This window comes from Anastrepha ludens, chromosome 3 (genome assembly GCF_028408465.1).
Source record: "Anastrepha ludens isolate Willacy chromosome 3, idAnaLude1.1, whole genome shotgun sequence".
Classification (NCBI taxonomy): Eukaryota; Metazoa; Arthropoda; class Insecta; order Diptera; family Tephritidae; genus Anastrepha; species Anastrepha ludens.
In genome coordinates, this window is record NC_071499.1 from 96,553,662 (window position 1) to 96,697,840 (window position 144,179).

At 36.4% G+C, this 144,179-nt stretch overlaps 1 protein-coding gene across 2 annotated transcripts; it reads left to right on the plus strand.

Annotated features, from left to right (window-relative positions):
- Positions 1-15,579: 15,579 nt before the first annotated feature.
- Positions 15,580-104,536, plus strand: LOC128858520 (cAMP-specific 3',5'-cyclic phosphodiesterase-like). Of its 2 annotated transcripts, none has more exons than XM_054094881.1 (3): positions 15,580-15,924; positions 21,990-23,539; positions 102,969-104,536. In XM_054094881.1, exons 1-3 carry the CDS (start codon positions 15,811-15,813, stop codon positions 102,970-102,972), a joined length of 1,668 nt encoding a protein of 555 aa, XP_053950856.1. In that variant the 5' UTR covers positions 15,580-15,810; the 3' UTR covers positions 102,973-104,536. The 2 variants fall into 2 exon arrangements, with proteins under 2 accessions (XP_053950856.1, XP_053950857.1); XM_054094882.1 differs by having other exon boundaries at positions 15,580-15,762.
- Positions 104,537-144,179: the final 39,643 nt, after the last annotated feature.

A 144,179-nucleotide genomic window follows, 5' to 3' on the forward strand; every position in this document is an offset into this window, starting at 1 on the left:
ATGCGCTTATTACCTACTAAACATTGAAACAACTAGAATCGGTCAACAGCAGGTAAGCAAATCCAAAATTTCCCACACACAAATACATACGAGTACGAGTATACTGGGCCAGCATCTGCTATGCTAACAGTTATGACTTGTTTTCATTTGCACGCATGCTTTTATGTACGTATTTTTGCTGGTTTTGTGCCTAATTTGGCTGGCTTCACGTTGTTGTTGTTTAGTTGTCTGGCAAATTTCATGCTACATTGAAATAATATAAATACATAATTCAAAAGGTGCTCATTAGTGTAATGGCTATATGTTGCAGGTAAGGGCTTCATTTACATATAATATATTTTTTTGTGTTTTTTTACTTCGTGTCTGTTGCACCAGAAAGTTAGGTATGCTGTCATTTAAATTTGACAAACGTTAAAAACAAGTAAACCAACGAAAAGTCTGCTAGTTTGCCATTTTTCATTTTTCATTTTTCATTTTAATTTGCGAATTCAAAGGGTGTAAACGTGTATGTATAAGTGCAGAGATATGCATGCATGTTTATTGGGTTGCCCAAAAGGTCCGATCGCGCAAGTTACACACACGAATTATTTTATGTTCATTAACGAACTTTTTATGAGTAATTTCGATAAGTGGAAATCCTTGAGCTCGGGTTAAAATACCACCACACAAACAGCATTACCTTTCTTGGTGCTAATCTGGATCACACTACAATTTAAAGCTTTTCTTTTGAATAGTGCCTGGGTAGACTGAATTTGGGTTATCGGTCATAGAACTGAACGAGAGGGCTCATTGATCGTCAAGCGGGATTTGAGTGTCAGCTGCAATTGGATAAGTATGCTGGAGCATATATCTTTTGCAGACATGTAATTTTTGATGGTTGATCGGATTTTATATCCGATGTGCGCAGTGTCTAAAAATAAAAGCCACTTAGCTCAGTTGCAATTTAACCGGAAGTATTAAATTAAAAAAGGGATCATTCCACATATTTAGGGGGCGTCCATAAATTACGTGAGGTGTTTTTTTTTGAATTTTCTGTACCTCCCTCCCCCCCTGATGAGATGTCGTGAGATTTTATTCAACCCCCCTCCCCATCCCCCAATCTCACGTGAGTTTTTTCAAAATGTGGGTTTCTTATATAAACGCGTTAGATGGTTATTGTAAAAAGAAAAAAAATTGCTTCGTGCTTTTATTTACAACTAGTTAAGACTAGTAATCAATATTGCTGAGAGTTATAAGTGTAATAAAAATTTAACAATACTCGTAGAAGACTTAAATCGTAACTACTGCGATTAAAAAAAGAATATCTACCCTAATTCAGTCCATGGAGAATCATGCGCGGTTTCAAGAGAGACTATTGGGACCAACATGTCCATATGATTTTCAGTAAAATCATCTGCTCCTTCAACTTCGTTCTGATCTATCCACTCTAAGCCGTTGACGCTTGCGCACAGTAACTCATTAGCTCGTCTTTCGACAATCCGTGAGGGTCGCACTTTGCGGTACATACGCGCTTGCTTACCTGGTGCAATGTGAGCTGCTCGCCTGTGCTCTGCAGCTCTTGTGATAGATGCGAAGTAAATACCGCATGTACTGCAGCATATTTTCTCTAAATCATCACGTATACTTGGGCAATAGAGATCATAAGGCGTGCTGATAAAGGCATTCAGCGGTTGAATCGGTAGGCGTATTAGAAATGGAGCAAATGACTTTCCGTCATGTTCTTTAAAGTCCGGAATTATCAAACGTCAATCAACCTAAGTGATGGGGTACGGAGGTGGCAGAAAACGGTCGTGAAGAATCATATGCAGATCACTCCGGCGTGGGCTGCAGCAGTTCTGATCATCGCATTTCACAACCTAAAAAAAAATTAAAAACAATTTCCCTTTGTAACTCTTAATAAAAATTTGTTGACATTCGCGCTCGTTAAAAAACTAGAAAAAAAAATAGGCATGCATAAAAATTTGACATGAATCAACTGCAATGTACCTGGAGTAAATATTGGTTCTCTCTAAACAAAGAAGGTTAGAACCTGTCCGTGTGTCGCTGCCACTCAGCTCGTACGCTCTTGTTCATCGAGTCGCGCGTTCGGCTGATAGTGGCGCGAAAACAAACGACGGGCTACACTGTACCGTAAATTCAGATTAAATTGAGCTATTTGGTATAAAACAAATATGGTGGTTTGACAGTAGTAATGTATAATGCCGAAGTATGAATGAAATTATTTTCTTTCGAACGAATTAGTGAATGATCTTAATCATACTACGATTACGCTTAAGATGAAATCTTAAACATGTACAATCTGGATAATGGACCAAAATAGTATATTATAATTCTTTTTTGTTTCAATCAGAAAAAAATTGCGTGATATTTGCCGAGACCGCCCCTCTCTCCAACGTAAGATTAGATGAGATTTGACTCGACCCCCTCCCCCCTTAAATATCTCACGTGATTTATGGACGCCCCTTATCTACAAATTCATAATAGGTATTTAGCAACACCTTCACTCTTGACCATGAACTTTTTTTCAGTGTATCAAGTTTTGGCATTAAAATTTCAAACTTTACACTGTTTCTCTAAAAACACTAGTTTTCTCTTTAACCTCAGACATTAAATTTTTAAAATGTTTATTCATTTTCAAATACAACTAACTCTTGATTTACTAATTAAACTTTCCATTTGGATCACAACACGCTGCCTTTACCAGTATATCTACAATTCGTTAGTAAACATTATTTAATGCCCAATATCTGCATTAGAATTTGAAACACATTTTCGTTTCGTCAGTCATACTTAAATGTGCTTTCATATGTACAAATATATTGTAGAAATGTCGCATGTATGTACATGCGTTTGTGTTAAATCGAAATAAAGCTAACTGATAAATCATGCATGAAGTATATTAAATATTCAAAGAGTTAAGCACCCTGCAGCCTACGGATATGTGAAATCAAAGCGAATGTCGAAAATGTTGCATAACTTTTGAAACTCACATATTCTATCCTGTAGGGAAAAATCTATTTTAGAATTATACTGAATTTTTTTACTGTATATCGATTCGACAACATAAAATGTTATATGAACTCTCTACCCTACCGACTACTGACTAAGTTAAGTTTTAGTATTATCCCTTTTCCAAAGCAAAATTCGTATAGTCCGAGGAATCACTGGTACACTTGTTCTAGAATATTCCGAATTTATCCAAAAAAGGCATGCAGATCAAAAAAATTGATTAAATATAAAACATCACTGTACAATAGAGCGGGTCGATTTAAAAATCGCTCATTGCTCTGTGAAAATCGTATTCTTGGGATCAAAATAAGAAACTTTGCCGAAGGAACCATACCTCTAAAACAGATTCTGATGTCCCACAATTTGGGTCGAACTTTTTAGTTTCTTTTCCACAAAAGACACTAAAAGTTCGACCCAAATTGGGGGACATCAGAATTCGTTTTAGAGGTATGGTTCCTTCGGCAAAGTTTCTTATTTTGACCCCTAGAATATGATTTTCACAGAGCAATGGGCGATTTTTTTGCCTCCCCACAAATCGACCCGGCCTTCTGTACAACATTCACCAGCTGTTTGTATAGAAAAAAGAACTAACGTGATCTAGTCATGAACCTACTAGTGGATTTCCCTGCAGGGTAGTTGCGTGTGTGTGTAAGATAGCACTTGTTATACAACATGTAAGAGCGAACGTGCCAATACAAAAAAAAATATTAGCCAGACGACACAAATTGACTTAACAACAACAGTTTCATTCATATTCTGTTGAACTAAGCGATAGCGAGCTCCGCGGAATATCAAAGCAATGGCCCTTTGCATGAGTTGCTGTAGTAGGTGAATTAGGCGAAGCAGAAAAAATATCAACATATAAATAAATACATTAAGTGCAATACATAATTTAATTCCCGGCGTCCTTACGACTACTTTAGCTGCGCATATAAACAGATGATTGTTATATATTTACCATTTTTGCTAAAATCATTCGGTTTTATTAGTACAGCAAGCAGTAAAGAAATACTAAATACTACCTAAATGACTCTTACCTGCTGTTAAAGTTATAAAGGCTTTAAGGGGGGAAGCTGGTCTAGAATTTTGAAAAAATCGAAAAATTTTTTTTTGTCTTAAAAGGTGCTTTAGGGTCTTAGAAATAATATACCAAATAAGGGATGCCAGCAAAAATGTCTAAATGCCCAAATTTTTCATTCGACGGCAGTGCCTCGCAGGTATGCCCCGAACGCTACTTACAACTTTAAACGCGTTTTTCTCGAAATCACTTTTTTTAAACTGGCCGAAGACATAACTCGAACAAATCTTTACCGATTCTTACGAAATTTTGACAATACATTCGAAATACCTTTCTCCGGAGACGTACGTAGGATTTTTTATTTATATTACATAGTTTTTTTTTAATCAACAATTTTATGTCGTTCTTTATAGTGAAAATTGTAACTTTTTGTTCAAACGTGCACCATTTCGCGAAAAAACAAAATATCGAAAAAATCCTACGTACGTCTCTTTCTGTTGTTATATAGAAACTAAAAAAAATTTATTTTTTGATCCAGGACAAAAATTAAGGAGTTTACGTCTTCGGCAATGGACCCACTAGAAAAAAAGGCGCCTTAGGAGAACTGCTGGACAGCGGCCATTTTGAAATTAATTCAGACGAAAAATTTTGTATTTGTACCATGAAAGCTATATTATTAAACCTATTTTACAGATTTTCGATTGATTCCTTTGTTGAGTCAAAATAAATTCATAAAGTATGCCCATTTTTTGCGCTCTAGACCAGCTTCCCTCCTTAAGCCGTATGAGGAGAATATTTCACAGAATACGTTTGAACACAATTATATTGGTTACGGGAATAATCGATGCTGATACTATTTTTGTGTTCGCTCTAGTAATATGCTGGTTTTTTGGAGGTGCATAGGCCGGGCCGATTTGTGGGGAGGCAAAAAAATCGCCCATCGCTCTGTGAAAATCATATTCTAGGGATCAAAATAAGAAACTTTGCCGAAGGAACCATACCTCTAAAACGAATTCTGATGTCCCCCAATTTGGGTCGAACTTTTAGTGTCTTTTGTGGGTAGGCAAAAAATCTCCCATTGCTCAGTGAATATCATATTCTAGGGATCAAAATAAGAAACTTTACTGAAGGAACCATACCTCTAAAACGAATTCTGATGTCCCCCATTTTGGGTCGAACTTTTTAGTTTCTTTTCTCATGTAAAGGCCAAAAATGGTGATATTTTGAAATGGTTGTATGGGGAACCCCCAGGGGAGTTTCAGGGGGTGTGCCCCTGGCATGGGTGGATCAGCCGTCCAAAGTTAGTGGGGGTCGGTCATACATTTGGACTCGATTGGAGCACTCTAAATGGGTCGAAGTGGGATTTTTCGTTCGACTCAAATTGAGGGACATCAGAATTCGTTTTAGAGGTATGGTTCCTTCGGCAAAGTTTCTTATTTTGATCCCTAAAATACGATTTTCACAGAGCAATGAGCGATTTTTAAATCGACCCGCCCTAATATGTAAGGTCTCGATCGCAGAAGTTGGCCTTTGTTTGAAGCGTAAAGATCATTTTTTATCTGACGTCAAAAATGTTCACGTTCATCCCGAAAAAAGCATTTGCGGGAGTCATGCTTCATTATTACCTTTTAAAGAAAAGTGCGGCTGAAACGTGTCGAATATTGATACAGATTCTAAAGAGTGGTTACGACGCTTCCAAAGTGGCAATTTCGACGTGAGTGATAAAGATCGCGAAGGAGCACCGAAAAAATTCGAAGATACTCAGCTATAAAAATTATTGGATGAAGACGTATGTCGAATCTTGACGATATGTCTAAAGAGTTGGATGTTGACAGACCAACCGTCAGTAAACATTTGCACGCGATGGGAATGGTCCAGAAAGCAGGCAACTGTCAATTGAAGGAGAGGGATATCGAGAGATGTTTGTTGACGTGTGAGATGCTTATTGAACGGTAGAAAAGAAAAGGTTTTCTGCATCGCATCGTCACTGGCGATGGAAAATGGATCTATTATGATAACCCCAAGCATCGAAAATGTTGGAGCCTGCCATACGAGGGGTGCCTTGTATATGTCGGGATTTGGCAACCCTGGTGTTGCAATCTGGCAACTGACAGCTATATCGCAAAGTTTGACTTTTTTTGGCTTTTACGTACTCAGAACGTTTTGAAATACCAGCGCTATTTGTGTTGTTTACAGTAACTTAAAAGATTCATCTCGTTCCAAAAATGGAATTAAATCGTGAACATTTTCGTGCGATTATTTTTTACAACTTTCGACGTGGATTAACTCAGCAACATTTCATGGATGAACTTAATTCATTTTTTGGCGATGAAGCTCCATCAAGGACCAGTGTTTATCGATGGTATGGTGAATTCAATCGTGGTCGTAGTTCACTCCAAGACGAATTTCGTGAAGGTCGTCCAAAATCAGTTGTTGTTCCGAAAACCATTGATGCTGTGCGCGAACTGATATTGCAAGATCGTCATGTGACCTATCGTGAGATTGAGACAATCTTAGGCATTAGTGGGACCAGCATACATTCAATATTGCATAAACATTTGGCTGTCAAAAAAATTTGTTCGCGTTGGATCCCACACAATTCGTCAATCGCTCAAAAAAAGGCTCGTGTCGATTGGTCGAAGGAAATGCTCAAAAAATATGATCGCGAGGCTTCGAAACACGTCTATGACATCGTGATAGGTGATGAATCATGGATTTACGCGTTTGAGCCCGAAAGTAAACAGCAGTGCAGTCGACTGTATGGGTGTTTCAAGATGAGCCAAATCCAACAAAAGTTGTTCGCGCACGAAGCACTTCCAAGCAAATGGTCGCCTGTTTTTCGGAAAAATTGGACATGTCGCAACCGTACCACTAGAACAGCACAGAACAGTAAATTCTGAGTGGTACACAACCATTTGTTTGCCAGTTGTCTTCCGATCGCCAAAGACGGATCACTCTTCACCAGGACAATGCGAGCTCTCACACATCGGCTCAAACAACTGCATTTTTGAGCACCCAAAACATCGAATTAAAGTCCTGACTTGGCACCGAATGACTTCTTCCCGTACGTAAAAACAAACTGAGAGGTCAACGTTTTTCGACACCTGAAGAAGCGGTTGCGGCATTCAGAATGCATGTTTTGGAGGTACTTCATTCAGAGTGGCAAAAGTGCTTCGACAATTGGTTCAAACGCATGCAAAAGTGTATAGATCTTCATGGAGAATATTTTGAAAAACAAAGTGATTTCCGATGATTAAAATTTGTTTTTGTTCTCTAATCCCGACATATAAAAGGCACCCCTCGTATGAACGATTTCCATCGACAGCGAAAAAATTAGTCATGCTTCAAAGAATTGAAGGGACGGGACGGTAGACACGACAAACTGGTTTTGTTGCATGGCAACGTCAGGCCACACGTTGCTAAATCGATCCAGAAATATTTAGAGGGACTAAATTGGGAATTGCCCTACCCGTCGTATTTCCCAGACACTGCACCATCGGATTACTGTTTCGATCAATGCAGGTAGCCCTTATTGGAGAGCGGTTCACTTCGTACCAGAGCATCGCAAACTGGCGCAGTGAAAGGATCAAGTCAAAAGTTAAAGATGGAGTAAAGTTGTAGCTTCCAAAGGCACATACTTCATATAATATCATGTATTACTTAATTGTTTAATATAATCTTATTTCTCCTCTTGTTTAGTCTAAGTATTTTTACTTCGGGGGGCTTTGGAGCAATGCACTTGGTGTCTTTGGATGTTGTGTACCTAACACATTTCCAAGCTGCAATTGTTTCAGAAACTGTGTTAGAATTGCAAACGTATGTTATAAGCGAATAAAATATATATTTGTAGCAAATAGCGTAACTTGCTTATATGTATGTATTTCTTCTTATTAATTGTTGGTGTAACAACCTAAGTAATTTTGGGCAAACCACGCCAGTCCATATGTCAAAGACATAAAATTAAAAACATTGCGGTTTCCGGGCACCCGTGTCTGACAAGACTTTTTGGACTCGGGACGTGACTTTAACATATTCCTATTATAGCTAACGACTTAAGCTTCCAGGTAGCTTCTAAAATTTATATTCTATCGATGGATACAGCCTTTTAAAAGGGATCCTTGAACAGAAGAAATGCCAAACACGGGTGCCCAACCGAAGGTTTTCAAAAAATGTCCAACCGAGAACCCGAAGCAATTAAAAAAAAATTAGGACCACCTTATCATTCAACTAAAATTATAGTGATCTACTGATGGGACAACAAAGGTGACCGCGACCCTAAAGTTTCGGAGTCACTATTTCTCAAAAGAATGATGCCCGTAATTCAAGACTGGAAATTAATCCCAAATTACCAATTCGTCTTCACAAAAACACATGGTACCATCGCACAAGTACACATACTCGTAAATAATATTCACAAAGCCTTTGAACAGAAGAAAATTGCACAGCTGCATTTCTCGACATATCTCAAGCCAAATAAAGGCTACTCTACCCACAAATTATTATATATTTTTTAAATCTACCTAAAAAATCGGCCCTTTTTTGTAAAACAAACAGTCTCACCTCTGCGAAAGTTTAGTAGGTGTAACTCAAGCCAGTATTATGGGCCCCACCTTATACTTGCTTTACACTCATGATCAACCAGTTACTGAGGAAACTATAGTCGGAACTCCTTTAATCTTTTTAAATGACTGCCAGTTGATTAAATAAATCGATTTTTCTTAATGTAAATATTTTGCGGCAACGTTCACAGTAATTATTTCTAATCTCGCACCTACGTCTACTTCTAGTGCAAATTTGAATAGCGGAAAGTGCTTGTCTGTCAAAAAAAAAAAAACGAAGCTTTGACAATAACTCATCTGTCTGGTCGCCCTCATACCGTCTGCTGTCTATCAACTGAGTCGTTGTTTCCTAAACTGAAAGTTCAAATAGGCAGGAAAAAGGCGCAAAATAAACCAGAAACAAGCCGTAACTAACATTCACCCTGTTTCGAGCAGAACTAATAATTGGCACAAATCATTTACAGAAAGTGCTTTGCGCGATTGCAAATGCGATTGTGAATAAAATAAAACATAATGCACAAATGGTACGGCGTCAGCTTTGCCGCTGCCATCATTTATAGGTGATACACAAGCCAACTTTCTTCCTCACGACCCACCCTAACGATGTATGTTCACGCCAACGAGGCACAAATTATGTGCTGATAATTAGCGCTACATACTTCGTTCTCTTCATTTTGAGCCGAACTTAATGAAGCGGTATTTTGTATAAAATAATTGTTAGTTGCAATGTAAAATATTTTCCTAAATTTTTGAGAGAATGAGGAAGGAGTCAAGCAGATTATATTTACCTGGTTGTCGTCGCCGCCTAGCCTTAACCGACATTTGTGAATAGCTCATAATTCGTAACAAACAAATTTGGCAAAAAGTCAAAATCACTTCTAAATGGCTCTGCTTGTCGACCCACGTACTTCCACAGCAGCAGCAGCTAATTTTGTCAATCTCGTCTGTTGCCAGTGTTGTTGGTACCTCTAAAATGGCTGACTTTGCCACAGTTACTGGCTGAGTTGTTACTGGGTGCTGATAAGTGTTGGCAGAGAGTTCTTCCTTTGCCTTCCTCATAAAGTTGTTTCGTTGGATACCTCAATTGCTGGGCTTGTTTGTTTGGCTGTTGGAGGCTTGTTGTTATACTCGTTAATATCCTTATGATTTGGTGAACTTGATGTTAATTACCATCGAAAGGAATTTGAAGTGAACGAAGAGAATAAAGACTAAGAGAGAAAATAAATATAGTAGATGATAATATACTGTTAAACATTTAAAAACCAACATAATTAAAAAAACTATATACAAGGTGGCGCAACAGTAACCTTGCGATGTTTTTTTAACTATAATTTAAAAAAAAAATGAAAAACTTTGATTTTTCTTGTGGATTATTTTTATTCGGTCTTTAAATTTTTTTTACATCAAGTCGAGAATATGATGTCATGTAAATGGCCGCCACCACAGTTGATTGCCATTTGAGCCCTTTTTATGGCATTTTCCACACTTTGGCCAAAACTTCCGGCGATAGGTCCTCACATTCTTGACGGATATTGTCTTTAAGAGCTGCAAGAGTCTGAGGCTTCTTGACATAAACCCGCAACTTCAAAAAGCCCCACAAAAAGAAGTCTGGAGCGGTCAAATCGGGCGATCTTGCTGGCCAGTGCAAATCGCCAAAATGGGAGATTAGGCGCCCGGAAAATGCATCCTTCAGCATATCGGTTGTGGCACGTGCAGTGTGTGCCGTTGCACCGTCCTGTTGGAACCACATGTCTTCCAATCCCAATTCATCAAGTTGCGGTAAAAAGAACTCGTTGATCATTGCTCTGTGGCGCTCACCATTCACAGTAGCCGTTTGGCCCGCGACGTCTTCGAAAAAAAGGTCCGATAACTCCTCCAGCGAAAACAGCACACCATACAGTGACTTTGAGCGGGTGTAATGGCTCTTCGTGGGTTACACGCGGATTTTCAGTGCCCCAGAAGCGTAAATTTTGCTTATTTACGTACCCGCTAAGATGGAAATGGGCCTCATCACTCATGATTATTTTTGATGAAAAATTATCTTCCTCTTGGTGGTGAATAAGGATGGCTTGAGCGTATGTTAGATGCGATTGGCGGTCAGCAGCTAACAGCTGGTGCACCGTCTGGACTTTGTACGGAAACATCTTCAAATCTTGTACCAAAATTCGCTGTAAAGACTGTCGACTGATACCCATTTGCGTGGCACGTCGTCTGGCCGATGCAGAACGGCTACTTCGGGGTCTGCCACGCCTGGCAGCATCTCGTGTTGTGCCAGTCTCTTCGAGGCGAGCGGCTAAGCGCTGCAGTGTTTCACCAGTAGGCGTTGGACGGCGAAGAAATCTGCGACGAAATTCACGTTGTGCCAAAGTCACCGACCGATTATTGGGCAAATAAATAGTCAGCAATATTCCGCGTTCTGGAGCAGTGTAGCTTAACATTGTTTATTAACGGATATTTCGCATGTGTTTACTACACAAATGTCAAAACAGAACTGACATTAGGGGCCAATCGCAAAATTTATAGCATTTTCTGATAGGAGGATTACTTTAGCGCCACCTGTTACAAGCATTCGTATCGACTTAATTGATATGTTTGTATAATATGTGCAAATAATGTCTCTTATTTAAATTAAAAATAGTTTTATTAAAAATGCTAATAAAATTATGAAAGGGCTTACAAAACTTAGAATTTTGTGTATGCATCTTAATACGGCTAGTGGCTTAGATCGAGTTGGATTTTATCCCAGATTTCACTAAAGAAAAAGTTTATCTGGAAATGCGTTGTCCAATCGGGTACTTTAAACAAGATAAGTAATACTGCGGTGTCAGAGTTTAATTACAAAGGATAATCATTTAAATCGAGTAATTCATTTCGGGTGTATCAGCAACAACTGATGCTTTTTGCCATATTTTTCATATTGCCACGCTTCTCTAAAATTTTTTAACCTTCCTTGTTATTTAATCCCTTTTGTGCCATTGTTTTAGAAATTTTATAAAAGCTGCTAAAAATCGCTTCACACTTAATGCTCCCTTAACATTCCAATTTAGGTTGAAAAGTATGCTAAAAAATGTAAATTGTTTCTACTAACTACATTAGCGTTGCTTGCCAGTGATGTACCATTTTTGAATATTTTTCACATCCTTAGTCTATCAGTATACATCATGAGTTTGCATTAAGTAAATCTTATGTACTTAAGTATCTTATTTACATAAGGTGGAAGCATTTTCTCTTATTTGCTGAGACTCTTTTCTTTTATCAAATCAAATGTGGTTGGAAGAAAAATCAATAACTTAAAGTTTAGTTGTCAATACTTACTATCCACGTCATAGCGCACATATCCTCGAAAACCACTTAATTTGGTTATTTGCTCATCAAAATAGGAGCATATTGCAATTTAATCAATGAAAAATTTCTTTTATTAGCATTTTATTCCTAATCTCTTGTTTTAATTTATTTGATAAGTGTTGGTAAATAACCTCAAGATTTATATCAACTAATCATAGGATTTCCTTATCCGACAGGAATTGACATCACTAATTACTGAAGTTACAGAATTAAGTATTAATAGAGATCTGATGCGAATCGTATTCGCTATTAAAATCTGCAACCTCCAACGGCTCCTTCGTAATGTAAATCTTTTTTATCTGCAGCACAACACTTCAAGTAGCAATTTTTGTGGATTTGCCATATGGTTTGTTGCAATCCTTTCTTTAAATACGAGTTTGTGTGCTAAGTAGTCATTCAAGAAAGAAGACATATTTCAGCTTGGAAATGTAATGATGTTAAGTTAATAATATTCTCTATGCCTATGTAAATATTAAGTTCTTGCTTATAATCTGGACTACACTCAGAACCCTACTCTATGGTTTACAATTTTTTTGAATCGATTGTCGAAGATGCGTTCAAAAATCACTTTTCCATCGGACTCCCCGCTTTGTACTTTAATGGTATTCATTGGTGAGGTATTTGATTTGTATACACTAACCAGGATTTTGCGGTTGTTCTACTGGCTATTTAGTGATTTTATAAGAACAATTAGCAAAAATCTTTACGATATAATATATAAATCCTTCTTTTGCTCCGGATGTTTTATTTGGACGAAGTTGCAGACATTAAGCAGCTAATTGGAGCTTTAAGACAGCAAGGTGGTTCCTTTCGAATTAGATATAGTAAAAAGTTAGAGCTATTAATCAAAACATGGTACGATTCATTAAGCCCCAAAAGATAAGATGGTTCCGGCACGTTATGAAAATGCTCAGAGTGCGGGCAACACGAAAAGCGCTTGTACGAGTATTGTGCCTGGCTAGAGATCGAAGAAGAGAACGCGCGCAAAAAAAAAAATGGATCAAAGATCCCAAAATATAATTTTTCAATTTTCTTTAAGTTCTCGGAAGATGTCTGTTAATTAAGATTAATGACTCATTGGCAGTCAACGACAAAATTCTCAGCAGAGCTCTTTTATATTTTATAGATTATTTGTGTGCTCCCAGCTCAGAGGTTATTCGTTGAGCTCAGCTCAATTGTATCTAAGTTTTTTAGACTATTATTCGATGTTACCAGACGCACACATGCATAGGTTCATATAGGCGAGTATATGTGCTGATGTGTGTTCAATATTTTGTGTGGTTTTACTTAAACAGCTGTTTGGTAAACTTGTTCCTACCATTTAAACAATTGGTTTAAATGTAAATATTTTTAGATTATTGTTAGGAATAGACTTGGTGAGAATTCAGAATAAAGTTCTGACACTTGATTTGTTCATGTTGTTTGATGAAAATTCAAATGTTGAATCCTTGGTACTGACTTCGTAACAACGCATCCTAGTTTTCCAAAACCTTAGTAATAGTAGCTTGCTCCGCTCTAAGGATCTGAATCGTTAGTGGATTGGAATGGATAACTACGGCCCTTCACATCACCTCACAAACAAAATCTAGCGGCTTCAAATCATACCTCATAATTGCCCAACTGACATCAGCGAGATTACTGATAAAATCATTACCGAACTTGGCACGCAAAAGATCGATTGTGGCATGGGCTGTGGGGAATGACCCGCCCTCCTGCAGAAACCAAATATTATCCAAGCCAATGTCTTTAGTTTTCGGTCACAAGAAATCGTTTATCATACCTTAGTAGTACATTCTAACCGTTGGCCGAAATAGCGTTTTTAACAGCTTCAAAATTCGCAAAAAGCTCTGTTTGAATTACACAACGATATTGACATCATCGGCCTTAACAACTGCGCTGTTAGTTCTGCCTTCTCCAAACTGGATAAAGAGGCAAAGCGAATGGGTCTGGTGATGAACGAGGACAAAACGAAGTATCTCCTGTCATCAAACAAACAGTCGGCGCACTCGCGTATCGGCACCGACGTCACTGTTGACAGTTATAATTTTGAGGTTGTAAAGGACTTCGTATACTTAGGAACCAGCATTAACACCGGTAACAATGTCAGCCATGAAATCCAAAGTAGAATCTCTCTTGCTACTTTGGACTAAGTAGGCAATTGAGTAGTAAAGTCCTCTCTCGACGAACAAAACTAACATTCTATAAGACGCTCATCATGCCCGTCCTAACGTATGGCGCAGAAGCATGGACGATGACAACATCCGATGAAGCGACGCTTGGAGTGTTTGAGAGAAAGATTCTGCGTAAGATTTTTGGACCTTTGCACGTTGGCGACGGCGAATATCGCAGACGATGGAACGATGAGCTGTATGAGCTTTACGACGACATAGACAAAGCTCAGCGAATAAAGACGCAGCGGCTACGCTGTGGTCATGTCGTCCGAATGGATACAAACGCTCCGGCTCTGAAAGTATTCGATGCGGTACCAGCTGGTGGTAGTAGAGGACGAGGAAGGCCTCCTCTGCGTTAGAAAGATCAGGTGGAGAAGGACTTGGCTTCACTTGGTGTGTCCAATTGGCTCCGGTTAGCACGAGAGAGAAACGACACTTTGTGAACTCGGCCAAAATCGCGTAAGCGGTTATCGCGCCAATTAAGAAGAAGAAGAATAGAATTCCATGTTGTTTGCAAGAATCTTACTGAGTGATGTATAGACCCGAAAGTATTTACATACATTAGAGCCTTTTGATTGGACAGACATTTCAGAAGCTAGGTAAACCGTGTATACTCAAAAGTATTCCCTATATGAAATGGGATATCGTATTAGGGAAAATTGGCTACGGACTGTCGATATATGGGAATTGTGCAAAATCAAACTTGAGAACCGAAAAAACTCCACAAAATTCCGGAGTACTCTACAGTCTAAGTGCTTTCGTCATTACGCTCATTACTAACCCTCATGTGGAAAGTGGTCTTGAATCACTTCAGAATAGAATACAGAATATTATCTGCCACAAGTCTTCTATATAACTCGGTCACCACTACTAAAAAGAGAACCAGCAGCATGAAAAAACTTTCTGGAATATGCGCCTTATATCAACTGCTAGAAAGTTGGAAATTCATCTTACTAAGAGTCAATTAAAAAGCCAAATTCACCCACCCTGGGAACTAACTGGTAAATCATTCATCAACGTTTTGATTAAACTAAAAAAACAAGAAACTACTGCATCGTCTGCATCATACGCCTAACACTTTTTGGAAACAATACATCCTTTTAAAAATGAAAAATGACCACCTTCAACAACCACAGTGTAGCCCGTCTGTCATTTTTGCAATATCTCCCCACTAACCATCACCCATCCCTATGTCCCAGTCTCACACAAACATTCAGTGCCATTTTCAGAATATGTCCCTCTCTCTACCCTAAGAAAACCAAGCGACTTTCATACTAATATCATTTACAATTTGTTTAGCAGCCTTAATCTTAAATATTGCATTTACTCTTTCTTTTGTATATTAAATATCAATTAATATTGTATTATAATCAGCTTTACAATAGTTTGCACTGTAAACTCGAAAGCCGATAGCTTTAGTTGCTTATGCAAAAATATAAAAAACTTGTTAAATAATGGTTTTTCTTTCTTCTTGCAGATAAAGCAATCTATAAGAGAATCATTGCGCCACACAATTTATAGAAACCGTATTGAAGGCCGGAAATTAAAAAAGTATTTGATAAAAAAATGACGAAACAATATGCCCTAACCAAGCCACAAGTAATGTAAGAATACAAGACAATACATTTGGATGAGAGATGGAAAAGTAATTGAAGTGAAGGTTAGTTAGGTGAATGTTGTGACGAAACTTAAAAAAACAACGCTTATAATGCGTTTGTCCAAAATTACCCATCACATAGGATTTAAAAATGGCGCACAAAAGTTCGAACAACAACAGCAAATTGAACACACAGCGAAAACTCAAGCGACGGCTGGCGGCAAGGTTTGGCTATAACATAGTTAAAAGAAATAAGTGATATTCATGCATAAGAAAACGAAATAAAATATATAAAGACAATGAGAGAATTGTAGGAATATTATAAAAAAATAATCTAATAGCATGGAACAAATGATATATAAACTAACCATAATTATATAAAGTTCCACTTAAAGCGTCTATGTACTTGTATATGTACGTACGTATTTATATTTAAATATGATGTGAAAACAAAGTACCCCCAAAGTAAAGAAGGGAAAAATTTAGACAGAAACCCTAACAAAAGAATTCTTAGAAAAGTATTTATAAACAGCTTTCGATTCACCATCCGCCTAGCGAGTAGTGAATGTAATAAAAAATTTCGTCTAATCCAACGTTCCGTATGATTTGGCAGCACTGTATTATTTTGATTTTGACAAACTCTTATGAAATTCCATTGCTTTTTGAAGCAACCTACTTGAAAATACGCAAAATGGTTTCCTGCTATCATAGCGTGGGTATTTTAACTAGTAAAAAATAATTAAAACAATATCCCTACTTATATTTTGAAGCACTAGCCCAGGCATGTCGACTGTGAGTTAAGCGCCTAAAACCTAAAAGTTGCTTAAACATCGTTAAATTGTAGTTGCTTTTACCTACAAATGTTGACAGCGGAGCTCTTTAGCGACCAGACAATTGGTGACTCGAAAGCTGTTATTATTATATTTCGAATTATATACGAAATACTGTGGGCAAAAAGTAAGGTGAATTTGGTTGTAAAATGAAAAATCTTTATTTATTCTTGTAAATCAATTTCATCGCCTTCCAAATAATCCCCTCTCGATGAAATACACTTATGCCAACGATTTTTCAAATCCCCGAAACATGCCAAATATTCCATTTCCGGTATAGCCATCAGCAGCTTCTTCGATTCAGCTTTTATATCCTCAATCGACTCGAAAGTTTGAGTTTTGGGAATAGCCAGAAGTCACACGGAGCCAAATCAGGCGAATACGGTGGTTGTGGAACGATATGCGTGGAATTTTTCGCGAAATGGTCACGAAGAACGAGTGCAGTGTGAGACGGTGCATTATGGGGATGCAAAAACCAAGAGTTCTTGGCCCATAATTCTGGTCTTTTTAGACGAATTGCTTCACGTAAACGACGCATAACGCTCAAATAATATTCCTTATTAACAGTTTTGCCAGGTGGAAGATATTCATAGTGGCCACACCTCGAAAATCGAAAAAAAACTGTCATCATGACCTTTATTTTTGAACGACTTTGACGTGCTCTTTTCGGTCTGGCCTCGCCTTTAGCACGATATTCGCTTAATTGGTCGGTTGTTTCAGGGTCGTAAGCATAAATCCAAGTCTCATCTCCCGTAATGATGCATTTGAGCTCGTTCTGATAGTCTGAAAGCATTGTTTCACACACATCAACGCGACGACTTTTTTTCAAGAAATTGAGAGTTTTCGGTACCAAACGAGATTTGATTTTCGTAGGCCCAAATGGTCTTTCAAAATGGTTTTCACAGATCCTTCTGATATTCCGATCATATCAGTAAGGTCTTTAACAGTCAACCGACGATTTTTGAGCTCTAACTCCTTCACTTTATTGACGTGTTGGTCATCTGTTGACGTCGATGGTCGTCCGGAGCGCTCCAAGTCATCAACACGTTCTCGACTCTCTTTGAAGTCTTTGTACCACTTATAAACATTTTTCTGCGACATGGTCGAATCACCAAATGCCTTCTGCAACATGCTAAACGTTTCCGCAGCCGAAATTTCATTCCGCAAACAAAATTTGATGGCACTTCTCTGCTCAATCAAATCAGACATTGTAAAAATCGAAAAATGCACTCTTGGTCGTTTGGTAAACACAAGCGTAAATATATTACTGATAATGACATTCATTTGAAAGCTGGCCCAGATGTTATTAACAGTGCTGCCAACTCATGAAACAAATAACTAGAGCGAAATTTTAATCCCGCGAAGTTTGACAAATAAATTCACCTTCTTTTTTGCCCACAGTATAGTAATTTCCACAAATAGCAATTTCTTACATCAAATACAAGTAATGCAACTAGTTAAAGCGCAAAAAGTAATCAGTAGTCGGATACACCTTATTGTTGAGTTTTTAAAGTGGTGAAGTATTGTGGTGAAGTCCAACTTGCTAAAATGCTAGTGAGCGATGAAAATGCAAATGGACACAATCTCATCCAGATGGGATCACAAAACGTGAATTTTTAATCTCCTTTGGGGGATATATAATTGTGGAACAGCAGCAAAGCATCAAGCCCATATATTATTAGCGGATACGATTTAAATTGGCTTTGCAGGTATAGAATTGAATTTATTTTAGGTTACAACACATTTAATGGTATATGAGATAAACTCATATTTTATTTCAATATTCAATCTAAACTAATAAATCGTTTTATGCATTTTGTTGCATTCCCTAAAATGAAAATACTTTGGATACGGTATATATTGCATGCGTCATTTCAATTAGTATATCGATTGAAGTATGTGAAATAAAGTAAATTTCAATAAGGACAAAATTCCCGTCATGGATAACGGTGCTTATGTAGAAACACTGCTCCTGATAAAGCTTTCCCTCGAGATAAAATTTATCTCGGTATTCACACAGCAACCCCACTCACACCAATTAGCTGGGGAAATTAAGCTTTCAATTTCTTCATTCAGTTTGGTATTCACACACAAGAGATTTTGCTTATAACATATGTATATAAAAGTAGTATTTGACAGCCAAAAGTGTGTTGAATGGGTTTATGAACAATTCGATGTGAGGAAGCTGATAAAATTTGTTCTAAAAACCAAAAACTTAAGGGGGTAGTATGGTTAATTCGGTGTAAAACAAGCATATTTTTCGAAATTTTTTTTGTCGACACAGTTGATTTATTCAAAATTTTAAAATTACTTCATTATAAAGTCATATTTAAAGAATATTGTGTGAAATTTTCATTGATTTTTATGAAGAAATGAGTTGGTGGCAGCGAATCTTCGCGGACGTCTCATAAAAAAGTTTTATTGCGGTGTCCCTCAGAACTCATTACTGGATCAACTAAAATCAAAAAACCAAATTGATTTCATCAGCTAATAAAGTTTCGCAGGTAACAACGTCGAATTTTTTTTTTTTTTTTTTTTTTAATTTTTTAAAGCGCTTTGAAGTCAAAACACCGATTTTTCCTAAAAAAAACCTGAAAACTTTGTTGTTTTAAAATATGACAAAACTTAAAAAAAAAAAAAAACTCGACGTCATTACCTCGTGAATAAAGTAAAGAAACAAAAAAACCAAATTTGAAAAGAATCGGTGCAGTAGATATGAATCTACAGTGGACACCGACCGTAAAAAAGGCAAGTGTGAGAAAAACGCGTTTAAAGATTTGTGAAGATTTTTACAGCGTGAAATCCGGTTGGAGAGGTAGATACTTAATCCTTTGTGTCTTTGTCAATTTTACTCTAATGCACTTCAAACTTTCACACAATAATCTTAAGATGTTATAGAATAATTTAAAAAAAAAAAAAAAAAAAAATTAAAAAAAAAAAAATACCATACTACCCCCTTAAGGACTAATAGCAGCAGTTATTGTATAGAATTAAATACGTAGTAAAAAATGGCAAATGAAATTCAAATTATTCTTGTTTATTATAAAATTATATTTATATAGAATTATACGTATATATATATATATATATATAATATATATATATATATATAATTGGCGCGTACACCCTTTTTGGGTGTTTAACCGAGCTCCTCCTCCTATTGTGGTGGGCGTCTTGATGTTGTTCCACAAATGGCGACTCCGAACGGCAGATATTTTTATGAAGAGCTTTTTCATGGCAGATATACACTCGGAGGTTTGCATTACACATTGTCTGCCGAGGGGCGACCGCTATTAGAAAAATGTTTTTCTTAATTTTGATCTTTCACCGAGATTCGAACCGACGTTCGCTCTCTAAATTTCGAATGGTAGTCACGCACCAACTCATTCGGCCACGGCGGCCGCCATTATAGAATTTGGGGGGGCTAGGGTTAATTCCACTAAAAATATGCACTTATTTATGAATTTTTTTTTGGAAAGAGGATTCATGTAAATTTAGTTATCTAATTAGTATACTGTAAACTCATATTTCAAAAATATTTTCAAAAATTTTCAAAAAAAAAAATTACTAATATAAATTGAGCCGTTGACAGCAGATCTACGCAGACGTCTCGAAAAAAAGGCAATTTGCCGTGGACAGTTTTTCTCAGCATTGGATCATCTGAAATCAAAAAATCAAAGAGTTTTCATTAGGTAATCAATTGTCCGAGGTAACCCTGTTAAAAAAAAAATTTTTTTCAATTTTTTTTAACATTTGAAGTAGAAGTGCGATTTTTAGACGATAAATCGCATAATATTGTTTATTGTAAAATAAATAAAAATTGAAAAAAAACCTCCCAGGGTTACCTCGGTAATTATGTAGAGGAAGTGTGTAAAAAATTTCAGGAAGATCGGTGGAGTAGATTCAGAGAAAAAGTGTCCACCGACTTGAAAAACGTCGTTTTCCAGAAAATCGATTTAAAGTTTTCTATAGCAGGTAGCCGAGTCGGAGCGGCCAACGGTTATAATGCTCTAACTTTGTGAGTTTTGCACCGATTGACTTAAAATTTGGACACAACATTCTTGAGATTATGTACATTCATTTTCTCAAATAAACCAAAATCGATTTTTTTTTAATATACCCTAAAAACCCTAGCCCCCCCTTAAATTTATTCACGATCAATTTTCATTGTTATATCGTTTTTCATCTATTTAATTTCTATATATATATGTACCTGTATATATACATATACAATATGTATTTATATTTTGTCATTTCGTTTCTTAATTGAACAGACGCAATTTTGTTTCATCATATATCAGAGTTATACAAATACTTATAGTTGTCAAATCCAATGTGAACAGTACTTTTTAAAAATAGAAATAAAAAAAAATTTGTTTCCGAATTAACATAAATTTATTCTATTTATAATATATTATTTTTCAATTGCACAGTGTAAAAGCATCTTGAGGGAAGTTTTTAGATGATACAAAGTTACTGTTACGTTTACGCGCGTTTACTTCTCGTCTATTCATGAACTTTTGACTGTATACATAGCATCAGTTACTCTATAAGAGAATCTGTAGGTAACCTCGTTAGTAACCTTCTTTTTACTTAGGAACGCAGGGAGTACAAAACATCTTCCTTTTTTCCTCGACATTAGAAGAGTTTTCCATGGTAATGTTTCATATCCATAAATATCCGAGATAGCTTTTAAAATAAAATCCCAACATCAACAATAAGCGTCAAGATCAGTACAAAAATCTCAGTATATTTATTGGCGTATACACAAAGCCCATATTTTATAAAATATAAATAACATTTTTCCAATATCCGCCGTGTGGCCGTTTATGGATGCCGATTCTTTTGGTGAATTTTTGGATGATATTTGGGCATAATTGGGGATATATCTCGGCAGTTTTATGGCGACTTATATCCCTCAAATCTTCGCTTATTGCTGGCTTATTCATATAAACTATCCTAGAGAATAGGCTCTTTTAAAAGAGAGGCCATCGAACTGTGTCGGCTGCAAAAAAAAAATTCTTCTAAAACATAAATTCGAACATAAAAGACCCCTTAATTATTTGGATGTGCTTAGTTTCAACAAATAATTTCGTCAAACGAATGGGTAATTTACCATTAGAATTGATTGTACAATGTTGCTCAATCAAACTATAAGCATATGACCTGGTTTTTTCGCGCCATAGTCCATGCACTCATTTCCCGTTTCTTTCAGTCCCATTTGCATAATTCAGGTTGAATTTTAGTGCAATACTTCGCTTTAATTGATTGCAACTCTATAATTTGTTTAGTGTTATATATGGCATAACTCACTCTAAATTTTTAAAATACCTATGTACATATATACGTATATAGCTAGCAGAAACAAGCTTCTAGCACCTACTTGTAAATTCTTTTCATTAATTCTATTGAACTATTATCCTTTCGTAAAATTTCCCAACATACTGCTTCGTCTCGCAGCGATTCAGTGGCAGTCATAGTATCTACAGCAACAGTAATTGTGGAAGCGCTCGCGGCAGTGGCAGTGGCAGCGGGAGTGGTGCCAGCGGTGGTGCTGCCACCAACAATCGCGGCAGCATCGGAAACGGTAGTTGTGTGTCGTCGTCGACGACCTCAGCTTCAGCAGCAACATCAACCAAGAAGCGCAAATCAAAGCCGACAAAGTGTTTTAGTAGCACAGTGTTTCGCTGTTGCATACCTTGTCGCGGGGGCGGCTCAGCAGCCCCCGCCACAAGTCCGCCCCATTCGTCCACATCGCCTGTGGATGATGTGAACAACGGCACGACCATTACCTCAATTGCAGCTCAGAAGAAGTGCACAAAAGCAGCATACGATAAAAAAAGAGACGGTACTGCCATTAGCGCGCCCCGTGCCGAACTTGAACCTGACGTAGACGCTGATATCGACGCCGAAGTAGCCGCCGTAGCAGCAAACGGTAAAAGACATTCACTTGCCGACACGATTGCCACATCGGCAACTACACCCATATCATTGAAGACGCTCATAAACGATAGTGAGGAAGAACTTGAGCATCCACAGTTAAGCGTTGCTGATATCGCAGCTGCCACACTTGCCACCGGTATTGTGGCACGTAAAGCCGAACCGGAAACTTTGAGTGACGCAAGTGTCTCACCGACCGCAGCTATACAGCAGCTGCCATTTGTTGGAGCCCGTTTGAACGCCGCACTCGGCACACCAGCAGGCGGCAGCAGCGCGCTTGGTGTAGGCGTGCCGGCAGTGACTACCTTTGCCACTGCCATTGGCCAAACGACCACCGCAACAACGTTGCAGCAACAACAACAAGTAACGCCGCCACCACCACCCGCCGCACAATCAGCGCCGCGTGTGTCGCAATCGCAAACCTCGCCACTACCGCATATTAAAGAAGAAGAAGAGTCCGAGCATAGCAGCAACCGCCAGCAATACTCACCGCCCGCCGACGCAGAGCAGAGTGCTGTCGGCACATTAAACACAGTCAGTGATAGCAGTGAAAGTACACACGCGCCAGCATCGACAAATACTTCGGTTTCGGCGCCAACTAGCGGCGGAGCTGGTGGCAGCAGCGCTTTTCATTGTCATCAAGAATTAGTCACACCAAGCGCTTCAACTCCTTCGCCGCGTATAAAACTCAAATTTCGTAAGCAACACAAATCGGGTTGGTCTCGTTCAGTTTTTGCGTCCAGTAGCGCTACCGGTACCAGTGGCGCTGGTGGTGGTGGAAGCAGCGGCGGCGGAGGCGGTGGTAGCAGTAGTGGTGGGGGTGGCGGCAGCGGTAGCGGAGGTGCTACCTCAAACGAGACTCTCGCGTCTAACGGCAGCAACACCAATACAGCAACCAGCGCTAGCAGCAGCGGACTACATCGGATTTCATTGTCATCGGTACCCCACGTGTCCAGTTCACAGCTCCTACCAGCCACCAAGATGCAGGCCGAACAGGGCTCCATTGGTGATCTGCAGAAATACCACAGTAGATATTTGAAGAATCGACGGCACACTCTAGCAAATGTTCGGTAAGTACAACAGTTACTCGTATAAGAATAAAAAATAAAAAAATAAACTTTTAAAAAATATGTGGTAATGATAACATCTACAAATTCCCTATTTTACATTTATTTTTTTATTTATTTGCTATTAGAAAAATAAGAATAAAGTCATTATATTTTACTTAAAATTGGCAGATCTAGCGGCTAAGACCTTCCGCCTTGAGCGAGTTCACACAATTTTTCGAGAATTTGCTCTCCGCTCATAAAATTTTTCTCTCTCACTACACACCTTCTTACTATTTCCGTTCCCAACTAATTGATTCCTACACTTAAGGACAGATGATCCATTTTAGCGTGCGCATTGGTGATTTACCCTTTAGAAGTCATTATTATTATTACATCGTTCAAAGGTGTAAATAAATACTTCGTGGATGTTGTGTTTTTTTTAAGATCAAACAATTTTTGAAATTAATAATGATTAGTGAATAATCAGTTGTTTTTGCATTCAATCACTATGCAAAACGTGTCAAAGTAAGTTATAACCTGTAATATAATCAAATAAAGGGTGATTGTTTAAGAGCTATAGGAAAGTTTTTCAAAAAAAACACACGTAAAATTCAGAAAACTGCATGAAATTTTTATTTAAATCGATAGTACAGTCCATATAATTTAATGTTTGAAGATTATTTCATGCAAATGTTGACCGCGACTGCGCTTCAAATGGTCCATCCGCTTAGTCCAATTTTGGCATACTCTTTCCAATGTTTCGGCCGGTATCCCACATATAAATACTTTAATGTTGTCTTCCAATGCGTTAATTGAAGCAGGCTTGTCTGAATAGAATTGAGCTTTCACATAGCCCCACAAAAAATAATCTAAAGGCAATTGACAGCTCCCGAACGTGAAATAAAATGTTCACCGAACTCAACAAGTCCATTGTTACGCGTGCTGTGTGGCCTGTGGCACCGTCTTGCTAAAACCACATGCCATGTAAGTCAAGCTCTTGCATTTTAGGCAAAAAAAAGTTGGATATCATTTCACGGTAGCGCTCACCATTCACAGTTACGTTACGATTCGCAGCATCTTTGAAGAAGTACGGTCCAATAATACCTCCAGCCCATAAACCGCACCAAACTGTGACCTTTTCTGGATACATTGGTAGCTCTTGCAATTCTTCTGGCTGATCTTCATTCCAAAATCGACAAATCTGCTTATTTACGTACCCATTGATCCAAAAATGAGCTTCGTCGCTGAACACAATTTTTCGATAAAAAAGTGGATGTTCAACCAACTTTCCAAGAGCCCTTTCACCAAAAATTCTGCGTTGCGGTAGGTCGTTCGGCTTCAATTCTTGCACCACCTGTATTTTGAAAGGCTTCACACTTAAATCCTTTCGCAAAATTTTTCACGTTGTTGAGTAACAGAGGCCCAATTGCTGCGAACGGCGACGAATCGATAATTGATGGTCATCATTAACACTGGCCGATACAGCTGCGATATTTTCTTCAGTTCGCGCTCTACGTAACCATGTTGGTGGTTTGATGTCCAATAATGTATATTTGGTTCTAAATGTATTCACAATAGCTCGAATAGCCGCTTCAGTGGGTCGATTAAACTGCCCATAAAAGAACCTGACCATAGAAGAAACGCGCGATAAACTTTCCTAACAGAACACGCATTTTTATAATAAAATTCAATGATTTGCAAGCGTTGCTCGTTTGTAAGACGATTCATGGTTAAATTATAGACCAAACTGAAGATGCTTGACAGTGAAACAAAACACGAAACGTGCGTCAGCTGTTTAAACCAACTGTTTAAAAATATGATAGCTAAAAAACCACCCGTTAGTTATAATAGTTGTAGTTTGTGTAATTATCTGCGATAGCAATGTTCGTAGTAAAAAGTGGTGGTGAGTGTTATTTTCATACATTTTGGAGATGGTTATGCTAATAACTGGTATTTACCTGTGATACGTATTGATGCACCCAAGGATCAACTCATGTACGTCACTGTGTACAAAAAAAATCGTGCCAGTCTATGTCGGTGGTTCCGAGCATACTTCAAAGTGGAATTGGTCCACCAAAAATTGAAAAACAGTTAAGGTGTGTCTTTTGTTATTCAAGAGTGCGGTGCCTAAGAACACTTTGTGTCGAGAAAGTATGTTCATACTTAAGCGGTATTCATTTGAGTACACTCCTGTAATCTCCTGGAAATTATGTTTATATTATTTTTTCTTTGATTTTGTGTTTGAAAAATGGGTCCAAAATTATAATATTGTATATGTGTTCTTTTCATTTGATTTCTAATGGGTCAACAACATAACTGTCTTTATCGACTGTCTTTCTCTTTCAGAAAATATTGCTTATAATCAAGAATAATATATTAGAAAGAAGATTACGCCCATTAGAGCGAACGTGACGTCACGTTTGCTGAGTTGTGCAGTATTGCCAACCATTTGCCCTTCGCAATAAATTTAGTGCTTTTTTATACCCAAAATGCAAAAATGTTTAAGTTTCGTGTTTGTTTCTTTTTTTAATTTAAAGCTACCGAACCTTTAAAATAAAAAACAAACTATATTAATAAAACAAAAAAAAGGTTAAAAAAGGTCACTCTGAGAAGATTTTAGTGCGAATGAAAATTTTTTTACTCTTATAAAATTTGATAATTTGAAATTGATATTAAATGCCCCTCTCTCAACTTTTCTTAAGATTGAACACCTTTTTACACATTTTAAAAAGCCTTTGAATTTATTGAATGCGAATTAAAACCATAGAGGTGTAATCGTTTCTTCCGGTCATCAATCCTTAGTGAGAAATAGGACGTTAAGAGTTATATTCATTGTAAAAATAAACAAGAAAATACCAGAAAATACTAAAGAAACCATATTGACATTTTTACAAAAAGAGTACCTTATCTAGTTAATATACATAACTTCAAATATAGCAAAAAAGTCGCTCCCTTAACAAGAGAGTCTCGCTTAACAAAAAAAAACTCATAAATTAAATTGTACATAAGCATAACACATTTATTAAAAAAAACGCACATTTTAAAGACAATTTGTCACGCATACAAAGTTCTTTAAGTGATTCAATAAAAATTTGTTGGGTTATTTTCTTTGAATGGGCATTTTAGTGCGTTTTTATATCCAAAGCTAGGCAACACTGCAGTAGCGAGAGAGAGATTTGGCTGCCGAAAGCAGCATCTGGCAATGCCACCAGATGTTAAAAAAAAGTAAAGCTAAATAAAACTGAGTGAATTATTTAAATATATTAATTATTAAAAAAAGTATATTTTACAAAATTATAAACATGACATTTTAATTAGAACAGCTAGAAAAATGTCATGAAGAAAGAAGTGCTAAATCAAGTTACGAAAATGGTAGTCTGGCCATACTGGAGCTAAAACCACGTAGCTAGTTGTCAAATTCGCTGAGCGCAAAGTAACGGGACCACGATAGGCGCCATCTCATCATTCTTTCCATCATGGCTTTTAATATTCCCCATAGAGTTCTTCGCCGTTTGGATTTCTTGCTTTTCCTAGAAGTATGATAGCTATTGTGCCAATCCTCTCATATCTAGAACCTGTTTTGAGCTAAATTTATTCTTCCATGCTTTTGAATTTTATTTAACGCAATCAAGTCCTACTTCAGTTAAATGCTTTATTATTTAATCTTACCGTATGAATTTAATATTTGTCCTCATTTTAAGCTTGAACCACACTTACATTAATGTTAGCTGTGTGGTCTGCATGAATACTTTGTATTCCAGGACTTGAAATAAATTTAATTAAATATCTGTGTATATCTAGTCTGTAAGGTTTTTGTAATCGTAAATTTCTAAATAAATAAGTAAAAAAAAAATGCAAATTTTTTACAGAACGTGCATCGCCAATTTTAACTCGCCCCTTTAAATATGCTACATGAATAAACTTAATTTGCTCTACTGACGTTCGTTGCTGCTGTGTGACATTTGTGGCGGCACGTGGCCACCATGCCAGTTACTCAATTGACTATGAATGTCAAACGCTTGCAAGTATGAATTGACTACAAATTGAGTACTGGACGTCCTGCTGGTTTAAAGAAGTATAGTGAGACTGTCGGCAATGTTGCGGCAACATACAGAATTATGTTATTAAATGTATTCAAATATACATACATACAGATATGGGTTATGCGCACGGACTGTTTTGCATCTGCTTCTTGGTAATTTAATTGATTTAAGTGGAATCCGGAGATTTAGATTTTTTGTTAAACAGGTCGTCATTAAGGGGGTCCTCTAGTTTCTTGGGTCGAAAATATCGAATTTTTTTTTTTTTCATAAATCACATTTACAACATGTGTTAAAAGTATGTGCTGAAGGATTTTTCGATATTCGAAGTGGCTCACAAGTTACGGCCTTGAACGGAGCAGGTATACTTAGCGCGCTCAACGCTGCGCGAACTTTGAAACGCGTTTTTCTCGAAACACTATTTTTCAAAATAGTGACCACGATATTTCAAAAACTACTGAACCGATCTTGTTCAAATATATACCTCATCTTTAATATATTATAAGCCAGCGATTGAACTAGGATTATCATGATTGCTTCGATAGTTTTTTTCCTATGAGCGAAAAAATTAAGAAAAAATAAGTAAAAAATAGAATTTAATTTTCAAAAGTGTATACAAAAATTAATTTTTGTAATTAAGAATTCATTCTAGTTCAATCGCTAGTCTTAAATATGAAGATTAAAATGTCGTTTGGTTTTTCGATTTCAGATAAGCCAAACAGCCGCAATCTTGGTCACCGTCAAGCACCTCTTTTACTTTATGTCTTCTTGTCGGCCACTATACCTTTTATTCTATTATATATTTTGTCTTCAAAAAATTTGTAAAGCTCATTTAAATGTTACTAAAGATTATGTGAACACAATGAGATTTATTATTATTTTGATCGTTTGCCCGTTAAAAATTATTGAAAACCCCGAAAAAAAACAGACGAGAAACTAGAGGACCCCCTTAAATATTACGCCTAGGATGCGTGTATTTTGGAGCTCCTTTTTGGAGCAGACCTGTGAACAAAAGGCTAACTAAAATCCTTAATCGAGCTATCTTCGCTCTGCCTCTACGATCAACAAAGGCATTAAAATTGTTTTAAGTAAAACTTTTTTCAAAATATTAAAATTTGTACAGAGTGTTTAAAAACCAACAAATTTTAAATTTTGATTAATTTAATTTTTGTTTAATTTAAAAATTGTTAATCAGAACTTTCACCAAATTTTAAGGTATACAGTTCGAAAAATTATTGAATTTTAGCAAGTTTAAAGTGACCAAGAATTGCTATAGATATTTTTTGTAAACTTTGTCCTGCGTTATATGTAAAAACCATCTGTATATGATATAACATAAAGAACAGTGTGAATATTGTTAAAAAACAATGCACGGACCTATGGTATGAATGGATTTGTAGCTCACGGTATTAAGCAGGGATTAAAAAACATAAAAAAATAGTAGAATTCCACCCTTTCTTCAAAATTGTCGTATTTTTGAATTTTGCTGATTTGGAGTCCGCAAATTTATATTAATTATTTTCTAATATTCAGATAACTTGCAACTACCTTATGGTTATCATTAATCGCTTTTTATGATAAACGGGTCTACTGAAGTTCACTTTCAATTTTAACAAAAACGTAATCAAATGTCTTGATGTTCATTCGAATATATTAAGAAAAATGTATGGGATGTATTCTTAACACTCATCAGTCCCTGGCGAAAAATGTCAATTTGACTCAACATCAAAACATAAAATTTAAACATTAGAAAAGGGAAAAGTAAACGAAGTGTGTTTTTCTGTATATTTATAGAAAACAAAAAGAATACATAATATAGGAAAATATATACAAAATAAAAAAGATATTAATTGTGCATCCCACTGAATTTTATCATCGACTATTCGACTGTTTGAAAGGTTTGGTAAGAACAAAATAGCTTTCAACTAAAGCTAAGTCCTGCAATTAATCTATATATTTATACCGATTTTTCATGCCGTTTTTCATTAGTAAGATGACAATAAATTTTATAACTTTATTTTATATAAAAAGTTAAAGTTTATTTTATATAAAGTAAAAAAACTAAAAAATAAAATTTCTTTTTTAACACATTGACTGCCAAGGCACTTTCAGCAAATAAGATGCTCTGAGGCCACTGCACTTTTTTTTTAAATCTCATCAGAGACGTCAAAATTGGAATTTAGGGTAGTGCTGGTAATATTTTCTGCTTAGAAACAGGCAGTTTTTAACTAATTAGTATGTCACACACATATGTTCGACGTGGCGCCTACCGACTTTTTTTAACTCAGGGCTATGGCGGACATATATGCACGACAAAAACATTGGCTAAACATCAAAATACATCGATGCAAAAACAAAACAATTGGGAGTATGTTGTTTCTGCAAACAAACACCAAACAACGTTATATGACGACAATGTATTTTGATGTTTGAATCCGTTATTTTTGCAAACAGAAACAAGTCAAAGCTTATTAAATGCTCAGTAAACAAGAAGACTTGATCGCGTTATATTGGCTGATAATATTATATTTGTGTTACGGAATGTCGAAAAGAAAATTTCTTATCAGATACTGAGTTAGAAAAAATACTCGCAATTCCAGAAAGTGAAGAAGGTGAAGATTATAGCTCTGATGACTCTGTAAAGGATCCTATGTATAATCCTACTGCATACTCTTCGGAAAGTGAAGAAGATGAGGAAGTCATAAATAATATAGAAGAAGTTCTTGAAAGCCTAGCACTAGAAGAGAATAGGGAAGAAAGCGATGAAGAACAAGAAAATCGGGTCGCAGGTGAACCCCAAATTATAAATGCTGTCTGCTCTGAATACGAAGGTCGTCATAAAACATTTACTTTTTCAGGAAAATCAGGCCTACAAGTAGATGTCCCACAAAGTGTCACCCCATTTGATGTTTTTCGTTTGTTTACTGACGATGAAATAATCAACCTCATCGTATTAGAAACAAATAGATACGCTGAGCAACAACTGATTGCAAAAGAATTGAAACGCGAAAGTCGAATGAAAAAATGGACTCCAACTAATAGCGATGAAATGAAAAAGTTCTTGGGACTTGTATTATGGATGGGCCTTGTTCGATGTGGTAGTATTCCATCACACTGGTCTACAAGTGAAATTTTTAAGAACAATGTAGCGCCCAAGGTAATGCCGCGGAACCGTTTTGAGTTAATACTAGCAAATATACACTTCGCCAACAATGAAACCATTCCAAAAGGGGATAGGACTGGAAAAGTGCAACCACTTATAGATATGTTGCAAAAAAAATACCAAGAAACTTTATACCCAGCTGAGGATTTTGTAATTAATGAGACTCTTGTGCCTTGGTGGGGTCGCTTAGTATTTCGACAGTATATTCCAAACAAAGCCCATAAAATAAAATTATTGAAGCTATGTTCTACAGAAGGATATACATGGGCAGAAGAACTTTCGCAGGACTTACTAAATCAAGGTAGAACACTGTTCGTTGACAATTTCTATACAAGCTATGAGTTGGCACTTTCCTTTTTAAGACAAAATGCACACGTTGTGGGTACACTAAGAGCAAAAAAAAAAAATATATGCCCAAAGAAGTATTTGACAACAAGAACACAGTCCAAGAATGGTAGAAGAAGCTCAAGATAATGGCGAACAAGCATTAGCTTCTGACCTTGACCAACCATCAACCAGTAACACCTCTGGCTCAAAACGTCGCTTGGCGAAGAAGAATAAGAAAAAGCCGATAGCCCTACTTGCTAACAACAAAGGAAAAGCAGGGATTGATTTATCAGACCAGAACTGTTCTTATGCTACTACTTTGAGGAAGGGCGTGAAGTGGTACCGCAAACTGGGTATAGAATATCTGCTTGGACTATCAGTAGTAAATGCTTTTGTGTGTACAAGAAAGCTACGAAAAAAAATTATGCACAAATACGATGGCTTAGAGAACAAATTACTTCATCACTTCTAAATTTGCAGAAGCCAGAAAAATATATGAAGCCAAAATCAGGCAATATTCATATTTTAAAAATAAAACTAAGATCAAGTAATACAAAATTACGTCGAACATGTACTTTATGTTATTCCAGAATAAAACAAATGGAAGGAAGGGAGATCGCCAGAAAGAAGGCTAAATGAGTATACACGTATTGCCCGGATCGTCCCCAAGAGCCATTCATGTGTTTAGAATGTTTTTGGAAATCACGACAAACAAGTTTAATGGGTTCATTTGTAAAAATAATATGTAAAAAATTTTTTTACTGCAATAAAATGAATCTAATTTTTTTTTCAAAACCAATTTTTTCCAATTGTTTTTTGAGCTGCGCCGAAGCCACTATAACAGAAACTTTATGGGAAGCCATATATTTTATTATTGCAATAAAATCATGTTTATCGTCAATCGTTTCTGTGTGACATGGCGAGAGAGAATAATAGTCGTGTCGGGCATATGTGTCCGACGTGGCAGTCAATGTGTTAAGCCATTAAATTTTTAGTTTTCTTTCCTTTTCCAAATAATATTTACATACAATTTTTAATATGATAATATACAAATTATCGGCAATTCACTCACATTCACAACTTTTGAAAATTTTTTATTTATATACATCAGTTGACTGTAAACGCACGCGAACATTTTAGAATTGGCCAACCGAATGTTAAAGCAAATCGAACGCGAGTGCGATGAATTTATTTTATTCAATTTATTAAAATCAATAAAATATGTATTTTCTCTCTCGCAATATATATTAACAGATCTCGTTAAATTATTTGAAACTTAGCCCTTTCTTCCCTTGTTTCTTCTGGGCGCCCTATTATTTCTGTTTTTACTGCGTTGTGGTCTTTTAGCGCCCCTATTTCCATTACGTCGGCGATTTGCACCACGCTGCTTTCTTTTACCTTGTCCTCGACTCTGCCCATTACGCTTTACACGTCCTTTAGACCCACTTCTGCCTTTTCTGTTGCCACGCTGTGCCCCGGTTTTTCCTTTCTTCCTTCGCCTTCTACCATTTCCAGTTCCTGTCGTGCCGTCATCACCATTATCACTGTAACCATCAGCACCTGCCTGATTATCAACATCTGTGTTATCGTTACCCTCACTCGCCTCTTCAGATGGGTTGTTGGTATCGCCTTCGGGCTCCTCATTACTATCACCGCAATAATCATCACCATCTTCAGATGAAGAGCTTGTATCAGCTTCTGAAGCGACCTCTGGAGTTTTCGTTTCTGCCGCATTGACGCTGGTGCTTGCTAAAGCTACAAACACAAACACGGCTAAAAATAAAATTTTCACATTTAGAGCCATCCTCATAGAACTTATACTCTCAAAGTGCCAGCTTGAACTATTATCTTATTGCGGCGTATTTGGGTTGTTATACTCGTATACGAAGTATTAGATTTCGGTTTCTTTAGCAATTTTTTATGAGACAGGTAACCAAGCTTACGGCAAGCAACAAGAAATTGTGAAACATTTAACGTTCATTTTTAGTTAATATGCTTACTCTATACGTAACCTTCATTATTCACATGGATTTTTGTGGTTGTAGTATTTAATTTTGTTTGCGCTATTTTTATACCCAATGAATAAATTTGTAAACGTATTACACCTAACGTATGTATTTCACCGGTTTATGTGTACAAATATACCAATTGATATAAATGTACAATACAAAAAATCTGGGTTATAAACGAAGTTGACTTCCGTGTATTCACCTGGGCATTTATGTTTATTGGTTCGTTTGACATTTAATTTTTTATCTCTGCTATCACCGAGGTCAGTTATGCTAGATGTACAGAATATTACCACTGTTTGTTGCTCCATCAGAACTTTCTTCTAACTGAATACTATGAATTTCTGGTGTGTATGTAAAAACTTCTTCCGCTTCGAGTTTTTACAAATAGCTGCTAAAGAAAGAGGCAGGTTCTAAAATATGGTTTCGTGTTTGCAAATAGCTTTACAGATACGAGTATTAATATTCTCTGCCATACTTAATGTCTGCCTTTACATAAAATAGTTATTATTAGTTATATTGATTTGCTATTCTAATTATATGTATACAAAGGGTGTTTTTGAAGAGCTTGAGAACTTGAAATGATTATAAAAAGCATAAATATTGTGTGAATGATTTTTTTTCTTATAATCTGATAATTAATTCCATCGCTTTATTTTTTGAATATAATGTCCGACATATGACCGCTACAAGATACATGGTCCATTCGATCAGTCCAATTTTTGATTGCTTTTTCAAATAAGTCTGAATAATAAATCTAAATGTTCCCAATGAGCAGAAATGGGATGTAAACAATAGTTTTGCAAATGCTGTTCTTCATAGGCACGTAAGCAAAGATCCGTAAAATTTTCCACGAAGCCGAGGGGCTAGGACAACAAGTTGAGAACGACGACGAATCGACATTTCAATGTCTTCTTCAACACTTTGCCTTATGAACTTCGTGAACAGATTTATTTCAATGTAAATTTACACAATTTGGTTGCGTTGTTCTAGCGTTAAATAATTCACGATGACTTACTAAACTTTACTGAAGAGAAATGACAATACGGTTTATCATCCTCAGCTATCAAACCATACTTATCGATATCGATAGTTCTAATGTAGTTAAAAAACACCCGATATATAGGTATACATATATAAATATGTACGTATGGGGGTAACATAATTTAAAACTCGAGACCTTTACCCATTTCGATGTTTGTATAAGTCCTTAATATTCCACTTAAATCTCATTTGTATAAACCTTAAAGGTTGTTCCTTTTGCCGAAGATAAGGTTTTGGCATGCCACAAAATTTAACTTAATAAGTCCACGACAAGTAGGCTTTAAGGCAGGGCTGGGCACAATCGATGCTCTTCTCTTTTTTGAAAACAACGCATCTACTACTCTTCCCAACAGAAATCACCTGTCAGCCCTTAGTATCGACTTCGAAAGAGCCTTCGACCGCGTTGGAGTTCACGTTGTGCTTCGTCAGTTTCAAAATTGGAATCTAGGCGTTAAGTTACTTAACCTGATTAAAGATTTTCTCACCAACCGAAAACTTGTTGCAAACGTTAACAACGCCTACTCTAATTACCATCCTTTGTATAATGGTATAGCTCAAGGGTCTCCACTGTCTGTTATCCTGTTCATGGCAGCCTTCAATGAAGTCAGTATTGTAATTAACAAGTACAAAAATATTTCTCACATTTGCTACGCAGATGATTTATTATTGTTTTCTAAAGTTAATGATTTAAATGTTGTAAAGAAATACTTCTTAGATATACTCTCAGACATAGCTCGTTGGGGCGAAGTCTCAGGTGCTAAAATCTCCATTAAGAAATGTAAAAACTTCCATATTTGTCGCAAACATAAATGTAATTATTTTAATTTAGTTCATAACGATATACGATAATTGTCCATACAACTAGTCTTAAGTTTTTGGGTATAATTTTTGACAAAAAGCTAACATTTAAAGAACATTGTTTAGACTTACGAAAGCAACTGGCTGTCAGACTAAGTATAGTTAAATATTTATCATCAAAACATTGTTTAATTAACCAATCTACTCTTATAAATGTAACCAAAGCTATTTTACTGTCCAAGATTGATTTTGGTCTCCCGATATATGGCAATTGTGCGAGAAGCAACATTAAGCTTCTGTATTCCCCATATCATACGGCCGTTAGCAGGAGCATACGCGCGTTTCCAAAATCTCCGATAAAATTCGTATTAGTTGAAGCTGGATTACCGTCAATAGAAGAAAGATTTGATGCATGTCTCATGAAACTCATTCCAAAGTCATTTCTGTGCAACAACAACACTTTATATGAAACAGTGTTAACCGAACTTCAGCGGAAAAAAACGCCAAAACGGAAATCAACAATTGGACTTATCATCGACTTGGCTAAAGAACTTGGCATATACTCACCAGTAATCTCAGAAAAAGAAGACTTCCCGCCCTGGCACATAAACAAATCTTTTTTCATCTTGGAACTAGAAAAATTCAATAAAAGTGGCACTAGCCCAAATAACCTATCAATGCTTATTTTCAGAGCTCACTAACCCTCTACTTGGCGAATGGAACATGATATTTTCTGATGGATCAAAAACTGAGACAAGTACATCCTTCGCAGTCGTGAATTCTTCGGGGAACACTGTCTCAGCAGGTATCCTTCCCCATTTTGCCTTTGCTTACACAGCTGAAGCCACAGCAATCCTAAACGGGCTCATCTCGGTTGAAAACTCAAATATTAAAACAATTATATGCACGGACAGCAGATCAACAATAGCGTCAATACTGAATATAAGAAATAAAATATTTTATGTTGTTGTTATTGCCAAATTCGCAACAAACTGATCGGCAATAACAACAACATAAAATTAATGTGAGTACCAGGCCACGCAGGCATTAAAGGGAACGAAATAGCCGACGAACGAGCTAAATTGGCCACCATGGAACCGCTCAAAACATTTAACAAGTTTTCGAAAAAAGACTTCAATAAATATGTAGTCAATCACCTGTATCAAAAACAATTGGTTACATGGGGATCTACACAGCACCAATACACAACATTTAATCCAAACAGGCTAAAACACGAGTATCCATCTTACTGCCGATGCAATGATGTCAAAATGTTTGTTCGGCTACGGCTTGGGCACACGATTGCAAGCCACTCCTATATATTCAACAGAACTAACTGGCCAAACTGCCAGCACCGCCCTACATCACCACTAACATCAAATCATCTTCTCGACAACTGCACACAATTTTCCACAGTAAGGAGCAATATTTTTGGGGACCAAGTCCCATCATCACTATTGAAAAATATATGCTACGAAAATATTATAGAAATGTCAGATTACTTAGCACAAGCCGATTTAAAGAAACTTATTTAACTAATTTACCATGACTTTACCTAGTTTACTTGTAATTAATTCATAATTCTTTTTATAACAAATCAGAGAGCCGAAGGTCCTGGCAGCCAGTGCTCCTATTCTCGTGTTAAAATAATTATATTATTATACCACGTTTGTAAATAAATAAATAATAAATAAATAAGTTTGGTTCAACTTTGGCTCTTCTTCTTTCCTATTTCTCTATATATTGTAAACATTTGAGATTATATTTATTTTCACGATTGACCATCTCTGTTGGTTTTAGATTAGTTTGACTTTGTAATACATTATTAAAGATTTAGGTCCCGGCCGCGTTTGAAAGTTATCCTCATTTACTTTATAATTCCAAAAAATCAGAAAAATCTCCATTTGGAGCGCAACATATTCAAATTTTAATGGAATATAATAATCTCTGAAACCTACTTTTATGGATATTAAAAACATTTTTCTGTCTTTTATCCATGCTTCTTCACCTCTAAAAAATTACGACAGCTATTTTATCGTATGAACAAAGATTATTCCAATAAAGTGCAATTTCCATCTAACTAATAAGCCCTTCATGAGTATTTGCCTTAAATCTGAAAGTTCATTTGTACAAAAAGACAGGCTCTTTTTGTTCTACCAGTGTACAGAGTAAAGATAAGCGATTGAGAAATAGAGATGGGTCCATCAAAATAACAATATTTGTATGCCCCGTATTTTACAGGATCTGCAAATGTGCTTATTGAAGGGTGAAGATTGGCCGGTTCATTGATCTTCAGTGCTCTTTTTGGTGAAAAATAATTGAGTCACTTCTGTTCATCCGCCGTAATTTTTTGTGCATTCTTTTAAAATCAATTCAATATGGATCTACCGTTAACGCGTACTTCCACTTTTTACATCTGATGGACTTCGAATTGAGCTTATTTTCGAAATTGAGTTTTTTTCGGTCGCATATCACTATTTTCTATGTTATTCAACAAAATGTGTTTTCGATGAGTAGATTCTGCAGCTTTGTCTCCAGTTCTACACTGAAGATGTGGGTGGTCCGCCAGTACTACCATTCTATTCAATTACAAAATCGAGCAGGCAACTTATACGCCAAAACAAAGTTGGATAATATTGCAAACTTATTTCCAAAATAGTAAATTTCTTCGATGTGGGTTTATTGAAAAAAATATGATATACGGAACCTATGCTAGTATGTTCTTTCTGATATTTCAAAAGTATAGGCTTTTAAGAATATACTGTAAAATTTTTGAAAGGATATTCCCAGTATTTTCGATTCTACAGCCATTTTAGCAGATAGAGTCAGATTCGTCACGCGGCTGCATCAATGGAAAACATCCACTCTCAAAACTTTAAACTCAATTATCTCAAAACTACATTTTTGTTGTCAAAAAACTACTAAAACTACTTTCCTATTGTCAAAAAAAAAAAAAAAAACTATTCAACCAAATCGCCTAAAATTTTAATATGTTGTTCACAACAATGGCTATCGCGTATTTTTTTGATTAAAAAACTAAAAAAACATCGATTTTTAGAGTGTTAAATTCAATACCGCGCCGTTTTGTAAACGTTTTTTTTTGTTTTTTTTTCATTTTAGTAGGGGACATAGCTACAGCCATACTGATTAATATTTGTTTTTAGTTTTTGTATTTCAGATAAACAGGTGTTATCCATACACCGTTCAGGTCAAATTTTTCGAAAAGGTCAACTTCAGCGCCATTTTTAAAATTAAAAAAAACAAATTAATTTTTGTATATAAAAGATGTTAAGTAAAAAGCCTAAAAAAATTAAATATCGTTTTTCCTTTTTTATTGTAAAATAAATCCTAAAAGTATCCTACATTTTCGAGTTCTAGACCAGCGGGATCCCTTCAATTTCCTGATGTAGAGATCGAAAATCCCACTCGTGATTATGGAGTGAGAGTTTGGTGAAGCCTTTGGACTGGAGCTTTGTCATTTCTATTACAGATGATCTTTGATTCAAACTTAGTGGTGCACCATGTCATACAATACATCAAACAAGCAATCTTTTGTTCACTAAGTTCGGTAATCGTCTTAGTGTAGTCAAATTGACGTGTCCGAACTGGTGTTGGAGCCCGTTGTTTTATTTTGCTGTTAGGTTAGGTTTGACAGCCACATCGCACATAGAAACAACGATGCCACTTAGACCACGAAATGCGTCCGTTGTGAGCCGCGGGGGCTGGGCTACATTTCCCTCTCCATATTAAACGAACCTGAGCTTTTGACAAAGCGTGAAAGGTTGTTGATATTTAAAATGTATAGATTATCTATATTCGTTAAGAAGTAGGATTTTAAAAATCGGTTTCAGCTTCTGGCTAGAGCTGGGCATGTGCAAAAAAGGTGTTGAATTGTTTCCCACTCCTCCTCATTTCTGCATCTACGACAGAAATCATGCGTGTAAACTCCTAATCTCTTTGCATGATTTCCTATGAAACAATGTCCTATGAGGGCCATACCCTACTAAGGTCCTGATTTGAAGTCTATTCAGTTTTATAATACTCTTGGACAGACGTAAATTTAGCCTTAGCCATGTTTGCCTAGCAATTTCACAGGTGTTAACGCTAATCCATCTTTGATTTGCAGACCTAATTAATGCGTCCTTAATGAGAAGCTTACAAGTTGCGAGAGGTATCTCCATAAAATTACTTATGTCTGGCATACAGGTACCTTCTCTTGCAAGTTGGTCTGCCCTACAGTTCCCTGGTATATCTCTGTGGCCTGGAACCCAACATAAGATTATACTAATATATATTGCTTGGCCATCTCATTTAGAGATTGGCGAGAACGTAAGACACTCCTTGATGTTGTTTGGAATGCATCCAGAGCTCGTAGGGCAGCTTGGCTGTCTGATAGAATGCAGATATCCGATGATGATACTCTGTTTATCTTTAACCATTTGAAGGTTTGGTGAATAGCGTTTATTTCCGCTTAAAAAACACTGCAGTGATCCGGTAGTTTAAAGGATTCACTAATAGAAAGCTCTTCGCAAAATAACCCTGATCCTACACCGGTGTCCATTTTGGATCCGTCCGTGTAGATCTTAACGGTGTTGGGTGTTGGATCTTCTTCAAGCCATTCCAGTCTAGAAGGGATTTTCATTAGGAAATTCCTTTCGAAGCAAATAATGGGAGGGTGATAATCACAGTCACAGGGTATATCCGTGTAGAAGTCTAAAATGGTTGAATGTCCATGTGTGACAGTTCTCCATTGTGAGCTCGCTTTGAGCCTTAAAGCGGACCAGGCCGCTGAGTATTTGCAGAAGAGATCTAGGGGTGGCAGATGCAGCATGATTTCCAAAGCCATGGATGGCGTGGTTTTCATGGTGCCACATATTGCTAGTTCCGCTGATCTCTGCACCTTATTCAATAAATTAGAATAGGTTTTTTTCTGCATAGCACACCACCAGACAACATTTCCATATAGAAGAATGGGTCTGACGACAGCAGTGTAGAGCCAATGAGCAACCTTAGGTTTAATTCCCCAGGTCTTACCTAAAGCTCTCTTACAGGCATAAAAAGCTAGGTTCGCTTTCCTGACTCTTTCTAAGATGTTTGACTTCCAAGTCAGTTTCCTATCTATGTTTAGTCCCAAGTACTTGGTTTCTTCCGAAATCACCAGAGCTTCCCCCTTGAGCATAATTGGACTTAGCTGAAAGATTTTGTGTTTCCTAGTGAACAATATGAGTTGTGTTTTGTCTGAGTTGACTTTTCTGCCCACCTAGAAAGTATGTCTAGAGCATTTTGTATTAGGTCTCTTAATGTAGATACAAATTTGACAGAGACAGCAATAACAACATCATCGGCGTAAACTATCACCTTACAGCCCACCGATTCCAGTATTAACAGAAGTTTATTTACAACTGCGTTCCATAAAAACGGTGAGAGGACTCCACCTTGCGGTGCACCTCTACTTACCAATCTCCTGAGCACCGATTTTCCTAGTTTCGTTTCAATGATTCTGTTATTTAGCATTTTGCCAATGAAGCCTACCAAGCCCGGCTCTACCCCAAGATTAGTGAGTGTTGCAGTAAGGCTTAAGTGAAATTCTATCAATCTCTCCAAAGTTTTCAATAGGAAAGAAGAAAGAGATATCGGTCTTAAGTCTTTTGGATCGGTATGTGAGTTTCTACCAGCTTTTGGAATGAAAACAATTTTGACTTGTCTCCACTTAAGAGGTATATGATCCTAAAGAAAGAAGATTGCTAGCAGCCAGCGTGCTAGATATCCGGCGGCCTTTTGCAGCTCCACTGGGTAAATACCATCTGGACTCGGTGATTTAAAGGGTTTGAAACTTTTAATCGCCCATAAGAGCCGATCCTCAGATATAGCGTTTATTCTGACTTCACGACAGGGTACTGCATCTTTCATGTCATGAGCAGTAATGTCTGAGCAGCCTGGAAAATGAGTGTCGAGTAAAAGTTCTAAAGACTCTTTACTGGTTGTAGTGAAAGTGCCATCAATTTTCTGTAGCAGTTCCCAATTTTGAGGGCTTCCCGCGAAAATCTTATGAAGTCTGGAGGTCTCAGTTGCCCCCTCAACCTCTTTACAAAAGGATTTCCAAGATTGCCTTTGGGCATTTCTGATTTCCTTCTTATAGATTCTCAGAGCATCTTTATAGCCTTTCCAATCTTCTGCGAGACGTGTTTTCTTTGCCGCATTAAAAGCGCTTCTGCTTGTTTTTTGAAGCTTGCTTAGTTCAACCGTCCACAACTTAGGCTTGGGTTTACCCCTCAGTCTTCTTATGGGACAGGCTTCCGCTGCTTCGGCTTCTTTTGCTGTGATCTGTTATAAAAATTAAGATGCAAATTCAAACCATGATCGAGTGTTTTTTCATTTAATTTAATTTTTAAAAACTCATTTGAATTTTGTGTGCATTATAAGGAGAAACCTAAATATATTTAAAGACAATAAATTACACTAAAAGATTTTTTAAATAAGTTCTAGAATAAACATCGGTTTTAAGAATTTTTTTCCATAACTGAATTAGAAAACTATTACAATTCTATTAGATAATTTCCCTTGTGAATATGAAAATATGGCGGTGTCCTCATCCTATCTCCATAATATTTCTTTTTATCCTTCGTCTTCTTTTCATTTCGTTTGTAATCTTTTAGAATTTAATCACTACTTATAACATCATTGCCTTCATCAATCATCATCTTCTCGTTGTCGCCGATTTAGTTACTCTCAAAATCTAAGTTTTCTTTGCTTGAGCCCTCTTCGTTTGAGTTCTCCTCATCTTTGTGTTCAAGTTCATCCTCCATATCAATGAAATCTTCTTCACCTTCTTCATTTTTTAATCCATCGCCTCCTTTAGTAGTTTTACAACCGTCTTCTTTGCCAGCGTCCACTCCTTCCTCTTCAGTTAAGTCCTCATCACTTAGTTTCTCATCATCAACTTCATCACCTTCCTGCTCTTCCTTGTCTTCTGTTGTTTCGTCCGAATCTTCTGGCCCAGTATTTTGTACGCTGTCATTACTCTCAGCTTCGTCGTCACCATAATATGGTTCGGTGATACCTTCAGCCTCGTCTTGCTTATCTTCAGATTCACGTTTTGCTCTTCGTTCGTGACTCTCGCCACCATTGCTATTCTCCTCCTTAAAATCCTTAGATTCTTCTAAGCAATCAGAATCATTTTCCAAAGATTTTTCTAATTCGGCGGAATTTTCTATTGATTCATCAGAAGGGTCGAATTTTTCTGAAGACTCCGGAGCATTGGTTGATTCATACACAGAGGCAGCAAATACATTTGAAATAGCCAAATATGTGAAGATAAATAATAAAAATAGTTTCATTTTGTGTATATTTTGTATTTTTTCTTAATATTGTAGTTCTTATTAAATATTGCTAATGATCTTAAGCAACTAACTGTTGAAAATATTTGTAAAATTGGTCTTTTTATATTTTTTACGGAATTCGGTCGTGTGAGAACCAAAACCTTGTGAAATAAATTGTAACGAAGTACTTTATATGTTTCAAATCACATTGGCATTGTAACTATTTATATTTAACTTCCCTGTTTATTAACATAACGAATATGCATTATTGTCTAAGTTCCTATTTACTCAGCTGAATGGTAGAAAAATTAATTTCGATGTATTTCGAAAGTCGTGACTGTTGTGTTCGGCTAGCTGATGTGTTGCCTTTACTTCATTGCAGATGGGCTTAAGTATTCATTTGCTTTTTATCTAACCCTCTGCTCAATATTTAAAATGCTTTACTTTTTTATTTCCATAACTTAAAATTATTAATATCTTATTTATTTGGGACTATTTTTAACTCATATCAATCAAATTTATAATTGTATTATGTTTTGTATTTTTCTAGAATGTGTTTAGTTTCCCATTTGTTTTGTCTCAACACCTTTCTTGTCTCATGAAGCTCAACTTCTGCAAATTATTTTTCACCCTCTCCACTAACCACAAATAAACTTAAAAAAAAATTACAAAATATTATACTTATTATTATAATTTATTACGTTTCAGCAAAGGAAATTAAAATTTCTTTGCTTAACTTAGGATAAAAGCAACAAATACATACACGGCAATTACAAAAAAAAAATTATAATGGGTTTTGTTCTGGTGAAATGCATAAATGCGGTAACGTTTACTTACATATTCCGAAACAAATTTTTTTTTTATTTAGAAATTCATGAAATTTTTTGTTTAGAATTTGTTCCCTCAAAAGGTGCATAAATGCGGTAACGTTTACTTACATATTCCGAAATATATTAAATTTTGTTCTTATTTAAAAATTCATGAAATTTTTTGTTTAGAATTTGTTCCCTAAAAAGAAGGATACGCATAAAAAAATTAAAAGTAAAAAGGACATGCAGTGCCTCAAATACAAACAAAAGTGTTCATAACATTGACACCGGATGTAACATTGTTCAGAACGAAGGAACGTGGAAGATGTAATAGCGCAAATAGCAATGGGGTATTTTTTATACAAAATGATTCCATGAAGATAGAGAGGGTAGCCTGTCCCTGAAGTTATGGCAGATAAATTGCTAGTAAAAGGTATTTAACCTAGGTCTACAACCCAGTTAGTTGGCGTATAGGTTGGCTGATGCTCTTGAAAATGCAATAGCTCCAATGGATTGAAACAGTATGAAGGAAATTGGCCGTCACGTTCTTTAAAGTAACAAATTCCTAAACTTGACAGTAATTTTTTGCTCCTCTAATTTTTCCATGAAAGAAACCAAGGTTAGTGCTCAGAAGGGCTGCCCACAGGGCGGTGTACTCTCTGCCTACTTTGGTGCTTGGTTGTGGACTCTCTTCTTAATAATCTGCAGAAAATTGGATACACCCAAGCTTCTGTGTGCGTACTAATCTCAGGACGGTCTCTAGAAGCTGAATGCAATAAAATGCAGGTAAGTCTAAACAAGATTAAGCACTGGTGCGAAGTGCATCGCCTTTCGGTGAATGCTATTAAAAGAGCCAAGGTACTTTACGTTACTAGGAAACGCAATATGGAAAGCGCGTTACTACTCACATTGAAAGGAGTAACACTGCAACTGTCTTCCCAGGTCAAATCTTCTTCTTCTTCGTAATTGGCCCGATAATCGCTTACGCGATTTTGGCCGAGTTTAACAAAGCGCGCCAGTCGTTTCTTTCTCGTGCTAACCGGCGCCAGTTGGACACACCAAGTGAAGCCAAGTCCTTCTCCACCTGATCTTTCCAACGCAGAGGAGGCCGCCCTCTTCCTCTGCTACCACCAACTGGTACCGCATCGAATACTTTCAAAGCCGAAGCGTTGGTATCCATTCGGACGACATGACCCGGCCAACGTAGCCGCTGGATCTTTATTCGCTGCGCTATGTCTATGTCGTCGTAAAGCTCATACAGCTCATCGTTCCATCGTCTACGATATTCGCCGTTGCCAACGTGCAAAGGTCCAAAAATCTTACGCAGAATCTTTCTCTCGAACACTCCAAGGGTCGCTTCATCGGATGTTGTCATCGTCCACGCTTCTGCGCCATACGTTAGGACGGGCATGATGAGAGTCTTGTAGAGTGTTAGTTTTGTTCGTCGAGAGAGAACTTTACTACTCAGTTGCCTACTTAGTCCAAAGTAGCACTTGTTGACAAGAGAGATTCTACGTTGGATTTCAAGGCTGACATTGTTATCGGTGTTAATGCTGGTTCCTAAATAGACGAAGTCTTTTACAACCTCGAAATTATAACTGTCTACAGTGACGTGGGTCCCAGGTCAAATACTGAGGAGTAATTCTAGATTGTAAGATAATCTGGAAGACGCACGTCGAGCAGAAGTTCTCTCGAGCACTAAAAGACCGGCGACTGTTGCACATCACCCTGATTAGACCCATTATTACATTTTTTCCTTGTTTACTCTTCTCGGGAGCATAGGGCCTCTTCCATCATACGCGGTTCTGTGCAGTTGTTTTTGCACCGTCCCATGAGATATCGGTATCTGCTAGTTCACGCAGCATCGACCTTCTCTAAGTGTTTTTTTATCGACCGCAACCTCTGCTCCCTTGCGGATTAATGTCCAGTGCCATTTTCGTGGTGCTATCTGGTGGTTTTCTCAATGTGTGACCTATCCATCGGCACTTTCTGCGTTTGATTTGCCGGATGGGTTCCTCGTTCGTTGATCTCCACAGTGCGTCGTTACTGATCGCGTTTGGCCAGAATATTCTGCAGATGATGCGGAGGCGTTTGTTGATGAAGGATTGATTATTACATACTCCCCTGTAATCTGATTGAATGTTACTGTGGTAAAACTCCTAAACAGACTACAAAAAAGAGTGTACTTGGTTATCAGAGGTGCTATGAACTCGAATTCGAAAGGAAGCGATGAAGGCGGCGTACAGGCTCTAGCTAAACGGAATCCGGGGAAACGAAGAAAGCATTAGCCATTGTCCGACATGCCATCAGATGTTGGAGCAGCACACTGTTATCGATGGTAGCGGACAATCGAGAGCCTTACGTTAGCTTCGGTAGGAAGTATGATGTTTCGATCCCAGATAGAGATCAATGATTAAGTCCAGAGTACCTATTAACGGGATTTCAGTACACTTTCTATACCAATGGATCCAAAACCAGCGAGGGTAGCGGCACTAAGTACTCCTACGCTACAGGACAGATGACTACGGTATTCTTAATAGAAGTCTATGCCATCTTAAATGTAGCGTACTGGATAATTGCGAGAAAGTGGCGGGGTAGTAGTATTGGAATTATTAGTGACAGTCCAACTGCACCCAGAGCCCTAGGTGCTCTTCGAAATTTATCGATGAATATAAGACAAAACTGAACAGTTTTGCAAAACACAACAAAGTTTGTCTTATTTGGGTGTCTGGACATTGTGGTATTACAAGTAACGATTTTGCTGATAAACTGGCTAATGAAGGCTCTGCAAGCATGCCACTAGGCCCTGGGCCCGTTTTAGGTGTCAATTCTGCATTGATTCAACTATGGATTGACGACTTCATGGGGTCTACCCATAGAAGAAGTTGGTCTGAGTTGGGCTCCTGCAAAGTAGCTAAGTGCTTTGTGAAAGAACCAAACAGGAAACTCCTAAAACTTAGTAGGAGTATTGGTGGGTGTAATCATAGGGCACAATGACTGTGGTCAGCATATGGCTATCATAGGAATCATTGACGACCGAATATGCCTATCCTGTCTTGAGAATGACGGCACTGCAGAGCATTTTCTCTGTAGCCGTCCGGCGTTTTCTACAATCAGGCTTAGACTATTGGGGTGCGATGTTCTGAGTATAGATTGAGTTTATACTCTTCCTCTTCTGGACCTCTTAAGATTCATTACTGAACCCAAAAGATTCGCGGAAGAGTGACCTCAAACCAATTTTACTGCCCTACCGTCTATATAATATCTATACCATTTTTGACTGAGTGCTTGGACCTGTGCAACGCCCCACAAATATTGTATAATCTAATCTAGTCTAACTTTTCTTGCTTCGCCACAACTCTGTAGCAGCAGTGCTTGAACAACCTTTAATTAAATCATTTTCTAATGTTCTCTTGTTAAAAAGTTTATTATAAATATATATAAATAAGTAATAAAGCTACAATAATAAATGAATGTTTTGGGTAAATATAAAATTTCTTTAATCACGGCTCGCCCTTTTGTTTCTTACAAGTGTCAAGTTTGTAAAAATTCACTAGATCTGTAAGGATCGAAAATACTGATTTTTAGAAATTATTATTTTTTTTTTTTGTAATTAACATCTTGTGTAGAAGGGAGAATATAATTAACTCAGCGTTTTAATATAAGAATAAGAAAAATTCGAGTTAATGAACACTTTTTATCAAAGCAATAAGACGTATGTCCTGGTTTTAATTTTTTTAGTCGAGGCCCTTTTCATTTACGCTGATTTATTGAAGTCAACAATTATAAATCTGCTTAGAGTTACATAGACCACTATCATTCATTTTCACAATCGTATTAAGCCTACATGGACTTCAATTTTCGGTATTAATGGCTGTTAAAACGCCGAAGTAGGTCCCCGTAATGGTTTTTTGACTCGATCAAATAGAAAAAAGGAAGATCGCAAGGAGCCATATTAGATGAATTTCACGATGGCTACTGGATGATATCCCTTTCATTTTTGGTAAAAAATTCGCGGATAAAGATGGCCCTGTGCGACGTTGCGTTATCATGGTGCAAAATTAACGAGTTGCTTTCCTACAAATTCACTCTTTTTGGACGAATTGTTTCATGTAAACGTGTTTAACACCCAAATAATAGTCCTTATAAACTGTCTGACCTTCTGGCGAAAATTTGTGCTGTACTGTACGACAAGCGAAACGTTGGTACAGTTACTCAAAACTTGATCCGTCACTTCCAACAAGAGAACTGTGGTGCAACCTAAAAAAATTTAAAATTCATGGCAAGGACAGTCCCGAATATGAGATTGACCTTGATGAACTTAATGACTACGTCATTAGTGTTGGTAAGAAAACAAATTGTACTCCTATTTTAAAAGAATCCTCACCTTGTGCTACTCTAAAAGAACAGTTTCAATTTATGACTGTTAGTGAGGTAGATGTCCTGAAAGCTTTATCCAAAATAAAGTCTAATGCTGTAGGCGACGATGGCATCTCGCTAAAATTCGTCTGTATAGTCATCCAACATATAATAGGACCCCTTACCCATTTAATAAACCATTGCTTACCTAGTTCATGTTTCCCAGTAGTATGGAAAAAGGCTTTAGTTTTCCCAGTCGCAAAAAAGGCAAATGCTATTTATGCTGGTGACTATAGACCTATCAGCATACTGCCCACATTTTTCAAAGCTTGCGAAAACTTGATGGCCACGCAAATTTCATCATTTGTACAGAACAATCGTCTACCCTCTCCACTACAATCTGGCTTCAAGCAAAGTCACAGTTGCTCGACTGCAATGGTTAAAATGCAGGACGACATTAGAATTAGTTTTGACAACGGAGACTTGACTCTACTTTGCTTACTTGACTTTTCTAAAGCATTTGATTCAGTGAATCACAAATTGTTATGTTTGAAGCTTAAACACTATTTCGGCTTCAAAGACAGTGCGGTGAAGCTCATGGCCAGCGACCTTGTAGACAGAACGCAGAAGGTCAAGACCAGTAAATCAACATCTCAGTCTAGATACGTACACACTGGTGTTCCGCAAGGGTCTATCCTTGGTCCGCTTTTATTCAGTCTTTTTGTCAATGATGTTTTTAACGTTTGTCAGTATGTGAATGTCCATGCGCATGCTGATGATATACAATTGTACTTGTCCAGTCGTATTGGTCTCGTTGAAGATTTATGTTTCAAAATAAACAGTGATTTTTCTGTTATTTCTGTATGGGCTAATGAAAACTCTTTATGTCTGAACGCGTCAAAGTCATATGTCTTACCTATATGTAATAGTGTTGTGCATGTTGACAATATCCCTAAATTGCGGATAGGCACAAGTTCCCTTACCTTTATGGATAAGGTAAAAAATTTGGGGTTTATTCTTAACACAAAACTTACCTGTGCTGACCATATAAATAGGGTTGTGGGGAACATTTATGCTACATTGCGTAAGCTGAGAGTCTCTGCAACATTCACGCCAGAGAAAACGAGGCGCAAATTAGTTCTCCAGCTAATTATGCCTCTCATTACGTATTCTGAGGTGGTATACCGCAAACTCGACTCCACATCTTGCCATACACTTAATGTGGTATTTAATAACGCCACGCGGCATGTATATGGGATTGGCAGATAGGACCATATCTCTGCCTTCCGATCAAGGTTACTGGGCTGTTGCCTTAATAGTTATTTGTCTGCTAGGAATTGCATATTTTTGTGCAAACTTATATTATTCAAGTTCCATAATTTAATTACCTACCATCATCTAGATTATTTTTCATTAGTTAAAATGTGGAATTCATTACCCGACACTGTGAAGGCTGGACTTAACAGATTTAACTTCAGGGCACAAGTCTATAATTACTTTAAAAGTGTTTGATTGCATTAAATTAGGGCATTAAATTTCTCTCTACATTCTCTAATTACTACTTTTGTTCTTTCTTTTCTAAATCCTTCTTTTCTTTTCCTATTGCTTCTTTTCTTCTTATTATTATACTAGCAACCCGCCCAGCTTCGCACGGGTATAAAATATATACCCTATGTCACTCACTGAAAAAATGATTAAAATCGATCCAGTAGTTTTGGCTTATTCATTATTGCCCGTGGCCCGCACGCGTTAAATTTGGAGTAAAACAATTCTCCTTTCTTTATAGCATGAAGATTTCCTGCTATCTTTGGGATATCTAAATTCATACCCTACATTTTTGCATATTAACTTTTTGCATTTTTACATATGTATTTATTTTATTTTTACAACAATTACTATATTACAGAATGTCTTTATATACAACGTTCATAGCCTTCTTGTCATTAGACAATACAAACATGTTTTCTCTAGAGGTTACTCGAGAAAGAGCGACATACAGTTGGCCATGTGAAAAACAGTCAACACTCAAATCTAAGCCTGCAACGTTGAAGGTTTGACCCTGAGATTTATTAATGGTCATTGCAAAAGATGTCTTTACCGGAAATTGTAAGCGTTTAAATTGGAGTGGTAGATCCGATGATATCAGAGGGATTCGGGGAATCAATACATCTTCTCCGGTACCACATCCTGTGAGTATTGTGCACTCTATTATGAAAGTTTTCAGTGATTTTACCAGCAAACGCGTGCCATTGCAAAGTTTAGGAGGACTTAGGTTTCTTAATAAAATAACAGGACAACCTATTTTCAGCTCCATTTTGTGAGGAGGGAGTCCAGACGGGTTCAAAGAATTTAGAAATTCTGTAGGAAATTGAACAGCTTCTTCCAAATCGAGAACAGTATCGACCGAGTAGTATATTTTCGTCGGCGCATCAATATTTGAAATAATCAAGTTATTTACTTTATCTACTTGTTCGTTAGTTGGTGACAGAATAGCTCTTTCTTTAAACCAAGATATTGTCTTATAACTTATGTTATCAATGTCAGGATAGACATTGTTGACTAACTCTTGGATGTTGTCTATCAAAACACAAAAGTTTTCTAGGTTAATCCTTCCCTCACTTTGTGTTAATTCTCCATTGCCAACTTTTAGCAGCATCTCTGGAAATAGCCTGTTCTCACGTGAAGATGACGAAACCCTCATATTAGTTTTAAGATCTAATTTATTGACATGCGACCAAAGGTGGGATCTTTTTAGCGAAGCATTTATTTCGTCAGCACGTGTTCCTCGAGTCACAACTGGTAGGATTTGACGGAAATCTCCTGAGAACAGAATTGTACATCCACCCATAGGTGAATTTTTGTTGCTCAAATCGGGCATTGTCCTATCCAATGCTTCCACAGACGTCTTGTTTGACATGATAGCTTCGTCCCAGACTATTAATGAGCAGTCACGCATCAATTTTCCTGTATTGCTCTGTCTAGAAACACTACAGACGCTGTTATCATCATCGGTGGCGATTTTCAGCGGGTGCTTCATTGTAGAGTGTGTGGTTCGGCCTCTTTCCAAAAGACTCTTTCCAAAAGAGTAGCGGCAATGCCGGATGACGCAACAGCTAACGCAATTTTTCCGGTAGATCTCAATTACTAATTACTGTTGTAATATCTTGAAAAATATTGTTTTTAATTATATGCTGTAAAGAGCCATATACATAGATCTATATGAAAACAACAATGTATTTAAGGTATTTAATTGGATAAGGATTAATGTTGTACCCATTTGTTGAAATCGCTTCGAAAATAAGCTATTAGTTGTCGTAAAAAGTAAATGACAAAAAATGTTATTGTATGGAATTGATAGCAAACTAAACGCGCTCCGAATCAATAAAAACTATTCAAAAACTGTATTTTAATTATGTGCGATTTACTAATATAGAACCTGAAAATAGCGTTTTATTTCGCTGTAAAATTGTATGTACATATAATTACATGGAATTCAGTACATACATAGATACATATGTACATATGTCCGAAATGAAATAATGCGAGCGATTCGTAAATACATACATACATACGTCACCATACGATGTAATTCAACATTAATGAGGTGTGGTGAGATTATCGCTTAATGCCTGTTGCTTCATTCGGTTGACAGCGAACACACACACAAACAGCTTTTTTTGGAAAAAGAGCTGCTTTTGTTTAAACAATTTTGGTTAAATAACAAATAAATCAATTATTTTTTTTTGATGCAGAACGAAAGTAAATATTTAAAAGTTAAACTTCAAGAAAGTTTCATTTTAATTGGTTGATTCGTTTATGATTTATGGCCGTGAAAACAAAAAAATTATGTTTTTTTGCCACATTTTGACCGATTGCCACGCCCCCTTTATATATTTCTTCACATTATATAGATATAAACCTTCCTCTTCAATCAATCTATCTTTAAAAAAAAACCGCATCAAAATCCGTTGCGTAGTTTTAAAGATTTAAGCGTATACGGGGACATAGGGACAGAAAAAGCGACTTTGTTTTATAATATGTAGTGATTGTATAGTTAAGTTAAATATATTGGATTGATTCGTAAATGAACTGGTGTAAAATTTAGATTAAGAAACTTGTATGTTAAAAATATTCCAGTTGTTTATAATATTGTTGAAGTACTATTAAAAGACCTTAGTCTTACTATGTACTATTTATATAAACAAATAAAATAAAATAAATAAAATACTGTAATAGAATCGCTTTATTTTTTGTCTGAAAACGCGTGTTTTTTTTGGTGTTCGGAGCCCTCCACTCACGCCCCTGATTGATTGTAATGTAGTAGTAATAATGACGTTTCGTACTCCTCTTCAGTAATGATGCATTTCATGAATATTGGGTCGGATTCAGCCTTGAAAATCATGTATTTGGCAATATCGACGCGGTCCCTTTTTTGCATGAAATTCAGATGCTTTGGACCAACTTTGCAGCAACACGGCGTAAACCCAAATTATTAACTACAGTATTCTGAACGAAAAGCAATGTTCCAGTCCTCTCCCAGCTCAGTGATGGCTAATTTGTGGTTATTGATCAAATTTCTTTCACTTTATCGATGTCGACGGCCTGCCACTTCGTTCGTCACCCTCCATACACTCACGATCTCTTCTTCATGCTACTTGTAAACGGTTGTTTTCTTTAGAGTATCATTACCGAACCAGTTTCCAATATTTCGCACCATTGCACAGTGGTCCCGCTGCGTAGGAAGAGCGGTCATAGGAACTTTTGGCGTGATAAATGACTTTTTAGTACGTTTTTAAGTTGATAAATGTTTTTATTTGTTAAAAAAACATTAAGACATATAAAAAGTAATATATAGTTACAGTTCTTGAGTGCTTTCTGGTATTGTCACGTCTGAATTGTTTCACTAATTTATTACATGATTCAGCTGCCTCCTCTGATAATTTTCCAATTGATAATAAACAATGATCGATTACCTCCGACCCATGAATGAGCACTTTATGAACTGATGCAGGTAAATTATACCATGAATATTTACTAACTAGAATTTTAGCAGTGTCTAGTGCGTATATTTTGAATTTATTCGAATTAATTTTAAAACCAGATGAAAGACATTGTAGGAGATAACTACATCTGTCTATAACGTGTTTGTCTATTCCTGTGATTTCAGATGATATGGTTGAATGAAGGAAAAATTTTCGTGCTGTATTTCCATCATTAGAGGTGCCACTTCCTCCACTTCGCGGTTTGTCAACTATCAAGCCTAATTGTTCTCTAAACTCCCTCTGAACGAATTCCTTTCTCTTAGCTAAAAGTGCTTTTTCCTCAGATGAACGTGCTTGCCACCTTTTAAATTCGATTCTATAAGAAACATGAATAGAGTATTCAAAAAATCTAATCCAAGAATGCAGGGGTGATAAACCAAATTCAAATCTACTGGAGTTTACTTGTTTGTTTCTACACTTTTCTACGTCATTCATTTCTTTAGGTGTCGCACCACAAATCTAACATTTACTCGTAGATGAGTCACATAGGTACAGATTAGACCCTATATCAATCGCAGTCGCAGGTCATCGCAGCTGGAAACTATTTTTCCTTAAATAGGACATATGTAAGAATATTTTAATGTATGTTTCATTTGTGCGAATTCGTGCGAACTTAGTTAAAACTTTACAAACTTCTTATAAAAAAAAAAAAATGGGAAATTTTAAAGTACGTATTTCGTACGGTCTGAAAACCCATCAAATAATAATTAAAAAAGATAAGAAAACGTTCAGCATGTTTTACATACCTTCAACTTGAATTTCCATTGTACAACAGGTCATAAACACAGTAATTCTTAGAAAAATAACACTTCCCGGAACTGCGTAAGTACGGAGCGGAGACCACGCTAACTATCACTTTTCAAATTCTCTTACTTTGAAGGGACACTTATAAGTGAAGTGTTTGTGCAGTTGAAATTTCTTTTATACTCTAAGTTACTATGACTAATGAACTAACATTTAGCTAAATATTGTTGCATAATTTTATCATGACTATTTTCATCCAATGTCCTATGGCGGAACCACTGTGCATTGCATCCCTTATTAACAGAAAATTTAACACAAATTCTTTGTTGCAAATTCAAATGCATTTCTAAAACTGTAAAAAATCGAAAACACGTGCAGAGGTAAGTTGATCCCAGACGGTGTAACTTTTACAGATGTCAAGTAATGACGATACAATTTTGGGAGGAATGTTATTCACAGATGACGAATCGGTTGACTAAGAGTACCTACCACCTGCCATTTGTTCCGGGAACTGTTTGATTATAGTTGTACAAGAAGCCTACGTCATTTTTATCCCATAACTAATCATGGAAATGCATTTTGGATGATTTTGAAAATATTAACCCTGCGGCTTGAACGCAGTTAAAATAGTGTAGTACTCGTACACATTTTTCTGTATGTATGAGAAAACCCGGGAAAGTAAATATGTAACATTTGATTTGTTTCATGGAGCCAACGGAACAAAAATTCTTATATAAATAAATTTTAAGATAAATTAAAGCTAACAAAGGATAGCATGAATAGCATACCATGTCAGAAAGGAAGTATCCGCCTAGAGAGATTTACAAAGGAACAAATATTTAAGAAAGAAAAAGTCAGCCATAAATAAGGAAAATTATCTGGGCGTTATGAAGAGCCTAAGAGAAAAACTTTGTTGCAAAATAGCAGATTTGTGGAAAAAAGTAATGTATTTTGCACTATCCTCCAACAGGTTCAGGTGATCGGTTTTACCTGTCATGACGCCGACTGGATTGTTTTCTTTCCAAAACTCAAGTTACTATTTCGAGGTATACGTTTTCAGTTCATTGAAGGTAAAAAGGCAAAAACTGAAGTCGATTTTAGAAAACTTGTACAAGAAATATTTTGAGCATTGGATAATTCGTTGGCACAAGTGTAGGCACTTTTTAACAGAATATATAGGGTGGGCCATGTAAAATTTGCTTTTTGAATCGGCTACGAGTATAAAAAAAAAATAATCAATATTTTTTTAAACTTTTTTTTTTATTTTGAAGATTGAACATTGTCATTTATGAATAAAAAATAATATCGTTCAAATTACTGCCACAACTGGCTTACAGTAGGCCATTCGATCAACCCAATTTTTAAGCACATTTTCGATTGTTTGGGCTCCAATTTCATGAATGGCAACTTCGATTTCGTGTTTTAAAGCATCAATCGTCTCTGGATGGTTCGCATAGCATTTGTTCTTAACGGCTCCCCACAAAAAATAGTCCAACGAGCTTAAATCACAGCTCCGAGGCGGCCAATTGATATCGGAATTTCGGCTGATTATTCGGTTTTCAAAAACGGTAGTCAAAAGTTCGAGTGTAACTTTGGCAGTGTGACAAGTTGCACCATCCTGTTGGAACCAAATGTCGTTCATGTTATCCTCTTCAATTTTTCGAAACAACTCGTTGAGCATGTCACGGTAACGCTCGAGATTTACTGTAACCGCGGCTCCTCGCTCATTTTCGAAAAAAAAATGGCCCGATGGGCATCATCGCCAGACCAAAAACCGCGCGAAACAGTGACTCGTTGTGGTTGCATTTGCGTCTCTACAGTAACGTGTGGATTTTCTGAGCCCCTGACAATCTGACAATTTTGCTTATTGACGTAGCCACCGATGTGAAAATGAGCTTCATCAGAAAAGAAGAAGAAGACTCACCACTTTGGAAATAGGTTTTCAATATTTCCCAATTTTATTCAAGCGTATAGCGTCCCATTTCGTAAATGTCAAACCTTTAATTATGAACACATTTGACCTGTCATTTGTGTTAACATTCTCAAAAAATAGGTGGTTTAAAAAGCAAACGCTATATGGCCCACCCTGTACATAGTATAAGGAAATGAAAAATTAAATTTATGTATATTTAAACATTGAATGGATACTTATAAGGGTGAAAAAGCGAACTGCGGCGGCTTCAAATATTTGTTTCACCTTTGTGTCGTTTTTATTTGCTTATTTACAAAGCAAAGAATTAACCAAATACTAACGCATGTATATAAAACTACACTTGTTCAAGCAACTTGATAAATTTGCTTTATGAAAAAATATTGGCCGAACAGTTGTTATATTAAAGAATATAATTCAAAGGCCGTTTACACATCTGCTGAGGTTTGCTTTCAATTATTGTATGTATTATAATTTATTTCATATTTATCTATGCCATCTGTATTTTTTATTTGCATTTCCTTGTGAAACAATTGAGTGATAAAATAAGGTAAAATAAGATACCGGCTACCAAATTTACACAGATATAACAAAAGGCTCAGAATGCCAGTCTTCCTCAGGCAAGATAACTCGAATGAAACTTAGTACACATATTCTTCTTGCCTGAGGTAGACTGTTGTGGAAAATAAGTGAAATCGGTGAGAAAAAATGCCCACCTCCTAAATAAAACTAAATTTCAAAAAGTTATCTCTGTTATGGATTAAGTAAAATTATTCATATTTAAGATGACTTAAGACTTTTCAGTCTTTATAATACATCTACTGAATGGAAGTTATAAAAATTTAAAAATCTTAATTCTAGTACCATAGAATGTAAATTTAAAACTAAACCCTAACAGTCATACATACAGGTATAGCTTCTTATACATTTAAGATTAGAAGACAATGTTGACAAGAGTAAGGCGCTTAAAGAAAAATACATTTAGTGTTTCCAACTGGCGCACAAGAAAGAAACGCGCTTCGTTAAACTTGGCTGCATTTAGACGAAGACGATTATCGTAGGCTTATTGCGAAATTACAGACAGGTCACTATTAATTTTAAAACACAAATCCTCAACCAAACCAATTATATTGGACAAAAATTATTGAATACCATCAGCACAAGCCTGGGCATTTACATACTGACGCACAAAGAATATATCATTCACAAAAAGGCCACCCAAAAGGGGGCAAAGGACCGAACCGTGCAGGAGCTAAGAAAGCAAGACGTAGAGAAGAAGCCAGCCTTTTGAGTGCTTCCTGAAAGGTGGCCTATCAGAAAAACCAGAAAAGTGCTTAAGTTTTTTATAACAAAGATCATGATTTACCTAATCAAATGCCTTGGAGAAAGCAAAGAAAAGAAAGGCCACCGTTGTCAAACTACAGCATTACATCATCAAGTATTTTTACATAGCGATAGGGCAGCTACGCTTAGGTCTTAGACTGCAGTGCGGATAAGAAATGTTTTTCCTGAATAACTGATGAAATATGAATCGACATCGGTGACTCGCACATTTTTTGAAAGACTGATAAAATACTGACAGATCTACAGTCACTAGGCTGGTAACATTGTTTGTTTTGGCTACAGGAATAATGGATAGCCTTTTTTCGCTTTGTTGGAAAACAAGAAGTTATCAAACAGTTTTTAATAATATGGTGTGTGTTAGAGTGCCTGGAATAAATGGTAGAACCAGTTTCACATATTTTAAGGAATTTCTCCTACAAAGGCATTTGATTTGATGACAGATATCAAAACTTCTGACTCCGAAACCCCATCAAATTTAAACACATGTTCGAAATGCTATACAACTACTTTGGAGACGCTAGTAAATGAAGAACGCAAAAAGGGTAAAATGACTCAAGTAAAATGAAAAATGTTTGGGGTGGTTTTGAATTGGGTTTATCTCGATACTGATCTAATAAACCTCGCCCAAGCCTGATACACTTCTTGTTCCCATACATTCGACATAAATATTATTGAGACGCACCTCGCCTACTTATTATAGGTTGTTTCACCCTAAAAAACTAAGGGCCAGCCAAATTAAATTTTAATAAAATGCACGTGGGTATATGAAGTTATGTCCGGATCGAAGTTAATACTTCCTTACTTGCTTAATATTTTACTGAAATTTTCAGTTTAGAGAAACTGAAGAATTTTTGATCATTGGGAATTTTGTGGGAATTTTTAAACGATTAATTGAATTGACTTTTTCTAGTAAGAAAATCATATCATTTACTGGATTCCCCGTTGAAAACGAACTAAATTAAGCTTAGTTATAAGATCCTTATTTGAGTAGAGACCCTAAATGGTTCGAAATTTTGTAGCGATACCAGATTTTATATCCATACGTCAATAAAGAGGCAACGTAGGGTGCACTTGCACAGAGCCTCATAACCCTGGCGAGGAGCAGCTGTGTTTTATGCCAGCAATAAACAAACATCATCCACAATAATTAATTCAAAAATACCAAATAAAGTGCCGTAAAACTGTTGACAACGCCAATTAAAATATACTATATAGGTGTGTGGGTGCCATATCGCATATTCACGTATTCAAAGATATAATGGAAAACAATGCTGGTTGCCAAAAAATTTTCAAAATATTGCATTGCTTTTGCAAATGCCACTATCGCTCAAATTTGTATTGCAATTTTAATTATTTTGCACTTGCATTATTTCGCTTTAGTGGCTTAACGATCTTTGCGCCTTGCTTGCGAACACCTGCAGTTGTTAAATTTCAACCAAGAGTGCGGATACTTTATGTGTATAAACTAGTGGATACTTATATTTATATTTATGGGCATTGTGTGTGCATTTGATTTATGGTATACATACATACATTATGAACAATGATTTGCATGTATAAATTAAGGCTAATAATCACGATCGAAGTTTCGAAATTCCGTGAAAATTAAAATGAATGTGATTTTGCCCCTACATACTACATGTTTCAGAGCTGCAATTATGGGGGAATTTATTATTGCTTGATATAATATGAGATATGGAGGCTAGCTCCCTAAAATATGGATCTGTTGAACGAGCCAAAATATCTGGTAATTGTTCATGCATTTATTTATTCGAGATAAGTTAAGAGAAATTTGTATATTGAACAATTAGAAATGGCGACGCCAGAATTTACTGCCAATATCGTTTTCGAGATCTTTTAATGGGGATACTGGAATCCCAGAATTGACACAGGTATTTATATTCACTACCCCGTCGAAGGCGAGGTTTAATTTAACACCCGCTAGATATTATTTTAAGGAACTAGTCGTCCGCTGACTAGTGAACTTTCGATACCAGCTTAGAATAAATATCTTTACTTGTTTCTGGTATCAGAACAAAGTATCGAATACTGAATAAATATCGGTAAAAATTATCGCGCATATTCAACTACCGAGTAAAAAAATCATAATTTTTTTTGTTTTTATGACTTAACGGACTTCTATTGAATACATTTGAACTTTATAAAAGAAGAATGCACAAAAATTAAAACTTTTACATTAGCGAAATATAATATATAAAAAAAACGAAAAATTAATCAAATCAATTAAAAAATCAACCATGTTACACTTAGCTGGGGCTTTGTCTGGATTGTTATTACTATTTTGTTAGGTATAGATTACTGCAACCTTAAGATCTATTGTGTCTCCGAATCAAGTCTCTACTCATAATTTAGCACAGACTCTAAGCCTTTGGAGTTCATCGTGTCGTCCATTATTAGATGGTCACCCAGTATTCTTTTGCATTTGTGCTTCGTCGTAGTTTCATTCTCCATTTTGCAAGATTTAAAAATATCCTAGTTTAGTTTCCCGGTTTAGTGAAAACTCCTTGGATAATTTTCAAGATAATTTTCAAGTTCCAGCCGAAAGCCTCCGATGCTAGCGCTGCACTACTTTTAGTTTGTATAATAATTTTATTGTTATGTAAACCTTTATAAAATAAAATAAAAAAAAATAAAATTTTCAAGTTGTTCTGCTGCAAGCTCATACTATCTTTAAAGCGTTTTCGCTTATAATAGCTCAAAAATATTCATGAGTGCCTGGTTTATTATGCCATTATACTTCCATAAGAGCTCATTTCTCTTCTTTTGTTAGGATGGGTAGTGCCCCTTCCCAAGCAGCAGAGTAGTTCTATGTATAAATGAAGTAGATGCTCCCTTCTCCGCGAGTTTGTCAGCAATGTCATTTCCTTTCTCCGCGAACGTTAGCCGGCAATTGTGTTAAGTTTCCATGGCACTTCATTACCAGTTTAGATCTCTTTTAATTAGATAGTCACTCGCCAGAAGAAAAGAAATTGTTTTACTTATTTTTCTAGTTTGCGGAGGAAATGGTTTAGCGATTTTGGCCTGAAGAAAGCGCATCAGTCCGAAAGTCAATGGATGTATGATGGAATCAAGAACTTTATGAACTTTACAGGGTCACGAACATGTTGCGCCGAATAAATAAATGCCTTATGAAACTTTTGATGCGGGTCTCTTATGGTGGTAGCAAAGGAAGGGAAAGGGTATACTTGCGTTGCAATGACCAACTCAAGAAGGACTTGCTTCCACATAAAATCAATAGAAACTGTACTTCTTAAAGTAGCCAAATGCAAGACTTCTCATTTTTGCATACACTGATTTGCAAAATATCTTCTCGCGATCTCCTCGAACTATCTCAATCTATCTATCTAAATGAGGGGAAAATCTCGTTTCAAGTCTGTCAAAGTTAACTTGCGTAATATTAATGAATTTTTGATAATTTGGAAGTAGATCAGAAGCCAAAGCAATTTCATTGAGGTTACCAAATAAAGGGTTTTCCAATCAGAGGTGTTATTTTGATATTCAAAGAAAAATGCTATTTTTTAATATAAATGATCGGATGTTTATTTCATTATAAAGAGGAAGGTATGCCGTTAATAGTGGAAATTAACATCAGGCAAATGACCATCACGACCACAATATCCTTTTCATGAAATTTTCCATAACCGAATTGCAAAGTGGCTGCCCTAAATACTCGATAGCCTCACGAATTCCATCTTTGAGGTCTTGAATCTACACTGGGCTGTTGGCGTCGACCTTCTCTTTCACGTGGCCCCAAAGAAAAAAGTCACAAGATGTTAAATCACAAGATCTAGGTGGCCAATTGTGATCACCTCTTCGAGAGATACCATGGTTCGAAACTTTTCCCGTAAAATATCAATGGTTTCGTCTTTTTGAAAATAAGCGTTTGCCCAGATCAATATCATCCAATTGCGGCCATAAAAAATAGTTAATTATCTCTCGATAGCGCAATCCATTCACTAATAACACCTGTTATTGGAAACCCTATATATTTATCTACGCAAGATTCCTTTTGAAAGCAACATTTCATGAAAATACATACATACATATGTATATGCTTGCATGTAAGCTGAAGCTCACAGGGTTCCAAACAATCACACCAACTTGATTATAAACACAATGAGACTCTTAGTTGCACCAACCTTTAGCCACCCAAGTTTGCTTAATAATGAGGCTATTGACCGGAGGTTGTCCTTGATGTTCGAAAATGCCTCATTGGCGTCAATTAGTTAAACATAAATGTATGCACATGTACATATATGTGTATGCAAGGATGTGTGTAGGTGTACTCATACATAGGTTTATGGCCCAAACACATTTCAGAAGATTGGCCAGCCTTCAATATGGTAAACGGATTAATGTTAAAGTCTATTCCCGTTTGTCAGAAATAATTGAAATCTGATATGGCTAATTCGCTGCATACCTTTGTAAATTTGTTTATGAAATCAATGCATGAAGATGGCATTTTCGTCCATGATTCCATTCTGGTACTTACCGCTATACAAAATTATGTTAATTATAAAGTTTCCCGATGAAGGTTCAAGACATGGTATCGCTTATTTCAAAAATGCTAATAAACAGATATTCAAGTCTTCCATGTACTCGTAGATAGATTCACATAGATTTGATTAATGGAACGACATTCGAAGTAAATAGATTTATAGAGATATTTGGTATACATCTATCCTTATACTTATATATAAAGTATAAAATTAAATCCTCATCCCATCCTTAAAAAAAGTCAATCATAATTTCGTCAGAGGTGAAACTTTTCGTCAATTTAAAATTGTAAGAGTAAAAACATAAATTATTTAAATACGAGTTAAGCGAGAGTTACTTGTAATTTTTGAAGTAGTAGATAGGAGTTTCGTATTCACCGCAGATGAACTGCTCGCCAGAATTCCATGAAGAATATAATGTACAAACTTTTTTAGGGCAAAACTCGAAGTTAGCTCTAAATGACAGCTAACGAGCTAAGATTTTTTGATGGCAATGATTGTGACGACTTTAATTGTGCAGATGACACCAGCTGGAAGGAAATACCCCTCTAGGTAATACTTTTCTGCGTATTATCTCTGGATTTACTATCGACAATCCTACTTCTTCCAAAAAAAGATGCCGCTTATGCTTTTTATTTGCATTCCGGCATAAATTCACTTCGATCTACAAAACCTATGAGTTAGCTCACATTGCCGGAAATTTTCGGCAGTAATACTACTTTGGTGGGCAATAGATTGACAAGCATATATTTTTTTCGAACAATGACACTGAGGAAACATTGATAGCTGAGGAAAAATATGTTGAATTAAATTGAGCTTAGGCGAACTTCCCTTTTATATTAGGCAAACATGTTTTATTTGCTCCCCGGAACACACGGCGTGTAGGAACGCACGTCATTGCGGACAACTATACTTTCGAAGTTGTGCCAGAATTTATTAACAGCAACAACGATATCAGCCTGGAGATCAAACGGAGAATCACTCTTGCTAATAGGTGTTACTATGGGCTAAGTAAGCAATTGAGTAGTCGAGCCCTCTCGCGCATGAACAAACTGACACTTTACAAGACGCTCATCATACCGGTGTTGCTTTATGGCGCAATGGCATGCGTAGTGTCACAAAGCGATGCAGCCGCTCTTGAGGTGTTCGAGAGAAAAGTGCTTCGTAAGATCTTCGGTCCTGTGCCCGTTAGCGAAGACTACCGTTCAAGAATGAACCACGAGCTGTATGAGCTCTACGCCGACATTGACGTAGTTCAACGCATCGCCATCCAACGCCTGCGTTGGCTAGGGCATGTCGTGCGTATGGATGAAGAAGCTCCAGCAAAGAAGGTGTTCGAAGGCGAAGTCCAAGGGAGCCGACGCAGAGGAAGACCATTGCTCCGCTGGAAAGACCAGGTGGAGGAAACCCTATGATCGCTTGGTGTACAGAATTGGAGAAGGCGCGCGCGGAGCAGAGGCGCCTGGAGAGAGCTAGTGAGGTCGGCCGTAACTCGGTAACGGGTTGTTATGGCCACCTAAGTAAGTAAGTAAGTTTTATTTGCTCCCACTGCCCCAATAAATATATTCTGTTTCCTAGCTAACTTCTTCGTAAGTTCAATGCCATACTTAGCAGGCTTAGATGGAATATACTTTACTGTTTGAATGCTTGGCAACTTTAATGTTTACGTACGGCATGTATAAAAGCGTTTAACGTGAGCTTCACTTTTTTAAAGATTTTCTTACATTGGGTGGCTTTTTTGAATGAATTTTAATTATAATCCGGTAAATAATTTCATGGCATTTATTTTTTGAATATGATATCCGATATATGTCCGCCGTAGTTATGAGTTAAATAGTCTATTCGATCAGTCCCATTTTTGACTACCTTTTTCTATAGCTCTAGACATATAGTGGCTTGTGTATTGCGATAAATCGATTGCTAAGCGCGCTGTACGGCTAGTTGCATGGTCTTGTTTGGATTAAGTGTCGTCCATGTTTAGCTGATTAATATTTGGAAATATAAATTTAGTCAGCATGGCCATTCGCCATTCACAGTAATGGTAACCCCTTCCTCATTTCGAAAGAAATAAGGACCGATTATGCCGCCAGTGCTCTATGAACTTCACGAACAGATTTATTTTTTACAAAGTAAATTTCCACACCGCTTAAATTTGCAAGTGGGATCTAGGATGATGGAATTTGTAGGATGATTCATCGTTTATTTGCTCAAGAATAGCAGTAATCAAATTGCATTGTAGAGTAGAACATCCATTCTTAAAACCGCTCTCACTTTTACAACCAGGCTTGTTACTTGTGGCCAGTTTCGTTTATATCAATTAAATGGTTATTATTATTGATTGGCTGTTTGTGCACGGCGACCTGAAGAGATCTATTGTGCAGCTATGTAGCCTACTCAAAAAGTTTTAGGCTGTTAATAAATCCTAAAACTGCTGTAGACTTAATTTTTCCTGCGTTTTGCCACTGCTGGGCAGTCGCATCGAATATGTTCTTCTGTTTCTTGGACCTCTTTGCAGAGTCTACAGGTATCGTTTCCAAGCGCACCTATCTTTTCAGTGTAAAGTTGTATGTCCTTTCTACTTAGGCTGAGGATTGCTTCTGCTTTTATCCGTTCTGGATCTATGAGTCTTTTTCACTGCCGCATGCCCGATTAGGCTCTGTAGTAGTTGATTAAGCCTCGTTGTTCCTGCTCACGTAGAAAGGCACTTTTGAAGTTGTTATTTACCCCGCAGAAAGGTTCAGGACTTATAAAGGGAGTGTTTGCCCCCTTTTTCGCTAAAGTGTCCCTAATGCCAAGGTAATAGAGTTTCTTGATGCTAGAGTGTTGAGGATTTTAAAACATTCTCAGACCAATCTTGATTGGAATGAGAAGCTCTCCAGCGTTTTTAGAGCTGTTTGATTGTCAGAAAGAATGTTAATATTGGCACCGCGCGTGCCTCTCCGTAGACATTTGCTAGCACACAGCTCTAAGACGTGGACGTGCGCCTGGAAAATGGAAGTGGTTTTTCCTATTGCAATTATTTTTTTTGAAATGTGATTCGACAATTCCAGTTCCGGCACTACCGTCTTCTATTTTGGACCCATCAGTAAACCACCCCTGTGTGCCCTGTTTTAAGGATATTTCATTCTTTCTCCACGCTGAGGAGTCACTGATGACCACTTTAAGTTTCTTGGAGAATTCTAATTGCGTTTCCATTTTGTCGTGGACTGCCAGGCACGGAAAGTTTAGGATTGAACCCAGAATTCTTACATGTCCTGTAAGATTGCCTTCTTTGAGATGGAATAGATTACTAAGCCTTATAGCTGCATTGACTGCCGACCCTTTGGCTACAAGATAGAGTGGAGTGGAATGCGTCCAGTGATCATTGCTAAAGCCGCTGTGGGGCAGACTCGCATTGTTTCCGTTACGCCCAGACTGGCTTTTTGTATACCTTGTTAAGTGTTATCTGAGTCTTAGTTTGGTCTACTTTTGTCCACCATACCAGAGAGGCATAGGTGATCACTGGCACTACTATTGTCTTATAAGGCCGTGCCATCATCATTGACCGCAGACCCCGTGTTTTACCATAAAGCCTACGGCATATGTATATTGCTCTCAAGGCATTATATGTGATGTTCGATAAGTGATTTTTCCAGGTCAAGGTTTAATCAAGGATTACTCCCAGATATTTCATGTCCCCAGGTAGAGTTAAGTCGGCGTCCTCTAGTTTAAGGGTTCCTAGACTTAATTTCCTTCTTCGGGCGAAGGGTACCACACATGTTTTATTTGGATTTAACGAAAGTCCTATCTCGCGGCACCAGTTTTACGTAATGTCGAGAGCTGGTTGCAAACGATCAGATATTCTTCTAAATTGGCGCTATAACCGCTTACGCGATTTTGGCCGAGTTTAACAAAGCGTGACAGTCGTTTCTTTCTCGTGCTAACCGGCGCTAGTTGGACACACCAAGTGAAGCCAAGTCCTTCTCCACCTGATCTTTCCAACGCAGTGGAGGCCTTCCTCTTCCTTTGCTACCACCAGCTGATACCGCATCGAATACTTTCAGAGCCGGAGCATTTTTATCCATTCGGACGACATGACTCAGCCAACGTAGCCGCTGGATCTTTATTCGCTGCGCTATGTCTATGTCGTCGTAAAGCTCATACAGCTCATCGTTCCATCGCAAGGTCCAAAAATCTTACGCCAAATCTTTCTCTTGAACACTCCAAGCGTCGCTTCATCGGATGTTGTCATCGTCCACGCTTCTGCGCCATACGTTAGGACGGGCATGATGAGAGTCTTGTAAAGTGTTAGTTTTGTTCGTCGAGAGAGGACTTTACTGCTCAGTTGCCTACTTAGTCCAAAGTAGCACTTGTTGGCAAGAGAGATTCTACATTGGATTTCAAGGCTGACATTGTTATCAGTGTTAATGCTGGTTCCTACATGAACGAAGTCTTTTACAACCTCGAAATTATAACTGTCAACAGTGACGTGGGTGCCGATACGCGAGTGTGCCGTCTGTTTGTTTGAAGACAGGAGGTACTTCGTTTTGTCCTCGTTCACCACCAAACCCATTCGCTTTGCCTCTTTATCCAGTTTGGAGAAGGCAGAACTAACAGCGCGGTTGTTAAGGCCGATGATATCGATATCATCGGCATACGCCAACAATTGTACGCTCTTATAAAAAATTGTGCCTAAGCGATTAAGTTCTGCGGCTCGTACGAGTCACCCTGTCTGAAACCTCGTTTGGTATCAAACGGCGCGGAGAGGTCCTTCCTAATTCTGACGGCGCTGCTGGTGTTGAGCAACGTCATCTTACATAGCCGTATTAGTTTTGCGGCTGTCGAATGCAGCTTTGAAGTCAAAGAAAAGATGGTGTGTGTCGATTTTCCTTTCATGGGTCTTTTCCAAGATTTGGCGTATTGTAAATATTTGGTCGATGGTAGACTTTCCAGGTATGAAGCCACACTGATAAGGTCCGATTCGTTGGTTGACGGTGGGCTTCAGCCTTTCACACAATACGCTCGCTAGAACCTTATAGGCGATATTTAGAAGACTAATCCCGCGGTAATTGGCACAAATTGCAGGATCGCCCTTCTTATGGATTGGGCAGAGCAAATTTAAATTCCAATCGGCAGACATGCTTTCATCCGATCATATTTTGCATAGTAGCTGATACATGCACCTTACCAGCTCCTCGCCGCCATGTTTGAATAGCTCAGCCGGCAGTCCGTCGGCGCCCGCGGCTTTGTTGTTCTTTAGCCGCGTTATCGCTATTCTCACCTTGTCATGATCGGGTAGCGGAACGACAATTCCGTCGTCAACGATTGGGGTATCGGGATCTTCACATTCTCGGTGACATGCGCAGCTGTCACTGTTTAATAGGTTCGAGAAGTGTTCGCTCCATAATTCAAGATTGTTCCGTACGTCAGTCACCAGGTCGCCGTCTTTGTTCTTACAGGAAAACGCCCCGGTCTTAAAACCTTCTGTAAGCCGCCGAACTTTCTGGTAGAATTTTCGGGCGTTGTTCCTATTGGCCAGCATCTCAAGCTCCTCGCACTCACGTATTTCGGCCTCTCGTTTCTTCTGTCGGATAATACGTCTCTCTTCCTTTTTCAGCTCTTTGTAGCGATCCCACATGGCTCGCGTTGCGCCCGATCGCAGCGTGGCTCTATAGGCGGCATCCTTTCTTTCTGCGCCAGCATGACATTCCTCGTCGTACTAATTGTTTTTTCGGGCTCGCCGGAATCCGATTTCCACTTCGGCGGCGGTACGTAGAGAACGAGAAATGTTGCTCCATTGTTCGTGCATGCCGGTTTGTTGGGCAGTACTCTCTGAGAGCAGGAGTGAGAGTCGAGTGGCGAATCTTCTGGCTGTCTGTTGTGATTGCAGCTTTTCGATGTCGAACATTCTTTGCGTAGGTAGATGCACGTTTTTTGCTGCACAGAGGCGTGTGCGCAGTTTGGCTGCAACAAGGTAATGATCCGAGTCGATGTTGGGTCCTCGGATCGTACGTACATCTAATACACTAGAAGCGTGTCTTCCATCTATCACAACATGATCGATCTGGTTTCGTGTTTTTCGATCAGAAGACAGCCAGATGGCTTGGTGTATCTTCTTATGCTGGAATCTGGTGCTACAGACTACCATGTTTCGGGCCCCGGCGAAGTCGATCAGCTACTGTCCGTTACCGGATGTTTCGTTGTGCAGGCTGAATTTTCCGACTGTGGGCCCGAAAATTCCCTCCTTGCTCACCCTGGCGTTGAAGTCGCCAAGCACGATTTTTATGTCGTGGCTGGGGCAGCGCTCATAGAAGGAATCTTTGGTCGCATCGTCCTTCTGTTCCGTCGGGGCGTGGGCGCAAATTAGCGATATGTTAAAAAAACGGGCTTTAATGCGGATTGTTGCGAGACGATCGGATATAGTAGAGTCAAATTTGCCTCTAACCATGATGGTTAGTCGTCAGCAATGCCCTAAGCTTCGTATCCCAAATTATGTGAATACGTTTTTATTGCCATTTCTCCACACATAAATTTGGATATTGAGAGACTAAAAATAAATTATTTCAAAATGAATTGGCCGCGATAAAGTTTTTCGATAAAATGTGGAGGTAAAATCTTTTTTATCACACATTCCACTGCGTTTCATTGATTATTTAAATTATCAAAATTTTGATGGCCCACACATATCTTTGAATAGAGCGATTAACCGCAGTATTTACATGCATCCTATATCATATATACTTATTTGCATGTATGTTAACTATGAACGTCATATCGATTCAGTTTGTTTTCTATAGCAATCTTGGATACTAAAACCCTTTTTTAATAATCGGGCACTTGTTAACAAGAGTATTATAATTATGTCCACAGGTTGTATATAACAGTATAAAAAAGTCGAGATACATATATGTATAGAGATGTTAAATAATGATTAGATAATGCTAATGATTGCTAATTAACCTTCTTTTGTGAAATTCTCTAATTCATCAAGAAATTAGAATTAGTTCAACTAATTCCCATTAGATAATTGAAATTTTTATTCCAATGGTAAAACTAATTGCAATTAGTTGCTATTAGCAAAAAAAATTGGTTTACCTTTACAATAAGAAATCTAATTCACTTCTGCTAATGCAATTAGATATTCAATTAGCTCGAATTAGAATCAATTATTTTGATATTTTGAAAAACAAAAAAAAAACTGAAATATTCATAATATGAGTTTCACACATATATATATTACTTATGTAGATAATATGTACTACGTATATTACATACATGAACATCTATTTAACGTATGTAGTAATTGTTTATTAACTAGAATGATCGGGTATATTCGCTTTCAGTAATACGAGCTTTTCAAAAGAAAAGTCAGTCAATCGACTCCGCCTTGGACTATTAGTAATGCCTGCAAAGGAAAATAGTCGCTCCACAGGGCCTGAAGACGTAAGCAGCGTGTTGCAAAATAGTGCTATGTCCTTTAATGTGGGATATTTGGACCATATATTGGAAGTTTTATCATAATCATTCAAATATTGATGAAATAAAATGCATGCTTTCACCCTCCTCCAGTGGCTTACATGATGTAAGTTACATCATTATTCGTTCACTTTAATAATTCTTTGCAAAAAATTTATTTTATATACTATATACACATACATACATTAAAACGTCCAGAATAAGAAGAGGAGCCGATTCAGCCTTGTTTGTTTATTCGTCTGGCCACCCGTCCGTATTTGAATAAAAGTTAGTACATATGTTTGTGCGTTACCCAAGATATGTTGGTATTAAAATTGGACGAAATCGGTCAATAACTACACTCACCTGCGATGTAACAGTAATTGTAAAAAGAAAAGAAAATGTGAGCCATCATGGGACGCCTGGCAGATGTGAAACATTTTAAATATTTTCATCCGTGACTTCAGTAATAGTTATATTCGATGTTTCCTCTGCCGGTATTACTGTGACGATTGGTCGATGATAACTAAAGTACGTTACAAAAGTATTAGATGAAATATTATCAAGATATCTCACAAATACAGCATCTATTGTTGTTCCATATTTGGTAGTAGATTCTCTTGGATTGTTGTTGATTTGCAATTGAAATTCTTTTTGAAGTGTGCTTTGAGTGCTGAAATTTTTTGAATTTTCAGGTGGCGCAAAATTATTCATCCAGTTTTGTATTTGAAAATTATTAAATAAAATTAAAAAAAAAATTAAATAAAAAAATGACTGAGTGATACAATTTTTGGAATTTTCAGGTGGCGCAAAATTAATCATCCAGTTTTGTATTTGAAAATTATTAAATAAAATTAAATAACAAAATTACTTTGAGTCATGAAATTTTTTCACGTTTCTGGTGGCGCAAAATTAATTATCCAGTTCTGTATTTGAAAATTATTGAATAAAATTTAAAAAATATTAAGTAAAAAAATGATTTTGAGTGATGAAATTTTTTGAATTTTCAGGTGGCGCAAAATTAATCATCCAGATTTGTATTTGAAAATTATTAAATAAAATTAAAAAAATAATAAATAAAGCAATTATATTGAGTGATGACTTTTGACCTTTACGCCCGCCATTGCTGGTCTGTTTTTATATAGCAGCCCTACACTTCACAAATTTCAATTATGATTGACGTACTGCACTATTTGTAAAAAATATAAATAATTCGATAGCATGATTAATTTTGTGTCACTTTGTATGATAATCAAAACGTGTCTTTAAAATATGCCTTCCTCCATAGGCTTAAACTTTTTATTCAATTTCAACTTTTGCTCATTACGAGCTTGCATATTTCGAATTTGCTATTAAATAAGTTTGCACTTTTCATTTTGAATTAATAAAGCAATAAATTTGGCATTGCAATATAGTTCCACTTGATTTAAATAATTGAGTAATGAAACTTCTGTCTGCTGTGGCTCTGCTTTCTGTGACCTTTTGATATTTTTCAACTCATATAAATCACAATGAACGACCCGTCGCCACGCCAACGATTCGGTTTACAAGTGAGCCTATAGATGTTTCACATCAAAAAAAAAATACCAGTCTAACGGTTAGACGCGATAGAAGTGAAACCTTCCGTAAAACAAACTGAGAGAGAATGAGACGAAAGCAGCATTAGGAGCGGGATAATTATAGGTTCATTATAATATTGCTATAAAGTTCATATTTTTTTCTTCATTTTATTATTATTCATCCTCAATGTTTTCAATTTCAACAAATGATACGAGTAGCTTATGATAGCTAAAACATGATACAAATGCTTTGGTTTCGATGTTGTCAACATATCTTTGAAATACCGCGTCAATTGTTGTTTTTGATCGTGTTGTCGAATCAGTACGATTGTTACACATTTTTAAATTGAATGTTCTATTGAGAAAGTCAATTAAAGGAACCGCTGTGTCCAATGCAAAATTTACGTTAAAATCGCCACTTACAATCATTGGAACTTTCTCGTAATCTCTTCTAAGTATCCGCGATACTTCTGGTGTATACTTTATTAAATTTTCATGAATGAATTCCGTGATGCTATTTATTGATTGATTCAGTGAAATATAAATTGCCACAATTAAAACTGTTTTTCCATTGCTCAATTTGGTTTCGCATGCACATATTTCTCCCACTTTAGAGAGCTGAACAGACAGTGATTCTAGTTGCTATGCATTCAGATCTAACTGTGGAGTTACAATACGAGCACCGTCATTTTGATTGTGATATATTGCAACACCGCCTGCGATTGCGGTAAATATTTTAAAATGAAAATATTTACGAATATAAAAATAAGGACGCAATACAGCACACGCGGTTGCTATTATGAACGTCGTAACGCGTATATTACAAAGACGTACTAACATACACACAAACATTCGTAGGACGCTTGGTCTAAGCAAGTATTAGGTAATACACAGGCGCGCACACATCCGTACTAGCATACATACAAACATACATACGTATGACGCTTTAACTAAACACCAAAGCAAGTAATAGGCAGTGTAATATACATACTACAATACTCACTATACTAGCGTGGCTCAGCAGTACGCAGCCACACACATATACGTATATCAACATATAACGCTTCGTAGTGTCGCTTTTTCGTTTCATCGAGTCTCAAATCACTCCCAACGATTCTAAAGAAGTTTTCATTTCAAAAACGTAATATCTCGGAAGACATTACTAAAATTTGCTATAAAAACGGCCGGTGCCTCGGCCAAACACGTATTGCACACCACCTCATTAAATTCATTTTTGAGATGGGATAAACTTCTTTTAAACTCCTTTTGATATGTTATGGCTAAATTTCCGTCCGTCCTTCTGATATTACGAGCTATAATTCTTATTGTCTATGAGTTCGTTTGATTGAAAAAATTAGCAACCAGGCCAAATTAAATTTCACTAAAATGTTCGTGGGTATATAAAGTTCGGTCCGGGCCGAATCTAGCCTTCCTTACTTGCTTTTAAGCAAACTTTTTATTTTTGTTTAGTTATTTGTTTCAGTTTATTTGTTTATTCCTGTAGAAATCGGAATTAAGCGAACACTTTTTGGAATAATCGTTTTTAAAATTATTCAATTAAAATTCGTTTTGGGTAATCAAAACTTTGGTTAATCGAATAATGTTTAACTGAACTTACTCAAATAACCGAATAGATGCACAGCTCTAACGTTAATCATATAAATCACAATGAACTGGCAGACTAGCAGGCTCGTTATGAATATTCACTTATATTTATGTATACAAAAACCATTCGAAAAAATCCAAATCCTTCGCTTCGTAGTTCATCCCGTTTGGCTATCGATAATAGAAAAGTAAATTGAATTTGAATATTTGCACTAAGCCATCGTCCCGGAATTCGCGCATTCAACTCAAGCTCATGCAAGTAATATAGACAAGTTTTTGCGTTGTGCATCTAGAGTTTCTGTGTCCACCTACCTTTTGCAGTAGAATTTGCGACGTAATTAACTCCGTCATTATTATTATACTTGACAGTGTGCAAAACGTCCTTCCATTCTTCCCAGCCTAGCCGTCTTTGTATAATCCCTACACAGGTGTAATATCCTGCCTATTACTTTTTTCGTAAACTTTTCCTTTCCCTTCTAACTAAATAGTGACATTTTATTTTTTCCATATGTGAGTAGAATAACATTTTTTCTTACTTTTACCAAATTTTCGTCGGATTCAGCAGCAAATATCTTATCTAAAAAAATATAAAATCCAGCGGCAAAAAGGAAATTGAGAGTAAAAGTACATACATACATATAGACATGGAGAAGAAGGTATATATTATATTAAGATATGTATGTGTCACCCATACATCCTTCTCGTGTGTTTAGACCCAGCTTCTCCTCCAAGTTATGGTGCCCGCCTTCAATTTATCCTACAATTGTATGTTATTATGTTTAAGAAAAGGTTTGTCGTAGCAGAACTTCACGAAAAGTTAGCCTCGTTCGATTAATTCTTGTTGTTTCATATACGAATTTACGATGTCCACGCACACTCAGCTACGACGTCCACACTCACTTAGCCCAATACTTGTATGTATGTATGAGACTGTGCATTTGCTTATGGGATTGCCATGAAAACTCATTTAAAAGTTATAAGCAACCCCAATTCACTTTCCCATGTACTAAGCTTAGATAACATTTGTGTACGCACTTGTCATCGGATATGAACTTATCCCCAGAAATATTATGTCATGTCGAAAGAAGCAACAGTTTTTCTCATACGAAAATAAAGAACTCTCAAACCAATTTTGTTTAGCATTCACAGATAGTAGGAGAGTAAGAATATCAAATAAAGGAAATGTGAAAAAAACAGGAACAAAAAGTGTGTAACAAAGTTACAACTGGGAAATGGAAATAGTATTGTATATAGGGTGTATAAATAAGTTTTGAAGGTTTTACAAGATATGGTGTAATCTGCATTAAATCATATAGTCACCATATTGTGCCCACAAAAAAATCATTGGCTCACAAAACAGTTCGCCCCCTGTTTTAAATTGAAGAAAAGTGCACCTGTGAAATCTATACGTCTGGGTGAAGCATATGGGGAACACACAAAATCAGTGAAATACCGCGGCTTAAAAATGGTGAATTTGGCACCAGTGACACTGAAAGTGAAGCCGGTAAAATTTGAGCACGCAAAGTTTTGCTTTTCCAGTCTAGCGGAACTGTCACTGAAGATTAATAACACATGGGCTGAAAAGTTCCGGGCCTAACACATAGATGACACTAGTTTCATTGCACTCACCTCTTTTTCAGTTAGTACTAATCTTAAAAAGACAATTGTTTATTGTTTCATTGTGCTATACAATTTCGTGTTTTAATTTTACACTGCTTCTTGATGGAAAGAAATACCGTTCAAGCGAAGCCATGGCTTGAAAAGTGTTACGGGGACTCCGCTCTATCAGAAATAATAATAAAACTATGAGTAGCTGGCTTCAAAAGTTGTCGTAGAGACGCCGATGATGCACAACGCAGTGGATCGAAAAGTAAAGTTGCGTGAGTTAGCTGACATCGTAGAGATACCAAAAGTATGTGTTGGCTTTATATTGCATGATCATTTGACTATGAGAAATAAGTGCCGGTTCAAAATGAGTGCCACGTTTGCTCACTGTTTTTTTTTCATCAAGAAAACGCACCGTGCCACAAGTCAATCAAAACAATGGCAAACCATGATGCATGAATTGATCTTTGAATTATTCTCACATCCACCATATTCACCAGATTTGGCTACTCGCAGACCTAAAGAAAATGCTCGCCGGTGTGAAGTTTCGCTCGAACGAAGGGGTTATTGCTGAAACTGAGGCCTATTTTAAGCCAAAAGATAAATCCTTCTACAAAAGTGATATTGAAATGTTAGAGGGGCGTTGGAATGATTGCACTGTGGAAAATGGATGGAAATTACGTTGAGAAATTACGTTAATTAAGACAAAAACAAACGTGTTTTTCACAAAAGCTTTCAAGGAAACTTGACAGGTCTTTCAGTGGAATGTTTTACCCTACCTGCTGCATTCACCAGAAATTCCTCCTTCCTACTAACATTTATTCTATTTGATGTCTTATGACTAAGAATTGGATCAATTATTAGAATCAAAAATATTATATAAAGAAACTTAAAGACAAAAACACAGCGGGTTATGACCAAATCAACGGGAAAATTCTAAAGGAACTACCCGATACTGTAATAAACTACATACGCGACCTCTTCAACGGAATAAATAGGCTACAATACTTTCCAAAAACACAAGTTATAGCGATCCCTAAGCCAAACAAGAACACCACTGTTGCTAGCTCGTACAGACTAATTAGCTTGCTGCCGATCCTCTCCAAATTGTTGGAGAAAATACTACTTGACAGAATTTACCCAATCCTAAAACAAAAGGACGCTATCCACTCTCACCAGTTCGGTTTCCGAAAACAACATTCAACTGTGCAACAGATTCACAGAGTAGTAAACAAAATAACAGACGACTTCGATAAGAAGAAGTATTGCATTGCCGTGTATTTGGCTGGAGTACCTCAAAGAAGCGTACTGAGCACAATACTATACTAGATATACTAGATACCCAGCAGATATACCAACGCCAACTACTCGAGGATCCATCAAAGCCATAACCTCAAAAGGCAAGGAATTTTCTCAATGCGAATTTTCTCTATTTGCTGCCTGAAGAGGGGGAAAGTCAGAATCAGAATGCTTCAAGGTTAAAACCGCTTTGAACACCCAATATTTGGGAGCGTACGTGATCAATAGACCGTATATGTATTTAACCTTTATGCATGGGTATGTATAAAACTGTGTTCTTATGTATTTAACTTCATTTCCACTGTCCAGTGACTTTACTGCAAATGATTGTTGGTATTGAATGCCGTGCTTTAGCCTTGGAGAATTAGATGTGTCTTCCGGATATGAAACAAAAAAGTTGACCATGCAGTTGTAGATATGTACTTTGTACTTTGTCCTATAGATACATAGAGCTTATTTGTGTTTTTATATTTGAAAAAGTTAGCAGGCTACCCACAACTTGTAGTTGTGAAAGAAAAAGCCTGCGTTGTACTGCCCACGCGCTGCTCGGTCTCCTAGGACTTGCTGTGAAACGCGTTTGGGCATAGAAAAACGGCTAGCCAGCTCGCAGAAAGTGGTTATTACTTAATGTGAATTGCATTTGAGCAAAAAGCACTTACTGACTTACTAAAGAATATTTTAATATTCGTGACACATATACATAAAAATTGATAAGTTATACATTTATTCTAAAATCTATGCGTTACCACAACAATCGATAAGTTAGTGCTCATGTTGGCTGATGGCTCGTCCAGAGAACTACGAGGGGTGCCTTTTATATTTAGGGATTAGAGAACAAAAACAAATTCTAATCCTCGAAAATCACTTTATTGTTTTTCAAAATATTCTCCACTTTTGCATGCGTTTGAACCAATTGTCGAAGCACTTTTGCCACTCTGAATGAGGCAAAAACGTTGACCTCTCAGTTTGTTTTTTACGTACGGGAATAAAAAGAAGTCATTCGGTGCCAAGTCAGGACTATACGGCGGATGACCCATTAATTCGATGTTTTGGGTACTCAAAAATGCAGTTGTTTGAGCCGATGTGTGAGAGCTCGCATTGTCCTGGTGAAGAGTGATCCGTCTTTGGCGATTGGTTTTCCTTATTTCTTGGGAGACAACTGGCAAATAAATGGTTGTGTAGCACTCAGAATTTACTGTTCTGCTTTGGAAGTGCTTCATCCGCGAACAACTTTTGTTGGATTTGGCTCATCTTGAAACACCCATACAGTCGACGGCACTGCTGTTTACTTTCGGGCTCATACGCGTAAATCCATGATTCATCACCTGTCACGATGTCATAGACGTGTTTCGAAGCCACGCGATCGTATTTTTTGAGCATTTCCTTCGACCAATCGACACGAGCCTTTTTTTGAGCGATTGACAAATTGTGTGGGATCCAACGCGAACAAATTTTTTTGACAGTCAAATGTTTATGCAATATTGAATGTATGCTGGTCCCACTAATGCCTAAGATTGTCTCAAACTCACGATAGGTCACATGACGATCTTGCAATATCAGTTCGCGCACAGCATCAATGGTTTTCGGAACAACAACTGAATTTGGACGACCTTCACGACATTCGTCTTGGAGTGAACTACGACCACGATTGAATTCACCATACCATCGATAAACACTGGTCCTTGATGGAGCTTCATCGCCAAAAAATGAATTAAGTTCATCCATGCAATGTTGCCGAGTTAATCCACGTCGAAAGTTGTAAAAAGTAATCGCACGAAAATGTTCACGATTTAATTCCATTTTTGGACCGAGATGAATCTTTTAAGTTATTGTAAACAACACAAATAGCGCTGGTATTTCAAAACGTTCTGAGTACGTAAAAGCCAAAAAATGTCAAACTTTGCGATACAGCTGTCAGTTGCCAGATTGCAGCACCAGGGTTGCCAAATCCCGAAATATAAAAGGCACCCCTCGTACGTACCTGTTTATGTTTGTAAAGCTTGTGACAAAAGTATTCAAGTACATTTTCGAGCATTTCTCAATTTTTTGTTTTTCAAAATTATCAATCAATTATATCAATTTTTACATATGTATGTAGATATTCAGGTAACCGTTGAAGGAATTACATCGTTTAGCGTAACGACCAAAATCATGCTTCAGAATACGGAGGCAGTAGAAAGGTTGGTATAAGAAAGGTGTATCGCTACATACCTATTGGGTTCCAGCCCATAAGGGAGCGAGATAGTGGACCATATAGCGAAAAACAGGGTATCTCTATCTTCGAACCTTGTTAACGAAATCCCAAAGTCAATGCAAACATTACAACGAACTAAGCGAAACATGAAGATGGGATACTATCTTCACTGTATTGGAGAATGCGAGCACTAATCCCGAAAAATTCTAATTAATTTTTAGTTTATTTTACGTTTCACAAACTGTTTCTACAAAGCAACTAAGAAGCACCAAACTTACACAACATCAAATGGGATCTATGCATACAAAAATTAGGTAGTTTTTTTCTGCACTGAAGTGGAAAGGCCACACGGCCGCCGAATTTCTTGAGACTGGAGATGTGAAAAGTTTTCAAGAATACATTAAAACGACATGTTGACGTTTAAATATCCAAACGCCAGCCGCTAGCCCCCAGCAACTAGCCACAGTCTACAGAGCCAGTGCTATCGTTAGAGAATAATGAAACGGAAACATCTTTTACGAGTTTACTTGAAAGACCATTAGACAGTCTGTTTCTTATAACTTCTCTAAATTCTCAGAGATTAAGCCATTTTGAGCTGCACATCCGCATCAGATACTTGCACATAAAAGAATACCTCAACCTCAAAAATAAATTTAAAGAGACTTTAGAGCTCGATCCCAATTGCTTTATTATTTAAAATTCGAAAGGAAAAGGTGGGCGAAATCCAAAAACTGAAGTTTAAAGAAGATGAAAAGAGGAAAAAAGCTACACCTGGAGAAAGGAAAAAAAATCGAAATGGAAAAATTTCGATTGAAATACGAAAGATGAAAAAGTAAATAAAAGGTCTTTCAAAAATGACGCCTAGATGTTAGTAGTGAATAATTCCTAGACATTACCTTTTTGCATGCCTACATTTGCCAAGCAGACATACGAGGTGTGTTCAAAAAGTATCTCGAATTTTGTGTTTTTTCAAAAATTATTTATTTATTCATTAATATCTATTTTGTCGCCTTCAAAGTAATCCCCATGAGATAGTCCATGTTTTTTCCAATCTTCGAAGCACTTCAAAAAATAATTTTTTTTATCTTGTTCAGCTCCTCTTTCGATGCCGTCGTTATTTCGTCAATCGTAGCGTAGCGTCGTGCTTCCATGAGCCTCTTCAATTTCGGGAACAAGAAAAAGTCTTAGGTGGCCAGATCGGGGGAATACGTTGGCTGTGGCATCATTCGTGTGTTGTTTACGGCTAAAAAGTCACGCACAAGCAACGATGTGTGAGCAGGAGCGTTATCGTGATGCAAGCGCCAATTTTTGTTCTTCCACAAATCCAGGCGTTTCTGACGGATTGCTTCGCGCAAATTGCGCATAACTTGCAGGTAATATTCCTTATTGACCGTTTTACCTTGTGGCAAGAGCTCATGATGCTCAACGCCACTGCAATCGAAGAATAAGGTAAGCGAGACTTCTACATTCGACCGAACTTGGCGCGCTTTTGATCGAAATTGAGCGGTTTTGGTAGCAATTTTGCGGCCACCCATCTCATGGCAAAATCATTGAAAAAAAATCGAATGACACGAGCCAAGCGATATATGTAGGTCCTCAGCAACTTCTCGAATGGTGATTTGGTGATTGGCCAATACCATTTTCTTCACTTCATCAATTTTTTCAGGCGTCCGGTACGCTTTTCGTCGTTCACATCTTCTCGGCCTTCTGAGAACATTTTATACCACCGATAAGCGTTGTTTTGGTCCAAAGTAGTTTCTCCGTATGACACAGTCAACATTCGGAATGCATCCGCGCACTTAATTTCGTTTTTCACATAAAAATTTGATACAGGTTCTTTGATCCATATTTTTGAATAGGTAAAAATCGAAGACGAGCCGAAATACGTGCAAGCAAAGCAGCTGTCAACAATTAACTGATCATTCAAAATGATCGAACTCGCCGGCATATGTGAGAGACATAAGTACCAACATATCGCAACAAAAAAATCAAAATTCGAATATACGTACTCAAAATTCGCGATACTTTTTGAACATACCTCGTATTTAAAATTTGACACGACAAAACAACGCATTAAAATTATTGAAACTTAGTAAGAAAATGGTCGATGGTCGAATAGTTTAAGAACAGCATGTCGCAAATTTCGTAATTTTTTTGGTGGAAATAATCCCAATGAGTCGAAAATGAAAGGTTGGTGAACAAATTTCCTGGAATTGGTTCTGTCGAGGATAGAAAAAGAATAGAAAGGCAGACACAAAAGTGGACGTTCTGTTGAGAATATTGCTGCTGTAGGGCTAAGTGTGGCTGAAAAACCTTCAACATCGAAACCTCAATGTCCTAGACAATTAGTCATTCATGAATTGACGTGCTCATGACAGGCATTTAAATTATGTAATTTTTCACAAATAGTTGTTAAGAGCCGTGTTTTGAATAAAAATTGTGAAAAATATTCGAAATTTTTAGGTGTTTTGTCTTAAAACAACATCCAGGTGCGTCTTTTTTACTTATACTATACGTATATAAATATCTGTATTGAAATAAGTAAGCTATTGAATTGTTTGCATGATTTAACTTTTCACAAATTTTTCTTCAACCTGTCTCCGCTTCATTAGTTTGTGCTCAGATTTCTCAAGTCTATTATCGAAATGATCACTTTGTTGGCATAAGGTTGTGCAATCATGAGCAACAGTTAATCTAAAATTAAGAACATCTAAAATTAAATGTAGTACAAACTTCGAAAATGTGCCTTTATTACAAACATAAGAGTCACATTAAATGAGTACCATTAATAAGGCATAGTTCTCTAGTTTACCATTCACAGCTCAATAGGAAAGTGGAGCTCAGGTGGCACGGACTACATGACTCCATACTTTAATTGGGAGAGAAGGTTTCGCACTACAATTGAAGAGGAGGGATGGCACAAAGGCATGAAGCCTGGCCATAGAACTTTTCACATCTATACAGACGGCTCGAAAACTCCAGACGGAGTGGGAGCGGGTATTTACTGCTCAAAACTAGGAATAAGGCAGCCTATCAAGCTGCCAGACCACAGCTGTATTTTCCAGGCGGAAGCTTTTGCTGTGGGGAAGGCCGCGGAGCTAGTCTACACTAGAACAAAAAAGAACTCAACAATTAATATATACGTGGATAGTCAAGCAGCAATAAGACGGAGCAGGGAGGCCATGGAAAGGCTAGCCGGAAACAATAGGCTGCATATCTACTGGGTACCTGGTCACAAAAACATTATGGGGAACGAAATAGTAGATGAGATAGCAAAAAGTGATGTGAGACTACCATTTGAACAAGAGAACGATATACCAAAACCGCTAAACACAATATACAACGAAATGGACGACCACATGAAAAGGCAAGTGGAAGCTAGGTGGACTAACCTGACCACATGCAAAACAGCAAAAGTCATGTGTAAAACTAACGACAAAAAACTGACTCCATTCGTACTTACGCTCTCGCGAAAGGAATGCAGAACTATCATAGGTATGCTAACAGGTCACAATCTATTGGCTGCACATGCGTACAAGATAGGGATTGCTAACATGGACAAATGCAGAAAATGCAGAGAGGATGTTGAGGAGACTTTAGAACACCTTCTGTGCGTTTGTCCGGCATTACTAAAAACGCAACTAAGATGCCTGGGAGCCCCACTGTTTGAGGGTCTGGAATACGTCTCAAAAGCGGAGCTCCCAGCCCTACTTAGATTCGCCAAAAGCGCTGACATCCTACATGATGTATACTTCAGGTATTCATAAAGGTCGGTCTCCATCTGGTATCGCTAGGGACCAAAAGGTCTATGCGTGGCTTATTGCCAACCAGGCTAACCTAACCTAGTTTACCATTATTAAGCATATTTTTGTATTTTGTTTTTGGAACTCTCAATTATTTCATAGCAACCATAAAGAGGACGTAAATTGATGAAAAATCTGAAAGGCAAACAAATTCCATCTAAAAGTGTACCCAAGACCTAGAAACGTTTAGAGTTTTTTAGGCAACATACAATAGAATTTCAAGTTAACAGCTATTAATATATGATTTGTGAGATATCCACGTCTGGTGACTGATACATTTGTATCATTTGTTTGTACTAAGGGTTAATGCAATATAAATAGTCTAAGTGGCTTATAAAATTGTATTTACTAGGAGCATACACCAGCAGCGCATTCCTTCCGTTACTAATTTTTCTAAATTTTGTTAAGTTTACTAACCCTTTTCAAATTGAGTGACAGCAGCCGCGGCGGTCTGACATGTAATATGATACAAGCAATTTTTTCTTTTTGTGTGGTTTGTTAGTTTAATACCGTTGGATTTTATTTTTAAAAATTTCCGATAGTTTATTGCTTTACGATTTAATATGAAAATGGGTGTAGAGAAAGGGAGACAGACACACTTTCTAAACCGAGCACCCCACCCTCTGCAGGTTTCAAGTTTTTCTCCATGAAATTTATCTCACTTCAACAATTAAAAATGCACAATACTAAATTTCACGTCATTTGTTCATTCTTTTGTCCTGTTCTTATTGAAGAATTTAGGATTTTTTTATTTTTAATAATATTTTGGAAATGGAACGAAGACTAGGGGAAAATAACAAAATTCCACGGTATTTCTGCGTAGATTTTTTTTTAAGTGAAAACTTCTTTAGAATCGTTGGGAGTGATTTGAGACTCGATGAAACGAAAAAGCGACACTAAAAAGAGACATACATATAGATCTTACAGTATATAGCCTGCGAGAGAATGAGATAGAACACAGTTATACAGAGTTCCCTATTCTCCGCCTCCTCTTTGTGCGGTGCTTCGTAGCCTCCCCACTCTTGGCTACGTTATATGTTGATATACGTATATGTGTGGCTACGTACTGCTAAGCAACGCTAGTATACACTGTCTATTACTTGCTTTGGTGTTTATGTTAGTACGTCTGTGTAATATACGCGTTACGACGCTTATAATAGCAACCGCGTGTGCTGTATTGCGTCCGTATTTTTATATCCGTAAATATTTTCATTTTTAAATATTTACCGCAATTATGCCGAAAAATAATGCAGAAAAGTGTCGTGAATATCGACAGAAAAAAACAACAATTGACGCGGTATTTCAAAGATATGTTGACAACATCGAAACCAAAGCATTTGTATCATATTTTAGCTATCAAAAGGCACTCGTATCATTTGTTGAAATTGAAAACATTGAGGATGAATAATAATAAAATGAAGAAAATAAAATATGAACTTTATAGCAATATTATAATGAACCTATAATTATCCCGCTCCTAATGCTGCTTTCGTCTCATTCTCTCTCAGTTTGTTTTACGGAAGGCTTCACTTCTATCGCGTCTAACCGTTAGACTGGTATTTTTTTTTTGCATAAGTGTATTGCATGCACTAGCTAATATATTGCGTATGTATATAGATATACGAGTATGTGCATAGATAAATAGGCATATAAAAATAACACAGTTTTTAAGTAAATCGTTCACTTGAGATTTGCCGAGGTAAAATTTCCTATTATTTTTCTGCTCAAGTAGAGAAGTGGAGTCTTAGGCTTAATTATAATGCCTTTTATACTCACATATTTCTGCACAAGGGTATTCAAATTTTGTTCACATAACGGTTGTATGCAACAGATGATGTAGACGTATATGTACAGGGTCCGCCATATAACTTTACGGAATTAAAAATGCTATAAAAAAGAAACTACTTATTGTAATATTTTTCCAAACTCTTTTTTTATTTTGAAGTACAATCCTTCCGGTTAATGATGGAACACAACTTCATTCCAATTGTACTTTGTACGGCGTCATACCAAGGTCTTTACGCAAAATTCGTCTCAATGATGCTTTCGAAATGTCCAATTGTTGAGAACGACGGTGAACTGATGTTCCTGGTGATTCACGAACACTCTCGGCCACAGCAGCAATATTTTCGGGTGTACGCACGGTTTTTGGTCGGTCACGCGTTGGTTTGTCAATAAGCAACCCAGTTTCTCTTACTTACGCAAAGTAACGCACATACGCTTCATTCGGTGCTTTTCTTCTTCCCATTGCCGTACGTAATTTTCGTACTTATTCTGCAACATTACCATGATTTTCAAAGTAATGCCGCAATATTTCCCTATGTTCTTTGAGCGTATACACAACCATTTTCGTTCAGCGGAAGAATAAAACTAATTTTCTGTCAAATCAGATTACAGCTAAGTGTTAATATTCTTCAAATAATACCTAGTTCAAATCCGTAACGATAGATGGCGGGCCCTATATATACCAAAATTGTCAGAATATTGAGAAGCGTCGATCTAGCCATGCCTGCCCGTCCGTTCGCCCATACGCACGACAACTTAAGCAAAATTTAATATATTTCAATGAAACTTAGTACCCATATATTACTCATCATTTAAGGCAGTTTGGTATTGAAAATATGCGAAATCGGTGGATAACCAAGTCCACCTTAACCAAATTAGCACTCTTATGGTAATTTACAACAATTGAAAAGAGTGGGCGAAAATAAGCGATATCACACCCACTTTTGAGTATAAGTATGTGTATGTATCTCGATAATGGGTTAATACAACTCGTCTAAGTGCAAGTATTACAGCCAACGTAATTTGCGGCTTAATCATTATTGAGATCGGATGTAAACCACGCCCACTTTTATACTACATTGGAAATTGACAATTAGACCAAATTAAAATTTACTAAATTTTGCGAAGGCAAAAAAGTAAGGTGAATTTATTTGTCAAACTTCGCGGAATTAAAATTTCGCTCTAGTTATTTTTTTCACGAGTTGGCAGCACTGTTAATAACATCTGGGCTTTCATGTGAATGTCATTATCAGTAATATATTTACGCTTGTGTTTACCAAACGACCAAGAGTGCATTTTTCGATTTTTACAATGTCTGATTTGATTGAGCAGAGAAGTGCCATCAAATTTTGTTTGCGGAATGAAATTTCGCCTGCGGAAACGTTTAGCATGTTGCAGAAGGCATTTGGTGATTCGACCATGTCGCAGAAAAATGTTTATACGTGGTACAAAGACTTCAAAGAGGGTCGAGAACGTGTTGATGACTTGGAGCGCTCCGGACGACCATCGACGTCAACAGATGACCAACACGTCAATAAAGTGAAGGAGTTAGTGCTCAAAAATCGTCGGTTAACTGTTAAAGACCTTACTGATATGATCGGAATATCAGAAGGATCTGTGAAAATCATTTTGAAAGACCATTTGTGCCTACGAAAAGTCAAATCTCGTTTGATACCGAAAACTCTCAATTTCTTGGAAAAAAGTCGTCGCGTTGATGTGTGTGAAACAATGCTTTCAGACTATCAGGACAAGCTGAAATGCATCATTACGGGAGATGAGACTTGGATTTATGCTTATGACCCTGAAACAACCGACCAATCAAGCGAATATTGTGCTAAAGGCGAGGCCAGACCGAAAAGAGCACGTCAAAGTCGTTCAAAAATAAAGGTCATGATGACAGTTTTTTTCGATTTTCGTGGTGTGGTGCACTATGAATTTCTTCCACCTGGCCAAATTGTTAATAAGGAATATTATTTGAGCGTTATGCTTCGTTTACGTGAAGCAATTCGTCTAAAAAGACCAGAATTATGGGCCAACAACTCTTGGTTTTTGCATCCCCATAATGCACCGTCTCACACTGCACTCGTTCTTCGTGACCATTTCGCCAAAAATTCCACGCATATCGTTCCGCAACCACCGTATTCGCCTGATTTGGCTCCGTGTGACTTCTGGCTGTTCCCAAAACTCAAGAAACCCCTCCGGGGAACGCGTTTCGAGTCGATTGAGGAGATAAAAGCTGAATCGAAGAAGGTTCTGATGACTATACCGGCAATGGACTTATTTGGCATGTTTCGGGGATTGGAAAAATCGTTGGCATAAGTGTATTTCATCGAGAGGGGATTATTTTGAAGGGAATGAAATTGATTTACAAGAATAAATAAAGATTTTTCATTTTATAACCAAATTCACCTTACTTTTTGCCCATAAAGTCAATCTGGACCGAATTTATCTTTCCTTGCTTGTTTTTTATTAATGGTGTTCAATTTGAACTTGTATACATACGTGCGGGTAGTTGTTTACGAGTATAATTTATGTATTTATGTATGAGTAAATATTTTCGAATATGACTTGTCTATTGAAATTTTGCGTTATCTATTTCTTTAGAAAAGAAAATGTACTTATGGTATACGCATAGATACTTGCATATGTTGTGGGCTACTACTGGGCACAAGCTTTTAACTCTTCTCTTGCCCAACTCCCCGTCATTTGATATTCCACTTGGGTCCATTTTTCAGCAGAGCTTCTTTGGAAAGGCTCTTAGTTAAATGTGGTAACCCGTATGGAAAAACACTTTGGCGGTTTTAAAGCGGCCATTTAAATAAACACACACTTTAGCACATCCATACGTACGTGCACATGTAAATATCGACGTAGATACCTACTTGCTACATAAACCCACATATAAATATTGTATTTGCACTAACGTTTGATATGTGATAGGCATCGTGGCTGTAGTTTGTGCAGTGGCATTCCCAAGTGTATTCAACTTAAATTTGTTGCTCAAAGCGAAGTAGCTTTGTGTCTTCTGTTGTATTTCAATGGACTACCTGGCGGTTATGCTTACCGCTTCTTTTCAAAGGGTTCATTCTAGATACATGTACGGATCCATCTGCGGTGTTTCATCCATCCCTTACACTGCATTGAATTTTATTCTATGCACATCCGCTAGAGATTTCAGCGATTTCATTTATTTACGATTTAAAGTAACATAACTCGCACACATTTCGTGGCTCTTTCAGTGTGAACTGCTCAGCAATATTTCACTTATATACAAGTTGGCGCAAAATTATTCACCTTATTGGAAGATTTATAATTTTTGCAAATGGCGTCGTACGTCAATCGTCTTTGATGCCTGTGAACTGGCCAGTATACAAACAGATAAGCAATGGAGCGCGTAAAGGTCAAAGACAGATTTACATCACTCAAAATAATTTATTTTTATTTAGTAAAAAAGTAACTCAAAAACAAAATTGATTGATTTTGCGCGACCTTGCATATAAAAATACATTTTTTGAATAGTCGGTCTGGTCTAAAACTAATTATGTGATTTTCAAAATAATTGAAAATAATTGACGGTCATACAAATGTATGAATGTAGGCGCCCTTGGACAATTTTGGATATCATATTTGAATATGACAGCATTTTATTTTGCGGAAATCCTTGTGAATTAGAGCTTTTAAGGGTAAAATTTTAAAATAGCTATTGACAAAAAGCAAAGTTTCTATACGAGTATATGTGTAGGCAAATTTACTATAATACACATATATGTAGTTTATTGCGGATCGATTTAAAAATCGCTCATTGCTCTGTGAAAATCGTATTCTAGGGATCAAAATAAGAAACTTTGCCGAAGGAACAATACCTCTAAAACGAATTCTGATGTTCCCCAATTTGGGTCGAACTTTTGGGTAGGGGCAAATTTTGAAAAATCCCACTTTGACCCATTTAGAGTGCTCCAATCGAGTCCAAATGTATGACCGACCCCCACTAACTTTGGACGGCCGATCCACCCATACCAGTGGCACACCCCCTGGAACTCCCCTGGAGGGCTCTCCATACAATCATTTCAAAATATCACCATTTTTGGCCTTTACATGAGAAAAGAAACTAAAAAGTTCGACCCAAATTGAGGGACATCAGAATTCGTTTTAGAGGTATGGTTCCTTCGGCAAAGTTTCTTATTTTGATCCCTAGAATATGATTTTCATAGAGCAATGGGCGATTTTTTTGCCTCCCTACAAAAGACACTAAAAGTTCGACCCAAATTGGGGGACATCAGAATTCGTTTTAGAGGTATGGTTCCTTCGGCAAAGTTTCTTATTTTGATCCCTAGAATACGATTTTCATAGAGCAATGGGCGATTTTTTCGCCTCCCCACAAATCGACCCGGCCTAATACATACTTATCTGAATATGAATGTATGTATGTTCCAGTTGGAGTTTAACCCGATGAACAGATTTACATATTTATTTATCTACCTATCTGAGATATGTGGGCTTATACGCAAGCTTTTAGTACTTTGTAATGCATTTAGAGAATCCAAGCTACAAAATTTAAAAACTTAATTCTAGTACAACGGAAGGTAAACATGAATCTAAAACTATCAGTTAGATATATAATATATAAGTCTAAATATGGCTTCTTGGGATTACATTTAAGTAGTGAAAAAATAAATAAATGGGACGAAAAAACCAATGTACAGAACTAAAATAATTGTAGTTACGCCTATTCATAGCAGTCTTGGCAGATTCTGCGATGGAGTTCCATAGCCTCGCAGCAAAAGCCTTAGTGAAGAAAATCATTGATGAGGACAAGAAAGACTATTAAAAATAGATAAAGATAGATAAAAAGAGATTGTCTGTAAAGTCGGTTTACTGACGATAGTTTAACGTGACAACGTCATAAGAAAATATTGATGGAATGTTTGCAATTTTCAAAACGAAATTTTAATTTTATTTGTTTGATAGATATTTTGTATGGATATAGAGAATGAGTTAACATTAACATAACATAATATACTTTAACATAACATAACATAACATAACATAACATAACATAACATAACATAACATAACATAACATAACATAACATAACATAACATAACATAACATAACATAACATAACATAACATAACATAACATAACATAACATAACATAACATAACATAACATAACATAACATAACATAACATAACATAACATAACATAACATAACATAACATAACATAACATAACATAACATAACATAACATAACATAACATAACATAACATAACATAACATAACATAACATAACATAACATAACATAACATAACATAACATAACATAACATAACATAACATAACATAACATAACATAACATAACATAACATAACATATAACATAACATAACATAACATAACATAACATAACATAACATAACATAACATAACATAACATAACATAACATAACATAACATAACATAACATAACATAACATAACATAACATAACATAACATAACATAACATAACATAACATAACATAACATAACATAACATAACATAACATAACATAACATAACATAACATAACATAACATAACATAACATAACATAACATAACATATAACATAACATAACATGCTGTTCAAGCAAGGTAACGACGCATGAGCAAGATAACGACGCATTTTTTGGTGCGTGCAGCCGGTTACATAGAATTATAAGACGTTATCACGTCAAAAAATAATAATAAAATTAAAACAACAGGTATTATTAACAAACTTGGTTTTATTTTAAATTCTTCAAGTAAATCAAATTAATAAAAGTCAATAAGAAGGCATATGCAAATACAAATACGTGAATTTATAAATGTACATATGCGCATATACATACATATATAAGCTCACTTAAGTAGGAGAGAGCAAGATGTCGAACGTTGCCGTTCGTTTGCTTTGTTTGCTTTGTCGTTCGTTCCGCGCTTTCGCTTGCAGTTCATTCAATGCAATGAGCAAGGTAACGACACATGAGCAAGGTAACGGCAATGAGCAAGGTAACACTAATGAGCAAGGTAACGACACATTTTTTCGTGCGTGCAGCCTGTTAAATCGAATTATAAGACGTTATCACGTCAAAAATAGATGGACAAACTTTTAGTGAGCTATACCTCTGGAACCAAAACTCACCTTTCCGTGAGGGCCCAACCGCGGAAGTAGAACTATACGAAAATGAGCGCGGCACTATATTGTTGTCTTGCTATCAAATGAGGTCGAAAACTTCTCTGACAGAGTTCGTTTCCGAGTGACTCTTAACATTTTTTGTTATTAATTTATATATAGTATAGAGTATACATATTAAAGTAAATGGTCTTTCAAAAGACGTTCCTAAATGTTGTTTAAAAATAAAGCATATTCAAATTTTCTTCGTTCAAGTTTCACTATTTTTATTCAAAATGCGGCTATTAATAATTATACTGTGTATAAAATCGGCTACACACTGTCTTACGAGAATAAAAATTTTCAAGGACTCCCTCACACATTACCAAATTGAGTGCAGCAATCTCGATTTGAATGTTTTATTTCAGCTCTGGAATCAGAGCTTATTCACATATTCTTTACTTTACAAAAAACCCCACAAAAATTTATCTAGTCGAGCTAGATCGCATGATCTAGGTGTCCAGTTTATGTCATTATTACGTGAGATAGCGCTAGATCGCAATAATACAATGTTTCCCGTGTTGTGTGACCCGTGGCTCCATGCTATTGAAAATAAATATCGTCTATGTATATTTCTTCAAACTCAGACTAGAAAGAATCTTCCATCAGTTGTCTATAACGATGCCCATTGACTAACGGTAACAGCTCTTTCATTTACATGATCGAAGAGAAACCAGCCAATTATTCCACCAGCCCAAAAGACACATCAAACAGTACATTTAGTGGGTGAAATGATTTGTCTGAAATTAGTCGAGGCTTTTGTTCTCAATTTTAGTGGATAACATGATTTTTCTGAAATTACTCGAGAGTTTTCTTCTCCCCAGATACGGCAAACTTTTGTTGACAAATCTAGCAGGTGTGAAATGAGCTTCATCACTAGAGATGCATTTTGCGTTGTTTATAACGTTTTTAAAGATTGAACATTTCTATAATAAGTTTCTATGATTTTAACGCGTTGTTTTATCATGTAAAACTATACATCTATCTACTTCACAAGTGTCATAAGAAAGGTACCGTCTAGGAATTATTCACTACTGACATCTGGACGTAAATTTTCAAGTATGAATTTCAAGCGAATCAATGGCTTGAAATGTGCTATGAAAACTCCCCTCTATCAGAAACAACAATAAAACGATGGTTTGCTGATTTCAAACGTGGTCGTAGAGACACCGATGATGCACAACTCAGTGGATGTCCAAATGAGGCGGTAACAGCAGAAAACATCAAAAACATCCACAAAATCGTTTTGAATGATCAAAAAGTGATGTTGCGTGAGTTAGCTGACATCGTAGAGATACCAAAAGAATGTGTTGGCTTTATATTGCATGATCATTTGACTATGAGAAAGCTCGGTTCAAAATGGAGGCCGCGTGAGCAGTGAGCCACTGTTTTTTTTTCATCAAGAAAACCCACCGTGTCACAAGTCAATCAAACCAATGGCAAAACTATGATGCATGAATTGATCTTCGAAGTACTCTCACATCCACCATATTCGCCAGATTTGGCTACTCGCAGACCTAAAGAAAATGCTCGCCGGTGAGAAATTTCGCTCGAATTAAGGGGTTTTCGCTGAAACTGAGGCCTATTTTAAGGTAAAAGATAAATCCTTCTACGAAAGTGAAATTGAAATGTTAGAGCGGCGCTGGAATGTTTGCGTTGTTCTTGGTGGAAATTAGTGAATAAAGCTAATTTTGAGCTAAAAAAAACGTGTTTTCTTTCTAGGTTCACTCTTGCCGGGTTCTGCTATAAAAACTATACCACTTATTTAAATATTTTTCCAACATATTGTGCGCGATGATACTTTTCTTATACCAATTTTATATGCAAAATTGAGCTTAAATTTCCTAAAAAAAATATATGTAAGTGCGAGAAAGAAAGAAATATATGTACTAATATATGTTGTTTAAGCACAAAACGAGCGCAATAATGAAATATTAAGAGTGTTCTTCGGAATTTATCATTGATATTATTATTGTCAAGAATGCAGGGTACCTATGACCACTTAAGGACTTCAAACTTACGATGATTTCATTACTATATAGTTCATTGAAAAACAAATAAAAGTTAGACTTCACCAACCAGAACAACTTTACGAAGATGTTTGCACTGCAGTACGGCGGGACACCAAAGAAGAACTCAGTGGATGGGCCGTTTTGCCTCAGCACAACGAAAACCTTCTGAGTTTCATAAATAAACCGTGCAAACTATGCGCGGCGGTATTTGAAAAAGAGCGAGTTAAACCGTGTGAAAGAATGAGACTACGAGTGTTTATCATATCTCTGCTGGCTGCAAATCGTAATAGCGAATGTAGCCAATCGTCGGACCGATATCCGCATACGCAAATGTGGACAAAACTAAATTAGTCAGTTTATGTACCAATATACATACAAATAGTGTGATCCCAGCTTAAGTTAGCCTCGATACGTAATTAGAGGAAAGGTCAAAGTACTACAAATTATGTTATTTTTTACACCTTGATCATAAAAGGTATTATGAAGTCTTTTAAGCAAATAACAAAAATTGACTTTGTGAAATTTCTAAACGGAATTTTCAGAAATGTTTTCTTAGACCGCACAGAATGTACTAATTTTTGAAGTGAAACTTCTTTAGCGGCGGTCTGATAATTGAGCGAGAATGGAGAGTGAATTGGAAAAAATGTAACGTTTAGAGATTTCGTTACGCGAGCAAGAAAAAAAAAATACAACGTAGAGAGAAGGAGAAAGAGAGCTATACATTTTCTATACCTAAGACATAGGCTTCGTTGTAAGACAGAGTATACAGATATATAACATAGAGAGAAAGAGAAGGAGAGCTATACATCATAATGTTATGTGACAGTCCCGCTTAACAACAACAAAACGATTAACGCTAAACGATCACATTTACCATTAGTTTGTGCTTGTACGACGACCATTCACAAGTCTCAGAGAAGCACGTATTCTGAAGTTGTTTACGAATATAATAAAAAACATTCGCAATCATTAGTTTACGTTGCTTTATCACGAGTCATTTGTATTGAAGGCTTGTGGATTATAACGAACGGAAATGATTTTAGATTCTACCATGGTCGACGAGCATCAGTCCTATGTCTCATTTACAAGATGAATTCCGGAGACTATCGTTAAATAGACTGGAAACTATAGATAAACAAATAATCGATTTCATGACTCAGAGAAGAGGGCTATCTGTATATACTCTTAATTGTCAGAGCCTACGAGCACATTCCGCAGATTTAACAGACTCTGTCATCCGCAAATCGAGTATAGTACTTTTTTACGAAACTTGGTTAAACGATAACGAGGATATTAGTATACCAAATTTCAATTGCGTCATCAAATATAAACGACTAAATGTTAGAGCTGGCGGTGTGGCAATCTACCAAAATCAAGATGATAGCGTTAATATCGTCACACCAAACATGAAAATGACTGCAAGGCAGTCTCAGTCATATTCATCAACAGTCACACCAGTTGGCGATGTTTGCATTGCAGAATGTCAAACGCTGAATGGAAAAACGAACTATTGCCATAGCCGCCATCTATATCTCACCGAACCAAAATCTGGATGACATAATATATTTCATTCACCGCTCACTAGTGGTTTACAGCCACGCACGTGCAAATGCACTTGGAAGAGGCGAAGACAAAATTCCACTGATTCTCGGGGGAGATGTCAACGTAAATTTCGGATCCAATGATACTTTGCCGTTGATTCAATTTCTTCGAGAAACATTCGGTTTGCAGATAAACAATAACCCTAAAGAATCAACAACAAAATCTGGAACTACACTAGATGCAATTTTCACACGTTATCTAGAAAATATTGAAACACGTACATATATTTCATATTTCAGCTATCCCAAACCAATTATATCAGTATTTCTAATTGAACCACCAACAGATGATAGCATAATGCATATATAGTTAATAAAATCGAATTTTGTGATACAAAATTGTATACTATTGTATTGCTTTTGAAATTATCCCTGTCTCCTTCTCTTCCTCTCTCGCTCTCGCTCTTTCTCTCTCTCTCGCTCTTTCTCTCTCTCTCTCTCTTATTCACACTCATTCACACACAGAAGTTTCACTTCTACCACGTGTACGATGCTGCACATGATTTTTTTGTTGGAATGTCTTCAAATTGATGTGCTTTTGTTAATTAATTTAATTTAATTTAATATATGGAAAATAACAATAAATTATTATTTTACAATAAAAAAAGGAGCACTAGCTGCCAGGGCTTACGGCTCAAATATGAAAATATCACTTGTAATTTACTTGCACACAAATTAATTTACATTTTTACATTCCGCCCCCATCCTCGTAATCCGCAGCATCAGTTGGCTGTATTTTTCGCGATTTTCGTGATGTCACCTCGTCTTCCTCCGAGCTGTACGCGCTCAATTCATCCGACATATCATTGTTAGCATCTAAATCGTTGTAGTTGTGGTTGCTTTTATGAGTATTTGTACTCGTATTGCTTTTCGTCGTTTTACACATTTTTTAATTTTAATTCAATTTCCTATATTTGAAAAATTTAATTTAATTTATTAAAAATATATATGTAACTTATATTCTAACAGGAATTTGTATGATTAAGTCCCCAACTTTTTGAAACACTTAAAAATATCAGCATTGCATTGTAATTAAAAATATACTTATCCAACCATAAAAAGATAGCTCCGAATAGTATGTAAAATACATATGTACGTGGAATATTTACTACGAGTACTACATATTTATTTGAATGATATACTTTGCATATTACTCCGACAGATACACATACTACTCTGATTTGAAATATTACTGGATCATTCTTTTCCACGTAATATAACTGTATATGACCGAAATTCGAGAGCATTGACCCACTGTTGGTGTGTTGGTCTACATAAGATTTACTTTCAGGATTGTATGGTCGTTTTTCTTTACAAAACAAAGCATTAAGTTTTTTATTACATGTAATTTTAAAATGAGAGAGCTCCTAAAGTTATTTCTTAAGTCATTCATTTAATTTAATTGCGAAAAAAACTGAATGAAAACACTGTAAAATGCATAGATAATAAATCAAATGAATTTTTCCGCGCTATCTTTCGGAATTCATGAGCGCTAGTGTGGTAGAATTTGCGAAAGCTAGAATCATTTTTTTCAACACAGCGAGCTTTTCGTAGAAACTCAACACTCGTGTCAGGGAACTTAAAAGTTGTAGCAAAGAACTCGCAAATGAGCTTTTCCCCACTTCTAATCAGTATTGGCATGTTGGTCCTTGTGGATACAATTTCATTAGGCTATACGTTTCAATACAATTATATCCTAAGTAGGGCAAGCGAAAATAAATACTAAAGGTCTTATAAATCATTTATAAAACTTAAAAAACAAAAATGATTTTAAAATGCTGCAAAAAAATACAGACAAAAAAATTTGCATCAATTAAATTAGCACTTCATAAAACGTTCATATGTATATGTATACATGTTTAAATAAATAAAAAGTAGAGTAGAATGGGGTAAGATAGGTCATTTTTTTTTGAGAGCTCTTGCTACGGTGCTTTTGCATTGATTTTGAAAAATAAGCAAGATTTTGAAAGGTTATTTATCTGCTAACATTTTGGTTATACTGACCTATGTTTGGCTAAATATTTTGGAAGCTGCATTCAATAAGACAAAGGTATTTTTTTTCGATATTTTTAAGATCGGGGGGCACGATAGGTCACTATATGTGAGGGGAAAAGAACAATGTACATGGCTTGGAAATTAACGTTTTAACTTTTATTTATAGAGTATGAACACTGCACATGTTATAAAAGTTAGGAATTTTTCTTTAATTCATCACGCGAGCACGTAATGTTTCGAACGGAATTTTAAATTGTTTAGAGGTGATCGAACACTAGTGCCATCTCGGACTGCCGCGATTGCGTTTTTTACGTCCTCTTCACTTCGTTTCGGAGTTTTTCGCACATAATTACGCACCATTTTGCTGCAAAAACAATTAAAATTTATTTTATTCAATTAAAAGTAATGACCTATAATGCCCCCAGACGGCTGACCTATAGTGCCCCCAAGCACATGTTTTATGTTAGTGTCGATATTTTTTTTTTAAACAAAAATATCAAAAAACTAACACATTATTCGTGTTCAGCAATATTTTCTACGTAAAATAAAACTCACCTGACAAATATTTACATACATTAAATGCACTGAACCGTAGAATAAAAAAAATGCTATGTCGGAGAAAAGCTCACAAAATACTGAACGACGCCAGAACTAGGATAACTAATAAATGGTGACGGCCGAAATGACAGTCGCGAACGTTGCTCCCCACCACGTATTCAATTCACATAAGACGAGTGACCTCTGCAAAAACAGTGTGACGAAAACCCCACCTACCTATTGTGCCCCCATACCTATCTTACCCCATTCTACTCTAATTAGAAATCACAATTTCGGTATTGTTATTGTTTTAAATAATAATATTTATTTTTTTATTTATTTGAAAGAGTAATAACTAACACAGGCCAACAACCAAAAAATTTTTCGATAATTTTAACTAATTACTGATTACGAAAAAAATTATTAAAAAGTTATATCACCCATCAATTTTTCACATTTTACAATTAAGTAAAGTAATAAAGTTTATGTACCAAAATGTATCGGATATATTTCACAGTCCTGCGAGGTACAGTTTCTAAAACGGCTATGGGTGTTTCTTGAAGGTTTTTTATGCTGAAAACGAATATGACCCTGAAAATGCTCCAGCACGTCAGGATTTTTGGCAATTTGAGGTTAAATAGTCAAAAAATGCAGATTTTGGCCATTTTTAAATTTTTTTTTGAGAAAGGTAAATTTTTGTTTTAATTTTCCACAACGGCATCGCAAAGTAGCTTCAGCTTTAAAATCCATTTTTAAAAATATTTTTGCGATTAATATAAAAAAAGTTATACTACTAATCTTACACAGATAGATAAATTTATAAATTATGTTAATACTATCGATATCGCGAAGCTTTCGGTAGGATGATGGTTTGGTATTGTTAAAAATGGAGGTTCTTATTTGTTTGAGTCCAGCACATTCGTCCAGAAGGTGAATAACGGTGTTGTCGGTAGAGCCGCAAAAGGAGCAGGTTTGTCTTGTGGAACCTTTTAAAAGCTGTGCATGTGTGGTGAGTGTGTGCCCAATTTTAAGGCGAACAAATATTTTGAGTTTGCCGCATGATACATTAGTTGAATATATCGGAGTTTCCCCATTAGGGTTGTAATTTTTGTAGCCGTGATGATAGCTACACCAATCGCTGGCGAAACATTTCTGAATATATTTGTTTACGAGCTTCTTAATGTCTTTATCGATGAAGTGTTCGGATAGATGTAACGGTTGTCTGGAAGCTTATTTGGCAAGTTCGTCAGCTTTCTCGATCCCGCGAATAACGGCGTGACATGGTATCCACATAATTTTTATGGAAACCCTATGTTTTAGAAGTATTTTGCGAATTTTGTCAATTAGTGGGGTGTTGTTGATGTGGTTAGCAAGGGCTTCGAATGTGGATTTACTATCACTACATATCAGATATTTATTTCCACTACCGGAGGCAAACCGTACCGCTTCAAATATTGCAGCGGCTTCAGCTGTAAATATCGAGCAATATATTGGCATTGCAGCGGCCGAAATCAAACCACCAAGCTCGTTTGTCACTGCAAACGTAGTGCTGGTGTCAGACTTCGATGCGTCTGTAAAAATAAATTCCCAGTTACCTCTAAGAGGTTCAACAAATTTGTTATAGAGTTGTTTGTATTTGTTGGGGCTGATAGAAGATTTTGGATATTTTAATAAAGTGGTGATGAAGATAGATCTTCGATCCAACCACTGCGGATGCGTTTCGATTTCTGAGAGCGTTGGTACAGAAACAATGTCGAGGTTCTTGAATAAGTTTAAAATGCGCGATATTGCCGACTTGGACTTGTCTTTTTGAAGCCATTCTGATTCAACGTATGAAAACAGCATCTTGTTTCTGCAGTGAAGCATTTTTGGGATTAGCATCATTGAGTTGCTCAGTGTTCTTTGCGAAATAGCTGGCAGTCCTGCTTCGGCTAAAATTACCTTTTTTGGAGGCGTGGGAAAAGTGCAGATACTTCTCCTGGCCGCAGCATGATATGGTGTTTGTAGGCGTTTGATATGCCTTCTGGCGCAGTGACCGTATATTGCGAGTCCGAAATCGATTTTAGAAAGTATTATGGCTTTTGTTACGTTGACAAGAGTTCTTATATGTACTAGACAATGTTTAGATGAGAGGTATTTTACAATATTAACTCTATAGAATAAGCTTAGTCTAACATATTCACAATGATCTTTGAAAGTATATCTCTTATCAAATATAATGCATAATATTTTTAAACATAAATAACAATATAAATAAAAATATATTGCGCTATACTACCGAAAGCAAAGGAAAATATATTGTGAGAAAGATTCGGAAACATAGGAAATGTGCATTCGGTATCCTCTGATTCAGTATAGCCATTGTGCGATTTTTTTATTTGGATTCTCTAAGAGGCTTGTTATTTTTTCAATATTCAAAGAATTTATTTTTCGGCAATAAAAGTAAAATTGTTTACATAAATCATCAACATTTGCAGTTTCGACCTTTATTTCAGCTGTATTTGCAATATCTAAAGCAGATTTTAATTATAGGGGTATCCACTTTTTATAACTATTTTGGCATATAGCCATGACTTACATTAAAAGCTACATTCATATCAGACCATTTTCGAGAAGTTGACTTGCCGAATGCAGTTTTGCAATATTATTTAAAATATTTTTTGCCACAAATTTAATTCAGAAACATGGGTAAAACATTAAAAATAGAATCATGCCCAATAAATATCAGCAAAACTCATAACTCGCATTTGTTGCAAAACAGGCCGAAAAATGATTTAACAAATAAGGTCTATTCCTTCGCCTTGACTTAAAACGGCGTCATATACGATTTTTATTAAGAGCTTGAGAACTTAAAATGATAATTCAAAACGGAAATATTGTTGGAATGACTTTTTTTATTATGATCTAGTGGATTATTTCACAGCATTTATTTTTTGATTATGATATCCCGCAAATATTCACCGTGGCTGCGCGTAACGAGGTCCATTAGATCAGCCCAATGTTCTACTACTTTTTCCCATAAATCTTTCCTTAAGACGTCAATGGCGCCCTGAATATTGCAATAAATCAATTGTTATGTGCGCTATATGGCAAGTCGGGTGATCTTCTTGGAACCAAATGCCATAACAGCCGCACAAAATTAAATACACATTTAGTGTAATTTTGATGTTTAAACTTTGATGCTTTTGTAACTTAGAATCGGCTCTGGTGACATTCTACAGGCGTTACTATATATATATATAATTGGCGGGTACACCCCTTTTGGGTGTATGGCTGAGCTCCTCCTCCTATTTGTGGTGTGCGTCTTGATGTTGCGCCTTGGCAATAGAAGAAAACGGTCAACATCACCTTCACTTTACTTTTTGATCGATCATAGGGTACATACATATCACCCTGAAGAAGACATGTGTGTAGTAATCGGCAAATAAATATTATTTAAAAATTGGTAAGGTCTTTAGATCTGATAAAAGGTTTAAAATAATTGAGCTTAGAAAAGCAAAAGCACAAATTTTATAAGAAAAATATAGTCACACATATATTTTAAATTAAAGTAACAGCAAAATTTAAGGTAACAACAGAAAATCGTGGTGGACCTTATTTTCTGATTTGCAATGACGACATCAAGTAAAACTCAATCTAAAAAAATATGGCTACGCCTGGTTTCGAGCCTGATCGATGTTTGGAACAATGAAAATGTGCGTTGTGTTCCGACTTCAGCTTCAAATTTTTGCTCATGAATCGCTAGATGATTAGATTCTCTGTGGTCATTGAGATATTTTCCTAAATATATGGAGGTATTGATATATGTCTGTATGTATCCTTTTTTTTTGCTGGTATATAACATCACGATCTGTCGGAAATTTTGGAATTTCCAAGAAACACCACCTATGATTGTGAACGAATTTCCGGATTAAAATTTTTATAGGCGATAGAAAATTTGAAGGAGAATTCGCGGCGAGAACTGAACTTGATTTCGGAAAATGAGTTTCGAAAGTATTTTGTAGATGAATTTAATCGTTGGCATAAATTAAATATTTTGAAATAGGTCTGCCTTGAAGAGGCAGTAAATAATATGTAAAAATTCAGAAATTGAATTCAGAATGCGTACGGTATTTGAAGGTATGCATATGTATATGTGGTTACTACTTCCCGTAACCATTATTTTTCTTTTTGCTCTTTTTCAGATAAACATGAAGGAGCACAACTTAACGCAAGAAATGAAAACACATGCAGATATCGTCGCTGTATGTGCAAATCACACCGATTTAAAAAATCTCTAATTTTCTCAAGGGCGTCTGTTTATTCGTTTATAAGTTTCGCCGTGAATTGGAAGCGGCAGACAGCGATGCAGAATCCGTTGTAAAATGCAAAAAATACGAGGAGTGTTCTGGCACTGTCCAATCTGTACAATTAATTCAACAAGTGCAAGCGATCAGTATCGAGGACCCTTCAAATCCAATGCGGGCTCTTGTCTTTAATGTTTCTGAGGGTTTTATCTAACGAGTTGTCTATGAAGATCTTAGCTATAAGTCCTACGTTATCCAAGTTATCCAATCAAATAACCTTCTAAACAAAATTAAATATCCAGAAACGACTGAAAACACCCAACTTCTGGCGACGTAATTCCCCAGATCTTAGTTTTTTGGATTACTACGTAGGAGGCATAGTTGAACGCGAAACCAATAAACATCCTCATAAGGCTCTAATTCGGAATTAGGAACATTCAATTTGGGCATACAATCATTTCTGGATTTTATTGATAGATATATTATAAGTTAATGTTGTGCAACAAATTTGTGAAGTTTCATTAAATTTAGTTCAAATACCATACACACCCTGTATATATATTTATATATAAATATAATTGGCACGTACACCCTTTTTTTTTGGGTGTTTGGCTGAGCTCCTCCTCCTATTTGTGGTGTGCGTCTTGATGTTGTTCCACAAATAGAGGGACCTACAGTTTCAAGCCGACTCCGAACGGCAGATATTTTTTATGAGGAGCTTTTTCATGGTAGAAATACACTTGGAGGTTTGCCATTGCCTGCCGAGGGGCCACCGCTATTAGAAAAATGTTTTTCTTAATTTTGGTGTTTCGCCGAGATTCGAGCCAACGTTCTCTCTGCGAATTCCGAATGGTAATCACGCACCAACCCATTCGGCTACGGCGGCCACCCTGTATATATGCACGTACATATTTTTTGTGTTTTGAGAAATTCCTGATACTCGTTTGACAGAATGTGTAATTATATAATTAAAAGAGTTAATTGCAAAATTATTTGCAGATGAAAAAATGTTTATCTTTTTAAGTAGTCCGTGTTATATACGCTTTATGTGATTTTACTCGTTTTCATCAAATACCATTTTGCCCCATCCCTAGGGCCGATTATTCTCAACAAATGTTTTAGGGCCATATTTTTTATAAAAATATTTTATAAATATTGGCATTAGATCGGATTTCAAAGGTCTTATTAGCTCCTTAATAAAATACTTATGCATAATGCCATTTTGAATTTACATTGCATTCTCGACGCTGTTCTCATTCGTGCAAAGTAATTGAATTTATTTGACAATGCAGGTTGGCCACATAAAAGCACTTATCCATTAATGACAGTAATTAGTATTTGCAGCTTAAACTCGTCGTTCAGTTTCATGACACAATTTTTTAATTGATTGATTTTTTTAGAGGAAGAATTAATGGATGTTCGTTTAAAATTTGCATTTAATTTGAGAAGGATACTGAGGAAATAAACAGAAGAATTATAAAAAAAAAAAACAGTAACAATTATAGACAAGCAAGCTTTGAACTCCTTTAAAAGCAGCAAGGTCGCTCGAAAATTATTTTATTTGTTATTTATTATCTGTTGAGTGTACCTTTGGCCTTCCCCCCTTTTCGCTTCATTGGCAATATCAAGAGATGTATAACTCATAATTATGCTAGTACCACTGAAGAATTGAAAGTGTTGCTGAGTATTGTATAATACGAAGATTTATAGAGATTATAGAGGGTGGTCCATATATAGAGTCGTTTGATATTTCGATGGTGACAGCTCTTTTCCACTGAAAATCTGCCAGAAAGTCAGTAATATTGGGTAGTCGAAAAAGTCTTTTCGTATTTCTAATCAAACTTCAACTCATTTTTTTTATATTTATAATCCACTTTATTGAACCAAATACGTACCATTTTGGTCGACCACCTTTTGCCATTTTTCTTCTAGAGACATTATTCCATCAGTGTAAAACTTTTGTGGTTCACAGTCTTCTCTTGAAGCCAACTTTACTCCATTAAGGGAGTTCTGCATTGACCGAAACAAATGGTAGTCCGATGGTGCAAAATCAGGGCTATATGGTGGATGCATCAAAACTTCCCAGCCAAGCTCTTCCAGTTTTTGCCGAGTCATCAAAGATGTGTGTGGCCTATCGTTGTCCTGATGGAAGACGATGCCCTTTCTGCTGATCAGTTCTGGCCGTTTTTTTTCGATTGCTTGCTTCAATCTCATCAGTTGTTGACAGTAAAGTGTAGAATCAATCGTTCGAGCAGGCTGGAGCAGCTCATAGTGGATGATTCCTTTCCAATCCCACCAAACACACAGCTTAACCTTTCGAGGCGTCAATCCTGGCTTTGCGACCATTTGTTGAGCTTCACCACCCTTGCACCATGCTCTTTTTTGCACATTATTGTCGTATTTGATCCACTTTTCGTCTCCTGTTACCATTCGCCTCAGAAATGGTTCGATTTCATTTCGTTTCAGCAAAGAATCGCAGATGTTAATTTGGTCCATTAAATTTTTCACAGGCAATTCATGTGGTACCCAAACATCGAGCTCCTTTTTGTAACCAGCCTTTTTTAAATAGTTCAAAACCGTTTGACGATGAATGCTTAGTGCTTTGGCGATGTCATGGCAGCTTATGTGACGGTCCTGGTCAATCTATTCCATAATTTCATCGACTTTTTCAACAATAAGTCGACCGGAGCGAGGTGCATCTTTCACATCGAAATTTCCAGAACGGAAGCGAGCGAACCATTGTTGTGGTACACTGATACAGCATCGTGTCCGTAAACTTCACAAATTTCATTAGTGGCTTGCGTGGCATTCTTCCCTTTTTATACAAAAATTTCAAAATATAGCGAATTTCTTCATTATTTTCACTGATTTTTGAACAGCTATAACTTTTTTTCAACTTCAACACTCTGCCAAGCCAACTACATGAAGCCTTTCTTCTGTAATTTGCTCATATTTTCATTTAAAGCTACAAAGTATCTGCAAGGCACTAAATTCGTGCCCTGCTTGCACTGGTACTAATATACTTCCATGTAAATTAGTTTTAAGAGGGAAGGAGGTATTTATCAGACACCGATTATGACGATACGCAATCCCTACTTGGTAAACAACTTTCCAAGAAAAATTTTTCCAGCTTAGCCATTTAGTTTGCTAAGAAGAAAAACTATAGAGAATCACGAAACCTCACCATGGTCTTGACCAGCACCTGTAGGTCAATGCCTTTTTACTTAACCTATAATTACCTTAGCATATGTTAGCATAATTGAAAATTAAGTTATTCGAACTTATGCACTTACATTTTTATTTTTTCTCCTCTGTATAATTTTTTGTCGTTGACATTGTAACACTTTGGGCATTTGCTCAGAAAGAATTAGTCCTCTGGCTATGAGCCAAATACATATAAACATGTACACTTATGATCTCCTCTATCGACTGATATACACAGATGTATGCAGCACTTTATATCCGGCACATGCTTTTGGTATAAGATATTTTCTAAATGTCCCCTACTTGCACATCTATAAATATTTATTATTTTGGTGAAATTATCGATGTGATATTGGCATAATTGGGACCCTAACTCGCCAATTTCGCGCCGAATGTTTTCTTTTAAAGGCACCTACTGTTATTTCTAGGTTATCCATATATGTACATATGTTAAGACCTAATTTTAAGAATGCTGCAAATAAAATAGTTCAAGGGCCTTATATATAATATAAATATATGTATATATATATATAATTGGCGCGTACACCCTGCTTTGGGTGTTTGGCCGAGCTCCTCCTCCTATTTGTGGTGTGCGTCTTGATGTTGCTTCACAAATGGAGGGACCTACAGTTTCAAGGCGACTCCGAACGGCAGATATTTTTTATGAGGAGCTTTTTCATGGCAGAAATACACTCGGAGGTTTGCCATTGCCTGCTGAGTGGTGACCGCAATTAGAAAAATCTTTTTCTTAATTTCGGTGTTTCACCGAGATTCGAACCGACGTTCTCTCTATGAGCATTATTAACCATTTTAATAATTTTTAAAACAATGTATTATATTTTAGTGTCCAGTGTATCTTACATTTTTAAAAACTTTTCTTCCATTTATTTTCAGGTAAGCGTAAAAAAATATAGAAACTTGTGTTGTGCATCGGCGAGGCGACAGTAGGGATCACAAAAGTAGGTATTCATCATATCCTACGAATATAATATATAATATAAATCTGAAAGTATGTGAGTGAGTGAGTGAGTATGTTTCTAAAATGATAAAATGTAGCAAATAAATAATATAGAACCTATATTAAGATATGGAATATTTTTTTAGAGAGAGATGAAATCTGTTTATAAAGTTAAAATAAATTAAATTAATTATTTAAAACAAATAAATTACAATTACAACAAATTTTTTCGATAATATTTTCGTAGGGGGTTATTACCTGGTTGAAAGATTAGATACAAGTTAATGAAGAAGTTAATCGGAGTATTAATTTACCTCAAATTATTTTGACAGCACTTCATAAAATAAAATTAAATGAAAAAAGTTTTAGTCTACAAATTTATTAAAACACATTTTTGAATAGTAACCGAAGGTTTTCACAGTTTTGAACTGGGACTTGAATAATGGATACGTTGTAATAAAGTATTCGATTAACGCGAGCCCAAATTACATTGTGCCTCAAAATGCGTGTATCAGATCTTAGTAAACATAATATACATGTTTTGATATGAAAAGACATTCGAAAAATTCGTTTGTCAATACGGAAAAGATTTCTCTGTTGACTTGGTGTTTTTTTAATTAAATTTTAATATCTTACTTAGTAACTTTTACGAAGTAAGAAACTTTTAATTTCGCTGTAGATTGATTTATCATTTATTTGTCTGTTTTGCCTTTTCTGTCAGATTTATAGTATTATTAGAATAAGGCCTTACCAGCGCAAGTCAATTCTTTCGCAGAGGTGGTTAAAAGGCCGATCTGCGAAAATGGCTAGACAACAAGACTTCTTGTTCTGATTATACTGATCGGCATAATACGGCATTAATGCTAAGGCATGTATGTTCTTGAAATCAGGTGTATTTCGTTCCAATTATCTTAGGTTATAGGTTATGTAGGTATTAAATTGTATCAGAAATATCTGCGAACTGGTTTGACAAGTTTGTGTTGTTACTACATAATTGTTGGAGATAATTGGAGTTGTTGGTATCTCGGTGCTGTCAATCATAATGTCAGAGAAGCATAATTGTCAACTTAGCACTAAATTAATTTTTTTTCTGAACTCAAATGAACAAGTTAAGTAAGTTTTAAGCAGAAAAAAAAAAAAAAATCTGTCTAGGCCAAATTGAAAACCTTTACTCTGTGAGCAATCAAAAAACAAAAAATCATAGCTTAAGAAATGCAACATCTTCCAAAGTTTATAATCCCAAGTCCATTAACGAAAAAACACAATCCAATAAAGGACGGAACATCAACAAACAAAAAAGAAGTTCGTGTAAGTTTTCAGCTCGATGAATACTGTTAAAATGAAAGTTCGTAACTGTTTGCCTCTTCTTCCAGTAAATACGTAACTTGACATAAAAAATGGATTAATGAAACAGAATTGTTATTGTGAAAATTATAACAAACCAAATTAGGTAAATTGTCACAATGATAGTAAACACGTTTCTCAAAAAAAAAAAAAAAAAAAACTCAAAATCAAATATATACTTAACTTTTTTCATTTCTGATATAAATTGTACATTTTAAATACATATATGTACATATAATACATAAGTATAAAGGAAATTTTTTACCGAATCGTTATAAACGAATACGTTTTGTGTTATTGATAATTATTACAAATGTTTATTGTTTTAATTTTGTTTACTGCTAACTGTAAAAAGTATTTTCTGATTTAAGACCATTTAGTACTTTTAGAACAGTTAAACACTTTTTTCCTTAACTTTTAGTGATTTTTGAAACCTAAAGGTTGACACTACCAAAAAGTTTTATCGGAAGTTGTACGGTGATGTGCGGTTCATTGATGACATTATTGTTCTATGGACCTTTTGTTTTTTGTTTGTTGATGTTCTGTCCTTTATTAGATAATATTTTTTCGTTAATGGGCTTGGGATTATAAACTGTGGAAGATGTTGAATGTTTTAAGCTATAATTTTTTGTTTTTTTGATTGCTCACAGAGTAAAGGTTTTCAATTTGGCCTAGACAGAATTGTATTTTTATTTTCTGCTTAAAACTTGGCATAATTTTTATGGTAAGGATTTCTTAGATTTCTTGTCTAACCAAGTATGTTCGCCAAAACATATCTATAGATAACTTACAAATGGGGCAAAATGGATTATTTCTGCTTTTGTGTATGTCCTAGTATTGAGAAACTTTTGCATCGGCTTAGTATATGTTTTAATTTACAGTTTGTACCAAGCTCACTTGGCAGTTAAGATCCGTCGAAGGTTAGAACAAGAAGATTTGCGTGCAGGGGTTTTTCATCAATTATTTTAGTGAATTTGTTGGGAGCATTTAGGAACATTTAGTCGGTAGTTTAAGCATTGCTTGCTAGAATTAAATATTTTCTATTCTTTAGTTTTTAAATGGAGTCAATCTCTTTGGGAATTAATTCTGCATATTTCTGTTTTCATTCCAAAATGGTCTTAGTTTCGTAAGAGTTTTGTCTGAATCACTTGGAGAGATCCCTACTGAATACTTTTTGGAGCTATAAAGCTAGCGATTATCGCCTGATAGTAATGAAAATCTATTGGATGATTTGTTTAGTAGCCTAGAGTTTTTTTTGTTTTTTATGTTATTTCCTTTTGTGTTTAAGTTCTTAGAAAATATGCCACAAACGGAAACACCAAGAAATAACGGAGAGACGCGCAACAGAACATTTACAGTAGTCACACACATCCGATCGTTTTGCAGCTAGTCAATGGCTTTGAATTTAATAATGACCTGGTTATAGTTTGCTGAAAACAAGTGTGGAAGTGTCAGTGACAATTAGTCAGTGCAGTTAAAGTGAACTTAAACTTAGTTGAACTCAATAAACTGTATTAAAAAGAAAAATTGCCGTTCCAATTAGACTAAAAAAGAAACAAAATATTATTATATATAAGGAGCTAAACGCTAGCCACAAATTACGTTTATATTCAGCAGATAAATTGTTTTTTTTTTTTTTTTTGCTGACTTCTGCTTTTTTATCACGCGTGCATAGTAATTGTACCGTAGAAAAGCCATAAACACCAACGAATGGCGCCGAATAGCAATCCAAGCATATACATATACATATACACCTACATACACATACTTGTATATCCTGGGAAGAGCACTCACCTATGTAGGCTCGATTTAATCATTGGCAAAAGTATATTTTAACTAATTAATATAAGTAGAACCAGACAAGGACAGGTAAAAATAAAACGTAGCCATCAACTTAACTGTTGATTGCTTGTAGCTCAGCCATGTTTACGCTCTTCAAATATTTATTATTCCATCCAGCCTTAGCAGGTATTAAGCATTTGTGCAGGAATTTAATATGTGTCTGAAGATTTACTTGGGGAGGACAATCTTATTGTTTTTCGGTTTTTTTGTTGTTGTTAGAAATTGTACTCTTGTACTCTTTGTACGTACTTGATATTGGCGAAACATTTAACTACTCGCGTATTTGAGGATATTCTGCTGTTCCTCTTTGTTTTTCCCCCACAACACTGGGAAGTTTTGCTCGATTTTGGTCAAATCAAGTCGATAATATTCTACAAGTACTGGAGTACCAGTTTTAGAGGTGTTAAAAATGGAAAAGCCCGCAAACAAGCTCTTAAATCAATTAGCAAACCATGTGGGTCCCCGTGTTCCCCTAAACACATTCCCAGTAAATATCGAATTAAATCATTCTAAATTGCTGCAGTTAAAGTAGGAGCAGGGCCGATGTTAGTTGATAGCAGGGATGCGCATTCTGCACTACCACTAAATTGCACTGCGACTAATTGTTTAGTGGTAGTTAAAATAAGATTTTCATTATCACTAAATCTTCAATTTTTCAGTGTTTAACTTTCCGCTTATCGCATTAATTATTTTGTGCACTATGCCCAACCCTGGTTGACACAAGCTCCGAAATTTTTTTTCGTTCCTTGACATGTGATCTAGAGGAATGCTTTTGAAGACAATAGAATTCCTATATCATTATTGCGAACTACCGGAATAGCTTTTTTCATATCTCTGCAACCACTTTTTTTATTTCACGTTTCTGGGCAATTTTGCACATTATAGCACTTTAGCCTTCAACTAAGCCTCAATAGCCAGATTACTGTTTGATTGAAATAATTACAATTTTAAAAAGTATTTACTAAATACATATGGTTTTTACTTATTTACATACTTCATTAATAAAATATATATGTAAATATAAAATTTACGCTTACACCTTTTTTGGGTGTTTGGCCGAGCTCCTCTTTCCACATATTTGTGGTGTGCGTCTTGATGTTGAGTGACCTACAGTTTTATTAAAATACTTTTACTTAGTTTAAAAAATTGTTTTTGTGGTGATATGAGTTTTTCACAGAGAACCAACCTCAAGAAATCACCTTTTTCTCGTGAAACACAAATGAAAACAGGCTTTTTTAATATTCTGAGATTGCCAAATTGCGTACATAGGCCTATTATTTAAATACTCTAGTTCTTTTTTTTTAGAAATGCTGCTGTTCCGCATTACCCTTAACTACTCCTTCACTTGAATAAGTAAAAACGAAAATTAAGTTATTTTATTGTATATTTTCCTTCATTTCTAAGTAATATCTACATAGTGTCATGGCACACAAGCAACAAAGAGAAAGAAGTGTAAAAGTATGCATTCTCAAGCCGGAGTTAACTCTCTGTCCTTCCATAGGGCAGGGCATTCACAGTGGAAGGGGAAGATTGTCTCCTTTTTCTCCGGTTACTCACAACTTTGACAGTATGTGTTGTGAGGGATGCCCATTTTGGCTGCTTGTTCTCCGACAGACCAAAAGCCAGTTGTGACTGCCGTTAGTCTCCAGGCGTCCCGTCGCGTTATGTTCAACAATGTTAACTATTGTTTGAGGTTGTAGGTGGGCCATAACGTTCTGCTAATTTTGCATTTCGTCTGGTCTCTCCATCTACAATCCGCGATTAGGAGGTATTTTAGGGAAATCGTGCTCTGGACTGGACCTAATGGTGTGAATACTGATTCTGCCAGAGCGTTATTCATGGCAGATCCCCCTCTTGCCAGTTCATCTGCTTTTTCGTTACCTTCAATATTCCGATGTATAGAGACCGAGATTAAGGTAACATTATGGTTTCCACTCAAGGTGGAAAGGCTATTCCTCATTTGTTCCACCACCATAGAGGTTGTTGTAGCTGAATCCAGTGTCTGGATTGTAGCTTGGCTATCCGAAAGAATAGCGATGTTGCCCATAAAAGAGAAATCAAGCTTCTCCAATTGCGAGTACTTCCACCTGGAAGACACTGCAGGCATTAGGGAGACGCACAGATTTTTTAATTTTAAGGCTATGAGAATATATGCAGGGTGCGTCATCTTTTATGTAAACGCTGAATAACTTTGTTATTTACAAACCGATCGACTTGAATTCAGTACAATTTCAACTATGGATCGCTTTACCTCAATTATGCAAATCAGTTGTGTTTTTTTTTCAAAGTTATTCAATGTTTTCATACCGACATAAAAGATTTTTATAATCACACATGACCAAAGAAGGGGAGATAGTACTCCTCCCTGTGGACCACCCCTATGGACTCTCTTAGTTATGTTGATATTACCCATATTAGCTGTAATGATCCTGGTTTCTAGCATAGAGATGATCCAATTGCTGATATAATGTTCCACCCCTAAGTCCGTTGGATAGCATTAGTGCGAACGTTATTAAAAGCGCCTTATATGTTAAGAAAAGCTGTCATGGTATACTGTTTGCTTGCTAGAGACCCCTCTATTGTTCGTATTGCCACGTAAAGTGCTGTCTCCGTCGATTTGCCTTTGAGGTAAGCATGTCGTGCAATTAATATACTAGAGCTCTCCAGCGAGCTTCTAATGTGTGTGTCTAAAAGCCGTTAAAATGTTTTTAAAGTCCTTGGCTGATTCATGCCCCCTTCTATCTACCTTTGGTATGAAGATGACGCTAAAAAGTTTTCAGCTATTTCGAATATAACCTAGGTTTAGACACGCTTTGAAAATTTCCATTAGCCAGGATATTTAAAGGAGAAAATGATTTCATTGTCCATGCAACATTCTCTTTTGTGACTATTACGTCGGCAAGATGCTGTGGGTCATAGCAGCTGCACCGGATTCTCCCAACATCGCTTTCTTGAGCGCTACATCGCGGAAAATAAGTGTTTAAGAGAATTTCTAGAGATTCTTCTGCCGTAGAAGACCAAGTGCCATCTGCCCTTTTGACCCAAGAAGCCATTGAATGATCTTTGGACAAAATACGGCTGTACCTCGCAGAATCCCTGGTAGATTCGATCGAAGAAAAAAAATCTCTCCAGTTCTCCTTCTTGGCGGCCCTAGTTGCCTTTTTGAATTGTATCCGACTTTCTTTGTACAATTGTGAATTACCTGTTGAGTAGCGTGACCTAGTAGAATAGAATAGAATAGAATATAATAGAATAGAATAGAATAGAATAGAATAGAATAGAATAGAATAGAATAGAATAGAATAGAATAGAATAGAATAGAATAGAATAGAATAGAATAGAATAGAATAGAATAGAATAGAATAGAATAGAATAGAATAGAATAGAATAGAATAGAATAGAATAGAATAGAATAGAATAGAATAGAATAGAATAGAATAGAATAGAATAGAATAGAATAGAATAGAATAGAATAGAATAGAATAGAATAGAATAGAATAGAATAGAATAGAATAGAATAGAATAGAATAGAATAGAATAGAATAGAATAGAATAGAATAGAATAGAATAGAATAGAATAGAATAGAATAGAATAGAATAGAATAGAATAGAATAGAATAGAATAGAATAGAATAGAATAGAATAGAATAGAATAGAATAGAATAGAATAGAATAGAATAGAATAGAATAGAATAGAATAGAATAGAATAGAATAGAATAGAATAGAATAGAATAGAATAGAATAGAATAGAATAGAATAGAATAGAATAGAATAGAATAGAATAGAATAGAATAGAATAGAATAGAATAGAATAGAATAGAATAGAATAGAATAGAATAGAATAGAATAGAATAGAATAGAATAGAATAGAATAGAATAGAATAGAATAGAATAGAATAGAATAGAATAGAATAGAATAGAATAGAATAGAATAGAATAGAATAGAATAGAATAGAATAGAATAGAATAGAATAGAATAGAATAGAATAGAATAGAATAGATCGATTTGAGGTTTACACTAGGATCTCATGGATTTTTGTCCCCTCTATTCATCACAGTATCTCATCCAAACCTGTGAAAGTGTATTGAAGTATCCGGAGATTGGTCGCGGAAACGAGAAGAGTCAGTGGACCATGTCCCAATTTAAGCAGATGACTGCGCAATCTGCTTTGACCTGTGAGAAGGGCCGTGAGAATTCTCAGTTTATCTTTAAGAGGGATGCCATACCTCTGCTGATTGTACCCCCCGTTAGGATTTTGCCTTGTGTAGCTCCATAATTTGATGTCAGCTAACCTCTCTTAGCTTTAGCTCTTATAGCTCAAGGATTTCTCGGACAGAGTCGGCCTTTTTGGTAAAGGCTTGATGTTACGTCACAGGGCATAGCACATTCACGTAAAGTACGTTTTCAATTTAAATATATCATCTGCTCTGGAAATGAACTAAACACTTATAGTATCGTTATTTCCAACACCATCCCGCCTCCTCGTTCAACTTATTATAAGATTCACCAAAAGTCCCACCCGCGTCGTTTAAATGTGAAACTACCGTTCTCTTAAACTAGGCAAACATATTGTTTTAAAATCAAATGGAAATTTTCAAATGTTTTTGCAAAAAAGGGTTTCTCTTCAAATTTTTAAGTTATTTTGTCATTAAATTATCAATACAGTCAGGGCATTCAATCTTAAACTCCTGCTAGGTTTGGCAAAATTTCTTTATAGTTTATTTATCTTTGCATTATATATCATCACCTCCGCCTTTATTTTCAAAATAAAGAGGTCATATGCTTTGACTTTTTGAAATAGTTATTAGGAAGGCAAAGTACAAGTGTAAGCAGGGTTCGATTGTTCATAAGACAATGTACATAACTGCCCAGCCGATGCGGGGCCTACACACAGATAAAAAATTGTTTCATCGGGTGAACATTTAATTTGAAGATTTGTATCCTCAATGACAAATGACAAGATTATTGTTTTCACATGGATTGCAATGTCTTAATGATATTTGATTTTCTCGTGGCGAATTCAACGCCAACCAAAGACGCCGATGCAAGGAGTTGGGGCGTGACAACCATTCAGCAATGTTCGAAACTCCCTGTATGAAACACCAAATGATTCAAACGTTTTTTCTAATGGTGCATTTCTGCTATTGAAAAGCTGCTAATAAAACTATCTGTGGTTCAGATGCGGCGTAAAACTGTAGGTCCCTCCATTTGTGAAACAACATTACGTCGCACACCACAAATAGGAAGAAGAGCTCGGCCAAACACCCAGCGAAGTATGTAAGCGAAAATTTTATATTGTATTATATATTTAAAATACGATGGTATGGCAAAGTGCTTAAAATAAATATAGGGTTTTTCAGTAAGAGCGCTTCAACTTTTGAACTTTCTTGAATAAAACACAAACGGTTTGACTTTTTTAACTAATTTTTTTTTTTATTATCGAGTTTGAACATATACATTTAAGTATGAAATTCGATTTCTTTTGCTTGACCACCGCGTGCACGTTTTACGAAGTCCAATCGTTACCCAATTTTCGACCACTCTTTTGCATAAATCGGCCGAAATTCCAGCAATTTCGCGTTCAATATTGGCTCTGAGCTCACAAACCGTCGCCGGCTTGTTACTGTAGACCAATGACTTCACATAACCCCAAAACGGGACGGCTTGTTAAATGGACCGTAAAATGGCCGTAATGCTCTTAAAGTAGCAGCAACAGAACGATTATTTTCATAAAAAATTTGCACGATTTACAATCGTTGCTCAAGTGTGTAGTGTTCCATGATGAAATGTATTCTAATGAAGTTTACAAATGACAAGCGAAAAATAAAAAATATTGCGTCGTTCTCCCTCCCTACCGGAAAAAAGTTGAAGCGCACCTATTAGAAAACCCTATATATTGTAATGGCTCCGCCAAATTAGCTTGACCCGAAGTTCAATCTAATGCGAATTCTCATCAACATCGCGAATAAGAAAGACAAGAAGATTTTTCAATGGTCGCCGAAAAAAGTGTACCGAATTTATTTTCCAATATTTCGATTTAAAATCCAGTAATAAATTAATTTTAGGTAAAGGCAAATTCGTTAGATAGGCCATAGGAGAAGTACTTTAACTGATCCTTTTTGAAGCAAATCGTAGAAGAAGTAAACTTCTTTTCTTATCGTGATTGGCTTATTGGTCTGCCTCAGTCATCAAAGTTAACAATGATGTATTAGAGTGACCCTACAATGATCGTATTGCCATGCTTCTAATGTTTGTAGTGCTAATTTTTCCAGCTGTGACCCTCCTTGTGCTGCATGACCGCTATAATAATGTTTTATTCCCTCAGTGAATTGCGTACTATTCCGTAGTCTTCACTCCTATTTATTGTACTTTTTACGCTTCTGCATTCTTGTCCGACAACAATGTTTTCTCTTTAATTTTTTGTTAATTTCAATTTAAATTTCTGCTTAAGCTTCCTGGTTCTTTATCTCCCTCTTTCAGCCAACAGTTAGTAGCAGATGAAGGATATTCATATTATTACTTCACTACCTGTCCACTTCGTCAACATATTTGCCTCAATTCCAGGTGAACCGTTGACAATGTTCTACAATTTTGTTTGATTTTCGTATTTACATTGAGGCCTGTGTTACGCCAAGGAACAAGGGCAAAATATGAATATATACTCGTATTTACATATTTATTCTTCTGAAGTCTTTCGTGCAATTTTGTGTATTGCGCTTTCACTTTGACTTGGGGCTGAGTTTATGTATTCAATTGTTTCAATTGTGAGTGAAACCGGAAATATATATTTTTGGACGTATTTGGGAGTATTAAATTTTCATGCACTCACTGCCGCTGGCGCTTATGAATGACGCAGAAATACATGTACACATAATATATATGCGTATGTTTTTGTGAGTGGTTTTACTACATCAAAGAAATTTGATCCCGCCGTACGAGAAAAGCTTAAAAATCAAAAATTCTTGCTTGAGGCTTAGAAGGTAATAGTTATGCTTTATGAGTTAAGATGGCGTCTGTGCCGTGTTTTTGGAAGACAGAAAATATTCAGACAAATATATTTTGTTTTTTTTTTGGTATTTTAAAATGTTTTTTTGTTTTATTATTTAGCTACTCATTATTATTTATTATTCATGTTGAAGTTGTGTCAAATGTTTTATTGATAATTCATTCAAATTGTAGGGACTTCAAGAAATTTGCAAAATCAAAAAAAAAAAATTAAATTTAAGTACAAAATTTGGTATAAACTGAAAAATTAAAATTGAGTTATTTTTTCTAGTGTTGCATTTTATCGCATATAACTTTCTCAAAATCCAACCGAAGAAATTTCAGCCCTTAAATGACCAATGACTTCAATGATTAAGTTAGTTAGACCTTTAATGGTGTTCAATTAGATCTATACGCAAAATTTGCTGGAATACGGATTAAGAAGTAGCCAATTGCTATAAGCTCTGCCGATTTGACTAATTTTCAACTGAAATACTTGCGGCTGCGAAAATCTTCTGTGAGAAAAGAAAAAATTTTCATTGAAAATAGAAAATTTCCAGGTTCATACCCGAGAAGCTGAAAGCCCTTTTGTAGAGTAATCAGAGTCATATTATATTATATAGGGTTATTCAATAGGTGCGCTTCAACTTTTTTCCGATAGCGAGGGCGAACGACGGAATATTTTTTATTTTTCGCTTGTCATTTGTAAACTTCATTAGAATACATTTCATCATGGAACGCTACACACTTGAGCAACGATTGTAAATCGTGCAAATTTTTTATGAAAATAATCGTTCTGTTGCTGCTACTTTAAGAGCATTACGGCCATTTTAGGGTCCATTTAACAAGCCGTCCCGTTTTGGGGTTATGTGAAGTCATTGGTCTACAGTAACAAGTCGGCGACGGTTTGTGAGCTCAGAGCCAATATTGAACGCGAAATTGCTGGAATTTCGGCCGATTTATGCAAAAGAGTGGTCGAAAATTGGGTTCAACGATTGGACTTCGTAAAACGTGCACGCGGTGGTCATGCAAAAGAATTCGAATTTCATACTTAAATGTATATGTTCAAACTCGATAATAAAAAAAAATTAGTTAAAAAAGTCAAACCGTTTGTGTTTTATTCAAAAAAGTTCAAAAGTTGAAGCGCTCTTACTGAAAACCCCTATATTATGTTAGGTTAAAAAAAAAAAAACAACATTTGTTTATTTTATTACGATAAAAGTACAGCTTTCTGAAAAGCTTAAACAGCCTAGCGAATTTATTCTAAATAAGTTTGTACATTTAATTCAAAGTCTTAACCGCAAATTACATTTTTTAGACCAGCTTGCAGATTTCCTTGAATCGCGTCATGCGCAAAATTATACTACTTAAATGTATAGTTTTATTTTAAATTAATTGATTTTCATAGATTTTATTTCAAAAAAAATGTTCGAAAAAATCTCTACCGTTTTGGAGCGCACAGTTCTTTGATCAAATTATATTAAATAATAGGACTATGAATAAGTTCGTGCGGTTTTACAACAGATGGCGTAACTTGATTATTATTCCATCGATCCACATTTCCAAACATTCATTGGAGAGCTACTGTCGTAAGGCACAAACGTCAGTATAAGTTTTTTATTTGAAGCGTAAACAACAATATTTTTACCACACTTGAAAATGTCGAATTTCGTGCCAAATAATGTGTGTTTGCGGGGAATTCTTCTTCATTATTTTAATATGAAGAAAAAAGCAGCCGAAAGTCATCGTATCTTGGTGGAAGTTTATGGTGAGCATGCTCTATCTGAGCGAACGTGCCAGAAGTGGTTTGCACGCTTTAAAAGTGGTGATTTTGGCTTGGAAGACGAAGAACGCGAGGGTGCGCCGCCAAAGTTCATGGATACCGAATTGGAGGAATTGCTCGATCAAGATCCGGCTCAAACGCAAGAAGAGGTTGCAAAAACTTTGGGAGTTGATCAATCAACCATTTCCAAACGTTTAAAAGCCATGGGAATGATCCGAAAGGTAGGCCATTGGGTGCCGTATGAATTGAAGCCAAGAGACGTTGAACGCCGTTTTATGGCATGCGAACAACTGCTTCAACGGCACAAAAGAAAGGGTTTTTTGCATCGAATTGTGACTGGCGATGAAAAGTGGGTCCATTACGACAATCCAAAACGTCGGGCAACGTATGGATACCCTGGCCATGCTTCAACATCGACGTCGGCGCAGAATATTCATGGCCTGAAGGTTATGCTGTGTATCTGGTGGGACCAGCTGGGTGTTGTGTATTATGAGCTACTGAAACCGAATGAAACGATTACGGGGGATGTCTACCGACGACAATTGATGCGTTTGAGCCGAGCACTGCGAGAAAAACGGCCGCAATACGCCGATAGACACGACAAAGTTATTTTGCAACATGACAATGCTCGGCCACATGTTGCACAAGTGGTCAAAACATACTTACAAACGCTCAAATGGGATGTCCTACCCCACCCGCCGTATAGTCCAGACCTTGCGCCATCCGATTACTATCTCTTCCGATCGATGCAACATGGCCTGGCTGACCAGCACTTCCGTAATTACGATGAAGTCAAAAAATGGATCGATTCGTGGATTGCGGCAAAACCGACCGAATTTTTCACAAAGGGAATCCGTGAATTGCCAGAAAGATGGGAAAAAGTAGTAGTAAGCGATGGACAATATTTTGAATATTAAATTTGTAACCATTTTACGTCAATAAAGTTTCAAATTTCGAAAAAAACCGCACGAACTTATTCATAGTCATATTAATAGGACTATGAATAAGTTCGTGCGGTTTTACAACAGATGGCGTAACTTGATTATTATTCCATCGATCCACATTTCCAAACATTCATTGGAGAGCTACTGTCGTAAGGCACAAACGTCAGTATAAGTTTTTTATTTGAAGCGTAAACAACAATATTTTTACCACACTTGAAAATGTCGAATTTCGTGCCAAATAATGTGTTTTTGCGGGGAATTCTTCTTCATTATTTTAATATGAAGAAAAAAGCAGCCGAAAGTCATCGTATCTTGGTGGAAGTTTATGGTGAGCATGCTCTATCTGAGCGAACGTGCCAGAAGTGGTTTGCACGCTTTAAAAGTGGTGATTTTGGCTTGGAAGACGAAGAACGCGAGGGTGCGCCGCCAAAGTTCATGGATACCGAATTGGAGGAATTGCTCGATCAAGATCCGGCTCAAACGCAAGAAGAGGTTGCAAAAACTTTGGGAGTTGATCAATCAACCATTTCCAAACGTTTAAAAGCCATGGGAATGATCCGAAAGGTAGGCCATTGGGTGCCGTATGAATTGAAGCCAAGAGACGTTGAACGCCGTTTTATGGCATGCGAACAACTGCTTCAACGGCACAAAAGAAAGGGTTTTTTGCATCGAATTGTGACTGGCGATGAAAAGTGGGTCCATTACGACAATCCAAAACGTCGGGCAAAGTATGGATACCCTGGCCATGCTTCAACATCGACGTCGGCGCAGAATATTCATGGCCTGAAGGTTATGCTGTGTATCTGGTGGGACCAGCTGGGTGTTGTGTATTATGAGCTACTGAAACCGAATGAAACGATTACGGGGGATGTCTACCGACGACAATTGATGCGTTTGAGCCGAGCACTGCGAGAAAAACGGCCGCAATACGCCGATAGACACGACAAAGTTATTTTGCAACATGACAATGTTCGGCCACATGTTGCACAAGTGGTCAAAACATACTTAGAAACGCTCAAATGGGATGTCCTACCCCACCCGCCGTATAGTCCAGACCTTGCGCCATCCGATTACTATCTCTTCCGATCGATGCAACATGGCCTGGCTGACCAGCACTTCCGTAATTACGATGAAGTCAAAAAATGGATCGATTCGTGGATTGCGGCAAAACCGACCGAATTTTTCACAAAGGGAATCCGTGAATTGCCAGAAAGATGGGAAAAAGTAGTAGTAAGCGATGGACAATATTTTGAATATTAAATTTGTAACCATTTTACGTCAATAAAGTTTCAAATTTCGAAAAAAAACCGCACGAACTTATTCATAGTCCTATTTTTTTTTTTTTTTAATTTGCAGTTTGCCACACTACCAGCCTTGGCCTTGTCAATTTAAAATATTTTTATTTTTTAATCTTCTTATATTTTTCCAACCGAGAAATCATTTTCCTGTGCATATATTTAAATGTGGAAAATTCCTAGGATTATATACCGTTAACTTGCAATACCGCCACTTACTTATTCCCTATCAGCTTGCTGTCATAATACCTACACCTTCACTTTTACTACCAATTCTTTGTAAGCAGATTTCTGTGGCACTGAATAAAAAAGTGCTACAAAAGCAAGAAAAATTCTGTTTTTTTTATTTTCACGAAATCGTCGAAATATTTTTCCATTACACGAAAACAGCTAACACGTGGAAAAGGATCGGGCTAGAAAAAGCTCCATTCAACTGAAGCGTCACTGGATTTTAATGTAGCAGGCTGAAGTGACAGCTAAACGCAGAGCCGATAGTGTGTGAAGTTGAATGAGTAAGAAGGCATTTGTATCCGAGAACTTCGCTACATATGTATTTGTGTGTGAGCATTCTACGGACAGCAGTGTGTTTGCTAGTACTCGCATGAATGGGAATTATTGCTTAAGCACCTGTGTTATGTCTACTGTTTTCCTTTCATAGGTGTATTATCAGTTGAAAAAATTATGGTAATGTTTCATTTATAACTTACGGTGCACAAGTTTGTGTTTTTGATAAGCCGCACAAACATATTGCCAACAATTGATCTGACCTAATGCTGGATTTATCATTCAGTCTTTTGGCAAGTTTTGTGAAGAGATGAAAATATACAGAAAACATACGTACATATGTTGTGGAAACATATTCAAATACATACTTACACACATAAATATTGTCTAACAAGTATTTGTGCACATTTGAAATATGACGCATTTATCTAACAGCTGCTTATAACCGATGTAATTTGTAAATGTTTGCGGAAAATGTAAAAATACTCAGATTATTAGTAGAGGTGTAAGTAAATTGTAAACACGAATGACCGGATTTAGTAGTAGTGTTGATGAACATTTGTTTCACTTTATCTCACTAAAAACACAAAAATAGTAAATCAACCAAAGCTACCACATATTAATAAGTAGTGCCTATACTGACTAAAGTTTAATGCATAAACCGCATAACGAAATAAAAAAAGTGCAGTGAAATTAATTGTACTAAGTACAAAAAACACTGGTTTACTGATTCTGAAAATCGAGTTATATTTTTTTTATAGATAAGTTTTCGATATATTTACAATTTATCGTTAATCGGCTAAAAGCTCTTCCGTTAAATTACATATATAATACGATTCAGCTAGACAATCCTAATATAAATCTTCTTCTTCTCAATTGGCGCGATAACCGCTTGCGCGATTGAGGCCGAGTTTAACAAAGCGCGACAGTCGTTTCTTTCTCGTGCTAACCGGCGCCAATTGGATACACCTAGTGAAGCCAAGTCCTTCTCCACTTGATCTTTCCAACGCAGAGGAGGCCTTCCTCTTCCTCTGCTACCACCAGCTGATCCCGCATCGAATACTTTCAGAGCCGGAGCGTTTGTATCCATTCGGACGACATGACCCGGCCAACGTAGCCGCTGGATCTTTATTCGCTGCGCTTTGTCTATGTCGTCGTAAAGCTCATACAGCTCATCGTTCTATCGCCTGCGATATTCGCCGCTGCCAACGTGCAAAGATCCAAAAATCTTACGCAGAACTTTCTCTCAAACACTTCAATCCTCGCTTCTTTGGATGTTGTCATCGTCCACGCTTCTGCGCCATACGTTAGGACGGGCATGATGAGAGTATTGTAGAGTGTTAGTTTTGTTCGACGAGAGAGAACTTTACTGCTTAGTTGCCTACTTAGTCCAAAGTAGCACTTGTTGCCAAGAGAGATTCTACGTTGAATTTTCAGGCTGACATTGTTATCGGTGTTAATGCTGGTTCCTAAATAAACGAAGTCTTTTACAACCTCGAAATTATAACTGTCAACAGTGACGTGGGTGCCGATACGCGAGTGCGCCGACTGTTTGTTTGAAGACAGGAGGTACTTCGTTTTGTCCTCGTGCACCACCAGACCCATTTGCTTTGCCTCTTTATCCAGTTTGGAGACGGCAGAACTAGCAGCGCAGTTGTTGAGGCCGATGATGTCAATATCATCGGCATACGTCAACAATTGTACGCTCTTATAAAAAATTGTACCTGAGCGATTAAGTTCTGCGGCTCGTACGATCCTGTCCAACATCAGGTTAAAGAAGTCACACGACAGCGAGTCACCCTGTCTGAAACCTCGTTTGGTATCGAACGGCTCGGAGAGGTCCCTTCGAATTCTGACGGCGCTGCCAATGTTGAACAGTGTCATCTTACATAGCCGTATTAGTTTTGCGGGGATACCAAATTCAGACATAGCGGCATACAGGTAACTCCTTTCCGTACTATCGAATGCAGCTTTGAAGTCGACGAAAAGATGGTATGTGTCGATTCTCCTTTCATGGGTCTTTTCCAAGATTTGGCGTATTGTGAATATTTGGTCGATGGTAGACTTTCCAGGTCTGAAGCCACGCTGATAAGGTCCAATCAGTTGGTTGACGGTGGGCTTCAGCCTTTCACACAATACGCTCGCTAGAACCTTATAGGCGATATTTAGAAGACTAATCCCGCGGTAATTGGCACAAATTGCAGGATCGCCCTTCTTATGGATTGGGCAGAGCACACTTAAATTCCAATCGGCAGGCATGCTTTCATCCGACCATATTTTGCATAGAAGCTGATGCATGCACCTTACCAGCTCCTCGCCGCCATGTTTGAATAGCTCAGCCGGCAGTCCGTCGGCGCCCGAGGCTTTGTTGCTCTTTAGCCGTGTTATCGCTATTCTCTCCTCGTCATGATCGGGTAGCGGAACGACAATTCCGTTGTCGATGATCTTCAGATTCTCTGTGACATGAGCAGCTATCACTGTTTATCAGGTTCGAGAAGTCCTCCCTCCATAATTTAAGATTGCTCTGGATGTCAGTCCCCAGTTCGCCGTCTTTGTTCTTACAGGAAAACGCCCCGGTCTTAAAACCTTCTGTAAGCCGCCAAACTTTCTGGTAGAATTTTCGGGCGTTGTTCCTGTTGACTATACTTATGATTTAGCTTTCATGAATAACGAAAGTGATCGTCAGCTGGCGCTCCCGGGGTGGGTGTGATTGCGAGATGGTACTAAGCGTGTCGAAAAAAAATTGCTACCAACTTATTTTGTACCAGCTGAAATTTTTTTCATGTATTGTTGACATTTAGTAGAATAAAAAAAAATAGTCAGCTGCGTGGTAGAGGGGGGAAAACTTGTCAGCTGAACTTGAAAAATAAATTGAAAAGTAAAACTACTGTATGCCGATTGAAATTTTTTTGCATAATTTTGGACACATAGAAAATATAATAATGATGGTCAGCTGCGTTTATAGCGGTGGGAAGACCGTTAAGCCATATTATTGCTTTTGATGAATTGAACCCATGATCATCATCTAGAATTTTACAACATGAACTCTAATGGTTTTTTTACACTATCCCTCTTTTTTATTCACAAGACAGATTTCGAGTTTTGTATTCCCCTTTTGCTATCTAAGAATTTGCATTTACATTCGAAATTTGCTGTAAGCTTTTATTTCTTTGATTTGTCGCACTTTTGTCATTCGAATGCATTACCTCCTATACCAACGTGTTTACTACCAAAAATTATACATTGTCAGGAAGGTTTTTGTTTTTGTACACTTTGGCAACGTTGAGCTCCTGTGGCATAACAAATTTATTGCTTCAAAGTCGATAGTACTAACTTATAAAATATTGACTTAAATACTAATTTCTTATTCGTAGAAACTAGTCAAACGATTTTCGCTTGCCTAATGTTGCAAATGTGGAGAGGTAGTTTGTTGAGATGCAGGAATTTCATGATGCCCACTCATCGATTTTGGTTGTGGTACACTGCACATTGAATCTGGTCAATACGCTAATCAAGCAAAATGACAGTGTGATTGGAGGAGTTACTATGAATTATGAAATACCGATTCGAATGTCGCCGTTCTGCTTTATTTGATTACTTTATGTGCAAATCCCGGTCAAGCTCCTATGTTAATATATTTTATTACAGTAAAAAATGTGAAATGGAAGATTTTAAGGTTTAACCGTTTGAGTGCTAAGCGATTTTCTTTAATACATACGAAAATTGCGAAGCAAAATTTGGTCTAAGAAAACTGAAATATGATGGCTTTACAAATATAAGCATAGAGAACACAAAAAATTACATATTTCAATAATTTTATTTTTATTTTGTAGACTAAACTATTAGTTATGATTATAAGAAAAACTTATTTAAATTTTTTTAATATCATCTTTCTTTTTTTTTTTACAACAAGTTCCGGCATTATTATTCAAATTTTGGCACATTTGTGGTTCCCCACACATGTACCATGCACACCTTTTTTGCAAATGTTGCATATTAGCCGGGAACGCTTTGGATTTTTAGATCCTTTTACACTACATACGAACGAAAATTAAAAATTGTTTTTAACGGTCTCAACTAATTTATACTTTTATATGACATAAATTTTTTATAAATATCGCAAAATAATCTTCAACACGTTCCTAGCCGAACGCCAAATGCACAGTGATGCAATCGTCGCTATAGCAACGCGCCGCAAATTTGGAGTAATTAGTTATCGTCGCTATATCGACGAATCGCACTCAAACGGTTAAGGCAGATAAACTGGTACAATAAGTAACTAAATGAAAGTTCAATTAATAAATGTTCTGATCTAGAGAAAATTCTCGATCTTAACGGCAGTTCTGTACAACGGTCTTCTACTGAATACCACATACATATATAAGGGTTACCGTACACTTTTCCCAATCCATTTTTCCCAAAAGTCATTTTTCCCAAAACTTTTGTTCCCAATAAAATAACTCCCAAACCAATTTTCCCAATTCAATTAAAATCCTATTTTCCCCAAACTTTTTTTTTTTTTTACGTAGAACTCCTTTTCGCGTGGGCGGCCTTTGGCCGCGCTTCAAAAAAATAACCCTCATCAGTCCAGCTCCAGCTACGCAATCCACCGTATTTTTGCGTAGAACTCCTCTAAAGAATTTATTTTATTGGGAACAAAAGTTTTTGGAAAAATGACTTTTGGGAAAAAAGTCTTGGGCCTTTGGCTGCGCTTCAAAAAAATAACCCTCATCAGTCCAGCTCCAGCTACGCAATCCACCGTATTTTTGCGTAGAACTCCTCTAAAGAATTTATTTTATTGGGAACAAAAGTTTTGGGAAAAATGACTTTTGGGAAAAAAGTCTTGGGAAAAACAGTTTGGATGAAAAAATTTGGGAACATTTGCCTTTGGGAAAAGTAAGCATTGGGAAAAAAGTTTTGGGAAGAATGGATTGGGAAAACTGGTCGGCAACGATATATAAGAGGAACTTACACCCATTTTGAGTGCGTGGTCGAACACTTCCTCTTATTTATGGTGTGCGTCTTGAAGGTATTCCACAAACGGATGTTTGATCGCTATTAGAAAAAACTTTTTCAGCAATTTTGGTGTTTCATGCATGGAGATTCGAGCCTACATACTTCCAAATGGTAGTCTTGCGCCAAATAAATAAAGAGATTTTCAAAAATTATACAGCAACCGAAAATCCATTCACAAAGAACTTTGAATCCAACTTTGACACCTTAAATAAATCCAAAGCGACTTAGAAGTACTCTTAATTTTCATCGACAGGCTTGATTGTCACGAGCGTGTTCCCCAACACTTACTTTTACTAACGAAAACGCATATACTAACTTATTCATTCAATCAAGCCCAAGCGTACCTCTACAAGTCAGTGTGCAAATTGATGAGTGATTGCGCACACTAAAGTGAAGAATCGATTTCACACTTGACCAACCGGCAAGTTTGTACACCAGTTTTGCATTTAAATTCAGCTCCACGGTATGTATATCAGCCATTGATATTAATAGAATTTACTTATGTAAATGCAGAAAATGTAAAAGAGGCTCAGCTAAAGGAAACAAGCGAAACACAATTTAAGGTAAACTCTCGCCGAACACGCAATTCTTTTATTATTTTCTTGCTGCTAACAAACTAATCTACGTTGGATTATACTGTTTAGTGCAAAAAAGCAAACGAATATAGTTGTAAAAATAAGCAAAATATATAACCTCTGAAGTTTATTCAATTTAGGCTGCACTAAATCAAGTGACTCCATTAAAATTCTGATAATACTTGCACGCACTTTGACGGCCACTCCACGCTAGGCTATTATTACATAGTTATTGATTTTGTTTTCAAACTGGCTTTTTGGAATTTTAGCAGGCGCAGCTATGTATTAGGTGGAATACAGTGTGTTCAATAACTATTGCACAGGTACTTATTGAAAATGCCAATTGATTTGCTTGTTATATGATTGTAATATTTCTTTAGAAAAATTTAGCTAATTTTCCTTAATATAAATTCTAGTTTTGAACTTTAGGCAAATTAAAAAACAAGTCAGCAAATTTTTATAAAAATGCCGAATTTCGTAATCGGAATTTTTGAGAAAATTTCGAGCATACAGTCCTACATGTAGTTTAGTAAAGTTTAGTGCAAGTTTGAAGTTGTTGAAACATGAAAATTTTTTATAATTCTGTTTTTTGACGGTGTGTGCACTTATTCCTATACAATGTCGCGCTTTCGTTCTTTAAAGAAAAAGCACAATACAAATACAATGAGAATTTTCGAGCCTATTCAAATTTGAATTTTTTTATACCAAAATTCAATGCACTATAGTGGCAAAGCCGAAATTCTGACTAAAAAATTTTGGTTTAAAAGTTTAGTTTGTAGGAAAAGCAACTATATTTTTATTTAAAAATATAAAAATCAAATAAATTGTTAAAACTTGTTAAGGCCGGCGGGCCAATTAGATGTCCTAAATTCAGTAGTTTTCGCGAAGCGTTGTAGGATGAGAAAAAAAAAAACAATTAGCCAAATGAAGTTTTGGGGATAGTTTAATATATATTTGAACTAAAAAAAAAAATGTGTGCAATATCCAACAATATATTGTAAGCCGAGTTATCAATAGATTCCCAGAGCGCCTTGCCACTGAAGTATCTAACTTCTGTACAAGATACAACTTTCAATTTTCATCTGAAAGCAAAAAAAAAAAAGATTATTAATTTTGATGTAATTATCTTCGATGTGAACTAAGAAAATTGGGAGAAACACGTAAAAGTCGAATTTTTGGGGAAGGTAGAAAAAAAAGTGGGTTTTCAAGGAAAAAAAAACTCTTCAACTGGGTAAAAAAGTCGCTTAAAAAAAGTTTTTGGATGTTTGTTTTAGTTCACATAGAAGAAAAAACAATGCTGAAGATAACGCATTTTGAATGAAATGGATAGCTCGTTTAGTTTTTTTGCAATCGTGTACATAAATTAGGTAAAATCGTGAAAATGAAAAGCCGAGAAAACGCGCTTCAAACTGCAACAATAAGCGCACGGTTGCTCGACGCCGCACTACGCTCGGCTCTGTAGCTCTGCAAATACTTGGAATTTAACTCTGAAAATTTGTGTCTCATGTTCTTGAATATCTAAGCTATTGATTTCAGGAAAAAAAAAATCGATTTTTTTTACCTTTTAATTGGCCCGCCGGCCTTAATAAACGCACTTTAGCAAGGCGGTATGACGGGGCGTATGAGTGATTAAAGATCAAATAGTGAGTTAATTCAATTACTCTGGCGATAGGCCTTCGATTTGATTAGCTTCGTTCCAAACTTAAAAGGCAATAAAGTAAATGTGTCTAGTGAGCTCATCTGGCAATAAAAGGCTTAGGAAAGAAATATCATTTATTCATATATTGCCTTAATTTGATATTTGTTGAATATAAGCAGCTTTGTGGCGTCCGAAGCGCATAAGTATAAGTACCTATATATTATATGTTTGTATGCACATATTATATGCTGGAACCATCACAAAACTTTTCACCGAACAAAGGCCACAGGTAAGTTTTACCACAATAATACAGACGATTACCAAGTTTAAGGTGATGATTGTTTATTTCGAGGACAAGACGTGGTAATGACATACATATATAATGCCCAGTATTGGTTATGGAGCTCATGACAATGAAGCACACCAAATTATAGCATTTTGAACCAACATTGAGTTACTGGTTTAAGTATTGCACGGGAGAAGAAAGTTAGCGTATTTTAAACCATAATACGCCATTTCTGAAATCAACCCTTGTGAGTAATTTGTTTGATTAAATTGTGAACTAAATACCATCGGTATGCATTTGACTGCTTTCCTTTTCTGAAAAATGTTTTAACTAAACGACTTTTTCGATATCTGTGGTGCGGAGCTTTCTTGGTTCGTTCCATGGGAATAAACGGAGAATCGAAAAAATCAGTATTTAAAGGTCATGAGAGACTAAACTTCGCACTTACCTGCCCGCTTTTTTATTTTACTAAATTGTGATTTAAGCCGATTGAGGCAATAAAATACTGAAATAGATGAAGTGTGGAGAGCTGAGTAAGCATACCGCCAGAAGCAACGCTTCTAAAACATAAAATACTGTTTTTTAATAGTAAGTATAGAATTATAAATTGATATAAAATGAACAATGTTAGGGAAATGAGATTGAAATCAAAGTTAGAGGTATAATTCCATATGGCTAAGATGCGTTGGTGGGGCTATCTGAAAAGTTATGTACTACTGTGGGCAAAAAGTAAGGTGAATTTATTTGCCAAACTTCGTTATTTTTTCATGAGTTGGCAGCACTGTTAATAAGATCTGGGCCAACTTTCATGTGAATATCATTATCAGTAATATATTTACGCTTGTGTTTACCAAACGACCAAGAGAGCATTTTTCGATTTTTACAATGTCTGATTTGATTGAGCAGAGAAGTGCCATCAAATTTTGTTTGCGGAATGAAATTTCGGCTGCGGAAACGTTTAGCATGTTAAAGAAAGCATTTGGTGATTCCACCATGTCGCAGAAAAATGTTTGTAAGTGGTACAAAGACTTCAAAGAAGACTTCGAGAACGTGTTGATGACTTGGAGCGCTCCGGACGACCATCAACGTCAACAGATGACCAACACGGCAATAAAGTGAAGGAGTTAGTGCTCAAAAATCGTCGGTTGGCCGTTAAAGACCTTACTGATGTGATCGGAATATCAGAAGGATCTGTGAAAACCATTTTGAAAGACCATTTGGGCCTACGAAAAGTCAAATCTCGTTTGGTACCGAAAACCCTCAATTTCTTAGAAAAAAGTCCTCACGTTGATGTGTGTGAAACAATGCTTTCAGACTATCAGGACAAGCTCAAATGCATCATTACGGGAGATGAGACTTGGATTTATGCTTACGACCCTGAAACAACCGACCAATCAAGCGAATATCGTGCTAAAGGCGAGGCCAGACCGAAAAGAGCACGTCAAAGTCGTTCAAAAATAAAGGCCATGATGACAATTTTTTTCGATTTTCGTGGTGTGGTGCACTATGAATTCCTTCCACCTGGCCAAACTGTTAATAAGGAATATTATTTGAGCGTTATGCGTCGTTTACGTGAAGCAATTCGTCTAAAAAGATCAGAATTATGGGCCAACAACTCTTGGTTTTTGCATCACGATAATGCACCGTCTCACACTGCACTCGTTCTTCGTGACCATTTCGCAAAAATTCCACGCATATCGTTCCGCAACCACCATATTCGCCTGATTTGGCTCCATGTGACTTCTGGCTATTCCCAAAACTCAAGAGACCACTCCGGGGAACGCGTTTCGAGTCGATTGAGGAGATAAAAGCTGAATCGAAGAAGGTGCTGATGGCTATACCGGAAATGGACTATTTGGCATGTTTCAGGGACTGGAAAAATCATTGGCATATGTGTATTTCATCGAGAGGGGATTATTTTGAAGGGGATGAAATTGATTTACAAGAATAAATAAAGATTTTTCATTTTACAACCAAATTCACCTTACTTATTGTCCACAGTAGTAATATCAAACACCTAATTAGAAGTCAATGACCAATAATATATCTATTCAGTTTATATAATGACTGAAAATTGAATAGTTAGCAACATTGTTGATCAATTAGGAAGCTGATTTTTTCAGTGGAAATGAGAAATCTGCTTGAATACAAAACCTTTTATTATTGAATCAAATGGAAATTACTTCACTCACTTTGAAAATAAGTTTTCTTAATTAAAAAAAAAAATAAAAAGACGCTCTAATTAAATGATTAATAGCAACATAATATCTGTATTATCTTGACTACTTTCGGGAACCGGTTAAAAAAATCGTCTGTGCATTTTAAGGTTGCTCCGCCTTAACCTTCCGTTTGACTGATTTTGACCCTGTGTACTTTCATGCTTTCAAATGTATAGCTAATGAAATATTATTAAAGTAAATGAAGTTACATCACGGTAGCTCAATTACCTAGAAATATATTTTTTGCTACCAATTTTTACCAAACCAGCACTGCCTAACCGAGGACTAAAGACATAAATATGACCACTATTGTGCTCCGTTCTAGCTATCGATGCATGCGCTTCCACGCACGCACAGGCAAAATATTCTGGCTTGCCGGAAATCCAGTAATTGAACTTGTTTGCCATAATTGACGGTGTACGTTTTTATTATACGCGTAAAATGCCCACCGAGTGCGGTACATACGCATGTACTTGGTACTATGCTAGTTCTATCAGACTCTTGTTTGACAAACTGCTTAAAAATTTTAATTTTTCTTCAGAACATAATTCTTTAGCTCCTATTACACTTATCAAAATCTTTTGACTTTTCTCAAAATATTTTAATAATAAAACAGTAGTTAATAAAAGCGCAAAAATCGGTACCAATCAACCTTCGCCTACATAGAAAATCAACCTACATAAAAATGAACATATGCTATATTTCTCTTCTTCTGATGTTTGAATGACACTTTGTACAGATACAATTTGCACAGGTTACAAACACATACACATATGAACTCATGCCAATACACCAAATAATTTTGCAAATGAAAAATATTTACTCTCGGGAAATAGCAAAAAATATTCACCCTAATTCGATTACGGTATGCTGAGCATATCGACAGTGATGGGATGCAGTTGTGTTTAAGTGAAATGTGGCATTTAAAAATAGCGAATTTAATGAAAACTGTAAAGTTGTATTGAATATTGAAAAATTCAAATTACCGGGGCTATTAATAAATCGATGTTCATCAGTTCATTTGAGCGCGGCCAATAGCACAAAGGCAGCGTAGTAAAGACAACATCTGCCTACCATACCTTGCCCTATACACCCTTTATTCATTGAAAATTAAATTTTCTTTTATAAATGAAACACGTGGATCGATTTCGACTAAAATTTTATTTCCTGATTTGACAAGTACATCAATGGTTCCAAGATTTGATAAATACATTTGTATAAGTACATTCTAGAATTTACATTTTACAATTTTACGGTGTTGACAACCACTATATCAAAATTCCAAACAATACAAATACTGTTAAAAAAAAAATTAATATGGAACAATACCAAGAATTTGCATAAATTTACCTTCTGCTCAAATATGAACGAGACGTTATCAATAAAACGGTCCGCGGATGACATATGGCAAAAATAATTTTTTTTGTTTTTTGGTAGGACTGTTATAAGCTTACATGGCAAATTTCAGCGTGATATGTCACATAGTTTGTTTTCTGTGCTACTGTAAACAAGTCAAGCTCGAGTGTGTTCTTCGAATTTAACGATGGAAATTCAAGTTGAACAAAGAATTTGTTTGACATTTTGTGATTCCAACAAAATTTCGGCTTCAGACGCCTTAAAAATGTTAAAGACAACCTATGGGGACTCTACTCTATCGCGTGCACGTGTTTTCCAGTGGTACAAATCGTTCAAAGAGGGCCGTACATCGGTTGAAAACTTGCCTCATGAACGTCGTCCAGCAACATCAGTAAACGACGAAAACATCGGAAAAGTAAAGGAAGTTGTGCTTGAAAATCGCACAAATCGCAAAATCGGTTAACGCTGAATATTATTTAGACGTTTTAAAGCGTTTGCGCGAGAACATTCGTCTTAAAAGGAAGGGATTGTGGGACAACAAGTCATGGTTCTTGCATCACGATAATGCACCAGCTCACACATCACGTCTTGTTCGCGATTATTTGAACAAAAGTAATGTTAATATCGTTCCGCTAGCCCCGTATTCGCCTGATATGGCTCCATGTGACTTTTTCCTGTTTCCCAAGCTCAAGTTGCCGCTCCGTGGAAAACATTTTGAGACAATTGAAGTCATAAAAGAGAATTCGAAGAACACACTCGAGCTTGACTTGTTTACAGTAGCACAGAAAACAAACTATGTAACATATCACGCTGAAATTTGCCATATAAGCTTATAACAGTCCTACCAAAAAACAAAAAATTTAGTTTTGCCATATGTCATCCGCGGACCGTTTTATTGATAACGTCTCGTTCATATTTGAGCAGAAGGTATATGTAGTGTTTTATTTCTGACAATCCCTTAGTTAATAAGTCTGCAGGCATGTTAGGAGTTGGCAAGTATTTAGTTTCAACTAGACCGCTATTACTTACATCTCTGATAAAATTATACCTCACATCAATATGTTTTGATCGTTTATGAGATTGGTGGTTATTTGCCAGTTTTAAGGGGTTAGGCCACTCTAGGATTTTCAAAATATCGAAATTTTTTTTTTTGCTTAAAAGATGCTTTAAACTCTTTAGAATATAAAACAAAAAGTCCTATGCGTGAAAAAAATGTTTATCTCTAATATTTCGCACTTTTGCGCGAGCGTCTCTGACGTCTCTGACACGACTATTTCAAATTTAAACCGTGTTTATCTCAAAACGTGATTTTTCAAAACTGCACGCAGCATAACACAAACAATTTTTAATATTTTCACTTGTAATTGTACAAGGATCTTTAGAACATTATTCCGCACTGAAATACGTACGGATTTTTTTATTAATTAATTAGAAAAATTTTTATAAACAATTAACGGTTCCATTTTAGATGAAAAATTCTACTTTTGACTTCAAACATCTGCAAAATACACAAATTTCAATATTTCTAAAATCCCGTACGTATTTCTACAGCTATACTCACGTCGATTGAGAAGAATTTTTTTAATTTGGTTTAGGTGGACATTTACGTCAGTTGTACTGCGTGCCGTGAAGTGCCTTTTTCGCAGGGCGCGTTCAGAGATTCACTCCAAAGGCGCCATTTTGTAATATTTTTCAATAAAAATATTTGTAATTACACTTAAATATATGCTTAATAATATACTTAAAAGGTTTTTTCCTAGCACCTTTCTTTCAATGTAAAAAAAATCCTTAAAAAACTGCTTTTTTTACAGTAGCTAGAGGGGTGTAACCCCTTAATGCACTTTGGCTATCATTATACAATATTATCTTGTCAAAACAACCTGTTAATTCATATTCTAAATTTCTTAAATAAATGGCTTCTCGACAAGCCACTGACAAAGCCATATACTCAGCTTCACACCTACTGAGAGCAACAGTTCTTTGCTTTTTGCTCTCCCAAGAGATGGCAGATCCAGATTTAGTAAAACAGATGCCAGTATAAGAACTTCTATCAATGATATCACTAGCCTAGCCTGCATCTGCATACCCCTCTAGTTCTGTTCTCTCTTTAGAGTATCTTAAACAATAATGCTTTGTTTTTAACAAATATTTTAAAATTGTCTTAGCATAATTCCAGTGAACATGTGAATAACAATTATTAAATTGACTGAGGTAACTGACTGAAAGGCAATGTCTGGTCGTGTTAAAACTGCCAGATACACCAAACTACCTATAAGTTTTTTGATATGGCAAATGATCTTCACAAACATCAGATTTCTCAATATTTAATTTAGTCTCTATCGGAGTACTAACTGTATTACATTCAGGCATGTTAAACTTTTTAATCAATTGCTCAACATATTGCTCCTGATCCACTGTTATTGCATCTGCATGTTTATCAATATTAATCCTCACGCCTAAATATTGCTTTACCTGACCTGAATTTTTGATCTTAAATTTTTGTTCCAAGGCTTCAATTAAAATTGTATTATGAAATCATCAACATAAAATCGAACAAAAGTTTTCTTACCATTATTATGATTTTTTATAAACATACAAGGTTCTAATTTACTTTTGCTAAATCCTAAATTATATAATGTTTCTTTGACTCTCTGCTACCAGGCCAATGCAGATTGTTTTAAACCATACACAGCCTTTTTTAACTTTAACACTTTACTGGAATCTCTAACAGGAAAACCTTCAGGTAAATGCATATACATACTTTCTTTTAAATATCCGTCAAGGAAAGCTGTTGTAATGTCTAGGTGAGTAATGTCCATATCGAACTGAACGATTAATGCATATATTAAGCGCAAGGTTGAATGTCTAATGACCGGCAAGAATGTCTCTTGATAGTCCACACCAGCTTTCTGTGTATAACCTTTGGCCAGTAACCTTTGCCCGATACCTCACCTTACCATCACAATCATATTTTCTTTTTAGGACCCACTTGCACTGCACTACACTAGCACTTTTTGGAGCATCAACAATCTTCCATACTTGGTTGTCTTCGAACGCCTCAAACTCCTCTGCCATCGCCTGCAACCACTGCTGCTTTCCAGGACCACTGATAGCATCTTGATATGTCGGCTCGTCATCTCCTGTGGATCTAGTACAAATATTAGCAACACCGTACCTTGAAGGTTTTTTTCTCTGTCTTTTCTCTTTTATTTCTTGGAAAATTTTGTTCTTTTTCTAAGAATCCCCGAGTGACCCATAGTGGGCCCAGATAGTTGGCGGCCGTATTAGTGATTGAACATATAGGCAAGTTTCTCCTATAAACTGAAGCCAAAATGTCGTTTAAAAAAGTTGAAGTAGCTCACTTTTGGTTGAATAGTTACGTCATTAAGCGAGCTACGTATTTGGAGCTATAATAATTATCAACCCATTATTGAATTACACATCCCGACAAAATTTAACCAACATTCAGACCCAGAAACCAGACTATATATTTCCGAAGGTTTATGATGCGCTGAATCCAAATCTGGGCTCAGAATTGCTCTATTAGTTTGAGTTTTCGAGATATCCTAACCTAAAAGTGCAAAAAACCCCATTTTTGCCCATATTTGAGGTTATGTAGCCTTGCAGATGTTTTCTTTCGAAAACTCAAACTAATAAATTAATTTTAGTTATCAATCCGAATTTTGCATGGACAGAGAAGCAGATATTAGTTTAAATTATTTCGGATACTTTTCCTTGTAGACTAGTGTTATCATTTATACCAAGAGGAAGTTAACATTAGCTGAACTTTATGAGCCACCGGTGATCAGAAGGCTATAGTTAACGGTGATATATACATAATAATTTGAGAACGTCTGAACATCGATTTAAGCCAAACTGAACCGTAACCAAATTGAACATTTTCAAGGGCCTTAATTATAAACTGTCAATACTTTTAAAAAATTAATTTTTTTTAATAATATAATTATATAAAAGCAAGAAACAGTACTAAGTTTCCATCTCTTTAATTTGAGCTCATAAGATGCAGTTAGATTTCTAAAAATAAAAAAAAATAAAAAACTTATTTTTCCTTGTGTTTTACATAGTTGAATAATTTTATATTTTAATGTAAAACCAGTAGCTTATCGCCATTTTAAACTTGCAATTCACATTGTTTATCAGTATAGAGCTGACCTGCAACCCTGAGCAATTGCTCACTAGCAACACTCGACGGAGGAGCAGATAGACATTTCAAAGCATTTTTTTAAACAGAAAAGTCGGACTACCAGTGTTCAGAAATATTACAATTTCTTGGCAGCTCATATTTATTAAGATAAGTTATTAATTAATTATTTAATGAAATATAAGTTTTTTTCAATGTTATTACTGTAAATCATGTAAGTACCAGAGGCTGTGTTGAATATTTCCTAAAGGGATACAAATTACAAAAATATTCCATTCAACTTCGGTTTTTTTATCGAAGCGGGTCAGAACTTTTATGGCCGAACATAGCTGAAGCCGAAGCCGCAATTCGGTCGCTCTCTAATAATGATAAATATTTTCGTGCCTCAATCAGAAGGCATTGATGTTGCAAGCGTGTCATTTCAGCAGAATGCGCGATACAATTAATTTATAGAACGAAATATTTGGCGAACGATTAATTTCACAGAAGTCACCTACGGCAAGTCCACACTGATAAATCAGAAGCAATTGACCACTTGGAGGCAGAGTGGACGCGTTATTGCCGAAATATGGATGTGTGCACAAATCCACATACCAAAACGCCAAGATAATATTCTCACCAGCTTAATTTTATTTTTAACGAAGTCACTTTTATGGATATTGAAAACATATTTTCTGTGCTTTATTTTTGTTTCGGCACCTACTGTTAGAAAAACACCCTTTAAAATGGTTTTTACTCTGGCGATTTGCATAGTGCTCAATTTCATTAATGGTACGTTGAGTTTCAAATTTTTCTTCAAGAACTATTCTTGAGTTATTTTCTCTCAAAAAATCATAAAACTAAAGTTTTCAATGTTAACCAAAAAAAGTTATGCTTTCGAATGCTTTCTGTGGAATTTCATAATTTCTATGCATTGTGTGCCTACAACATGGACAACACAACGAGACAATGCTTGAAAATATATTTACGTGTGTGTGTTCTTGCTGCCGAGAACGTGTCAGTGCATGACAACCTTCCGTTTCCGGCATACATTAATAGGTAAGAAGTAAATCTTCACCCTTTTGTTAAGTTTTTTTATATAAAGGGTGATTTTTTAGCTATTAGGTGTGAAGCCTTTCAAAATACAGCTGTTGCAAGAATTGAAGCCGAACGACCTACCGCAACGCAGAATTTTTGGTGAATGGGCTCTAGAAAAGTTGGCCGAAGATCCACTTTTTTATCGAAAAATTGTGTTCACCGACGAAGCTCATTTTTGGATCAATGGGTACGTAAATAAGCAGAATTGTCGAGTTTAGAGTGAAGATCAGCCAGAAGAATTGGAAGAGCTACCAATGTATCCAGAAAAGGTCACAGTTTGGTGCGGTTTATGGGCTGGAGGTATCATTGGACCGTACTTCTTCAAAGATGCTGCGAATCGTAACGTAATTGTGAATGGTGAGCGCTACCGTGAAATGATATCCAACTTTTTTTTGCCCAAAATGCAAGAGCTTGACTTGCATGTCATGTGGTTTCAGCAAGACGGTGCCACATGCCACACAGCACGCGTAACAATGGACTTGTTGAGAGGCGAGTTCAGTCAACATTTTATTTCACTTTCGGGACCTGTCAATTGGCCACCCAGATCGTGCGATATAACGCCTTTAGATTATTTTTTGTGGGGCTATGTTAAAGCTCATGTCTATTCAGACAAGCCTGCTTCAATTAACGCATTGGAAGACAACCGTAAAGCATTTATATGTGAGATACCGGCCGAAACATTGGAAAGAGTATGCCAAAATTGGACTAAGCGGATGGACCATTTGAAGCGCAATCGCGGTGAACACTTGCATGAAATAATCTTCAAACATTAAATTATATGGACTGTACTCTCGATTTAAATAAAAATTTAATGAATTTTTGTGAATTTTACTTGGGTGTTTTTGAAAAACTTTCCTATAGCTCTTAAAAAGTCACCCTTTATATTTTTTTTGCGTTGTCTATGCAGCAACTGGATAGCGGCTTACGTAAGAGGTTCAGTTAAGAGTCCTGGTGTGATCACTTGCAAAGCAAAGTTATTGCTTTCACAAAGAAACCGTACACTGTGACATATATGTACATATTAAATTACAAATAGTTGTGTATGTGTTGAGTATGTTAAACTTGAGTACTTGATGTGCTTAAACTGTAAAAGGAAAGAGAAAATGCCATTATAACATGCAAATAAAATATAAAACAGTACTCAGATAATAACGAATAGTGGCAGTTTTGTCATTAAATAAATGTAAATTTTGTAATAAATAGTAATCTGATGACGCAAGTAATAGATAAAATCTCCATATGAGGGAGTGAAAAAAACAAAGTGACAAAAAAATAATATAGTGTTTTGAAGGAAATTTACCTAGCAACAGTAGCCTTATTAAAATGTCGAGAGAAATGCATTCGCCGGTTTGCCAAGTAGTGGCCCTATAGGCTTTCCCCGACAGTCGGTTCTACGTTACCGGAACGACTCGGTTTTGTATCCAGCCAAGTACCAAAAAAAAACCTTTCTTTAATTTGTACCTTCATGTGCACAAAGGGACACTTAGACCCAACGAATACAGACAGAGTACTGCTATCGGGACAGTCACGGGATGTCTCCTCTGCAAGAGTACAGGCGGTGCAATAGCACACAACAGTTTCTGTTGGGTTTTATCGTAGGAATCATCCCTTCGGACATTTGCTATAGCCTGAGCCACCTCCTAGGTGATTTAGTTAAAATATACTAGATACTATTTGCTTGTATTAAATGTGACAAATGCACACATATGTACATTGTACATACATACATATAGTTTTTTTTATTCTGTTAATAATGATAGTTCTGCTTACAAAGCTAAAACTAACATACAACTGTTTCATACATATATTGAGTGCGACTGATGCCTTCCGGCTATGTTCATAATTTAATTATCGCTAGGTATTAAGAATAATACTTAGGTTTGAACAGTTTAATTTAGTTAATAATGTGTATACGTAATATATGTACGCATGTATGTACCATAAATATTTACTCCTTAACATTTGAGTGGAATAAAAGAAATCACCATACTCTCATTTACCAAACAGCCCTCTCTTCCCCGTATCGCAACAGCTGATAGCTGATTGCGGCAAAAAGCTCTTACCACTCGCCGCTCGACGTCGAGCATGTTAGCTGCAACGATTGAGTGTTTGGCTCGAACCTGATGCGAATGCAAACATTACAGGGCAGGCGAGAAACAATATGAAATGATTAATGGATTGCGCTCAAATTTATATTTGGGCCCCTTTATCGTGCCGAAGAACAAAATTTATATAAAACACATTTTTTGTTCCTCTTTGGTTGGATTTTTCTGAGCATTAATTTGAGTTATTTCTAATGGCAAGGAGTTTAGAATTTGCCATTCACAACAATAAAAACAATCGGTAATAATCATGTGGCATTTATCATGTGCAGAGCGAAGCCATGGTAACTACAGCAGCTGCGATAGTGCCTGATGTGGTGGTACCTGAGCAGCGGCTTGGGCAGCAATTATGGGAGCACATGGCTAAAAAAGCTCTTATGGCTTTCATTTTCCTTTGCACTGTTGTTATTGCCAGTTTTTTATGTATGAACATAACATTTATTTATTTTTGTCGTTATGGCTAGTATTGTTGCTATTTCGCAGACACATATTTATAAAAGCCACAGAGAAAGAAATACATACATATATAGATACATAAAAGGTGTAGGTGAAGAAATAATGTAAGCGAAATGGTGACGCTAAAACCAGCAACTTGCTGGCCGAAAGAATTGCATTTATGCAAAGAAAACTGCATTTCACTAAGCGATGCATAGTACTGCTGCTTTTTTGTTTGTGTTAGAATTTGGATCGAATTAAATAATTTGCTTTTTTGAATTAATTACAGTCTGCGCCCAGAGTAAAAGGGGGATGGCATGTTTTAATTGATCGGGAATGCAAAGTTTGATTTGAAATGCTTTCTACTTTTTGATCTTCTTTAGTTAGCTTTATAAGCTCGCTTTCATAGTTTAAGACTTCATAACTAACTTTGGGGCTGATTCAAAAGAAATTAGACAATAGGCGGTGTACCATAGACCATATAATAAATATTTACAATACACTTATGTGATAGCAAAGTACCCAACTGGTAATGGTAGATGTCTCATTTGTTTGTTGTACGCACTATTAATCAACGTTACTTCACTTCACAGAATAAATATTAAATATATCAGTCTATTATAGAAAATTCATATTAACCCATAAGCGTTGTAATAGTTGGATTGTGAACTCAATAAAGAGGCGATGACAATTACTATATTACGAATTACGTTTTTCTGTTTCGGAATCAATGCCTTCATAGCAATTTTTACAATCAAATAATTGAGTAAGTCGCTAAGTGCTATTGTCTATTAAATATTAAAACTTCAAGCTTAATCAAAGGCCTGCACTAGTTATACCCAACGCAAGGTATGCACATTTTACGAATATGTTGAGTACTCGTACTTCGCTGTGTGCCATTATTAAAGAAGTTGCACACATTTTATGACGAACGCTTTAGTTCATCTATATACTTATAGTTTACTTTTGAGTGTGCATGTGCAGCATAAGCTGCTGAAAGCTGTTTTCGCTCGTGAGCTCAAGGGCTGGGCAACCTGGTCTACGCTCATGTAAGCTCCTCCCATGCAAGCTCCTGCAGGCAATATGTCATATCTGTCTTTATTGAGCGGTGAAGATCGCTTTGATGGTGCTGTGATGAGTTTTATCCATATCTTAATGAATACAAAAAATTGAGTGCATATGTATGTATGTATGCATGTACATATACATATATTGTACATTTTTATTAATATCAGTTTGTTCAAACAAATCTATTTAAAACGAATTCATCAACTTAATATTGTTGTAACGGGGCGAAGTGCTGCGGATCCATTTATTTATGTACACCCTTTAAGAGGCAATAAAATAATATGAGCTAATGAAATTTTCAACTTTAAAACTAAGCGTCATTTTTTTTTTGTCATGAGAATGAGTAATATTCGTTCTCTAAAACTGGAGGATATTTACAGATTTGCCAAAGAATCTGGAAAATTCTCACAGGACTAACTATCTTTATCTCTGTCTCTATTCTTTCCTATCTCTTTCTCTGATACCTTTCTCCTTCCCTCCTTGACTATCTACACCCTTTCCAGAGCTTTAATGCAATGGGCTCTTAGCCTGAGTGTTTTAGGAGTCACCAAATCTCCTGGTGCTCCTTGGCTCGACCTTTTGAAATTCAAAAATTCAAGCGTAATTTTTAAGACTACATGGCGATTGCAGCGACGCTTGAAAGGGGCAAATACAGGGTGGGCCATATAGCGTTTGCTTTTTGAACCATCTATTATTTTGAGAATGGTAACACAAATGGCATGTCAAATGTGGTGAGTCTATTTCCAAAGTGGTGAGTCTTCTTCTTCCGCGGTTACAGTAAATGGCGACCGTTACCGTGACATGCTCAACCAGTTTTTGTTTCCAAAAATTGAAGAGGATGACATGGACGACATTTGGTTTCAACAGGACGGTGCAACTTGTCACACTGCCAAAGTTACACTCGAACTTTTGGCTACCGTTTTTGAATTCCGATATCAATTGGCCGCCTCGGAGCTGTGATTTAAGCCCGTTGGACTATTTTTTGTAGAGAGCCGTTAAGGACAAATACTATGCGAACCATCCAGAGACGATTGATGCTTTAAAACACGAAATCGAAGTTGCCTTTCATGAAATTGGAGCCCAAACAATCGAAAATGTGCTTAAAAAATGGGTTGATCGAATAACCTACTGTAAAGCCAGTCGTGGCAGTCATTTGAATGATATTACTTTTCATTCCTAAATGGCAATGTTCAATCTTCGAAATAAAAAAAAAGTTTGAAAAAATATTGATTAGTTTTTTTTATAGCCGATTCAAAAAGCAAATTTTACATGGCCCACCCTATACTAGCACCATTAGTATTTTGCATTTCACTTCTAGTGGAATTAGCAATTCCACCACCACCCTTAGCGGGGCTGTAAATCACACACACACACAGAAGCACGAGCACAGTTCACGCATGCTTTCAATTTCCCGGTCAATTTCCCTTTTCGTTTAGCTTATGTGGCCGGCCACTCCAACTTGCATGCAGACTAGTAGAGCAAACTTGTTCGCTGTCGAGCCAGTTTGATGAACAAGTTAGAACATTTTCATTGGGGCTAGCTGAAGATATGCTTGTGCTTTCACGTTCAGTTCTATACTAGCTATCGATAACGAAGTAAAATTAGCGCGCGAGTGTAAGTGCCTTTCGTTTTATTTCTTTATTTTCATTTAAAAATCAGATAATATAAATTTTTTTGAAAAGAAGAAATATGCAATAAAAATATATACAAAAATATATATCGCGCATTTTGTAAATGCGATTGCATGTGTGTGTGTGTATAATTTCGGTTAAAGTGTTTGAAGTGGCACATATTTGGAAAGCGCGCAAATTTGGCTTCCGGGCAGAGCTGCAATACCAACAATAACTGGCATCTCTGCTTGGTTCCATGCAAAGCCCGCTACTTCTTCGTTGTATACTTTGGAGTGAGGGTGCATTCAACACCCATACCACTAAGAAAAGGCTCGCCTACACATGCATGCATCACCGGGTCTGTGAACAATTGCATTTTACCATTGGGTTATAATTATTATTACTCCTTACTCAATTGCTGCACTCTGTGAATTTTTGTTTGCACTTGCGCCGCAAGCTGCAACAGTACGAGCTTGTACATTTGTGTGTGTTTGTGCGTGCACGAATACAATAGTTTTTGCAGTTAATGCAACTGCAGGCAAATTGCTGCATTTGATCAATTGGCAATTTTCAGTGCTACATTTCTTCGTGATTTTTTTTGTGTTTCCCTTCTTACAATTATTTCCTGCTTTGTGATGAGTTTCTTGTGCAGTGTCAGAATTCAAGGAAAAGATTAAAAAAAAAATTAAAAATTCACCCGTAACATGTGAAGTGCCCAGATTTGTCTGGTTACATAAGTATTCGAAAGAGTGTGTATGCTGTAACGTTTGCTGTGTTCCTGCAACAATGATCCCGAGCCGGATATAAATTTAAATTTATATAAAAATCGTGTTAATTTGAGATTCGCTTTTAGTGTTGCGAAGAATTTTGATATGCATGCATATGTTACAATGCAGAATAACTATGAAATTTTGATATTTAGCGGAAAAGAAATTATATTTGGTGGCTGATTTGGTGTTTTGATGGAGTTTTTAGTTGCGATCAATGACAATGCCGAACCAAACAAACAGCAAAAAACTGATAATTTAAAAATTAAACAAGAGACATGAGTCTTTCAAAATTCCTATGCCTGCGGGTTGAACTAAAGGGTGGGCCATGTAAAATTTACTCGTGAATCGGCTATAAAAAAAAAACTAATCAATATTTTTTCATACCTTTTTATTTATTTTGAAGACTGAACCATTTATGAACGAAAAATAATATCGTTCAAATGACTGCCACGACTGGATTTACAGTAGGCCATTCGATCAACCCAATTTGGTTGGTCCCCAATTTCATGAATGGCATTTTCGATTTCGTGTTTTAAAGCATCAATCGTCTCTGGATGGTTCGCATAGCATTTGTCCTTAATGGCTCCCCACAAAAAATAGTCCAACGGGCTTAAATCACAGCTCCGAGGCAGCCAATTGATATCGGAATTTCGGCTGATTATTCGGTTTTCAAAAACGGTAGCCAAAAGTTCGAGTGTAACTTTGGCAGTGTGACAAGTTGCACCGTCCTGTTGAAACCAAATGTCGTCCATGTCATCCTCTTGAATTTTTGGAAACAACTCGTTGAGCATGTCACTGTAACGCTCGCCATTTACTGTAACCGCGGCTCCTCGCTCAATTTCGAAAAAAATGGTCCGATGATGCCGCCAGACCAAAAACCGCACCAAACAGTGACTCGTTGTGGATGCATTTGCTTCTCTATAGTAAAGTGTAGATTTTCTGAGCCCCAAATCCGACAATTTTGCTTATTGACGTAGCCACCGATGTGAAAATCAGAAAAGAAGAAGAAGACTCACCACTTTGGAAATAGGTTTTCAATATTTCCCAATTTTGTTCAAGCGTAAAGCGTCCCATTTCGTAAATGTCAAACCTTTAAGTAAATTATGAACACATTTCACATGTAATTTGTGTTACCATTCTCAAAAAAATAGGTGGTTCAAAAAGCAAACGCTATATGGTCTACCCTGTATTTCCTATATGCAACTTGCGACATTTATATGGCAGTGTGCTAGAAAGTGTGCGTTGTGTCCATCTACTCTCCTTCTTTTATAGACCGAAACTAGCATCGAATTGGACAAAAAAGGTTTATTACATTCCACGCAAATAAATTTGACAAATTACTTAGGATTTGCGGTTTTGCGATTTATTTTTGTGCTCTGAACACAATTCTGCGGTTCAAAAGCCAGTTCCAACAAAAAAATTATTTTCAAACAAACCTTTAATGGCCACATTTGAGTTCCAAATTATTAAACTGCAATTGAGCGAGACTCATAAAAATGAGACGCTGAAGGTTTTTGGGCTCGCCGATTACATCTTTGGTTTCAGTTTTTCAAAATTCGGATCGGCGGAACCAAAATCACTGTTCCTAATCCTAGTGAAGACGGAGTAAATGCACGAAGAATGTTTCACCATTTCATCTCTGAAAGGTTCAACAGTCTCACCTGTTCAGTGAGCTAAGATTTATAGTCTTAGTTTTTGTTTTTTTTCCCCCCATTTATTTTATACATCTGTCCTTTGACATTAAGTATGTTGTTTAACAATTTGGTCAGGATTTATATACATCGTTTAATGGCCAGTGTCAAAAGCGGTAAAATTAAAATAAACGAAATAATAGCAATTATATAATATACAATAATACAATACAGGTTTCACTTTACATGATTACATTTTACAACTATTTTTTATTATTTTTTTTTACATATTTATGGTTTTTTAGCATTTATCATACTAGGTCGCTTGGTCGGGTTCTCTTTAAACGCCTTTTCCCGTTTCTTGCCCTTTCAAGAAGTTTGTTAATTTCTGCATTACTGTGTGTGTGTATTTTTTCAAAGTGCCTTGTTGTTATCTTTTTGATTTCTTCGTCTACTCTTAATATATTAAAAGTCCTGTGGATGTCATAATTTTTCGTGTACCTGTCAGACATGGTCAAAATTCGAAGAATCTTTGATTGCTGTCGTTGTATATTTTCTATGTGAGTTTTTTTAGCAGTTCCCCACACCTGTAATCCATATAGCCAGATTGGTTTAATCATAGTTTTGTACACTAACAGCTTGTTCTGTATAGTGAGTCTGGATTTGGAGCAGACTAACCAATGAAGTTGTCGAAGTTTTTCTTTTATTTGTTTGACCTTTTGCTTTATGTGGTGATTCCAATTTAGTTTGAAGTCCAAGTGAATTCCCAGATATTTAGTAGTTGATTCTATTGTAATTGCTTTATCATTTATTTTAATTGGAACTGCGGTAAATTTTGTTTTGTTAGTAAATATAACCTGTACGGTTTTGTCTTCATTTATTTTTAGGCACCAGTTATCAAACCATTCCTTAACTGCGTTTGTGTATCGCTGCAGTTTTTCAGTAGCGATAATTAAGCTTTTGTCTGACGCTAAGAGTATTGTATCGTCTGCGAACGTAGCAATTGAAGAATTAGTTTCGTCAGGACGTGGTATATCTGCGGTGAATAAAACATATAGTAGAGGGCCAAGAACGCTTCCTTGCGGAACTCCAGCAGTTATTTGATGAATACCTGAACATTGTCATATTTAATATAGAAGCTTCGGTCGGTTAGATAGCTTTTTATGATGAGATAGTAGTCAAAAGGTAGCATTCTTTTTATTTTGTGGAGTAAGCCTTCATGCCACACTTTGTCAAACGCTTTAGCTACGTCCAAAAATACTGCGGCACAGTATCGATTGTTTTCAAGGTCTGATTGGATTTTATTTGTAATTCTATGGATCTGTTGAATAGTCGAATGTTTTTTTCTAAATCCAAATTGATGATCCGGTATTATACGTTTTTGGTCCAGAAGTTGGCTTATCCGATCATGTAGTAATTTTTCAGCAATTTTGGATACTGTCGGTAGTAAGCTTATTGGTCTATACGATGATACGGTAGTTGGATCTTTACCCGGTTTTGGCAATGCAATAATCTCTGCCACTTTCCAGAGTTTCGGAAAATATTGCAAGCGAAACATGGCATTGAAAACGTCTCGCAAAAATACATATGCCTTGGTTGGTAGGTCCGCTAATGCTTTTCCTGTTATCATGTCGTATCCGGGAGCTTTTTTATGTTTTATTCCTTTTTTGATGCAAACTATTATTTCGTGTGTATTCGTCCTTTTTATTTTTGTAAAATCATAGTGGAAATTGTTTTGGTTGTTGATTTTCTTTTCTTCGTCATTTGATAGAACTTTTTCGAAGTAATTTGCCAATGTTTTCGCTTTTTCCTCTTTTGTAACAGCCCATGAATAGTCTTAGTAAATTGCTTTTTAAAATAGGTGAACTCGAGCTTAATCTCACCTCCTATTTGCTTTTTAGATATATATATATATATAATTGGCGCATACACCCTTTTTGGGTGTTTGGCCGAGCTCCTCCTCCTATTTGTGGCGTGCGTCTTGATGTTGTTCCACAAATGGAGGGACCTACAGTTTCAGGCCGACTCCGAACGGCAGATATTTTTTATGAGGAGCTTTTTCAAGGCAGAAATACACTCTGAGGTTTGCCATTGCCTGCCGAGGGGCGACCGCTTCTAGAAAATTTTTTTTCTTAATTTTTGGTGTTTACCGAGATTCGAACCGACGTTCTCTCTGTGGTTTCCGAATGGTAGTCACGCACCAACCCATTCGACTACGGCGGCCGCTTTTTAGATACATGGTTATATTTACTAAATCGCTCATAACTAGACTTGAGCCCAACAGTAAATTTTTAAGTCTTAATCTAGTTTATCTGCTTGTTAGCCTCGTTTTTGTTTACGTATTTCCTGTTAACACGGGGCGATCTTTTCGGGGCGACGATATGTTGATTGTGAGTAGCAAGAAGTTTTGGGTAGGTGTGCAACTTTTTGAGATATTTTCTCAGCTCTTTTTAAAGCCGTTATCTGCACCGTGGTTTAAAGATCTCTTTATATGTCTTTTGTT

Bases quoted from the DNA above. Each gene is read 5' to 3' on its own strand.
- LOC128858520 (XM_054094881.1), top strand. From the start codon at position 15,811: ATGCGTTTGTCCAAAATTACCCATCACATAGGATTTAAAAATGGCGCA. The intron at 15,925-21,989 runs GTTTGGCTATAA...TTCGTCTCGCAG, and splicing joins AAGCGACGGCTGGCGGCAAG to CGATTCAGTGGCAGTCATAG.